At 47.2% G+C, this 120,308-nt stretch overlaps 3 protein-coding genes across 4 annotated transcripts; all 3 read left to right on the forward strand.

Annotated features, from left to right (window-relative positions):
- Nucleotides 1-299: 299 nt before the first annotated feature.
- Nucleotides 300-850, forward strand: LOC135371445 (uncharacterized). The gene is made up of 2 exons (XM_064605500.1): nucleotides 300-511; nucleotides 598-850. The coding sequence occupies exons 1-2, from the start codon at nucleotides 300-302 to the stop codon at nucleotides 848-850; spliced, it is 465 nt and encodes a 154-aa protein (XP_064461570.1).
- Nucleotides 851-16,925: 16,075 nt separating this feature from the next.
- On the forward strand, nucleotides 16,926-17,747 carry LOC135371447 (uncharacterized). The gene has a single exon (XM_064605501.1). The coding sequence runs from the start codon at nucleotides 16,926-16,928 to the stop codon at nucleotides 17,745-17,747; it is 822 nt and encodes a 273-aa protein (XP_064461571.1).
- An 855-nt stretch (nucleotides 17,748-18,602) lies between these two features.
- LOC135371409 (cytochrome P450 3A9-like) lies at nucleotides 18,603-110,290 on the forward strand. 2 transcript variants are annotated; one of them, XM_064605473.1, is made up of 14 exons: nucleotides 18,603-18,774; nucleotides 27,838-27,934; nucleotides 39,071-39,123; nucleotides 39,246-39,342; nucleotides 44,711-44,830; nucleotides 44,969-45,057; nucleotides 51,517-51,662; nucleotides 51,714-51,838; nucleotides 52,275-52,356; nucleotides 61,834-61,991; nucleotides 62,058-62,146; nucleotides 78,562-78,699; nucleotides 103,462-103,624; nucleotides 109,809-110,290. In XM_064605473.1, the coding sequence occupies exons 1-14, from the start codon at nucleotides 18,725-18,727 to the stop codon at nucleotides 109,884-109,886; spliced, it is 1,485 nt and encodes a 494-aa protein (XP_064461543.1). In that variant the 5' UTR covers nucleotides 18,603-18,724; the 3' UTR covers nucleotides 109,887-110,290. The 2 variants fall into 2 exon arrangements, with proteins under 2 accessions (XP_064461543.1, XP_064461544.1); XM_064605474.1 differs by lacking the exons at nucleotides 18,603-18,774; nucleotides 27,838-27,934 and adding an exon at nucleotides 28,158-28,236.
- Nucleotides 110,291-120,308: the final 10,018 nt, after the last annotated feature.

Genomic DNA, 120,308 nt, shown 5'->3' on the forward strand with positions numbered 1-120,308 from the left:
AAGGGAGACTTCGCAACAAACACAAAATATAAAAGCTGAATGTTGTGGTTGGGGCATAATGCCCCACTGATACCTTCCCTAAACTTTGCTTTCCTCCAACGGTTTGTATTACGTCAGAATATGAAGCATTTGGAATCGAAACCAAGTTGCGGAGAGAAGGGCGAGAGGAGTTCGCTTTCTCAGTGCTCCTCCAGCTGAGGCCGTGACGTCATACTGCACCCTCCGCGGCATTGAGTCTGCTTGTTCGTGCGAGTTCCGCTGTTCTGCTTGTGCGACGTGCTGCATTAAAGTGGGCAATAATGGAGTCATTTAGCGCATCAGACTATGACTCCGCAAGCGACAGTGATGACCGAAGCAACTTCTACGTGAATGACAATGTCTGCGTGCGGCGCGTCTTTTACGCGGACGCGGAGTCGCCGTTTTCCACAGATCCGCGTCCGCCTTCGAACGCGGTCAGCGAATATGCGGATTCCTCGTCCGACATGTCCGATCGCTCGGACACAGCCACGTGGTATGGAATCTGAGCTGAATGCTCATTTGGATTGCAGCATAACCCGCTTTTTCGTTTTGCCTTTCCTTCTGGTGTACACACCACAGGTGTTCCTGCGGCCTGTGCCGTCCACAAGAACCCGACGAATATGGGTGCTGCCGGGAACTGGACGAGGTGACCGCGCTTATGAACGAAGAACCCTCGGACTGCATTACGCAGCATGAGCTGTTTCCTGTCATGTGTTTGTACAGGAGACAGCTCGAGGTGCGCAGCAGGTTCCTCAGACGTGAGGCCCCCTTGTACATGGAGCGTAGCGGCGACCGCGACGATCACAGGTTTTCCACCAAGCATGGACTCTAAAAGCAGGGGAGAAAAAAAAAAGAAAGGAAGGAAGCTGACATTTCGAAGCGTATCTAATTATTCCTAGCTGTGAGCTTAGAAACAGTGAACTGTTTGTGTTCGCATAAACCAACTGTTAGGGCATCGCTACTACTGAAACGCGTCCAAATGGAGCAAAAAACCTTTGAAGTAATCTTGAAGGTACTAGTTAAAGAAGTCTAATCCACCCAGGCACAACAAAAACAACAATAAATGAAGAAGTGATGATGACATGGGATGTTTCCCCGTGGTAGCCACAGGACCCTACCCCACTTCACAGTGGTTAATATGAGAGGATGAATTATGGTGAGAGTGAAGCGACGACAGGTCGGAGTTCTGTTTAGAGCTCTTCGAGGAGTCCAGTGGCTTGCATGAAAGCAAAAAGGGAGCGAAGAGCCCGGCACTGATGCACAGGGGAGCTCCATGGGCCAAGTACTTTGGACAGGCTGAATGGCCTATGGTCGAGAAGTTGGGGTCGAAGTACCCGGCGTTCACACGTGTACCGCTCACAGTCCTGGATGATATGGAGGATCGTAGCACAGGCACAGAACCCTGTTATGCTGCAGCAGGTTGTAGCTTACTGTGAATTACTCTCACTGTACAATGCTCTGTTGTCTAGCTTGTCAGACAGTGGTAATATTTCCAATTCACACATGTGCATACTGCGATGTCCAGCGCCCTGCGGCACACAGCATACAGGGAGTTCGTCGTTCTCCTCCATGGAAGGGGTCTTGGCCCCGGCCAGAGGAGGAGAATTCCTGGGTGTGCGCTGCGACGCATACGAGAGGCGTTCCCATATGCTCAGTACACCCATTGTCGGTGGACATAGGTGAGGGCATTTTTTCCTTCTGTTGACACCCGCCTACGCTTACAAGCCATCTTCCATGCTGTTATAATATAAGTGTAGCCGAGCATTTCGTAGAAAAGCACAATTGTTAGACATATTATTACGGCCTGACTTTTTGGGTTATACCCGATTACACTCGATACTTACCCCCCGATTCAAATAAGGAAAAACAGGGTTTAACCCGATATTTCACCGAAATCTGCTAGACCAGGGGGATCCAAAGTCATCACAACTAACACAGAACTTTGTAAACAGTATTGTAAATGCATAAACATGCTCATACAGACTGTCAAAACAGAGACCATGCTGCCTCTTACATGCATGGACGCTGTGTGTATTGATGTGCCGTGTATATTATGCAGACTAAACCGATGGTTTACACCGGACTCAACCCGATTCAACCAGAATTGGGTTGAATCAGGTGCAGTTCAACCCGATTACACCCGAATTATTGAAGCAAAATATAAACCAATATTTACCGCTCTGATATTGCTGAAAAATAAAACCTGAAAAAATTGGGCCTTAATTATAATGGTGTTTTGGGTATTGTAAACGAGCTTCTAAGGAAAAGGAATACAAGACCACAGACTTCCTGTTGCATAATTGTGCACAATTTGTTTGCAGAGGCATGAGTGCAGTTGCTTTTTTATTGGTAATGGCTGCAGTGGTTGTAGCCTGGATAACTCCATGCCTGTGGGCCAGTTGTACATACACACACCATGTAGGGACAGCCAATTCTTACAAGAACAGTGACAAAACAGGTTACTTGAGCCCTATATGATCTTGCCTCAATTGGTCATGGTGTGGACATAGTGATAGTGTGACACTGCTTTTTCAGACCTGACAGCAAATATGCGTGCTACCATTATAGCATGAAGATGACCACGTATGATCGAAGTGGCCATGGATGACAGCTGTGCCCCTCAGGTCCGGTCTCTCCTGCAATGTCATTCTATGCAGTGGGGCCAAATGTCGAGAAGCTGGGAAGCCCATGAAGACGTCCAGAGGGCACCACCATTGCTCGGGGCATGTTCAGGAGGGCACCATTTATTTTGTCCATGTGATGTGCCACCTGGAGTGTATTGCACTGTGGTCAAAATGTGCACAAAATAAATAAGAGCAACATCAACCAAAAGCGGTTCAGCAAGCATGTGTATATCATCTAATGAAGCTCAATGCAACGTCATTACCAGGCCGTAAAATTATACAGTAAAAGACTGCACTGAGATATGCAGTAAAAAATGCGGCCCAGACGGTTTCGTATGATTAATACATGTTTCGACATTATTGGGGAAGGTAGGGCAGTGTCATTGGATCGCAAGCACGCTGTTGACGAGGCTGCGAATTTAGGTGCAGTAGGAAAAAAAAGGCTGGATGCAAATATGTAAGCAAATGGTAAAAATCCACTGAAATATGCAGCAAAATGTAAAGGCGGTACATATTTGATGCATTTTATGACAGATAGACGTTCTTGCGTAACTGTTGTGCCAGCTAAAAAATCGCGACTATGCAAACGATAGTAATAGAAGACAAGGAAGGAGATATGCAGGAAAACATAAAAAGCCACGATATACAAAGCCTTGATCCTGAGGACAGACATAGATAGACACACACACACGCACACACACACATAGAGATACGATGATGAGATGGGGCTGATGCCGGCCAGCAGGCTGGGCGCTGCCCCAGTGCCATTTGTACGTGATGAGAGATGATGATGGAGATGATAAGGGGTCCGGTAATCAAAGCAGGGTGGAGAGGCCTGTTGATGACAGGAAATCCCAAAGGTGACATGGAGAGGCAACCACACGGAGACAGCGAAAAACCAGTAATAACGATTGATTTGTGTCACGACACAAGAAGAAAAGAGCGCGGCAAAAGAGGGTCGCTACGGAAGTCTTACCCACACAGCTGACCGTTGTTAAAATTGAGACAAGCGAATTTTCCAAGAAGCCGTCTCAATTGTACCAGAACGGTCGACTATGTCAGTAGGACTTCTGTAGCTGTACGTCTATTACTACACTCTTTTCTTTGTGTCTCATGAAATTGTCATTTCTGCTCTTGAGCAGTCTCCGCGTGGCTGTCTCTCAGTGTCAGTCAGGCTCAAGGTTCGGTTGATCATGAACGTTCACCAGCTTGCCACAATTTTCTCTGTTATTTCTGCACAAAAACCCAGAGGACTCATGACCAATACAAGAGCACGGCTAGTGACCCTGATTTGTTCCATCCATGTACTTGTAACGGAAAATAAACTCCAGTGGTCGAGCAAAGTAGTCTCCGCAGTGCATTTTTTTAGTGCAAACGACCCATATATGCAAGTATATGCACGGTGGCTCCGAAGCTGCTCTATCTTCCTAAATACGAATTATCACGCATTATCAAGGTCATGCTATAATGTTCATACAGCCCTAAAATATGCAAATATACACCCCATTGAGCCTGTGCATGTCCATAAACGAAATATGCAGAACACGCAAATCCGAGGTTTGCTCATTACGTTTAGCTGGAAAGGCGGCTAACATTACTTGCGCTGAAGCGAGAATAATATGTGCAGAGACTGCTGCTTCCAAGTCTGGCTTATCGCCACACTGACTAGCAAGGGTTGGCCTGCTCGTTGGTGGATTGGCTTCAGCTGCTTCTTGGTATGTTGGCCACTTTTCCAAGCACTGGAACAATGAGGAAAAGAGTCGATCCACGTAGCCTGAAATTAGAAACGCACGAAGAGGTAAATGAATGAAAAAAGGACAAGTAGAGTGGTAGCCTGATTTTGACTCATCATGACACCTCGGAAGCAGAAGCGTGTGATATAAACACTGGGTAGCTGCCCCAGCCTAGCCCAATGACTTTCACTTCACCGCACTAAGGTGCACGTGACACAGAAACATGTACTAATCATTAAAACGAAGGAAAACAAACCGTATGATGATGGTTCCTTTATTGGGATGACCACCCACTGCTTCTTGGGCTTCGATGGCTATCAATGTGCACCTGTTGTTGCCCTCTTCATCCCTGAGGACTATTCGTTCCGAGTTGTGGTTATAATGGAGTGCTGTAATCCTAGTCCTGAGAGGTAGGAAAGAGGAGGCTGTTGTTTCCTCTAGTAACTAGTAACCTGTTTTGTCACTGTTCTTGTAAGAATTGGCTGTCTCTACATGGTATACAACTGGCCGGCAGACGTGGAGTTATACAGGCTACAAGTTGATCGTGATAAACTTACCTTGGTATCATCCCGTCATACGAGTAGCTTGTTGACTTGACCGCAAAATGGATCACAAGGCTATGAAATGCCTCAAGTCCGTATGTCTGTTCCCGTGGAGACAACTTAGGAATGTCGCTCAGCACGGACTTGGCCATGACGACCTCTTGGAGCTTGCAGAAGCTCTCAGTCCCTTCACAGAATACGTTATCAGTTATCATACAATAAGTAATACAGTACGTAACAGGCACTGGAATATCTCCAACTGGCTCTCCCCGCAAAAAGTTTCAATCATTTTTTGGTAGTTACCTTCAGCGAGCTACCCTTTCACCAAGGTCTCCATGGAAGCACACAGGATGGAGAGGACTTGGGTAACACATGGATGTCAGCAATGTGCCTGATGAAAGACGTCCATCTTTCCAGCAGAAGCTCTCCGTCATCTTCACTAGACCGAGCGCACCAGTAAATGTGCCTAATGATGGTCTCGCACCAGAGGCCCAGGTCCTTGCACCGCTTAGACTTTGCAGCTTCCGTGATTTTCTTCTTCACACCTGAGAAAAATGAGAGGGCACAGCCTTTGCTTGTGATATAATAAGGAGGAAAGAATGAAATCCAAAATCCGGAGAATGCCGTTTGAGGGCATATGAACAACATGGGTTACGGAAATGACGCCAACGCTTTTGAACATCAAGTCTGGTGACTATATTTATGCATACCTTTCGCAACGTGCCAAATGTCAAATCGGTACTTTATTTTACCATAGCTGTCTCTGAGCAAGGCTTTTACACCTGCATGTCGGTCCGTGATAAGCATGTCAATGTTGACACCTTTCTCCAGGAGATAAACGAGAGCCAGTTGTAGGCCCCTTTTTTTTCATCCGGTTGCTACAGTCAACTTCAGGTGACTGAACGGAATGTATGACAGAAAGGAAAGTTTCAAATATCTACACGGACCAATATTTTAGCATCCAAGAGATTACCGTCAGTAACTCGAAGTGCGAGATCCGATTTGATGGAGCTTCAAGCAGTGTGTAGGTCCCCATGAATGCGTTGTGACCGGGGAAACCACATCTTGCATCGCCAGTAAGGTCTTTGCCTCACGTTCTGGAGAAGGTCAGCTTGCTCAGCCCTCCATGGCTGTAACAATTTATAATTTTGTTCACTGTACACCTAGAAAAGTTCCACTGCCTCAAGCTATGGTCACTGCATTAGTACTCACAGCTTCAATAGCGGAAAACAAGTAGCAGCGTTGGATCTGAAAATACTGTGTATACTTGATGCCGGCAAGTCGCATGAAGTTGAACAGCCGAATAATGTTTGCAGGGCTGCATCCAGGAAACCAAATTGCAGCACTCATGACAATGTTGCCAAGCGGCTTGCCACCGACCAGTGGCTGGCTGCACCATATCCTTTCGTGGCCCTCAGGGCAGGTCACGCTGGCACGCAGCATGTATTGACCCTAGACATGTGAACGTCATCTGTGTACGGTTCGTTATACATGTTTGGCAAGTCTTCAGCAGCTGGACAAGACACGACTCAGCAACCATGTACATGTTTTCACGGCAATCTGTGCTTTTAGCACTTCCATGCCTGTGGATGAACCAGAAACGCCATATCAGTAATTAGTAATCACTCGTGGCTTGCTAGACATACGCCACGTCGCACATCGGCAAATTTGGTATGGCGATAAAATGCCACCTGCCACCACAACGTTAAAATAAAATAGGTGAGAGCATACATAAACGGCAGTACTGACATAACACACACAAGTCATCGTACAATGTGCCACTTTATCAGAAGCGGAAGAATACCTGTTGGTTTCATCAGCAGTGACGTCACTGGCGGCAATGCTGTGTTGTTGTGGCCTGGAATAATGGGCATCCGCAATATGAGTATGGGAACATTTGTGGCAAATATTTCTATACTTACTGTTCCAAGCATCATACGAACTTGCCATCATCCTGGAAAACGAAGGAACTGTGAACTTGTGGCTTTTGCCATGAACGTGCAAAATCATTGCTGACTACTAAACATAACAAAACTGTGAAGCAGATGATGACATACTCTTCAGTCTGGTTCGGCTGATAGGTCGTATCACAGGGATCCACAAACCTACGTTTCAAAAGCAGAAAAAAATGCGCAGTGATGCGGATAAACTATTACCTTGACATTGCATACAGTTCGTCTTCTTTATTTTTTTTATTTTTGGAAACGGTGCCTCACAAAGCCATCGATAAAAGGAAGTCAGTCTACTTTTGCGGCCTGCATTACAAACTGGTGCTACATCAAAACTAGCAACTCTATCTGCAGCATAGCTGGGCGTCCTCACCCATGAGGACCCTCATGAAGACGCCTCACCCTCACCTCATCGTCGTGAGGTGAGGGTGAGTGAGGCCAGACCACGCTGAATGTTCCTCACGAGGACAGTCGTGAGGCATTGTCCCTCATGAGGCCCACCGTGAGGGCCCTCATGAGGCCAGTCGTCGTAAGGCCATCGATACGTGAGGATACAACGTGAGGGCCGTGAGGCTCCTCACGGATGAGGCCATGAGGCCTTTCATGAGGGGCCTCACGGATGAGGCCTTTCGTGTGGGACCTTACAGACGAGGTGATGGGTTCGGGCTCCTTTTTGCTGATGCCAAACACTAACGTTAAACCTCACTGTGACAGTAACAACTGTTACCGAATTTATCCAAGCACCGCACGAAACCCTATAAACAGTTTAATGCCGCGCAGTATCATTGGTACCAACTACTGACACAGTAGTTCAACGCTGACGTGTCATATGAACATGACGGAAAGTTCTTTTGAGGCTCATGTGCCTACTAGTGACTTGTAGACACGTCAGGCCATAACGGTATTCACTTCGTGTTCGCTACTCTCGGGGTTTTTACATTATACATTATACAGAAACGAGCTTCGAGAATCATGATGTTTTCTAACAATTACACTCCCTCAGGGATATTATTTAATACAGTGCGCATTCTATCAATTGAGCAATTAATAATACAAAAATGGGGTCGGTTAATATATAACGTCCTGAGGAATAGTGAACCGATTCATATAACTACTTTACAACAGCCGCGAACAGTCACACCTAGTTGCAAATTTATTATCCCGATTGCAAGGAATATCTATGGTACTCGAACAATACAGCATTTTGGGGTCCGAATTCGGAACGATTTGCCAGTTACGGTAAAAACCGCTCATCAGTTTGAAAGTGCATTGGTTGAGTATATTACAAATGTTTCTGTGAGTATATGGTAAGCGTATAACATCTATAGTGATGTCTTGTTACAGTATAGTGTAGTATTAGTAATGTAGTAGTTGTGTAATAGTACTAGTGGTGTAGTATAGTGTAGTTTGTAGTATTCGAGTATAGTAAAGTGGTGTATAATTGATGTATTTACTTGGGCCATGTGATAACCTACATTGTTATGCCTTAGCATTAGCTTAGCTTTTGTTTTAGCATAAGTCTTTGCTGCCGAATGTATAAATGAATTTCTGTAGTGGACCCACCACTAGCCTCGGATATGGGACCACACAATGTTGTGCAAATGTTAATTTGGCATGAATTTTGAATAAAATATGAAATATGAAAATACTTGATATTGGCCAGGTTTCCAAATGCCAATTAATGTTTGAATCGAGATTGGGATTTAGCACTTACCTCTGTTTCGCTAACAGGGCTACTTATAACTGATTCATTATCATAATGCCAACTAACGTTTGTAAAGGAAGACTTGAGCGTTGACTTCAAATATTCGCAACCCTTGATCTCAGTTCACAGTTAACCATGCAGCATTGGAGTGGGCAATAGTACTCCAAAATAACAAAACAATTCATTATGCAGTAACAGGCACTCTCCATCTTTGCAATTCTATTTAACATGAAATATATTGTCACTTTTCCACACACAGTGAAGCCGCTGAATAGCCAAACTAGCCCGAAGAGTCTCTGTGAATGGGAATGACTTTACTCATGTACCCTATGCATCCATGTACATAGTTATCATGTATTCTCCCATGTGGAAGTTCTCTGTTACTGAGATTAAGATGTACTCTTGTAAAGTAATTTGACAGCCCTGCAAATAGAAACTGGCTTCAGTGTACACGACACATACGTCAGAAGCAACATTCTGTCACAACTCAAACTATATATTTCTCTTTTACCGTCCAGGGATTTAGGAGATAGGGTAGGACTCTCTGCCCTCTGATGTTTTAACGTACTTGATAGAGTTGTAAAACCCTGGACAAAATAAACAAGAGAAGTATAAACAGTTTTGTCTTTCCCTTTTGAGTTTAACAAGCAAGTTATATTTTGCTATTTGTGTGCTTTTGTATTTCCTGTTGATGAAAAGAGCACAGAAATAATAATGCAGCACACACATCCAGCGATGACCTGTCATCTTGATGAAGATGAGAACTTTTCTTCAGGTGTGCTAATTGTGACAAAATAAATATACAATGAAAGCTTTACTAAAACAGCAATTCTCTGTCGACTACAATTTTAGATATTTGGATGTTACCACATCATGCAGCTTCCGTCAAAAGTAGTACTACCCGACACTTTTCACTCGTGGCACGGTGCAGAGGTAAACTGTTTGAAGTTATTAACTGTGGCAAGAGATTTGGCATGTTGACAAGGACAGTATAGCAGATCAACGCAGATGAGGAGCCAACACAGTAGACAGCATGATGGCTACAAACTTGCAATTGAAGATTTATTCAACAGAACAGGAAACGGAAAGCATGAGTAGAAAAAGGCAGTGCCCATGTAACGCGGGGAGAACGACATTAATCTCTGAGAAGATAGGATCGGGAGAGCCGTAAAGAGAAATGACTGTTGTGTCTGAAACAGGGGAACTCTGCAAAGTTAGGACCAATATGATGTGGTAGCCTTGCATGGCTCACTGTAGCTGCGACACACTTTGAACAATTCAAGTAGTGGGGCTTCAAAGACAATGAACTTTCGCTGTTTCACTGGGCATTCAGGTGTACAGGATGCATCTCTAGAAAATTAATTCGTGTTCCTTAATCATAACTCTACCTCAACAGCAAGTATTCCCGTACCCCTCAAAGAAGCTAGTAGTTCTCATCGTTTTTTTCTCCCACTGTTGACGTCATACTAATGTTCTGCCCCTGTCCAAAGACTCCAAAAATGTCACAAAGTTTGCAGCATGTAACAAATCTAGTGATGCCACCTGTGGACTTGTAAATCTATGGACTGGGGATTGAAGTATTCACTGGTCCACGTCATGTCCTTTCAAGTGCCTTTGTGTGAACATGTGAGGAATGCAAAAACATTAACATCTGCTGGCAGTCTTACCCCTATTCTACCTCTTGAGCAATCATACAGCTCTACCTGGTAGAAGCAAGAAGGGAGGACAAAGCCACAGCCAGGAAAGCTGTCGACCCTGGCCAATATAGATAATCATTTCTTGCGTGCCGCTTGCGTGCTGCTTTCAGGTATTCCTGACATGCTAACTTGAATGCATGGATCACAAAGAAAAAGAGTAAGAAGAAAGAAATGCAGAGCATGTTGAGCATTAATCCCATTTCTTGCGTGCAGACTTCATAATGGTCGTAGAGACAGTGTTGCAGTATGCATGGTCGAGCTCGAGTGCACTTGTTGTTTCCAGCGAAGTAGGGAAGCTCATGATTACAAAATATATCTGGTTCTCAATTCTTGCAGTGTAGATCGAGACAATAGTATTTTTTACTGTGTACTTCACAAAGAGTATCCGTCGACGTGGACATGTGCCGGCAGCATCAGTAGTGTCATCGGACACGGTGACTTCCATGCACAAGTCTATGAAATCATTGCAGTCGTCTCGAAACAGTTTTCAAACTATTTTAAAAGTAGAAACTTTCAAAAGATGATCAAATGATGAGATCTTTACATAATGCGAAGCAGTCTTGCGCGACTTCAACAATGGAAGGTCCCTAAAATGAAATTTGTTCACGTTGACAATGTCCAGTAAGGGACAAGTAGTATAAGATAAGTTAAATTTAATGCGTCATTGCTACATGTGTGACACCTGTACATACCTTAGACGTTGTGTTGAGCTCGTCACCTCGGTGAAGCATAATAACTGGTGACTGAACGGCAGTTTGCTTCGGATGTTTTCGCAATTCGCCTGCTGTGGCATCTTAGGCATCTTCGTAGTCATCAGCAGCAAAATGATCTCAACACACACGACACCACTGCATCTAATAGTCGTGTGCTTCGAACCCCATTCGTTTTCGCGCACTGCCCTGTGGAATCTTGTGGTAGAAAATGCCAGTCGTCGAAGGTGAACAATTTTGGCATCCCCGGACATGACAGCGTACACCAGGCATATGTAGGTCTTTCGAATACGTGACACAGCAGCGCCAGACAAGTCACTGACTTTCACTTTCTCCTTCGCGCGACCAACATGACCACCCACGGCGTAGACAATAAACGCGATGACACAGACGGCCTTGCAGAGGCGCGGCAGATCGTAGCTCGTAGCGGCGATGTAGCTGAATGCTTTATTAATGTCGAAGCTATGGAAGGGAACGTCATTTTAAAAATGACGTTTAGTTGTAACGATAATGTGCGTCAACCTTGTTCCCTACAAAACTAACGCTCACGTTGTACGGGTTGACCAATCGCTGGACGCCCTGGACCCGAAACCCAACTTGCCCTTTTTTGCCGTTCGTTGGCAGCACCGTTCGTGTTCCGGCAACCTTCAAAATATTTATACGTAAAAAACAAATATGCCGAATTGTGGGGTAATACTTTCTGTGTGTGATAAAACAATGATAATGTGCGGGATAGTGGGCAAAAATATTGGGGTTATGTTTCACTTTGACGTCCCTTTAACGGCTGATGGACTTCATTATTGATGATGTTACTGAACACCCGTTGTATGACTTCTTCCTCGAAGTGCTTTTCGCCCACGACGCCTGTTTTCGTGAGCTTCCTGTCACCACTCTTTATGTTGTTCACCCATTTTGCACGGAGTTCCGGATCTTTCGGAGTCGAAAACAACCAGACATTTTCTTGATAGGAGCGATACCCGCTGTTGCATCGTAGGACAAAGCATGTACTATGTCTGCACTCACGTTTCCTTTTCGTAGTTGCGTCATCCAAAAATTAAAAAAAAATAAAAACGTGACGGGACTCTGAAAGGCAGGTCCCTTCAAGAGCGATCAAAGCCAAAGCAGAAAAGCGAACGCGCAAAAAAATGCACACCGATCAACACTCACAGTACACACGTTTGAAAGGCCGATTGCACGGGTCCAGCACGCCTCGTCGCACGAGCGCCGCCACCTCCTCGAATCCGCTAGCGCTACCTCCGCTCTCCCTGAGAGTGAGGGCTCGCCGGGCACATTAGTTCAATATTATAGGCACCATAGTAATACGTTTGGCTGTGATGTATTCTCATCGTCCCTTTTACTCGATTTGTAGGCAACCTGAACAAGACAGGGACATAAAACCCAAGATGAAAATGTGTATGCTTTGTGCGGACGGTATGTCATATTTCTCGACACCTACTCTGCGCCGCCATCGTGTTTCCTGGAATGATATTTCTTGCAGGTGTGGCGAAGACGAGGACAGCTGATGCTGTCCGCTCGAGCAATAAAGCATGAGCTCAGTTCTTCGCTGATGATTCACCAAACCGGACAGGTTCTCTGTCTCTAAAGTGGTGACCCGAACGATTCGAACTGCAACATGGAAGGTTCACCTACCGCGGCCCGCGTTGGGCATTTCGCTATCCGCCTGCCACCATTTATTCGGTCCAGCCCCGACTTATGGTCTCAACAGGCGGAATCGCAATTCGCATTAGGCGGCATCACTACCCAATCGACTAGGTACCATCACATCTTGTCTGACCTTTCCGAGGACGTGGTACTCGAGGTCAGCGACATCACCAGCTCACCTCCATTAGAAGATCCCTACGACGCCCTTAAGCGTGCTGTCATCAGCTTCTTCCGTCCGATCGTCAGCGGCTGCACGAGCTCTTCTCAAAGGAGCCCTTGGGGGACCGCAAACCTTCACAGCTCGTCAGATACATGCAAGAAATCCTTGGAACCGCTCCTTTTGACGACAAGCTCTTTCGTGAGCTCTTCCTCTCAAAACTCTCTCATGCCGTCCATCTGGCAGTGACTGTTACGGAAGAGACCGATATTGTGTCATTAGCTACCAGAGCGGATAAGGCAATGGAGCTATTCTCCGTCTGCGGAGGAACCCGTCTGCGCTGTCAGCGCTTGAAGGCACACATGACATTAAAAGTTGCCGAGTACAACCTATCCACGCAAGTCACGAACTGGTTACGCGCATTTCTCAGCAATAGGAGCCAGACTGTTAGCATTAATGGAGTTTATTCTGAACGTTGTTCAGTCACTTCCGGGGTTCCTCAAGGCTCCGTCTTGGGACCGACGCTCTTCTTGTTGTACATAAACGATTTGCCCCTCCACTTGCAATCATCAGTCAGGCTCTACGCAGACGATTGTGTGATTTATCGCAATATCAAATCTTCGTCCGACTGTGCTGTTCTTCAAGCAGACTTACTTAATCTTTTTTCTTGGTGCTCGAAATGGCTGATGGAAGTAAACTGTGATAAATCAAAATGCATCTCCTTTTCAACGCTGGCTTCTCCCCTAGTCCACCAGTACCATACTCCATCCTCCCACCTGGAAAGGTTAAGTGAATACAAATACCTTGGAGTAACTTTGACTAGCAACCTGTCCTGGAATGCCCACATAAACAATGTGGTCCGCAAAGCAAATAAGTCGCTAGGCATTGTGAAGCCAAACCTGTACCTAACTTCCCCTGACGTCAAAGCTCTTGCATACAAAGCGCTAGTCCTACCTCAATTAGAATAGGCCTCGCTTGTATGGAACCCGTCTCAGTCGTACTTAATTGACAAACTGGAAGCTGTCCAAAATAGGGCCGCTCGTTTCATTACTCACGATTATAGTACCTTCTCTAGCGTTACGGCGATAAAGCAACGTCTCCTTCTACATCCTTTGCGGACCAGAAGGATGATATCCAGCCTTGCACTTCTTCATAGGTTATACTACGCCGCTAACCTCCCACATCCCATCTACTGCCCACGGGCTCACAGACTTTTTCCCAGGCTTGATCATTCTCATAAAATTTTTACCCCTTCGGTGCGTACTAACAAGTTTCTGTTCTCCCCTCATCAATTCATGGTTGCCACCTGGAACAACCTACCATCTCACATCGCCTTGGAGAGAGACTTGCCTTCCTTTATAGCACTGTGTTTTGAACATTTTTCTTAGTGCTCATGCCGCGCTTGCACTGTGTTGTATGCTTACTCCCCCCTTTATGTAATACCCTCATCGAGGGTCCTTAAAGTAAATAAATATGTATGTATGTATGTATGTATGTATGTATGTATGTATGTATGTATGTATGTATGTATGTATGTATGTATGACTTTTCATCTTCACCAAGCGCTCCTTCCCAGCATCAGTCACAGCAAGCATCATCTGTGTCTGCATCGGAAAGCTCTGACCTTTCCTCGCTACGGGAAGAAGAACGCCGCATCGCAGACATACTCGAGCGATCCGGACCCCGCGACCGCACTTCCTCAGGCCCAGACCGTTCTACTCAACGTCGCCGTGCTGTACGTTCCCCGACTCCTCCCACTTCGCCGCCAACGCGCCGACGCCACCTTTGTTGGTTCCACAGCCGTTTCGGTCGCAGAGCTCGGCGATGCGAATCCCCGTGTGCATGACAGGGAAACTACGCCGGGGGTTACTAGCGGCGACCGGAAGCCCCCACCACATACGGCAAGGTCGCCTTTTCTTCATCAAGAATCGGTGCGGCAAGCACAATTTCCTTGTCGACACCGGAGCGGAGGTCAGCGTCCTTCCGGCCTCACCATCCAACAGAAGCAGAACGACCATAATGTATCTCACAGCAGCAAACGGCTCCAGAATTCCTGTTTACTACCGCCGTTCATTGTCTCTCGACTTCGAATTACGCAGGACATTTCACTGGGTGTTTCTGGTTGCTGACACTCGGCACTGTATCCTAGGCAGCGATTTCCTAGGGCGCAACAAAATCTTGGTTGATGTCGCTGGGCAAAGGCTGGTGGACCACCTTACTGGCGTCACGGCCAACGGCGTAAGCACGCGCGCTACATCTGTCGACCTTCGCGATCACTCTTCTGCAGAACAATGTTTTTGCCGATCTTTTACGACAGTTTCCATCCTTGACGACCCCGTGTGACTGGACGAAGCCCGTCGAGCACCCTGTCGCCCACCACATCGTAACAAGTGGCCAACCAGTATTCGCAAAAGCACGTCGCCTAAGCCCCGAAAAAAATGCTATTGCGCCACAAGAGTTCGACCACATGATCGCTGTCGGCATCATTCGTCCATCATCTAGTAGCTGGTCTTCGCCCCTTCACATGGTTCCCAAAAAGACCGGTGACTGGCGGCCGTGTGGTGACTATCGCGCGCTAAATTTGGCTACTGTTCCGGACCGCTACCCCTTGCCCAACATCTCTGATTTCACCACGGGTCTTTCCGGAGCAACGATGTTTTCGAAGATAGATTTAATGAAAGCCTACCATCAGATGCCAATGGCCGAGGAAGACATTCCCAAAACCGCAATAGTCACCCCTTTCGGCATCTTTGAGTTTCTCCGAATGCCGTTCGGCCTCCGGAATGCTGCCCAATCTATTCAGCAGTTCATTGACAATATCACTCGCGGGCTACCTTTCGTATTCGCCTACCTCGACGACTTGCTAGTGGCCAGTGCTTCACCCGAAGAACACCTTCAACATTTACGAACTTTATTTGGACGCCTGGCCGACCATGGGCTGCTGATCAATGCCGATAAATGCGAGTTCGGAGTTCCGGCCTCAGAGTTCTTAGGACACAGAGTAGACGCTCGAGGAATTTCCCCTCTTACCAACAAAGTCGAGAAAATCCTGAACTTTCCTCTGCCGTCGTCCATCACCCAGCTCCGCCGTTTCTTGGGAATGATCAATTTTTATAGGCGTTTTATTCTACGCTGCGCGGTAATACTACGACCTCTTGAGGCGCTCCTGAGGCACACCAGGCCGGGAGCCACGACGCTTTCCTGGTCCTCCGATACCTTACAAGCCTTTCAGGAAGCAAGACAAGCACTGGCAACGACCTTGATCCACCCCGTCATGTACGTCTCTAATGGTGGACGCCTCCAACCACGCCATCGGCGCAGTCTTGCAGCAACGCGTTGAGGGCCAGTGGCAACCTGTCGCGTTCTTCTCGAAAAAGTTCTTCCCCACAGAAGAGCGCTACAGCACGTTTGGATGTGAGCTCCTCGCTGCCTTCACGGCCGTCAAGCATTTTCGATACTACCTCGAGGACAGGTCATTCCCCATCTTCACAGATCACAAACCCTTGGTTTTCGCCTATCGTTCAGGTAGCTATCGGCGTTCCTCCAGGGAAGTACGGCATCTGGCGTACCTAGCGGAACTCAATGCCGAGATCAAGCACGTAAAAGGCAGTGACAATGTTTCAGCTGACACGTTAAGTCGCATATCGACTTTGGAACACCCCACCCATTAACCTCGCCGACGTTGTTCACCATCAACACCTACTATCCAGCCATTCCTCCCGGGCCATTCGTGAGATCTGTTTTCCGGGAATAGACACACCTGTTTACTGTGACTTATCCACAGGCTCGGAGTGACCCTTCGTTCCGAAGGCCTTCCGGCAACCCATCTTCGCCGCGCTTCATCAACTCGCTCATCCAGGAGTCAGGGCAACTCAGCGTTTGATTACGGCTCGTTACTTCTGGCCTTCCATGAATACTGACATTCGTAACTGGACCTGATTTTGCCTCTCCTGTCAACGTGCAAAAGTCCACCGCCACACCATTTCTCCGCTCTCCCAGTTTCCCTTGCCGAGCGCCCGGTTCACGCAGATTCACATCGACATTGTCGGCCCCCTGCCGCCCTCAAACAATCACCGATATCTGCTAACTTGCATCGACCGGTACACCAGATGGCCTGAGGCTCTACCCATGCCAGACGCCACCGCCGCCACGGTCGCCCGCACTTTCGTTTCCACCTGGGTCGCAAGGTTCGGTGTCCCTTCTCAGATCACCACCGATAGAGGCAAGCAATTCGAATCTCGACTATTCACATCACTGACGCAGCTCCTCGGTACCAACCGTTGTCGCACGACTGCATATCACCCATGTGCCAACGTTACAGTCGAGCGCTTCCACCGTCAGCTGAAGGCGGCCATCATGGCCTATGGCAATTCATCCAAATGGCACGACTGTCTTCCATTAGTCCTCCTGGGACTTCGGGCCTCGTGGAAAGAGGATTTAGGCTGCACCGCTGCCGACCTGGTGTACGGCACCAGCCTTGCCCTTGCGGCCCAGTTCTTCGAGCCCACTTCCTCAACTGCCATTAACCCCTCGGACTACGTAGAGGACCTGCGTGAGCACTTCTCCCACATCACACCCACTCCTACGCGAGCACACAAGTCCGGCAAGCCTTTTGTCTCTCCGCAACTCACCTCCGCCACTCACGTTTTCCTCCCGATCGATGCTCTGACGAAATCGCTGCAACCTCCCTCTTCCGGCCCCTTTCCCGTCCTGGAGCGGCACCCGAAATACTTCGTCATAGACTGCCACGGCCGCCCCGAAACGGTCTCCATCGACCGCATGAAACCGGCTTTCGTCGACGCCGAGGACACCCCAGCGGCCCCGACCACCAGCACCGCCGGCCGTCCCAGCATCCGCCGCAAGACACCCAAAAGAGTCTCTTGGAGTGACGACGTCACTTTCGTTCGGGGGAGGGGTGGGGGCTACTGTGGGGAAGACGAGGAGAGCTGACGCTGTCCGCTCGAGCAAGAAAGCATGAGCTCAGTTCTTCGCTGATGCTTCACCATACCGGACAGGCTCTCTGTCTCTAAACAGGTAAGCGTGAATGACGTAGTGGCCACCAGCAAGTGAGACCCAAGCATTGTGTTCAACGTGGTGGAAACTCCTGCACGTCATCAAAAAGGTTTGCAAGTGTTTTTGCGGAAGAAAGACAAGTTGGACCGGAAATGGAAACCTGGGTGTGCTCTTTTTCTGTTATTGTTTTTTTATTTTTTCATGGTTCGATCATTGCGAATCTTGAGCCCCCAATGAGTTCAACGCTCGGGTGTGTTGATCATGAACGGATATGCTGTCAATAAAGTGATTTGTTGCTGCTATCAAGTGTTTTGTGTCGGCTCCTGCGGTATAATCATCTCCCGCAGACATGAGGGGCTTACTTTGCAGATTCGTTCCAGAAAACATATAAAGAGCCGCATTTTTTCCGTATTGCCATCATCAGCATCAATCCAGGCTCTCATGTCAACTTCAGCATCAGGGCCGCACTGAGGTTAATATCATCCAGGGTAGCTCTGACGTTAGCATCATCGTCGGAACAGCTCTAATCTTAATATCAGCCGAAAAGCCGACAGATCCGATGTTAACATTTATCATCAAGACAGCGTCCCAAATCACATTATTTTCAATAGTGGAGAAGAGCTCGTGTCGGGTAAACCACTTGAAAGTTTGACAGCCGTCAGTTATCGGCGGTTCTAGGTAATCGCACAATGGGACAATATGACGGGAAGATATAACCGCCGTCAACAACTGAAGCTGACATCCGCAGCTATCTAAGATGCTTCCGATAACTGCAGTTGCATTTTACACGTATAGGGATACGGTTGTGCATACAGCTCTTTGTTACGCGCTACGGTTGAGCTGCCAGAGAACACGGACGCTATTGTCGTTAAGTTCCCTTTTTCTCTTTTTCTCTTTTTTTTCCACCCTGGAAGATGGCCTGGTTCCTAGTGCTTGTGCTTGTAATTTGCATCCTGTTGACATGGTAAGTATGTGCAGTTCCTTACGGTTGTCTTTCTGTTTTATTCCTCTGTAGAATAGATGGTTACTATTGCTGCTGTCGTTGCTCGAAAATTCCATCTTCCTATATCATATCCGTGCGAGAAAATTGATATATGTGGGTCAATGGGTCAATTTCATTCCACACCGTTTTCTAGCGGGGTGACGATTCCTGAGCTAGTGTTACGTCGACTGCAATTCTCGTTGAATGCTTAATGACTAATCGAAACTTTGGTACTAATATAATAATATTAGTAATTAGCAATTACTAATATAATGTTATTACTAATATTATAATAAGAATTCATTTCGAAAGATGGGCCGCTTCCGAATAGAACGTGTCAGGCGCTACAGCAAAACACGCACAAACAATCAGAACGGACAACTGCAAATTATAATGGGCCCGGATGAGGAATCCAGTGTACGCATCGCGAAAGACTAAAACAGTCATGGGGTATACAGGGTGTCCCAGAAAACGTGTCATTGAATTATAATAAAAAAACTACGCCACCTAGAATCATGCGGTCAACGGCATTTGTTCTTATTAGGTTTTTGCCACCTTGTAAAGTTAATGTCATGTACCCCAAGTTTAATTATGCAAATATTTGCGAACTAAACTCAGAAATTTGCCAAGGGAAGGTCACTTTTTACCCCACCAATATGAGGAGCGTGTCGAGTTCACTCAAATTCATGATAATTGACAGTGATATTCACGAGGTATCCCATCGGAAAAAATAGCCGAATACCATGCTTTTCGGAGCACCGGACCATAACGCGCGATGTCTTTTTGAGCGCAATCGCTCGAAGTCCGACGAAAGGAGGTTCCGAAGCCAGCCCACAGAGTGATAGTCGAAAAAGTAACAGTTCCTAAAATTGGGAGAGGGAAAGCATTATCCCAGCGAAAGTCGGACGTGATAAGCCATGCCTGCGTTATCTCTTTCTGCGATGCCGGGGTGGGCTGGTATCCAACCTCCTTTCGTCGGACTGACAAAGATTGCGCTGAAAAATTCATCGTGCGCTATTCTGTGCGACCTCCGTAGAGCATGATGTTCGGCTATATTTTACTATGGGATAGCTCCTGAATATCCCTGTCAATTACCATTAATTGACTAAATTAGACACGCTCTTCACATTGGTGGGGTAAAAATGTGACGTTTACTAGGCAAATTTCCGACTTAAGCTCGCAAAAATTTACGTAATTAAACTTACGTTACACGACATTCACATGAGGAGGTGGCAAAAACCCAGTAAGAACAAATGGCGTTGACCGCATGACTCTAGGCGGTGTAGTTTTTTTATTATAATTCAGTGACACGTTTTCTGGGACACCCTGTATACGGGTTCGATTACTGGCGCTCTCTGGATTGTTTCACGACCGTCAGTCTTTCACGCATCAGGCCTTACGTTGTCCGCTGAGGGTAGGGGAAGACGGGGCTTGTTGCATCACGGGTACGTTGCAACAGTCGCTATTCTGCTGCATTTAAATACGACCAGCGGCTCTATCTCGCGTCACGGGATCACCCTTAAGAACGCGCTCCGTACTTGTGTCAAGTGCGCAGGTCACAGGGACTGTATACTCAGTGTTTCTGGTGTCGGTCATTTTTGGCAAGTTACGTACATTTTGACGTTCTATAAATATGGGTGGACTGCTCCAAAGCGGGCCGGAATAATTTGAGGACATGGGACGCTATGTATGCGTTAGCCATCGAGCCCGCCTGCCAAGACACCTCATTCCAGTAATGGCGACAGAAGTGGTATTTCTTGGCAGACAGGTCAGACACCGTGTTGCATTCTACCCCGAACTTGAAGTACATTGCAACAAATGACTTACTTTGGTAACTGTATTATTTTGTTAAGAAAAACATTCATATCTTGATGAAACAGACACTCCCTGTCATAGTGAAGGACAGACGGCTCAGAAGAGATTTGTACGTTTCTTCAAGTAATTATTTATTTTCAAAATAAAACGTGAAAGTGTTGCAACTATTACCATCTTTCCCTACATGGCAGGATTTCCATGCATAATAAAATTGATGTTCATTAGATTACCATGACGTTGACCATTGTGCCTCATTAGCGGATTACTCAGAGGTACAATGTGTTTCCACAGAGTGCTTAGTTTCATATTACAAATCACGACAATATTTTATTTTCCCTGTTATTCTATATATATATATTCCATGCTTGGACACGCAAAAAAGAAAAACGTCTTCGAATAACAACAACAACTTTATTTTAAGATGACGAATGGGGAGCTGCATCGCCAGAGGCGATACTCTACCCCATTGCTGGTGGTAGTGTGGGGAATGAAATAATGAGCCCCTTCACAATAAGGATTGAAGTCCGATTGTGTCCGAAGAGGTTTGAGCGCAGCGCGTTGGTGGGCTGGATTCGGCCAAGGAGCAAGGAATTTTAGTTCCAGCTGACTAAGAGATCCGGAGAGCTCGGTAAGGTTGGTGGTGTGGGCAATTAACAAGAATGTGCTCCAGATCCTCTAGAGCATCGCAGTGACAGGCGGGAAGCTAGGGTTGTCACGAGGCGTCGCAGAATGGGACGACGGTCTCCTCTCTGCAGTGCATACTAGACCTCTTCCGATAAAAGAGCGCTGCTTCTCCGGCGCTGTCGACCTGCTCATTACCTACGACAGCACAATGGACTGGAACCCACTGGAGAACCAGCCTGTGGCCAGTTTCATTCACAGGGTCGTAAGCCATTAACACATCCGTGACTAAAGGTGCGGATGAGCCTCGTATGCCGGAATTTTTAATAGCTTGCAGTGCAGAATTTCAGTCAGTGTAGATTGCCCATTCCCGCTTGGTAAAATGAACAAGTGCTGCAGAAAGAAGGATCGCATAGAGTTCCACAGCTGTTAATGCGGTCTGATGAGAAAGGCGTCGTCTTTGCACTACACCTTCAGATGGGATGATGAATGCCGAGGAGGACTTGTCGTGTCTGGATGCGCCATCTGTAGACGCTGACACTGTAGACGTTGAAAACTTCTCGTCTACCAGAGCATAAAAATGGGCTCGAAGGACATCAAGAGAACCTGATTTTCTTTCCAGAAGATTCGGAAGGCTTACGAAGGTTGGTGGTACCGGCAGACACCAGGAGGCTACCGGCGTGTTACGTTCTTTGCTACGAAGCCTGTGAGTCCCTAGCGTCCTCTGTGCTACTCGATAGAAGTCGCTTTCAGGGCGGTATCAAATTTTCCTCAGGAGCAGGTGAAGGGGAATGTGAGCACACAAACGTAGGAAGTGCCGAGCCGTTCCAAGTTCACGTAGAACATCAACCTGGAGTTCACTAGCTTCAGCCAGGACTTGCCCTGTTTCAGCCATTCTTGGCATTCCAAGGCAGCGACGGAGGCTTCCAGCAGACAGGGTCCGAAGGGTATTTAATGATGTTGTTGAGAACCTTCGCAGAATGGGAAGGCTGTAAAGCATGGTCGCCCTCACCAACGCCGCGTGAACTGCGAGCAGGGAGCGCTGATCACAGCCCTATCCCGAGCCCGAAATATGTTGAATTGCAGGGAGCTATCGCTGCACTTTGGTTTCAAGGTGCTTAACGTGACGAGCCCAGCACAGGTCCGAATCGAGTACCACACCAAGGAAGCGATGGAAACGCACAGGCTCAAGCTTCTTCGCACCAACCCAAAGAGGGAAATTTGTCATAGACTTGCGTGTGAAACGGAGCTCGACGCACTTTTTGGACGAAAGGTCCATCCCAAGTTGGGTGGGGTAAATATGGACATTTGGCGGCCTGTGGACGACAACGACGACGTGCCTCTGCTGCCACGAGCCACTGGCAGCCAGTTCTACCAGCACCGTCCTAGCGTGAGGCCACGTCCATCTGCCCGCTAGGGACATTCCATCATCGCCGGTCATGACTCATGTAGATGAAGACCATCGTCCTCTACATTTGGTGACCCGAACAACGAACACCATGTTCGGTGTAATTCGTCCATTCAACATCCTAAATTTTTCGGCGGCAAACCAGCAGCGAACCACCTCAGGCAGGCAAGGCGCACCGGGACCGCTGTTCCACCGGGGACCCGCAGGGAGACCACAGTAAGCTGACTTTCCGGCCTCCACCTGCTTCATGATGCTCCTCCCTGGCACTTCTCTGGCGACAACCGGCATCCACGCTGTCGTACCGGTCGCGGTACTGTCGCCCACTCATCAACGCACTCACCCAGAAAATAATCAGCACTCAACAACCCAATCACTCAACAACAATCAACGCTCGGCAGCAATCTCTCAGCAAGCACTCAGCGCAGTCAACAACGGCTCAACGCACTCAACAGACAATCAGCAACAACTCAAGCATCCAAGCACTCAACATACACATCTCATCACTGGAACTCGCCCGGATCGCAGCGCTCTTGTTCCCGCCATCCCGCTGCTGCTACATCAACAACTACAGTCAGTCACAGCCGTGTGTCGAGTCGTCCACCATCCACGAGTCGTCCTCATTCTCCTCTTCATGCTATCGACGCGGACCTCAACCGCATGCACCGCTCCGCGTCTGAGGGGGAGAGTGATGTGGCGGCCCGTGGACGACAACGACGACGTGCCTCTGCTGCCACGAGCCACTGGCAGCCAGTTCTACCGGCACCGTCCTAGCGTGAGGCCACGCACATCTGCCCGCTGGGACATTCCATCATCGCCGGTCAGGACTCATGTAGAGGAAGGCCATCGTCCCCTACAGACATTATTTAAAGCTAGCTTCAAGCAGCGCTGAATGGCTAGGCGTGATGTTCCTATTGTCTAAAGTGCGACGTCATCTGCATACACAGAAAACGACACTTTGCGAGGAATTACCGGTTGTAGGCCGGCCATCACCACACTAAAGAGTGTTGGACTCAGAATGTTACCTTGGGGGACGCCTTGATGAACAAGTTGATTAGTCATTTGGCCATCAGATGCACGGACAGAGACAGTTCGGTTTGTAGGAAGTCTCGGAACCAGATCAAGAGTCGACCGGATACCTCTAAAAAACGGAAGGCGGGCAGCACACAAATGTGCGAGACGGTATCATACGCGCGCTTGATGTCCAGGAAAACCGTTACAACTATCATTCGATGAGCACCAGCCTGTTGGATCGTAGAGACTCCGTCGAGAACTGGATTCATTGAGCTTCGGTGGTGACGAAATCCATAATGAAGTAAACACGACGCAAAAGACAGTTTTGACAGTCTGAAGACAGTTTGAAGACAACTGACAGTTTTATGTCAGTAAAGTTGGAAGTGACGCTCCTCCTGTCTGTTCCTCCGTGCCTTTGTCTTTTGCGTCGTGTTTACTTCATTATGCATTCGCACCAACTAGCCCAATTGCTCGTCGTGTTGACGAAACCCAGCCATTTCGTGGGGCAACACACGTTGCTTTTCGAGCCACTAGTCGAGGCGATGCAAAACCATCCTCTCCATCAGTTTTCCCAAACAGCTTGTCAGGCTCACGGGGCGAAAGGAGGGTAGGTCATTTAGGGGCTTGCCTGGTTTCAAGACGGAACAACCAATGCCTCCTTCCAGGTAGGCGGTAGAGATCCCTGTTGCCAAGACGTATTATACAAATGAAGGGGAGGTTGGAATGACCGCCCGTCAAGGTTTCGCCGTGCGGCATAGGTGATTTTATCGGATATTATGATTATATCGAGCGGTATTCCACAATGTTAGTAACTTGCCCTGTCCGACGAGCCGTTCTTTGCCCTAAGGTGGCTAATTGCTAGAGAATGACCGACATGCCTTGTTACCCTTTTAGACATGACCACCGCGTCCTGAATGCCGCGACTTATTGCCTGCGAGAGGGGCCTGGGGACATATCGGTGTACATAGATCTTCTGAGGCCCTCACGAAAAAGTATGCAGTTCGTGAAAGACATCAGTCCAGTAGTTGCTGAGAAGGGCGAATATCGTGCGAGATATACAGAGGAAAATGATCATTACCTCTAGTGTCGACATCCGCAGCGCACTACAAGTGGCGGTTGAGCACCACGAAAGGTACAATACACCTGTCTGGAGTATGGCGATCCCGAGGGTGAGGCTGACGGTTCCGAATCTCTCTGTGAAGAAATATGTACCTATCTGTGTCCAGCGGCAGCTGACTGCCGACTTAATACATAACATCCAACACCGAGTGGTAGTATACACAGATGGCTCCACTACAACCACTGGATCGACGAGTGCCTTCGTCATACCTGCCTGCGGTGTTGAAAGTGGAGTGCGTTTGTCCCATGCGAAATCGTCGACAGAAGCTGAACTGTACGCTTTGCTCATGGCTATGGAATATATAGCGTCGGCTCATTCACGGATCAAATGGGTTATTATATCGGATTCCCAGGCTGCTCTGCAGTCCCTTGTTTCTGCAGGAACTACCAGTACTGTCAACCCTGTAGTTGCGGATGTGGTAAACCTACACGCAGAGGCGGTGGCTGCTGGACACGACATGTTATTTCAATGGATTCCAGGACACTTCGGCATACCTGTGCATGATGCGGCTGACGCTGCGGCACGCAGAGCACATCAGACGCGTGCGTCACGACTCATATATCTCACCAATCCGACGCTAGGGCATGTTGACTGCTTTCTGTCGCCAACTGGCTGAGGCACAGAGGCTCTCTCGCTGCTACACCGCATTGACCCGGAGCTTGCCTCTACTTTCCCGACATGGTTCACTAGGCCGTTTGCGTCACTTTACCACCGGCTCCGCCTCAACGTGCCCTACAGACGACGTCTTCTTCACAAGCTTGGAAAGGCGGATTTACCCAACTGTGGCACCTGTGGGACTGTTGAGGACACCGAACATATCTTATTATCCTGTCCACAGTATCAGCAGCACAGACAATTTCTACAAGCTTGCTTAGCTCGGCTGGATGGCAGACCATTTGATGTTGTTAAGGTTCTGGGCCCTTGGACACCCGACCATCAGTTTCACGCCATGTAGGCGTTCGTGCGATTTTGCGCAGACTCCAAGTTTGTGGACACAGTGTGACTGACAGTGTGTGTGAGTGACGGACTGAGAGTCTTTGTCACTCATTGGTTTTATTGTAGATAGCCATTTGTGTTTTCCTAAGTGATCTGGAGTAGCCGGCTCTCGTAATGAGTGCATACTGATTTCTCCATTTTGTTTCTTTTCTTATCAACTCAACTCAAACACCAAGTGACGTTGGGGATCGCATGTAAGTTGGCACTCGGTTGTTCAGCAGGCGCATGTTATTATTCTCCATGACTTCCAACCACCTCCTTCCCCTGTCGTTCGTCCTTCGACTTCCCCAGGCCGTGTGATGAATATTGAATCACCAGCATGAGCGCTGGGGCATCCAGTGAATGAAGTAAGCATTCGAGGTCACTCCACGAAACCTGTATATCGGGACGTATATAGATGCTGACGACCGTTAATAGCACGGGGCTAACGGGGTTAACAGCAAAGCGGATCTTGCAGGTGACATACTCATAACAGCAATGACAAACTGACCCTACGGGGGCAGCAATGAGGTCATTACGAACGTAGAGCGCTGTTCTGCTCTCAGAGGATTGATGGGATAGGTAGATTGTATATCCATTAAAGCGATTTGCAGAATCCACGCAGTGTTCGCATACGCTTGTTACGCAGGATTCGAGGATTCCACTGCATCGCCATGACCTTTTTACACAATGCAGTCATACTGTGGTAAAGATAATGCCTCCAGTGCCAGAAGCACTTGGACCTTGTGCAGTTGCGACGTACTAGAGAGACAATAGCCTCAAGTGCAGCAAGTATCGCATGGAAGAGTCCAAGAGAAGGCACATCTTCAGGGGCTGATGATGGCAACTGTCTTCTCGCGCCTGCTGGTTCAGTCACACTGGCGTAACTGCGTGTAACCTGCCTTGATGGACCAGGGAGTATAGGGTGGGTGCTTCTGATGGGCTTAACCGCTACGGTGTTCAGCGACCTCCTTTCGCCTCGTGCAGGTCGAGGAGGAATGCCGCAAATTCTTGTGCATTGGTGTCGGACGTCAGAGCGGTGCTACCACCCTTGGAGCTCCAGACGGAAGTCGTAGTATCCGAGCTCTCTTTTATTGTTGCAATCTAATCTTTGGTGAGGCCCAGCGCATATGCCACCCCGTGTAGAGCCTCAGCAACTTCGAGCAATGTGGCCGAATCGTTGGCAGTTATAACACTGCATGGGGCCTTCTATGTACTCGTAGACTGTGAAGGTCTGAAATCTGAGGACAATTCGGTGAGGAAGTCGGATTGTGGTTTGCAAAGTCAGGATAACGCTCCGTAACGGGACAAACAGATCACCGCCATCTTCCGCCATGGAATGTCGAACCTGTCGCCGTGCATGTATAACCCCTGCGTCTTTGAGGTAGAGCACGAGGTCGTCGTTCGAATACTCTGTGGGAAGATGATATATCTTCCACATATTTCTGGCATACGATTGGGGTATAGAGGGTGGTCCAGGAATTCCAGCTAAACACTTAGCTGACAAAAGGTTCCTGGCAACAGCTACGGAGCATAATGAGACCAAGAAAGAATCATCTCGGTGGAAACGGTGGTGCATAACCTGTTGTTGGGCTAGCAGGCGTATCTCACTAGCGACCGCATTAGGATTGACCTTCGAGAAAGAGTAGTCACCAGATCTTGGCCGAAATAATATGGGAATGCCACCGGTTCGGTTTTCCCTGCAGGTGACAGTGGTGAACGGGTCGTAAGCGTTGTAGCACTGTGTGCATCGTTCATCTCATCTGTTCACTCGGGAGTTTGCTGGTATTTATTCTTCGAATAAATTGATACGTACAACTACAATTTTAATTCGTAAAGTGATTTAAAAGGATATTCGCTTTATTCAACACCAGGAATTGCAATCTAAAACCAGAAAAGTTTGTGAAACGCGCAATTGTCTCAATATTCGCGCATGTGTTTTAAACATTTTTGTATTGGGACTTTCCAATCGTCTGTGAAACACACATCATCATCCCATTTATGTGTGTGTGTGTGTGTGAAAAGCACCTCAATTCAAGTTCGTAGTCGAACCAGATAGTCTTTCCCACGAAGCTAATGCAGCCTTTCCATGCAGGAAAATCCGAAAGACTTTTTCATACTGGGACGGAACAGGAATTCCACACATGAGATTCTGGCAATATGCGAAACATGTCTACCAAACATTCTCGAGGGTAAGCTCAGCTATCGTGCCAGCAGCTTCACTGGACCCCATTCTTAGCCCTTCGCAGTGCACAATTTAGGACTTGGATCTTCCACCGACTATTAGATTGTAATTTTGGCAACGTTTTTGTTAATGTTCTGTGTCGCATTGTTGTCATCGTAATGTCGCATTGTTGTATATTGTGTTTATTTATTTATGTATTTCTCATACCTTACAGCAGTGTACAGGTTTTGTACATTATGCACTGAGGCATGGTTTTGGATGAAATCGCGGCGAGGTCTGTCTGTCCTCACGGCACGGCGCGCATGCGCGGTGAGTGAAGAGGGCGCGTGGAGACTCAACACCGCCTAGATATACAAGGCCTCTCCATACTTCCCTCTCCCGTGCCGTGACGTCACATAATCCCGTCCAGCTACTTCGTTTGCTGCCGCGAGGTTCTACCATCCCCCCACAGCTCTCGCAAAATCTGTATCAAAATGCGTGTTACTGCGCACGGAGCAATCCGTGCCTCTCCATTGGTCGGACGCCACAGACGTGTTCGGATTGGTTGCCTGAATTTGAAAACGGCACTTCGCGCTTCCTCGCCTGCGTGCTGCGTACTCTCTCGGCAGCTTCATTTTAAATTTGAACGGTGGACGCCGAGTCGGCGGTGTCTTTCGTTGGGAAGCAAGTCCGTTCGCCGTCTTATCCGTGTCTTATGGTGTCTTTAATCGTGTTGTACTGTTTCTCGACACAAGCATCGGTCTACAAACAGCCAATCGGATTTCAAACTGAAGTGCTGTCGTGAATTCTGGCTCGATGAACACGTTCGAGCGCCGTCAGATTTGCATAGCGGTGACAAGACAATAGGATTCATGAAGCAACATCATGTTATGTTTGACGTATAGCAGGGAAGGACATCATGATCAAGAGATTGTGCGCAAGTATGTGACAGTTGTTCGTTGTTGGGAATAGGCTGCGTTGATATGCGTGTTTTGCAAGTTTGAACTTCGTTGTAGTGTGCCAGGAAGCGCTACGCAATGGACTCAGTACGCTCAGTGCATGTAAATGCGTCAACCTGCCGATTATGTCAGTATAATATCTCAAATAACTTTCTGTTCATTACAACACTTTTCAGTTGTTTTGGAATCAAGGAATAACTTTACGGCATGCATGAAAGCTAGTAGACCTAGAAGTCAGAGGTAGCCGGTATCGCGGTACAGGCCAGTATGGAAAGCAAGAGCCAGAACCGGTCACACTGCAAGCCGGACAGAAAGACTTCTGATTGGAGGATTGAGGGAGCAATCGCTCTATTCTCATTGGTCGTGTGTCCAGTGTTGTGTGAATTTTCCTATACTATGGGCTCTATGCGGAGCTGCGGAGAGCTGGTTCTACATTGCTAGATGCCCGCGTCCGACTGCGTTCGTTATAATTTGATGACTGAATGACCTTCCATAAAAAAAAGTAGCACACCACACATAGAGCGCTACATTCAACACTTTAATACATACACACTGAAACCACTGTTGTAGTGAATGAGCTTCTTAGCGTTGTAGTATGGTTGATCGACAAACCCAGGTGCCAGGACAATAATTATGACGCGGGTCCGAAACGAATGAATTTTATTCGTTCTGAACCCTCAAGGACAAAGGTATTCACAAAAGTTGTCAACTGTGTCTGTAAGATTTTCTTTTCTATTCAACTATCACTGGACCTTGCGAATAGAATACAGAAGAAGAAGGAGATGCACGCATATATCAATACGTTTTTAGTTCATGAAGTAGAGCACTGCATACGAGGCACTAGTTGCGAAAATTCAACATTTCTACATAGGTTTGCGAGCTTCGTTTTAGGACCAGATCTAGGAAAATATCTTCCCGGAACAGCATCGCAAGCGGTACTACCCCGGCGACCTTGTTATCGGCCGCGCATTCAAAGACACGGCCCAGCCGGGGGCAGACCGCGTTATCAAAGGGCCCTTCTCCAGTATATGAAGCACCCGGTCCCATTTGCCTCCCTCCACCGCTTACGCGGATTTGAATCACAAAAAACATCACGATCCACAAAAGCATCAGGTTCTCTTGATCGCAACATAGGGAAGGAAGTCGTAGTCCTACTGAAGTCACACGGCTGACTCTTGATGGTGTGCCCTGTATCTGTTAACTGCAACAGAATTTGTCGATTACAAGCACGGTACAAAAGCACCTGAGAAGAAATAAAAGAAAAGAAAGCGAGTAGTGAAGCAAAAGCAAGATAGTCAATGCAGGCAATGAAATCATAACCTTCTCAAATCTGTCACACAAACTGAAAAATCCAACTTTTTTTACCCATTCCACGCCCTCTATAAGGTATTTGCAACAACTGACTCAACCTAAAGAACGTTGTAAGGTGTTTCTTCTAGGCAGCCTTGAATGACATTGACAACTAAACAATGACATGGTAGAGTCGATGCTGAAGGAGCATCATTTAGTGCACTGTATCTTACTATTCACTTGAGAGAAACAGCCTAAAAAATCATGCTCTTGAACGGACATTCAAGGCTCGCAACGAAGCGAACGTTAAGTTGGGTGCAGTTCCCATTTCAACCTGGATGCTAGTGTTTTCCTATCGTTGGTCACGCAGGTTTTACAGTTGTTCTGTCATACTTTTTATGTCGATGAACCGTATCTCTAGCAGAAGCGGAGCTGTAAAGCCAATGAAACAACGAATGAGAAGGTGCCAGCTTTTATTGTCCATAAACATCACCACGGAAAAGATGCACGGGACAACTGTAAAGCTCGTGTCTCCTTTTTCTTTTTACATTCAAGCACGCGTGTCTGACCACCAGTAGAAAAATACTAGCATCTAGTGAACGATATCGCTAGCGTTCTAGTGCAGCGAATGATGTCGCTTTTATGTTACTCATGTCGTGCAGATTTTATTATCTACTAACAGATGAAAAAGGTCTATGCCTCATTTCTCAACAAATGGGGAGAGCGAATGGTAACACTCGGTCGGCTGTGATGTGCTTCGCCAGTTACCCCATCCGCACCCCTGTATATTTGGGCGCGCAGGAGCCTGGGGGACCATTTTTCTGCCTACACAACCGGGGATCTTTTTTTTTCATACCCCGCATTATCATTCGTTTTTGTGCACCCAACGACGCAACAGTTTGTGCGGTACGGCATTACCTTTAGGGCCAGTTCTCACTTGGCGATGCCCGACGCGGCGTCGTGAGCGGGCGACGGAACTATTCCGGAGTCGGGAGAGGAGTGACGTCGAGCCAAAAAACAAACAAAAAAACTGTCATTCCAAGCTTCTTTCACGACGTCGGCGAGAGCTCCCGAGAACGACTGCGGGCGATCAATTAGGTGACACCACGATGTAAAATAGGTGACAAAGAAAGGCCACGCCTCCTGATTTTTCGTCTGCTTTGGACGACGGAATGCCACTGTGGTGGGAACATGAACATCGTGCGCGCTGACGGGGCGGCGGAAATGCGCCTCTACTTCTGCCGCCCGTTCGCGACGTGGCGTCGGGCGGCGTCAAGTGAGAACTGGTCCTTAGCAGCTATCAATTCAGGCGCGGCGTCATCGAAGCAAGGTGGCGATTGAAAGCGTACGAATAGCCCTCGAAAACGGAGCGGACTCACAAAACAAGTTCCTATGGCTGCCGCCAGGATTTTCTGTGGCGCGGCGGACGCTTTGCACGAAGCGTATAACTGTGGGAACGAGTATGAGACTTTCCAGCTATTGGGAGATTGCCGGATGACATTGGCAGTTTGGCTCCTGTGATTGCCTTCTGGACGATAAGTGAGTCATAGGGTTCTGGCGAGTTATAAGGGTGCAGCAAGAGAAACAACAATGTTCCGCAGACGATGTACAGACTACGTAATTACATCATGATATCGTCAACATCAAATTGATATTAAGAGTTATTACGAGCTAAAATAGAGGAAATTAACCATTTTGCGCCAGTGAGTGTCACTTTTGTGACGATTTGACAAAATGCCTGAAGTATAGTTTGGGCTGGTTGGTGTAAATCTATTTTCGAGGGACCAAAGAACAAACACAAAACAGCAACACAGCGCCTTGTGTGTGGTCTTGTCTCCTGTTTGTTCTTTGGTCGCTTGAAAACGCTACTTCGCAGGCTGCAGCAGGTGAAATAGGCATGGGCCGCAGAGTCATAGCTATTAAATATTGATATACAGTCTATGTAATTAAATGATGACATCTTTGATACCACGTTTATAACAAGAGTGTATCACAAGATAAAATGTAATATATGGACAATTTGGGGGGGGGGGGGGGCACCTAGGCGATGATTTGATCAAACGCGACTTCGTTGATGTAGAAACATTGGTACAGAACTAAATACATTCAGAATCGAAAGCGTGTATAATCCCAAATCCCTCCAGTGCCTAGGAATACAGAAGGTCACGGACCCACGAGGCGGTGAAGAAGTAGAGAACACTGAGGGAATTTTATTTTAGTGCACGTATTTAGAATACTGTTGATCCATACTCGTGGGTATAGTCACAGGTGGATTGGTCACAAGGCAATTCACAACAACACAAGAACAGACCAATTACAACAGAGGTTGCAGTTTCTAATATAAATGCAAGACCAGAGGCAGCACAATGTACTGAAAGTCGAGTGCAATGGGGGTGGACGGTCAGTGTCTTATCAATGTTCTTTAGTTTCACGGGACTGTTCAAGGCCTTCCACCTACCCGTTCACCCCCACTGCACTCGACTTTCAGTACATTATGCTGCTTGGGGCAATTTCGTTACCAATGCTCGCCGGAAGATTCTTCCAATCGTGGATTGTGCGAGGAATGAAAGAAAATTTGAAGGCCTCTTTGCAAACCGGATTTCCTTGTAAAGCAAGAAAATGCTTATTCATTTAGCCCCATGCATCTCCTATTCATTTAGCCACTGCTCCTAGGTGTGGCAAACTAAATTCACTTTTGATTACTTGTGACAGATAATTCAGCCAAATGTGCCTTGAAGTAAAGTTCTATTGGAATTAATCTAGCCCAGCAACATAATACAGATGTGAATATAGTTGTACGGTACAGTCTTTCGGAATGGTTCGTTCCACTTGAAATCACGCACACATCTTATCACGCCCTGTTCCGTATCTTGGCTTCTACGGGCATTAATGCTAGTGCAGTGCCAGCAGCAACAACAATGAGAAAGAAGAAATCGCCGTTGCTCTTCGATGCTGATAGGAGTTGCATTCATCGTTGGCTCTAGCCGCTTCTAACTAGTAGCATCGTCATAGTCATCTCATTCCAAGGTAGTCCTGGCCAATCTCCCTTGCGGATGCGTGGCCATTGTATGACTGAGGCGGAAGAAGAAGAAGGAGTTGCAGAACGGGCTAAAAGCTGATATCTGCCATCTGCATTCACCATGATAGAGCTGCGACGATATGGCAAGGAAAAACAATTGCCAAGATACGAGGCAGACAAGTGAACTTGCACGGCAAATGTCCCGCGCTGCGAACATTTACACGGCAGCTGGCATCTACCAGCGCTGGTGCTAAAGTCTGACGAAAACACTTCACAGATAAATATATACATCCTTTACGAAGCCTTTTGCATTTCACTGTTCACGATAATCAACCAATTTCTCTCGAGTCGAAGCGCGGCACTCATAGAGAAGTCCATGCTTCGTTACGTTGATACGCAAGAAATGACATTGAGAGCAAAGATGACCTACTGTCTGCTGCAGAAACATTGCATCACTTGCCAAGTTGTTTGAAAACGTTAAAAAAAGAACATTTCTGCAGCCCCGATGAGGGAAGGGGCGTCCACTGAATACGAACAAGCCAGTACTAATCGCTCCCCACAAGGGGTTACTGGTGTATTCTGCATAGCGAAGCTATTATCAACGACATATAGTAGGCCCTTGTACTGGAATTTTATCACTGGTGACCGCAAATTTTTGAAATTTTGCGCCAGCTGTGCCCTTTAAAACGGACGAAAACTTTTTAACCGTGGTGCCAAAGAGATACTATCAAAGACTTCTGCTATGCCCTTCTACAGGGATTGTAACAGAAGCGACCACAAAATTTGGAAGAGACGGCAGCGGAGTCCTTTAAAACGGGCAAAACCACGAGTATGATGGTGCCAAAGGCATATACGCGACGGCTCATGCTATGCCTTTCTACTGGGATTGCAAAAGAGGCGACAGTAATTTTATGAAAAGGCAGCATCAAGGCCCTTTAAAACGGACAACACTCCCTGTATCACGGAGCGAAGGACATATTATCAATGCTTATGCAATGCCATTCTGCTGAGGTTATAACACAGGCAATCGCCAAATTCGTAAAAGGCGGCAGCAGAGCCCTTTAAAACGGTCGAAAGCCCTTGTATCATAGCGCAAAAGACACACTCGCAACAGCTTATGCTGTTGCCCTTCTACTGGGATTGTAACGGAGGCGACCGCAAAATCCGTAAAAGGCTGCAGCAGAGCCCTTCAAGACGGCCGAAACCGATTTAATCATGGTGCCAACGACATATTCGCGACGGCTTGTGTTATGCCCGTCTAGTGCGATTTTAACAGAAACGATTGCAAAATTTGAAGAAGGCGGTAGTAGAGACCTTTAAAATGACTCAAACAACTTGTATCACGGTACCAAAGAGATACTATCAACGGCTTATGGTATGCCCTTGTACTGGGATTGTAACAGAGGCTACCGCAACGACGGGAAAACGCGACAGCAGATTGAGCCCTTTAACATCTGCGAAGCCCTTTAATCAAGGTGCGAGGGTGTACCTGTTTCCCCTGAACCTAGAGGTTGGGTTTGACAATACCGCTTCCAAAACGACACTCGCGAAGGCCAAAAAATATGTAAAATGCTATCAAATTTGGGGCTTAATATCATCTGATATAAAAACCACATCAAAATTGTCCTAAGCTGGTTTTGTAAAATATATATGTGAAATCCAGATTACGGAGTTTGAGCCCCATACCATTTTCGCCTGTTGCACCTTGAAAGGTCGCCTTTGACAAAATCGCTTCCAAAACAGCACTCGCGAAGGCCGAATGACCAATTTGATGAAATTGTGGGCTTACTATAATCTGATATAAAAATGACATCGAAAATGCCCTAAGCTGATTTTGTAATATGTGAAATTAAGATCACGGAATTTGAGCCCTGTACCAGTTTCCCTTGTTGCACCCTGAGAGGTCGCCTTTGACAAAATCGCTTCCAAAACGGCACTCGCGAAGGCCAAATAACCAATTTAATGGAATTGGGGGTTTAGTATCATCTTATGTAAAAATGATATCAAAAATGTCCTAAGCTGATTTTGTAATGTGTGTGTGTGTGTGAAGTTAAGATCACGGAATTTGAGCACTGTACCTTTTTCCCCTGTTGCATCCTGAGAGTTCGCGTTTCACAAGATCACTTCCAAAACGGTACTCGCGAAGGTCAAGTGACAAATTCGATCAAATTGTGGGCTTACTGTAATGTGATGTAAAAACGATATCGAAAATGTCCTAAGCAGATTTTGTAATATGTGAAATTAAGATCACGGAATTTGAGCCCGGTACCAGTTTCTCCTGTTGCGCCGTGAGAGGTCCCGTTTGACAAATCGCTTCAAAACGGAACTCGCGAAGGCAAAATGACGAATTTGATCAAATTTGGGGCTTAATATCATCTGATCAAAAGATGATATCAAAGATGTCCGAAGCTCATTTTGTAATATATATATATATGTGAAATACCGATCGCACAGTTCAACCCCCGTATCTCTTTCCCCTAGTGCACCCTGAGAGGTCGCGTTTGACCAAATCTTTTCCAGAGGTGCACTCGTCACGGCAAAATGGCAAATTTATCAACTTCGGCGCTTAACATGTGAAATAAAAATAAAATTAAAGATGTCCTATGCGGCCGAAACGACTTGTATCATGGTGCCAAAAAAATATCATGAAATGCTTATGCCATGCCGTTCTGCTGGAATTGTAACAGAGGCGACCGCACAGTTCGGAAAGGCAGCACCAGAGCCCTTTGAACCGTGCGAAGCCCCTTTATTAATCATGGTGCCAAAGCGTACAGGTTTCCCCTGTTGCACCCTGAGAGGTAGCGTTCGACAAAATCGTCTCCGAGACAAGCACTCTGGTCAGTGCTCCCCTCACTACTCCACAAAACGTAAGGTTCACACATTAGTTTTCCTCCTCCGCCCTCCCCAATTACGCGGGTCGATACTGAGACTACGCTCCCTCAAGCCTGGGTCGGGATCCGCCGCTGACCCTGATGGGTCACATGGACAATATTATCAAGTTGTATAGGCTACCATCAAAACGATACAAAATGTAAAACTATCATTTTTATATAAAGCACTTCATGTTGCAAAGTTGTCTATTCTGTGAGCCCTTTGGAGATCCACCAAAGATTGCCCGTCTGCCTTTCGAACTCCTTCGGACCGGCCGTAGAGTCTTAGTGCATGCGTATTGCGATAATACAGTGACTTAGAAGGGGACGCCTAGAAGGGGAGTCGTGTCTCGGTCGCATCATTGAAGGCCCTGGGTGCATCAGGGTAACACATACAAGTCGTGCTGCGGTTGGCATGTGACCTGAAGGACGTAGTGACTCAGAATAGGAGATGACATTTCAAGAATTTGACTTTCTTTGCGTGGTCTAAACATTGGCCTCGTGCAAAAATTGACGAAATCCTCATAGGCTCAATGCATTAAAATTCATTTGGCCAGGGTGCACTGGGTTTATATCCTGTTAGCGCGTTTCACGTTTCCAGGGGTTCTTTACATGGTGTCTTCCGTGTTAGACGATGACATCTTAAGATTATTATTCCCTTTCGCTGTTAATTGGCATAAGCGCAATTTCCCACTGCACGGCAGCTTCCCCGCATAGGAGGTAACCATAGCAGCGGAGCTTAGAGAGACACTGTAGAGAAAGGGCGTATAGAGGACATTCTGACTGCTCATTGTCCACAGAACTTTACCTAGTGGCGTTTTACTGTTCTATGACGCAGGTCAAATGCGAATGCGAGTTATGACACTGCTGCTGAAACCGATCCGTTAGATAAATATTACCAGCTTTCAAAGCACTCAAACACTTTTTGTTCTTTGCATAACTGCGCTTAATGTGTTAGTTACCTCATGAATGTCAAGGGAACTGATCTCTTCAAGAGGAAATGATAGAGCAAAATCCATATCTGGGTAGCTTTGCATTGCTCCCGTACTGGTGAGCCAGCAGGACGATGCCTTGCGATGCATGCGATAGGCGACAGAGGACGTTTATGGAAGGATGCCATTCGCACATGCGACAAACGCCTCACCCGTAAAGTACAGGGCTTCCTATGTACAGCATTTCGTCTGCGCTGTGAATTATACGGCCAGTTCCTCAACTGAGTATGGAGTATTCGAAAGTATCATACACATTAGGTTCCCCACTACTTTTCTGATAAATTCGAGTCAGAATTAAATTGAGAAAGATTGCCAATCGCTGTACTCCTCTAGTCCCCGTTACCTCGTTCTCCCATTTTCTTGAGCTCTGAATATGGCTTTGAAACTAAAGGAGAGAGAAACAACACAAGTCTGTGTCCTGTCTGCAAAAAAATAAATAAAAATAAATAAATAAAAAAGAAAAGAAAGAAAGATCTGTAAAATGAATATCTTAACAGTTTCCGATGCTACGGAACTAAATAATCCCGCATCCACAGAGGATGAACAAGAGCTATATTAGCTACGTTATTCGATTTGTTAAGAGACTTCTGTTTTCAACACATGTGGTCATGTACGTATTATCATAGAAGAGTTACACCAAATTAAGTTTTCATGGATTTTTAAGCTCATACTCAAGGTCTTCCATCGTGTGCATTCCCAAGCAGCACACAATATTGTACCCGTATTGGCTGGTCATTGGCGATACGGGTCCAATATGGGATCCGTTTCGCCAAGAATCTCCCCATATTGGCTGAAAATGGGCAATATGGGCCTCATATTGCCCAGATTGAGCCAATATTGGGAAAATCCTGGCGGTATGAGCCCTATATTGCCCACTTTGAGCCAATATTTGGAAAATCCTGGCGATATGGGCCCCATATTGCCCGCGTACACCCCATACTGATCGAAAATACAGAAAATGGTACATACCCGTGTCACAAATGCCCAAGCAGCATAACAAGATTGAACGTTGAAGCGTGTCAAATACCCAATACAGTACATTGTTACATTCAACAACTTCCCGCAGATGATACACATTGTTCGAAACAGTCAACGTACGTGGGAATGCTCTGGTGTCCCTTCAAATCCGCGTTTTGATCTTTCGCCTTTGGGGCCAGGATCTTTCGCGGTGGAGGGAGGCGAAGGGGAGCCGGTCCTTCATATTTGGAGAAGGGCCCCTTGATAACGGGTGGGCCGTGTCTTTGAACGCGCGGCCGATAACAAGGTCGTCGGGGCAGTACCGCTTGCGGTGCTGTTCCGGGAAGATCTTTTCTTGATCTTTGGCATTGGCAGTTTCGTGGGACTGCTTGTGTCCTTCAGAAAGGTGGGCGTAGCACCCGCTCATTATTTTTTTGGGCGATGCAGTATTTTTTGTGTTTTTTTCTTTTTTTTCTCAATCATGTGCAACGTGGAATATATCCGCAGAAATAAAAAAGCAAAAATCAGAGAAAAGTATAATCAATGGTGAATATTATACAGGATGTTTATTATTACACGGACTCTCCGTTGGTGTTATCACAGAAATATTGGCAATATTGGCACAAAATGGGCTGGCCCATATGGGCAGCCCATATTGGTCCAATATAGAGCCTGGTTGCACTTCCCATATGGGTCCAATATTGGCAGCCCATACTGAACCAATATTGACAATATTGGCGTGCTGCCTGGGTTAGCTCCTAAGCAGCTGTTTCCATTTGTTTCCTTACAAGAGTACAACTTGTTGTTGTGGATCCCCGTTCGTATGAAGGTACTCTGATTGTGGTAGTATTGTGGAATAAACGTGTTCAAAGGTTGGGTTATGCGAAGCATTGGTTGGTTAGTTTTCCTCCCCTTTTTTTCATTGTTCTGATAAATATGTCCCCCCCCCCCAAATTCGTTGCACGAGACATCTAAAATCGAGGTGGGCATTGAACAATGACCGGAATTCTAATTTTAATAACCTTAATATCCATGTTCACGTATTAACCCATACACTTCTTTCATATTCATTAACAGCCAGTTCATGAAGTATTCCTGGACAGCCGGAAGGAATATGGCCGTGTTTACGGGTGAGAATTTTTGTGTTTAGAATGCTCGTAAGCGTAAACATCTACCCTAACTGCTATCGTGATTTGTTCTTCTTTTCACGTATCTCGTTCAATATTACAGCGCACGTTTTACGCAATTCCAGAACGTATCAAGACACGTATCCATGCTTAGTCGTTGGGGACCCGGATCTGCTGCGGCACATCTATGTCAAGAACTTCTTATCTTTCGCTGATCGAACTGTGAGTGGAAGATGTCAACGAACGATTTCAGTGTTCGTGAAACTGATCATTAGGTAATGATGACATACACACATAAATGGAATGATGATGTGGTGGGTCATTCACCGCCGCTATGGCGGTACAATGCCCCATTGCTCTTGAGGAAGGGATGAGAAAGAGATGATGATGGAAAAGTGTCCTATATTAGAGTTGGTGCATTAGTCCAGTGCTGGAGAGGAACTCAGCAAAAACACGTAGGCCCTGCATCTGAAGCTCTTGAAGTAGTGGTAGCAGTCAAGAAGCGCGGCTTCCACGTCTCTTCCAAATGCAGCAATTGCACGACCTAAAGTCAAGTCACTGTGTACCTAGTGTAATGAGCACACTCACACACTCGGTCCAAGTGGCGAAGTCAATAGATTTTTGTCAAAATTTGAGTACTGTATTAGGGATCGCGCGATGAAAAAATAAGGTCGCCGTTCAGGAACATGCAACAGAGAAGGCATACACTCCAAATATTTCGGCACTTTGAGCACTGCGCCACTGTGCAGATTGAATAATAATATCATTGGGAGGAGATATGTACGTAATCTGTATCAGCCTGTTTGTGTGGTGAAATCCTGAACGTGCCGCTGGGCAGATCTGCGCATAATTTGGACCACCTGGGGTTCTTTTGACATACCTGAAAAATATTTGGGACAAAATGGTTCAAGCATATTACCACCCCCACACTGCAACCGCGGTCTTCGTAAGCCAATACGTTAACGGCTGAGCTACCGAGGGCGACACTTGTTGAAATGCGAAAGCACTCTTCTTCCAAACGGTATACAAAAAGCGAAGAAGCCAAGTACGGTCCACCGCGTGTATCATACACGCGCAGCGAGCACGTTCGCCATGCTGCAAAGGTGCACTGGCTTGAACCTTGCAGCAGGATATATCTTGAATATTTGCTTCTGATACTTCCCGCAGTGGAGCAGCCAGGGTGGGGCTGAACACCACATCCCACCGAAACATTGATAACATATTATTGGCAAGTCCAACTATCACAGAGGGCGCTGCTACTTTTCAAAATGGCGTCCGAAAACAGGTCCGTCGGCACGCTTTCTGCGATAATGAAATTCCTCGGTTGCACGGCTGAGTCGCGTTGTTTTGTTGAGGGTGAACGTGTGCTGGCAGCAAAACACCTCATCCTTGCTGGCATCACGCAAACTGAAGTTCGTGAAGTAAATTGCGTCGGACTTCGCCTGCAAACTTCGGGCATGTGGAAGCAGCCTCATACCGTGGAATCCGTGTTCTCGATTCAATCACGCGGCAGTGAAACTCCACAGGTCATTAAGTGTCTCTGTTCTTGCACAGCTGGTCAGTTAGAAAAGTGTAAACACGTCGCCGCATTACTGCTTCACTGCTACCAGTAAGTAAAGTTTACTTTCGTCAATGTGATTAGTGCCAGCATGTCGAAAACTTAGCGTCTATTTGTGATACATGATACAAATTATGGCTACAAATATTAATTGGCTGCTTCGCATATTGCAAGTTGCGTATTTGTGCAATTCTCATTATGAATGATGACACTCGTTTTCGAGCACTGCCGCCTGCAGAGCAGAGCACATATATCTCAGCTCCTTCAGATTTTCACCTTGTTTTCGAAGCGATTACATGCAAGTGGGCGTATGCAGTATCACTTGTGGTTCCTGTGTTAATAGCATCGCACTAACTTTCGCTGCAGTTCATCTGTTCTTGTGTTTCAACAGTGTTGGGATAGCATCGTTGAATCAACTAAGCTACACTGATGTGGAGTGCGCGTGGGCACCCACGATATTTGCACACTGAACGAAGTGTGTAAGTAAAACTTACGTGGCAAGATGTAATCTTTATCACGAAAGTGTTTAGAGCAGACAAACATCGTTCTGGTGACGGTTTTCCCGATGCGAAGCCGATTTGTTCGATGCTGTGGCTGGTCGGGGTGATCTTCGATCGTTACCGTGTGGGAAGTGATGGAAAGATACTGATTTATTTTTCCGTCTGGCAGATAGACACTGCGGAACGCTACCGAATTCCTTCGAAACATGTTTTCTGTTATGTGGACACATGCCGCACGCAAAACACGCGCAATGTCTTCCGTACCATCGAAGGGTGCATGTCTACTACGTCGGGACCTGTTTTCAGCAGTTCTAAACTTGCGCGTTAGGTGGCGTCCGTCTTGCTGGAGTTGCCAATACTCTGACCGAAATTCTCGCGAAAGAGGACCGAATCATTACCGAAGCCAGTAAAACCTTCAATGGGAAAAGGAAGAGAAAGCTCTCAAAGCGTGAGAGCTCTAAAGAGAGGGAGAGAGAAGGTGTTTGAAGCAAACGTAAATCGATCCCAACAAGAAACAATCAAGGGCCTCATTATTTCATTCCCCACATCACCATCAACAGTGGGGTAGAGTATCGCTCCTGGCGATGAAACTCCCCATTCGTGATATACATGCGGTACAATGTTTCACATATTGCATAAACAGTAGCTTGAAGGAAGGGCTCCAGTATGAAGTTACAACATCACCTGTACCATGACGGAATTGCTCAGAAACATTTGAAACCGAAGTATTTTCAGCGCGGACGACGTGGCTCTCAGCGGAAAATCTGTCTGTGCTGACTTGCAAATTCAAAAGGAGAGGGTCACCTGGTGTAGAAGTAACGTGGCGCAGGTCGGAAGAGAGGAGGAGAGGGTAAAACTGAGAGGAGAGAGGAGAGGCACGGAGCATTTGTGTCATCTTTTTTATTCTGGTCTGACGAGGTTCGGAAGCTCGCTCGGAAAAATTGCTGGTTGTGAGTGGCTAATTTGCGGATATGGGTGGCATCCTTGATGTTTGTAATTTCACCGGCAGTGAAGCTACACTATTATATCATTGGTGTTATGGTCTTCTGGCCACCTTCAGATGCTACTAGTGCATCGAAAGCTGTGGATCTGCTCGAGTAATACGCAGCAAATGTGTGTGTGTGTTTTGTCTTCTTTCTGCTACCTCCTCCTTCTCCAAATAAGTAGATGGCTTCTGGAGCTATGTGATCTCCCTGGTGGGCCCCTGCATCTCCATTTCTTTTAACTTCTGCGTAATTGCGAAGACGTGACTTGAACGTGCGACGCTTTGGCACGAGCGTTACGGTTTCCTTCGGTCTCTCATGTGTGCTTTGCGCTCACTGTTTATATTCGAAAAATGGGAGAGCACAAGAACGGCTGACAACCAATTTATGTTGCGTTTTGCTCCAAATGGTCTCTTTCGTCTCCACTTCTTCTGCAGATACTTCGCTTTGTGTGAAAACATGCTCTTTTGTGTATGCATGCTACCTGAACCACAATGGGACTTCCATCGTTAATGTCAACTGGCCTATTATTCCATTCCCCACATCACCACCAGCAATGGGGTAGAGTACCGCCCCTGGCGATGAAGCTCCCCATTCATCATCTTTAATTAAAATTGCTGCTGTCACCTGAACCACTTGCTTTCTTTAAAAAGGGTGATGTTTCTTCTACTACATTACGCGTCGCATTTCCGAGCTCCATGATGGAAGTGGTTTATCTGAGATCCCAAGCGCAGGATGGAGGAGGGGGAGAGTAGTTTGCAAAAAATCGAGCTCATACAGGGCTGTGGTCGAGCTTGTCTGCTAAATCCATCACCCGTGGGATCAGTGCAGTAGCTAGGAGACAGAAATAGCCCGACAGAGTAGATAAATTTCAACGTTAATTCCAAATAAGAAATAGTACCCGCATACGAAAGCATCTGAAAGTTCTCCTAGGGCTCTGGAACAATCCACCATCCCAACGTTTTACGGCAGACTGCCTGCAACTATTCCTGACAGACCCAGGTTGGTCTCTAGGGTTTGACTTCGTCTTGATGTTGACTGTCACTCTTTGACTGTGACTACTCCATTGTCCCAGTGACCACGTATTTCGGTGTGTACTGCCTGCAGTCAGGGCCGGCGAGCGAAATTACGGGCCCCGGGGATGGGTCATGCCCGTATCCCCTCCTCACGATACCGTCGTGATAACACAGTTAAATATTTCTTCTTTGTATGATTACGATAGGTCATGGTCCATGAATCACGTGGGCCCCTGAAGTGGTCCTTGCCACGGGACGCTATCCGCGGCCGACCTACCCTCTCGCCGGCCCTGCCTGCTGCTTCAGCTAATGAAAGCGGAGCAGCAGGTCCTCGTAGCTCTCACCAACTTGACAACCTTTCCGTGTATTTTATCTCTACATACACAATTCAATGAAGCAAATCGCGTTCAGTTTCTAATACTCAATCTAGGTCTCGTTATTAATTTTCTTCCTATATTTTTCTTGACCGATGCGTAAGGTAGTACTCCTGTCACACGGGATGATTTAGTGTCAGTTTCGTGTAGTGCACTCCAACCAGCGAATGTAACTTTCACTACCTGTTTGCTACACGGCTTGAGTAAGTGTCACTTCCGCAGAGATGACAATTGCGATAGATAAGAACAAACGGCGGAAAAATTTTTAGGCGTGCGCCACAATACCTTTCTCGTTATGTTTTTCATAGGTTTAGACACCTTCTGCAAATCTTCCAACATTAAACAAATTGGCCTCAAACATGTACCACAACAAAAATGGCCGCAGCCGGATCGCCAAGACCGTGAAGTTCTCACAAGCTGTTAACGAGAGTAATGACATGTTTTTGGCACCGTTTCACACTATACTTAAATAAAATAAACACACTGCTGAACATACTTGTTTCAAAATATTGAGGTGTCGGGAGCCCTCGCGTTTTCTCAATATTTTTACCTGTGCCACAAAGCCTGCCGTCGAGGCTACACACTTTGTAAGCCGAAAAGAAGTGAAGTGAGTTTGGGGAACTCACTAAACCGTTAGTGCACTTTCTGCCGAGTGTCACTAAACGATGTCATGTAACAGCACACGAATGACTGCAAGTGCAAGTGTCACTGGCTGAAAGTGACACTAAATAAGATGCAATAAGGGTGAGGCAGGCAAGCGAGCTGGTGAAGGTTCGACGACGGTGGCATACCTTGAGCTTGAGGGAACGAGAGGACACACGAAGAAGTAGACAAGACGATGCTCGGTAGAACAAGACGAAGTTTTTAGCCTCGTCCTGTCTACATCTTCGTGTGTCCTCTCGTTCTCTCAAGTTCAAGGTATGCCAATGTCGTCGACACTAAATTAGTCCGTCTGACAGGGGTATAACACATTTGAAACACGCACGTATCACGTACGTACTTTGTACTTGCATTTTTGTGGATTGCTTTGCAATTTTCGACTCTCCAAACAGTATTTTGTGGCCATCTATCAGCCTAAGCAAAGAAAAAGAATGTCAGAAATCACGACGTGGCAAAATCCAGAAGGCGTGAGAATAAATGATCGCTTTCTAACACTCAGGTACCGGGCGAAGTGGGAAATCAGCTCTGGGACAGGATGCTCAATATCCTACCAGCGGCAGAATGGAGGGAATTTAGAAATATATTGACAACCTGTTTTACTTCTGCCCGTCTCAAAATGGTAAGCCTCGCTTGTCTGTGCCGTTGCAGACTTCGAACTTTTTTCTTGCACACCGTGTTCATAGTGTAATTTGTTTGCTTTGTTAGCATTGTTATGTAAATGTTTTAGAATAGCTTTTAATAATTATGTTTCTTGTAGATGTTGCCAAAAATTGCCCATGTCGCCAATAGGACAGGAGATATATTTTTGGAGCTGGCAAAGCAAAATGAAACAGCTAACGTCCATGAGTGAGTAGCGTTATTTATCATTCCTATTGTTGCTTTATCTCTGTTGATTGTTCATTCATGCCCTCTTACCAATGTCTTGTTTTGGCTTCATAATATGCAGTCTTTCATCGAACGGTGCATTACATGAGAAATTGATGTTCTGAGTCTGGGAACACATAGAAAGGACAAATACATACAAAGCCTCAAAGTGCCGAAGAAATTAATGATGAAAGATGGAAGTCACTGAAAAGGTTAGCCAGCTGTAGGACCAGAAGATGTGGGTTCGAGTCCTACAGCTGGCTAACCTTTTGAGTGACTTCCATCTTTCATCGTTCGGTGCATTACATTTTGTCGTCCGGGAGAACACCTTGTTAGGCAGTTATATTGAGAGCTCATAACCATCAGCGTGGTATCCGAGTCGATACAGAATCCATTCGTTGATGGCGGCTCTAACGCCTAACCTCTCTAACCAAATCAGTGTTCACGCGGAGAGGGGTGACAAATGCAGTGCGCTTACTAAGAACGGCAAGGGTAAGTAACACCGTACCCGTATGGCCCCACATTGAATCCTTGGTGTGGTATGGATTCCTCAGCTATTTCGAGTTTGTGCGCCGTCAGTGTCCTCCATTCTGAAAAAGCTGTTCCTCGCTTGCGAGGCAGGAAAGACTGGAAATGCCAGAATAGGGTTGTGATGGTGTGATGGTGGTGATCATGAAATTGAGTTTTGAGCGCAAAAGCGTCTATGGTCTGACTAGGTAGATTACGACTTGTTCAAACTAGTGGTGGCCAAGTTAAAATAAAGTGGTTAGTGTAAAACTACATAACTGTTTAAAACTGTGTAAATGTTACGACATTACTATATTGATTTTCCATGTTGCCAAAGGTGAGATAGTAAATGTCTAACGAACGGCTAAACTTAGAGGAGTGGCATGTCTACTAGATGTCTACCAGTAGCCTTATAGGGACACTAAAATGCAAAAACAACTTGCTCTCAAATGAAAGTCCGTGTTTCAATTAGTATAATACAGGCAAAATTAGTTCACACAGCGCTACCGTTTAGAAGAAAAACGCAGTGCAAACAGAGCCGTCTTTGGCAGCAACGAATGGGATCCATAGCAAGCGACGATTGGCGCTTGCTTGCCTATCGTGGCCGTGTGGATTTGGAACGGGTCCGATCGTAGTGTTCCGAATATGCGCGACATGATGGGCACTGGTTCATTTTGCAATACCGATTCACTGAATTGTAGCCTACAACAGTTCTCGCGAATGCTCCACTGACGGCATTTATCTTCATGTCCTTTGAACAGCGACGCCAGTCCGCTTCGAAACGCGCATTATGTTTTTCACCGTGATTGCTCCATGGAGTGGCACGCGCGTGCAGCATGGACTAAAAACACCGACGCACGAGCTGAAACGACGTTCACTACCTAGCGCCGAAGCAAGAAAGAGCCCGGTACAATTTCGATTGTAGCTCCGTAACGGAATCAAAGTTTTGAATTCTTATAACAAGTACGAAATTAATATAGCGTGGAACGTGATTTGAAGTCAACTTGATTTTTTATTTTAGTGCCCCTTTAATTTCCAGCGGAAGACTTCTAGCATTCCTCTAGCATAACTAACGCTACGCCACCTACACGTCTGACCCTAGACATCAGACGTCTTACCCTAGCCGAAATTTAGACTTTTTATATACCAGACAGAGGAGGCTTCTACTCCTGTATTATCCATAACGTGTAAACTTACACCAAATTTATACCTCCGTTTTCCTTGCAACGTCTAGGATTATACCTTCTTTAGCCTTTGCTTAAACCACACCTAAAAGACTTTCTTTATGCGTGGTCGCGGTCGAGACGCTCACCCCGTTGAACTTTTGCGATGCGCTCGCACCTTCTGTGGTGCAATCGTACCGTTTCCTTTCTTTTTTCTTTTCTGCATTGGGGGCTACCGTCTTTCTTTTTTTGGGGTAGCAGAATTCGCTTGCGCGAATTCAACCTCCCTTGTTACCAACCAACCAACCACTTTCTTTATGTGTGTACTCTTTCAGGAATGTATGTTGTGCATGTGAAAATAACACACGGCAGCTCACACAAGAAGCGCAAATTGCCACAAATTTATTTGAAGCAAATGTATTACAACACTGCAAACGTGACTACTATGTGCACTAGCGCTTCCGCAGCACTGTGACTAGACAACAGGCACATTTCAAGAGCTAGGGCCCGGGAACCGATACAACGCCAAGGGCGACATTTCACCCAACCCCCTTCGTCAATTTTTTCCAGTGGTCGGGATCGGTGTTTGAACCCATTGCAAGATAAGGCTAAGTGCTCTAAATTAGGCTGCGTGAGTGATTAATTGGTCGAAGAAGCTGAAAGTTATTTTGTAGGCATTATACTTTAATAAGTGTAACTGTAATGAAAGCCTGACTTTTTGGTGACTTGGTGCATATACAAAGTTGTAGTAAGAGTGGGAAAGGCCACAAAGAGGGGGAGGAATTCACCTGCCGCAGCGCGCCCTCTGCAAACCAGGTAAGCACCGCGGGATCTTTGACGTACGCTTGGTTTGTCCTGAGCCGCAAGCTGCCAGCAGGCTCCGGGCGCCTGGGCTGGACGATGACCAGATAGTAATGTTTATATTGTCAGAACACATATTGTTGAACTGATGTAAATAACATTAACGAAGTCTCACTTTCCGCAAGCCCTTCGAAAGCCTTGTCGCTAGAGCTCTTCTGACATTTCTGGACACCATCGGACTTCGATCGTTATTGTAAAGGGGCTCGTTATTTTATTCCCCCCATTCCACCAAGCACTGGGGTAGAGTATCGCCTGTTGCGATGAAACTCCCCACTCTCCAAGGCCGAAAATAAAGTTGTTGTTGTTGTTGTCGCTAGAGACATTTCAGAGTGGGAGATGAGGTCCGTTTTACGGGAATACCGGGTAACGCACAATACATTGAAACAATCAGAACAAACATCGAACTATTCAACTCTGGTTACTTACGTTCCTTCATGATTCCCTTATCTTGAACTCCCATAGGCTGGCGCTGGAAGTTCTCAGAAGCAAAGTACTCATTTAAAAGAAGTTACGAACAATTTTCAATAGATACGGAAGTCAGCGCACAAAAAAGCAGCCAAATTCCCCTACACTTAGCGTACCCATGGTATCATGCTTTCCAAGTGACATACAGAAAGACGTTGGCAAGATAGTAATGTTATGACGTTCATAGTAACACGCAGTCCTGGGCAGGGGCGGTCCCAGCGAAGTACTTGGGGGGGGGGGGGGGGCGACGTCTGCGAGCCTTTAGCCAGTCGCTATCCATTTGGGTGCGAGGGGGGAGGGGTTCTGAACACGGAAGAGACGAAAACTGGACCAGGACTATGCTTTTTGGGGGAAAAAAACGAAGTGAGACCCGAAGATAGTCGAGTGTGTACTTGTTGGTTACCCTGAAGGCGTTAAGGGGTATAAGCTCTGGGACTGGAGAAACGACAGATTCTTAGTGAGCCAGGATGTTGCCTTTGACGAAAACAGTTTTCCATCCAAAACCAGAGCACATGTCAATGAGAAATCTACAGAAGCGACTCAAAACACAGCTACCGACAACGGAGCTGTATTTGTCAACCTTGAGGATGATGAATTACTAGCACCGCAAGCAGCATGCGAGGGGGAGGTAAATATCAGTAAAAGTGGAACGAACCCTTGCGAGGTTCAAACTGAAGAAAATAATGAAGACACACCGCAATCAGATTCAAACCATATTCCAAGACGATCAGAGCGACTAGCATCCAAGCCGCGACCGAACTACTGCTGCGTAGTCAAGCGCAGTGACTTTATCCCAGATCCCACTACCGTCGAAGAAGCCCTGTCTATGCCTGATGAAAGGAACTGGCGGGACGCCATTCAGGAGGAGCTTGATAACCTAAAGAGGAACGGAACATGGGAAGTATAGTTCCGAGGCCAAAGGATCGACGCTTAAAAAAGAAACAAGGAAAATGGAGATCTAGAAAGATACAAGGCTCGAGTTATTGCTTGTGGATACTCCCAAGTTGGAGGAGTAGATCTGAACGAAACGTTCTCCCCAGTTATAAAATTGAAGTCGATTCGCATATCGCTTGCGCTAGCAGTCGAATGGGGATGGACTGTACACCAGGTTGATATAACCGCAGCTTACTTGAATGGTACTTTGATGGAAACCATATACATGGAACCACCTGTCCCGTTCCGTGAAGGAAACAAGAACGACGTTTGTCTTCTGAAGAAGAGTTTATATGGGCTGCGCCAGTCAGGAAGTGAGTGGAATATTCGACTGGACAAATTTTTAAAGAGTGAGGGGCCATCCAGATCGATCCGTGTATTGTATGTGTGTATTGTATGTGTGTATCGATGTCTATTTCAACATCGAAGAAGGCATTATTTTCGGAGTATATGCGGACGACATATTGATTCTTGCAAAGAATGACACGAAGTGCAAGGACTTCAAGGAGAGCATGAGGAACGTCTTTGAAGTCAGAGATCTTGGTGAGGCAAACTACATACTGTCAATGAGAATTCAACGTCACCAAGATGGAAGACTAATTCTTGACCAAACAGCCTACGCCGACAACATTTTGACCCCTCGTAACTTGATAGCGGTTCAATATTTTCCAGTAAATCATTTGCCAAAGATTTACTGGAAAATATGGAACCACTAACAAGTTACGAGGGGTCAAAATGTGCGCAAAAGACGAAAACCATACTACGAAGGACGAAACCCACGAGAGGGTGGACTACTTCACATGATCAGCGTTTCGTGGCACAGAATGGCGCAATCATGTCTCGGCATTTTTCCAAAGGAAGTTTTCATTTTCAGACCCTGAGGCAGGCCAATATTCCCCCGCTATTTCTTCGAAGTACGTGATTTTTAAAGCTACGGCTTGGGACAAACGTTTACGGAATACCCGAATGTCGCATTTCTCTAATGGCGCGGCAAACGGGAGGGTATACAAGTAGTGAGAGGTAGTTAGAATAGCCGGACACCCGTCTCTTATTCCATCTCTTTCTGATATCTAGTAAGAGGCGGCTCCGGTGATGAAATACGCCAGTGCCGTGTTCCGTAAACTTTTGTCCCAAGCTGTACCTTGCGTTGAAGAAGGGAGGCCGGAAAAGAATTGTCCATATTTGCCACACTTCATACAACGTGTTAATGCGTTCTGAAATAACCCGTTTATCCGCTCAACGATTTCAAACAGAGGGAAAAAAACGAGCGGGGTTACAAGGTCAAACCAAGCGGCTTACAGAAAAACAACGAACCCTTGGTGCGCTTTGCAGAAGTCGACAAAGATTTGGATGAACATTTTGCTGACGAGCTACTTTAGCCACTTTGACAACGCATTTTTGTAAGACGAGAACAGTTTCTCTACACGGTAATTATAGAGAAGGGAAGCTTTTCCTATCGTAGAGATTACTCTGGCGATAGCTCTGCCCTTATCTATACGCTAACTTCTTCGCTGCCACCGCGGGGTTTACGGATTGCTATGTGAATGCGACAAGTTGACTCGCATACCCGGTGGTCACGACTTTCGTGGCATTCACTGCGCAGCGTGAACGTAGCATAAGCTTCCTTCGCGTTATAGCTGACTGCGTTACTACACTTGTGCAAAGATAGACCATGTGCTGTCGTGATACACCACGGATATACAGGGTGTCTTTTTTTCTTCGATACAGATTTTTCATTAAAAAAAAACTATAAGGGCTATAGACATGTTGTTTTCACTTCTATCATCTCTGAGCCGGAGGACTTTCTTGACCATATGTTGCTCAACCGTCAAGTGCCTAATTACCTAAAAATCGTTACTTAACGTTTTAATTATAAAAGCTACGAAGTTGTCCCAATGAGGACATATGTTCCTTTCGGTGACCTGATATCGTAGCAGTTTTCAGAACAAAAATCCGTTCAGTAGATCGTCCGCAAAAAATTCGTGAAGGAACACAATTGTTTTCTTTATTTTGTTCATTCCGTCCGCCGCCCCAGAGATGATAGAAGTGAAAACAGCATGTCTATAGCCCTTATAGTTTTTAATGAAAAATTTGTATAAAAAAAAAAGACGTCCTGTATACTGCATGTTGATGCCCGCCTATTACAGAGCAGAATCGCTCCCATTCTTAGGTGGTTTCCTCCATGATTGTTTGTCCTTTTCTGCTGTTTTTTTTTCTTTCGCTGTCGACTTTCCGTCTATTTTTTATCATGTGGGATTTGTCAGTCTGTTTTTATCATGTTTTCGTGCTTGCTCTTTCCGCTTGTTTTCCTAGCTTACGAATATTGCAGCAGCCAGTCCCGACAAATGTCTTATTTCATTTTATTTTATTTTATTTTATTTTCAGTCAATTCACTTGCATACAATAGCAGGCCCGCCCAAGTGCGAGGACTCCCCACCGCGTTCTCAAATACACTCTACTTTTATTTTCGCCAAGATACGATCACTAACAACGCTTTTTTTTTTTAAATCAGCATTTCCCTGAAGTCAACTCTAGATGTCATTGCTGCCGTAGCATTCAGTATCGAGGCTGACAGCTACAGGAACCCAGAAAATCCGCTCAGGAAATACTACTACAATGTATTTTCGGGCGATAATGGAGGGAAGGTGCTGATGTACTGTAAGTAGACTAATATCTCGAGGCACGTATATAACAACACAATGTTTCCAGTCCGGATGCCGGGGCTTTTCAAGCTTTTCCAGCTCCTGGGCCTCAGACTTGTTCCCGAGCGGTACTCGAATAACTTTTGCGGTCTCATGCAAATGATAATTCGCGAGCGGATGCAGGACAAGTTGGTGAGACAGTTTTTTTTTATTATGCACGTAATATATTTTATACATTTTTTCACATTCTGAGGTAATTACTTCACCACTATGTGACGATGTGTGGATGCGTGCAAGCGCGTCATGAAAACTTTATTGCTGAGAATGTAGCATCCAAATAATGGGGCAAGCGATAGAGATAAAGCTCGACACGACCATACTAACCTTCGTGTCTCCAGGCATGTCAAAGATTTTCTCATGAACGCGATCAGTAAGAGGGAAAAACTTAGACCAAATTGATACAACTTACTGAGCAGCTAAATTATGAACATTTACAACACGATTGATCATTGTGTGGGAAAGGGTAAGGATCGAGCTTCCATGTGCTGCAGTAGGAATGACCTTGATGAGGATGTTTCTAGAATTTACACAGAAAGTCTAAGTAATCGCGTGATGGACGAATTTGCAGAAGATGGACGACCAACTCCAGATTCTTTTGGATGCAATGGCACCGAACGACGATAAGGAAATCCAAAATGCTGCTGGAAAACGTGAGTATTGCTTTAACAGCTTGAACATCTGCAGCGAAAACCGTTTATTATATCGCTTTTTCTGTCTCACTATGAACATGTTCGTAAATGGCATGTGTCTTGCCATTGAAAGTGTACGAATGCTCCTTTATGCGGATGACATTAAGCTGTTCTTGCCAATCTCAACCCCAAATGGCTATCTGCTGGTACAAAACGACATCTACATGATTCATGATTGACGCGTCGCTAATGACATAATTCTGAATGCACAGAAAACTTATGCAATGCCTTTCACAAGGAAACGTTGACCTCTAGATTTTGACTACTATTTGGGAAATGTCACTCTGAATAAGTGTTTTGTTGAAAGTGGCCTAGTTGTTTATGTAGATAACAAGCTAAGGTATCCATGGTAACAGGTAAATAACAGGTAAGGTAACCTAAGGTAACCATGATAGTCATACTGTTAGCTGGGCTTACCCTGTATTCGCTATCAACACCGAATTTCCTCTGGTTGAACGAATAATGCCCTAACGGATTCGCACGTCCGATGGATATCTGAGTGATATCCATCGGACGTACAAATCTGTTAGGACATTATTAGTACATCAAGAGGATATGCCGTGTTGTTGGGGTTGGTAAGCCCTGTATTGGGGTTATTAACAAGAATTATTCGAGGCTACAGCGATGCGCACTGATGCGCACCGCTTTATAGACTGTATGTTTCTCATGTTGTTTCCTCATTGGGAATATTTCTCAGTGGTACGGAATTGTATTGGTGCAGTTCTCTCCTCTCATATTTAGAGATGTAAAGACAGCAAAAACAAAAAAACAAAACAAAATACAGAAATATAAAAAAAGTTTTTCGTTTCGCTTTTTCTTTTGAGCCGCACAAAAGTTTAAAAAATCAAGAATTCAAGGTGGTGTTTTTCGTGCGCCAGCACATTGTAAAGGCCCGAGCTTTGGTTTTACCTTCAACCTATAAAATACTCCCATGAGAAGGGGAGAAAGATCGTTTGATCGCAGTGTCCATGGCACTTTTGTAAAATAGTTGGTCCGTCGTCTAACGTTGAATGCATTTCTATTAGTGAGAATCGTCAGCCTCAAGAAAAAAGCAACACGTTGCAGTCTGAAGAGTAATATATCTTGACAGCACTTGACCCCAACGCCGTCTTGCTTGCTTTGAACACGGGATTCTCACGTTTCGCGATGTTGAAACCCTTTTATATCTACAGGGATTGGATGGGGTCTTCAGAGCTTGATATGTAGGCAACACAATATTCCGCTTGCATTGAGTAAACGTGGAGTTTCAGTAGTAACACCCTATACACACATGACAATAAACAAGCCACACGGGCGGTAGTAATTACTACCGCCTGTGTAACTTGTTGTAGGCGGACAGTATATTCATTATTTTTCCAAACTTTCGGAAAAAACAAGAAAAATACCTGCTTGTTTTTCCGCGACAAAAATTATCCGCAAATTCTACACCCCTTCTTACATTGAAAGTGCACAACGCAGATTTATTTGCATATAGTTTGAGAGGTACTTAGGGCGGCGATATTATTATGGATATAGACGAATTTAAATCAGTGTAACACTGAAACCTTAAATCAGAGACGTATGATGCATGACGTTCCATCTTTTATTTTTTATTTTCAAATGTGTGCATAAACACGTTTGATTGAATCATTTGCTTTTCTGTTTTTTTTTTTTGTGCTCCCTGTACGACGCTTTAGACACCATATGATTTTTGAAGTATCTAATAGTACCTACCTTAATCCTATGAACCGTATACAAATATAGTGTAATCAATCAGAGGGTGATCCGTTTCTCCTAATGTGTGGCTTTACTTCGCGAGATAAGTGTGATCACGAGTGACGCCACAGCGGTCGGATTTGTGGACTAATTTTGCCTACTTCGGGTTTCTTTAACACCCCAGTAGCACACAATATTGGGTCCATATTGGCTGAGCATTGGCGATACGGGTTCAATAGGGGACCCGTTTCGCAAATATGGTGAAAATGTCGGCAATATTGCCAAGCTCGAGACAATAGGGGGAAAATGACGGCACTATGGGCACTAATCGGCATATAGCCCGTGTTCACCCCATATTGGCTGAAAATGCGGAAGCCCTACCCCCAATAAATCGGTATCGCCAACAATTTCCCGCAGAGGATACTCATTGTTCAAAATATCAACGCCTCGCAATGCCACTGTAACATGCACTGTAACTTTTCTGGTAGAGCTGGTACAAGCAGCGGCCATCTTGCTTCGCGACATCAGTTGGTAGTATCTGGGGAATAAAACGAAACGACTCAAAGTATGTGGTCGTTCGAGCAAAATCGCGTAATAACTCGTAATACGCATGCGCGACACTCAAATCGGTCGTTTCGTTTGAGCGAAAATGTCGGTGGTTACAGATTCTAATGACAGTGGAAGCGGCATGCGAAACAATAAACGCAATGTCAATGTAGAAAGGGATATCGCTTCAGTAACGCTAGGGGCCTTGGAGTTACTGCGGATGTAGTGCGGGTTGCTGACGCGTATGTCTGTCACCGTTACGAAAGTGTTTCTCTTCTTAGTGCTCTAGGAACGGGTTATAATTTTTGGGGATATATAGTGCAACGAACCCAATGAAGGCTACTGAGCTATGTTTGACATTGGTTGTACCTGGATCCTTGAGCTAGACAGGCGCTGTACCTGCTTTTCGTGGCGAGAGAGTATCGTTTTGGTAACGCGATGCAACTTTGATCGATTAGAAAATCTGAGGAAAAAAAGGGAAAGAAAGACGATTGAAGTAATGTCACTTTTGGTAGTGGATATTATATCAGATATTGCATGATACGACACAATACGGGCTCGCTAATATAGGCAGCTGATATTGGTTCAGTGGGGAGCCTGATTGCACTTTTCATGTGGGACCAATATTGATAACCTTTAGCGGCAGATATTGGCGAACTTGGCAGCAGACATTGGTCCAATATTAGACCAATATTGGTGTGGTGCCTGGGGTGCGCCGAAATCTCGACAAACCGCACACCATATTTAATGTCCCTCGCCGAGGATGACTTGTTTGAGCAATACGCTTCCACTAAGATGCCACCGTTCTCGGCCGGGTTTGAACCCGCGATCTTGGGATCAGCGCTACCGAGTGTGCCACCGCAGCCGGCTACACTTTTAGATCCATGTTAACAAACACTGTGTAAAAAGAAATCATTTGTTGTTTGCTTTTTTACCGATATGAACCTTTTTTACCTGCTATATGAATATTTTTTACCTGCTTCGTTGCACTATTTAGATGGCCGTGTGGATTTGGGCAACAGAACCAATGGAAGTGAAACGAAATGTATTTCAATAACATACTATGTTGCCGTTCTGAATTGGAGTTGGTACACTCTAAGAAACAAAGGTAGAATTTCCTACCCAAAGTTGCAGCAGGACAGTACTTCTACCATTTTGTGCCAATGCACACGCGACTTCTCCCCCGCGGGTTTAGGCGGCGGCGGCGTCCCTTTCCCTAGCTGCACCTCTCTCTCTCGCGTTTGCTCTAAGAGAAAATGGTAGAATTTCCTACCCAAGCTGGTAGAATGAGAAATTCTACTCTCCATTTATACCCAAAAGGTAGCACTGGTTGGAGTAGAAATGTGGTTGCAATGCAGCTCTACCGAAATGGGTAGAAAATCATGCCTTTTTTTTTTAGAGTGTAGTTGCACGGTATATTGCCACGAATCATCATCGCAAAACTTCCAGGGCAGGCACGAAACGGTACATCGCATCCCGGCGCATGCTGAAGAAGAAGCAAGAAGCTTCCAGACACATCGCCTGCTCTCTGGCAAACGCACGTGCTGTTTCTAGACTTTTCGGCGCGACGCTTAAATGCTTGTGCGCTCCAAGCTGGAGCATTCATTCTTTGGACTCAGTTGTGTTCAGAGAGCTATCACACTTGTGTTTTGCTACCAAGTAGTCTAATAAACCGTTCGCTGTTTATTCGACGACTCGCCGACCCATTTCGCTTCGTGACATTTCTGGTGGAGGTGCGGGGCATTCCTTGTCCAACGGCCTGGAAGACCAACTGCGACAAAGCAGACGACAGCTTGGTCTGCCTGCAGAATTCGGTCCATTAGATCCCCCTAAACGCAACAAGAAGATGACTGCGGAACCAGTACCCAAGTGGCGCAACCTGTTGCCACGCCCATAGCCCCTGCACGGTCGCCGAAGACGTTCAGCGGGGAGTATTACGACGACGTGGACGATTGGGTCGACCACTATGAGCGGATCGCCAAGTTCAACAACTGGAGTGACGACCAGAAGCTCGTCCACGTCTATTTCTCCCTGGAAGGCACCGCGAAGACATGGTTCGAGAACCGGGAGACTTCGCTCACGTCCTGGGACGTCTTCAAAAGCAAACTCCGCGAGGCGTTCGCTTTTCAACAACGAGCTGAACGCGCTGAACATCTGCTCCAGAGACGGATCCAGCTGCCAAACGAAAGTGTTACAGGCTTCGTCGAAGATGTGTTGCGGCTCTTCCGGCGAGCTGACCCCAAAGCATCCGAGGAGAAGAAGGTTCAGCGACTCATGAGGGGCGTAAAAGAAGAAATTTTTCGTGCCCTGTCCCGGGATCCACCCGCCACGACCGACGCTTTTCTGGACGAAGCCGTCCGCATTGAGAGGACCCTGCTCCCTCGCGCTACCGTCAACGAACGACACCAGGGCTACGAGGCTTTCTCCACGACCGCTGGCCTCGACGTCGGATCGCTCAGACAGCTGATTCGAGAGGTGGTACTCGAAGAAGTACGAGCTCTCCTCTGTCCTGAGAAGGCTCAAGACCCTTTGTCTTCTATCGGTGCGATCATCAAGGACGAGGTTCAGCAGGCAATCCAGACATCGTCAACCACCAACCCCGACGCCGATGTACCGAGACCAACCTACGCCGCCGCTGTGAGACAGGTGCCACCTACTCGTCCGTCGCACTACGGAAACCGTTGGACGCCTCCTCGGCCTGTCCAACCTACTCCGAGCGTCCCGCCACACTCTCAGCCGTTTCGCAAAACGGACGTTTGGCGGACTCCCCACTTCAGACCGCTCTGCTACCACTGCGGAGAGGCCAACCACGTCTATCGCCAATGTCCCTACCGACGACTTGGCCTTCCCGGTTTTTCACCCGACGCTCCCCGCCCCCAGCGCGGTAGTCGCCCCGCCACAATTGAAGACTATCTACGGCAGCAGAATGCTTCTGCTGGCTCGCGACGCGACGTGTCCCCGAGCGTCCCCCACCGCAGCAGGTCGCCAGGAAGAGCACGTTCACCGTCACCGGCAAGACGACCTGTGTGGCGCAGCCCTAACCGGGAAAACTGAAGACTGCAGCTCCGGGAGGTGAAGCTGCGGACCGACGACAAGTTACAATTCCTCCAACTCGACGAACAGCAACGCAGTACCAACACGACGCTCGAAAAATAACCAATAACCTGAAAATACTCATCGACGGCCATGAGATGATTGCGTTAATCGATACCGGAGCCGACGACTCTGTTATAAGTGGTAGGTTGGCTAAGAAGCTTCGCAAGGTGCAAACGAAGTGGGATGAGCCTAACATCGGCACTGCTGGTGGACACGTCGTGACACCGACTGGCCGATGCACGACAGTCATACAAGTGCGTGACATCCAGTACGTCGTCAGCTTTGCCGTCTTGCCGAACTGCCAACGGGATGTAATACTCGGAATGGACTTTCTAGTCGAAAACGAAGCAATCATCGACTTCACAAATGGAGTTATCTCTTTTAAAACGCCGGAAACAGCAGAAGACAAGTGGTGGGCACGAATAACCCCGGAGAAACGCGCAAACACGGACGTAACCGCCGTGACGACTCAGCACGTCAACCTGCCTCTCTTGTCGTCAGTCCTTGTGACCGCTACGTGCGAGAGAGCACCGACTGGCTGTTTGTTGGCTGAAGGCAACACGCAACTTCTCGAACGAGGAGTTGGGATAGCAAGAGGAATAGTGCCCGTAAGAAACGGAATATTCGAACTCCTGGTCACAAATTTTTGCCCGGAGCCACAACAGCTGGCGAACGGCACGAAGATAGCCGTCATCGTAGACCAATACTCCACCACGGATGTTTGCCTGATGGGCACTGCTCGCATCGCGGTCACCAAGGAACACGAGGCCGATCATTTCGACGTAAACCCTCAACTCAATACAACTCAAAAGCAAACCCTTCTCCAGATGCTCAACGATTTCAGTGACTGCTTCGCTGCATCGTCGAAAGTAAGACAAACCCCCATTGCGATGAAAGATGAAAGTGTTGAAAGTTGAAAGATGAAAGTGATGAAAGTTCCCCATTGCGAGGCACCGCATCATCGTCGACGAAAAGGCCCGTCCAATTCACCGCATGCCGTACCGGGTCTCCTGCAAAGAGCGAGAAACGATCCGAACGCAAATAGAAGAGATGCTAAGAGATGACATTATCCAGCCGTCGACCAGTCCGTGGGCATCGCTGGTGGTACTAGTGAAGAAGAAGGACGGAACACTCAGGTTCTGCGTCGACTACCGGAAACCCAATGAGATAACGAAGAAGGACGTCTACCCGTTACCGCGCATCGACGACACGCTCGATCGCCTTCAAAACGCAAACTTTTTCTCTTCCATGGACCTCAAGACGGGGTACTGGCAAATCGAAGTCGACGAACGGGACCGTGAGAAGACTGCCTTCGTCACTCCGGATGGACTTTACGAATTCAAGGTTATGCCTTTCGGCCTTTGCACAGCACCAGCGACGTTCCAGCGTGTTATGGATACAGTTCTCGCCGGGTTGAAGTGGCAAACCTGCCTGGTGTACCTCGACGATGTTGTCGTCTTCGCAAGAACATTCGAAGAACATGTTGAACGTCTAAAGCAAGTCCTCGAGGCTATCAGAACTGCAGGACTGACGTTGAAGCCTCAGAAGTGTCGATTCGGCTACGAGGAACTCAGATTTCTCGGCCATCTCGTGAGCAGCGACGGCGTACGCCCCGACCCCGAGAAGACGGCGGCCATCGCAAATTACCGTGTTCCTTCTAACGTGAAAGACGTTCGAAGCTTTCTTGGCCTTTGCGCCTACTACCGACGGTTCATTCCAAACTTTTCAAGAATTGCGTTACCCCTAAATGCCCTCACGCAGGACGGATCCACGTTTATCTGGAGTGAAGCCCAGCAACAGGCGTTTGATGAATTGAAGACGCGTCTACAGACCGCACCCGTGCTTGCCCACTTCGATAGAAACGCCGAAACAGAAATACACACCGACGCAAGCAACGATGGTCTAGGAGCCGTGCTCGTTCAACTTAACGACGGCGTCGAACGTGTCATCGCTTACGCAAGCAGGACGCTAACCAAGGCAGAGAAGAACTATTCGACGACCGAAAAAGAGTGCCTTGCACTCATATGGGCCATCACAAAATTGCGCCCCTACCTGTACGGACGGCCGTTCAAGGTGGCAACAGACCACCATTCTCTGTGCTGGCTTGCAGGTTTAAGGGACCCCTCAGGACGCCTAGCGAGATGCAGCCTCCGATTACAGGAGTATGACGTAACCGTCACTTACAAGTCACGAAGAAAACACAACGACGCCGACTGCCTGTCCCGAGCACCACTCCAGCGACAGGACAACAGCCTCGAGGACGGTGACGCCTTCCTCGGTGTAATGAGCGCGCCTACCATGTCTACCAAGCAGTATAACGACCCGGAATTGAAGACACTCGTCGACTATCTGCAGGGCCGCGCCGACAATGTTCCTCCCATCTTCAGAAGATCACTCCCAACTTTTTCCCTACGTAATGGTGTCCTCTACAAAGAAAACCACGCACCACAAGGCGCTACGTGGCTTCTCGTTGTGCCTGGGGACATGCGCAACGAGATTCTTGAATCCTGCCACGACGAACCGTCATAAGGTCATTTGGGATACAGCCGGACACTGGCCCTTATAAGGGAAAAGTACTACTGGCAAAAACTGGCCAAGACCGCCCACCACTACGTAAGGACATGCCGGGAATGCCAACGACGAAAAACGCCGCCGGTACGACCTTCTGGGTACCTTCAGCCAATCGCACTGCCGTCGGCGCCGTTCGACCAGATTGGGATGGATCTAGTCGGGCCCTTCCCACGTTCGTCTTCCGGAAATCGTTGGATAATCGTCGCCACCGACTACCTGACACGCTATGCTGAGACTAAGGTACTTCCACAGGGCACAGCAACAGAAGCGGCGAAGTTCTTCATCGAGAACATCGTACTACGGCACAGAGCTCCGACCGCCTTAATCACCGATAGGGGAACGGCATTTACAAGCAGGCTAACACAAGAAATCCTTTGACTCAGCCACACCGCTCACCGGAGGACAACGGCGTACCATCCGCAGACGAACGGGCTCACCGAACGCCTAAACAAAACCCTTGCCGACATGATTTCAATGTACGTCGACGTCGAGCACAAGACATGGGACGAAATACTGCCTTACGTCACGTTCGCCTATAACACGGTTGTGCAGGAAACAACGGGATTCACACCGTTCCGCCTTGCACATGGCCATGACGCCTCGACTATGCTGGACGCGATGCTGCCCCACGAACCCAGTGATGTGGAAAACGACGCTCTGGACTTCACACAGCGGGCAGAAGAAGCCCGCCAGCTGGCCAGACTACGAACTGGTCAACAACAACGCATCGATGAAAGAAGATACAATTTGCGCCGACGAGACGTACGCTTCAGTCCAGGCGACTTGGTATGGGTTTGGACGCCAATTCGACGACGTGGCCTGAGCGAGAAGCTACTGAAGCGGTACTTCGGTCCCTACAAAGTACCTCGACGCATTGGAGACCTGGATTACGAAGTGGTACCTGAGGGCAGCGTTCCCTCTCGACGACCCCCGAGGACTGAAATAGTTCACGTCGTTCGACTCAAGCCGTACTACAGCAGGTAGCGCTGAACACTGGCTGGAAGGAGACAACATGACACAAAAAAAAGGAGGAGGAGAAACGGCATCGAGACGATGCCACGTCTACAGAGGGGGCGATGCCACGAATCATCATCGCGAAACTTCCAGGGCAGGCACGAAACGGTACATCTAATCCCGGCGCATGCTGAAGAAGAAGCAAGAAGCCTCCAGACACATCGCCTGCTCTCTGGCAAACGCACGTGCTGTTTCTAGACTTTTCGGCGCGACGCTTAAATGCTTGTGCGCTCCAAGCTGGAGCATTCATTCTTTGAACTCAGTTGTGTTCAGAGAGCTATCACACTTGTGTTTTTCTACCAAGTAGTCTAATAAACCGTTCGCTGTTTATTCGACGACTCGCCGACCCATTTCGCTTCGTGACAATATCGTCGGACTCTTGCCAGAGAAACTCGAGTGATGTCAGCCATTTGAAGGGCTTACCATGTTTTCCGAACCCTTGAAGTGAAATTTGTGTAGTGATTTTTAGAAGCGCAATGGAGGTAGTCTCACATTATTTTATTTTGACCTCTCCAGGCATGAGCATACACGAAGTGATCTCGCAGTCACTGCTACTGCTCGCAGGCGGAAGTGATACTACCGCGTGGGCACTCACGACTGTACTCTATCTCTTGGCACTCAACGAATCCTGTCAGGAGAAGCTCATTGAAGAAATTGATCGTGTCATAGGAAAGGTATCATTAGAATGAGAGGCTGAGTTAATTTGCTTCATGCTTGGTTACATCGGATAACCATTTCAGGACGAGGTGACATATGATAAACTCCAATCCGTGCACTATCTCGAGGCTGTCATCAACGAAGCCCTTCGTTTGAGTCGGGTCAACCCATAGTGAGTGCCCTTTCTCTCTTTATCGGCAGATACGCTTAGCACAGTCTGCAGATAAGAAAAAAAAATAACACGCATAATTTATACTCACCAAACCACAAGCTTTAAGGAACCATTGCCTTAAGTAAACAAAATTACCATGACAATGGTTACGTACAATGTACAGTACGATGTACCCTGTTTCATACCGCTAAAAGCAATTTTTTTGTGATTTAGTGCCCCTTTAAAGAAGGAAACCCGAAACCATGCAGTGACAATAAATTCAGCTTGCTCTGTGTCTATTTCAAATTGAAATTGCAAGCAATGGCAAAAATGTAGTGTGTAAATAGCAAATAATTTCAGCGCTAATGAGTGTTGTCATAATCCGTTGTGAAGAAATATATATTTTTCACGAACCATCCTTTTTTTTTATTTCCGGTACCGATTTGTTGTGTCAAGTGGAGTTTCTCAGTACTGAATTTTATACACAAGGTATACGGCTCCTGTATTTTTTTTTTGTATACTTTTTATTTAATTGGATTTAGTGTGTTTTTTATGGTAATTCCGGTCATTTTTCATTGTCCGGCCCTACAACATGTAGTCTAACGTCAATGTGGCCCGCGATTCTATTTCAGTTTGAGGAGATCCTGCTCGAGTTTAGTGCGCCGCACTATTTTCACGATTTACAAATAATTTTCCACATAACGCTTTGTCCTTTGTTGTTTTGACACGTTAATATTAACTTGCGAGGTGCGCACAGTTCCACGCTGACTTTGGAATGTACCAGCTGTATTACTCTTTAAAATGCCAAACCTCCTTTCTTGAGAATCTTGGCGTATTTATGCCATAGCAACCCACGTGTAACGCACTGCTTTTTACCGCGATATTCTTGCGAAGCGGAAGTGTCAAAAAACTTCAAACTTCTAAACTTCAAACTAAACTTCATTTCTCGTTCTGGGAAGTATGACATCATGTCGATTCGTCTGGCAACGTTGCTCCCCAACGGTCGATTTCGACAGCTGCTGTAAGACTTCCTTTGCTTGGCGAAGAACAGAGAGGCTGTTGCTGAGAGACAGGCAGCAACTTTCGCAGCCGTCACATATACTCTTGGAGAATACAAATGTATGTGATTTTGCGTCTGATTTCCAAAATTCGTGGAAACAAATAAGGCTCACTGACAGCTTTCATTATTTGCATACCGACTCTTTCAGTGAAGATAACTTATATAATACTAACTAAGACAAATATCAGCACCTAAAGTAGCTACCAGCACCGAACTCTCACAGTGTGCTCGAAGAATTTCAGCTAGTTCGGAAACGAAATGTACGTGGGTCGCTCCTGTAGAGACCGTAGAACGTTGACGGGGGAAGCGCAACAAATCGGCCCTACCACACCAAGGGAGGAAATTCCTGGTGAAACGTTAATACTTTCCTCCATTATTTGCCTTCGAAAATGCTACTGTACGTGATCGCTTGTCGCATCATTCGATATTCTACTAATTTTATGAACAACGTTTCCGGTTCTAGGAACGCCCACGTGTAGGAAGGTTGTCACGCTCCGAGCGCCAGCGCTGAAGAATGTAAAATTCGCAATAATTTCAATATTTTATTATGTCACATGCTAGTTAGTGTCTCTGTAGCGTCGACGGTACTGCAGGTGCAAATGTGTTAACCGTACGAAGAGCTCTCTCTGCATGTCCTCCGTCACCCCTTCTTCTTTATTTTCCTTTGGTACATTACCCTAAAGTCACCAAGGAAGAAACTAAAGACCACAATAATAATTGGGAGTAGATTTACAGGTACGGTAAACTGAAGCCTACATTCTGTGTACCGCAGGATTTGTCAAGAAAGTCGTACTCAGCTTTGCATTCTTCTTTGCGTTTCTTGCGGAGGGCGGAACAGGTAGAACGCGTTATGAAGCATCTAGTGCGAAACTATTTCGAATTTGACAGTGGAAAAGAACGGTCACCACGTCAGATCGCAGGAAGGCTGCCTCTCTGGTGCGCCAGAGACGCAGCGCACATTCCGGAGCGCCACACACACCAGTGACCCCACAGGGCGAAGTACGAAGCTATTCTTAAGCAGTCACCGTGCAGCAGGATTTGTCACTGTTTCGTCAAGGAGCTTGTAGTTCGTCAGGATGAAGGCAATGAGCGCAAGCAAGAACACCTGTGGAACCCCAGCAGAGAACGACTATCACCAGTCTAATCACCAATATGAAGTTTGTGCGGCGCTCGTCGCGAAAAAAAAGCAAAACAAACAAACAAACAAGAGAGGCACGCTCATAGTTTAATCCTGCCGCGTGGTGTAGCGGGTTAAGGCAACAAGTGCCAGCTGGTAGATAGGTGTGTAGAGCGAGGTGCCACGACAACCGCATACTCTACAATGGAAATGCCATTGTAATGCCAGGTAATGCGAGGTAATGCCAAATGAAAGTACGGGAACGAATAATGAACATTGGATCACGGTCGAAAGACCGTGCTACAGAACATGATTGCGAAGATGTGGCTGGATGACAGGCAAGGGCGATGTGGCTGCGGCACAAGGGCTACAGAGTTCCTTGCCCTCGGATGATGCGGGTAACCAATGCGGTGAAGATTGATGGCATGCGAAGAACGATGCGACGATGCTAATAGAAATGACGTTGGTAAACGGAAGACAGTGCGCGATATGGCTGACTCTATGAGAGCAATAGACGGAACAGGCCCGAGCGATGCCACCCTGCGTGCGGTGTTATACAATGAAGAGGGTGAAGACGCCGAACACGTCCCGGCTACGGGGAAGGACCGTATGCAACGAGCTGAGGTGCCTAGTGGGCGTTGCGATGACGAACAGGGGCGGCAAGTGGCAAAGCGGGCTTGCCGGAGTTGAGGGGGGCGAGGGGTTTGTCAGGAGTGACGTCCAGGTATGTTCGCTTGAGACGTTCCAGGCAAACCGTGTCGGGACCACGAAGGATGTATACACGGTAATGCTTTAATGCTGAATGACGCGCTACGGGCCATCGTAGGGAGGTTACAGGGAGGTGGGGGCGTACAGCTTCTCGGCGAAGAGATCTCGGCGTGTGTGGCGGTCTGGAGGTCCGGACTGAGAAATATATACCGGGACGTTGGAGTCCCGACAACTCGGGACCGAAGGTCACGGAATGTCTCACGGAGGCGGTCCACGTACGACGTCATGTCGAGGACGGCGACTTCGGAGAAGTGCGTGAAGAAGGAACTGGAAAGACGAAGAGGACAGCCGTAAAACAACTCAGCGGCGCTGCAGTGGCAGTCCTGCTTGATGGCGGTGCGAATGCCCAGCATAATGAGTGGAGGCGCTCAACCCAGGATGCGGAACTGTCAGTGGCTCGCAAGCCAGCCTTGAGCTGACGGTGAAAACGTTCTACAAACCCGTTTGAGGCCGGGTGGTAGTCTGTAGTGTTGATGCGCGTAGTCCCGATAAGTCTGCACGGAGTCAAACGGGCGCCCACGGTCGAAGGTGACTGTTGAGGGCGCGCCAAAGCGTGGGATCTATGTTCCGACGAAAGCTCTGGCAACGGTCTCAGCGGAGATGTTGTAACACAGCCTCGGTCCATCGGGCAAAGCGGTTCACGCAAGAGAGGATGTACCGAAAGCATTTGGCTGGAGGTAGTGGTGCAACAAGATCGATGAAAATCTTGTTAAAGCGGTGGTCGGATGGGATGAACTTGGCGAGGGAGTTATGATGTGTCGGCGAGCCTTCGCTTGCTGGCAGGCAACACAGGAACGTGTCCAGATGAGGTCGGTGTTCATGTTAGGCCAGAGGTAGCGTGCGGACACGGAGGAGCCGTTGCGTGCCTCGTATGCCAGGGTGAGTCAATGAATGGAGGACGTCGAGGCGCGGCAGCGGAAGGCCACCGGAGGAAGGGCCGGGGCGTGCCGGTGGAGACATCACACCACAGTAGGGAGTTCGAGCATGGGAGTGACCATGGCGCTGAGGCAATGTGCGGCGATGAAAAGATCGCATCGACGTTGAGGCGAGACAGTGCATCCGCGGCAAAGTTGGCTTCTCTAGAAATGTGGCGAACGTCGACCATGAACTCAAGGATGTCGCTCATACGTCGAGTCTCGCGCAGTGAATGGGTGGACTAAGCGGTCTTGAGAGCGAAGGTGAGGGGCCTGTGGTCCGTGTACAGCACACACGGGCGACCTTCCAGGAAGTGGTGGTAGTGATTATGAGCCAGGTACGCAGCGAGGAGTTTGCGGCCAATGGTGCTGTACCTAGACTCAGCTGGTGTAAGCTTCCTCAAGAAGAGACCCAGTGACGGCCATACCCTGTCATGGCGTTGCTGCAGGACAGCGCCGATGGCAATAGAATAGAGAATAGCAGCTTCAGTGAGAGCCTGTTTAACGCGTCCAAAAGCGTCGTCAGCGTGTGGGGTCCACGAGGAAAAGGGTACTCTTGGGTGGGGGTCCACAAGCAAGTCGTAAAGGGATTGCAACACGACTGCACAATGGGGAAGAAAGTGGCGCTAAAGGTTGGCGAAACCAAGGACGGTGGGAAGGGGCGACGGGTAGTCTGGCACGGGTAGTACTAAATGGCATAGACTTTCGTTTGAAGAAGTCGGATTTGAAGGTGTGGCCAAGGAAAGTGAGCGAGGTAACTCCGAATTCACACTTCCCGGCATTGACAACCCCAACGTACGTTTCGAAACGGGCGAAGAGCTGGCGTAGGTGATTTTTATGCTCTTCCGGGGAAGCACTGATAGCAAGAATATCGTCCAGGTAGGCGAACGTAAAGTCGAGACCGCGCAGGGCCTGAACAATGAAGCGTTGGAACGTTTGGGGGGCATTGCGTAGACCGAAAGGCATCTGGACGTACTCCAACAGACTGAAAGGCGTGGCAATGGCGGTCTTCGGAACGTAGGGTGGATGGACCGGAATCTGGTGGTAGGCCTTGATGAGGTCAATTTTGGAGAAGGTGGTAGCTCCATGTATGTTGCCGTGAAGTCCTGGGTGTGGGCCAGTAGATATTTGTGAGGAACAGTCGTAAGATCGAGGGCGCGGTAGTCCCCTCAAGGACGGCAGTCTCCCGCAGAATATTTGGGAGCCATTTGGAGGGAGAGAACCGTGAGCTCGGAAAAGGCCGAATGAGGCAAAGCTCCAACATGTGCTCGAACACCCTACTGACTCTTCGTGGGCGCGATTCCGAATGAATGTGTGCGACCACCGCACGCGCAAGGAAGAACAGGGACCGTCGTTCTCGTGTTTGCCACTACAAGTTTCTTCCACCTAGATCGGAGGTAGCCGAAGCAGAGGCCACAAGAGGTGACTGAGCACGGCGAGAGAGTAGTCTGGGTGGCGGAGCTGGTGGAAGGTGCCGAATGGCCGGAGGACCAGTGGCACAACGAGCGGCGCGCGCGGGTATAACCGCATGTGAAGGAGGGCGCCGAGAAGAAAGCGCTGTCGAGGTCGCGGCCTTGCGAAGGGTCTTCCATGAAGGCGGGCATTACACTGTCGCTATAGAGGACCTGCAGACATCCAGGAAGTTTGAGAGTTATCGTTTTATTCTGGCAGGAGTGGACCTGGAAGCGACTGTCGTATGGGTGGGTGGGTGGGGGTTGAAGGGGTCGACGAGTGGCGTCGGGCTGTATGAAGACATCCGTTGTGGTGGAAGTGGCTGGGTGCACGGACACAGGCCGGAAGGAATGGCGCGTCGTTGGTGTTGTGAGCTCGGCTCACTAAGCCTGAAGGCACGTTGCGAATTGTGGAGGGTCTCGCGAAGGCGGTGCATTGGGCGCAGGTTAGAAGAATTGTCCAGATAGGCGCAAGGCTGTCCCGAGGGAGACGTCTGATGGAGACAAGGATAGGTCTGCTATTGTGACCGCTCGAACACCAAGGAGAATGAGAGTTAAACACTCGACTCAACGGGTGGGATCTTCGGCGGCGCGCGAGGCGGTCTTCAGCGTACTATGGAAACGTTCTGCGATTTCATTGGCGCTGGGATGATACTCAGTGGTCACATGATGGCGGGCGGCAAGGAATCGACAGACGTTTGCGAAGAGGCGGTGTGTGAGTTGCCAGCCACGGTCAACGGTGTTGACAGCCGCTTCAAAGCGCGACACCCACATGGAGAGGAAATAGGTAACAACAGTTGCGGCTCTTATGCACTTGATGGGCAAACTTCGTGCCGGCGAGTGTAGTGGTCGACGGATGTGAAAAGGTATGAGTGACCTGCGGACAGAGGTAGAGGGCCTACTAGGCCCAAGTGGATATGGCGGAAGCGCGCGTCGGGAAGCTGAAAATGCCATGATAGCGATACCGCATGGCGCTGTACATTGGAACATTGGCAGGTCAAGCAATTCTGAGCCCACTGGCGGATGTCGCGGTTCATTTTGGGCCACACAGAAAGCGAGGCAAGTAGCCTTTGTATGGACTTGATGCTGGGGTGGTGTAGAGAGTGGCAGATGTCGAGGAAGGGGTTGACGAAGGTCACGCCGAAGAAGGGGACGAGTGGGAGCAGAGCTGTCGAAGAACAAAGGTTCAGACGTTCCAGCAAACGACATCTTGCGAATGACAAGGGACGGCAAATCGTGGACTATGGTGGAGACGTCAGGGTCATCGTCTTGCGCTCGCGCGCAAGCTTCATGATCCACCTCGGATCGATGTGCGGCTTATGCCTGCAATGCTGGCTCGTAAGAGGCGTGCGCCACAACGTTACCGATACCAGAAATGTAACGAATCTCTGTAGTAAATTCGGCGACAGTAAATTCGGCGAAAGTGAGGTGACGGAGATCACGAGAGGAGAGGAAATCACAAATAACAGTGGCTTATGATCCGTGTTAGCTGTAAATTTACGGCCTTGGAGCAAATGACGGAAATGCTTAATGGCAAGGTACACTGCCAACAGTTCTCGTCCGGAGGTATATACCGAGTGCCGGTCTTGAGGGGCTTCGAAAAGAACCAACTGGCTGCATATTATTGTCGCGCGCAACTTGATGAAGGGCGGCGCCAACCGCGTCGGAAGAGGCATCGACGAACAATGCGGTGGGTACATCCGGAATAGGGTGAGCTAGAAGCGGAATTGTAGAGACGTCCTGTCTCATCTTCATAAACGCTTGTTCTGTTTTGTGATTGGCGTACATTCAATTGGCTTTGATGGACCGCTGGGGCCAGCGAGAAGAAGGCATAGTGGATGAACCGTTTGAGCACAGTGGTGCACGAAATGGCGCTAAAAGTTCACCAAAAGTAAAAATTCCCTGAGCCTCCGGCGACTGGAAGGGCGCGGAAAAGAGTCGGTAGCGCCGACTTGTAGGCGCAAAGGGCGGACCCAGGCGGCGTCAAGCGATGGCAGAGAAAGGTAACAGAGGGGACGGCAAATTCGCACTTGGCGGGATAGAGCACATCATATGCTTGCAGACATCGGAACAGCTGGCGCAGATGATTCGCGTTCTGTTCAGGGATGCAACGGGCCACGAGAATATAATCAAGGTAGGCGAAGGAGAAGTGCAGCCTCCGAGTGTCGATAAACCTCTGAAACGTCTGAGCTGCGTTGCGCAACCCAAACGGCATGCACACGTACTTAAGAAGACTGAATGGGGCAGCGGTCTTGGGAATGTCGGCAGCCTTCACAGGGATTTGGTGATAGGCCCTAATTGGGTTGATCTTGGAAAATAATGTCGCGCCGTGCAGATTGACAGTGAAGTCGTGAAGATGTGGCAGCGGACAGTGATCAGGGATGGATGCGAAATTGAGCGCCCGATAATCACAGCAGGGCCGCCAGTCCCCGGGATCTTTCTTGGGAACAACATGCAACGAAGAGTCCTATGGGCTGTTGGATGGCCGATAGTCGTACTCTCGGCGTGCGATAGCGAGGCGTTCGGGGTGGGGGTGGGGGGTACGGGGTGTGGCATCCCCCGATGGTCCTCTCGTCCAAATATGATGGGTTATCGTGTGTCGAGGTGGAGTGTCCATATGCGGCAAACGGAGGACATCTGGAAAATCATGCGGAGTGGCACCGTACTATGCTGGGCCGCTTGGTCGTTCGGAGATTAGGCTTATTAGCGTGCGTTTGTGCGTGTTCCAAGGAGAGACGGGCCAGTGCTATTTTTGATGACAATGCAACCTCTCAACGTCCACCAACAGATCAAAGTGGCGGAGAAAATCCGCACCGATCCGGTGATGACGAAAACCCATTGAAAGTTGCAGCAAAGGCCAAGTTTAACGTGAGGGAGCGCTCGCCAGTACTTGATGGGTGATGAATTCACAGACCGCAGCGCGTGCTGTAAAATATGGTGACGGTCGCAAAGGGTGGGGCGGAATGACGCTGACGTAGGCGCCAGTGTCGATGAGAAAGTGAACATTTCGAACATGTGAAAGGTCACATTTTATGTCCTCTCTTCTTGTAGTCCATATCCAATGAATAATCACAGTTCACGTGATGCCGGACGAAACGCACGTTCAAAGACCAACGAGCAGTCGTCACATCTGCCCCGTATACATCGCTTGCATTTTCTCATACTTCCACTTCTGCACAGGTTGAAAAGCAACGACATATAATGCACATATATATTCGACATATAATGCAGAACTTCAAACAGTTGTTCACATTTGTGCACGGCTTTTATCTTGAAACCCCCGAAGGAACGCTACCTCAACCACCTCGGCGAGCTGGTTGAGTTCAAAACAGGCACGAATGCCGATGGCGCTGTCTTATGTAACAATGAGAGAGTAAAGTTTCGTTTTCAAACTCGAGTGAAAGCCGCAAAAGCGTGTCAATTTCGACACTCGAGGGAATTATTTCCGATGGGAATTATCATTCCTTTGGGAAGGAAGTTCTGCTAACGAACTCATGATACTTGTAAATTGCGGTTTTCATGGTAACAATGCGTAGTGCTCGTACTCTTGCGCCTGTAGGTCTGGTGTCTGTGAACCACACCAGACCGCTCTAACGGTCACATTAAAACACTACGTCTGTCTAGTGCGCACACCGAGCATTCTAGAAGGCTGCAGAATCATTCTGGTGTCATCGTAGGCCACTCTGCTGTTGACATCAGGAGAACTCGACAGCACCAGAATCACCATGGTGTCACGCCAGAGATTTTTGATGTCCACATTCCAAACACCAAAAGTGTCTAGCGTTAACGTCAGAAACATCAGAAAACATCAGAATAATTCTTTGAATCGGGAACTTTCACAACGCTGCGTCTACTCTTAGAACTGAAATAGTTCTGCAACGCTTTTATTTGCAATGAGGACGAGCTTCACTTGAAGGAGGAAGATTGGCAGGCTGCCGACAACGGGCTAAGTTCTCTGGCGGCAGTTCAGAACGTAACATTGAACTCAAGAGAGAGCTGGTCGCAATAGACGATTTTTGTGGACCATGGATGAAATGTCGCAGACAGACACCAATAATTGGTAATGATGTCACGAGCTGTACTCTCCTGCTATAAAAAGGCGAGAAAAGTTGTTGTAAAAAGTCGCCGAAAACCATCGGTTTTGCGCGGCTATTTTTTCGGATCATCGATGTCACGTCACGCCAACAAGCGAATGAAGCTGCAGATACAAGCAGCATTTCCTTCAACTTCAACAGGCAGCGGTGACGAAACTGCGGGCACCAGACATACTGCCTTGGACTGGCGACGACATTCAGACCTTCTGACGGACAAAGGACACCTGTAACTGAAAGCAAATAGATAATCACTCAGCGAGATTCAATTTAAGGGGCGTTCCCACTGTGCGGCTCAACTCGGAACGGCACCCACAACGGCAGAAACGTCACTTGGAGTACGCCGGAGGCCCGTTCTCTGGCGCCGTCCAAGAAGTTGCTCATTGCGCGGCTGATGCCATCGGACGAGTGATGACCTCCGTCGGAAGTCGTCCAACAGGCGATCCTTCGCCAATCATGGCGAAGGATGGCGAGGCGTCTGTTTCCGGTTACGGATGCGGAGTTTGTTTTCCTCCACATCGCAAACGTGGTGAACACGTTGCGTTCTCTGTCATTTGGACGTTGGGCGCCATGGACTTGCTACTGGAAAGTGTTAAAGAGTTTAGATATCTACGTGTGATATATATAAGTGACGCGAACTACAAAGCTATACGCTTGTAGGAGTCGATGTGGAAGTTAATAGTAAAATACTTCACTAAATAGTAATTAATAGGGTGTTGCATCCGTACTTAGGCACAGAAACCATTGTCATACGGAATGACTTTATTCCACAGCCAACAAGACGTACACTGACAGCGAGCGCGGCAGGCCGAAGAATAACATCCGCTTATCTGTCCGCTTTTATATCGTTCGCCGTCAGAACCAACCAATGGGAGTGGAAGTAAACAAACGCACACGCGCGTCAAGGCTATCGCTGATAACATGGCAACAATACATTCTTAGACCACAACACTTCCTCCCTCTTAAAGATAATGCACAAGTAACAACCAAATCCATATCACCACAGTTATATAGAAAAACACTTCCAACTATACTCTAGCAACATATTTATACAATATACCCATTCATAACGCAATTCTCTCAACAAGTTACACTGGACCTTGACCCACTCATGAATACCCGTATCGGTCCGGTTGCTTACGAATCCTCGTACCACGTCTTAATTGGACCGGTTATAGTTCATCAGTAGAGTCCCTTTGCCAACTAGGCACATCATCGGAGCTTGAACTAGGTATTGGCCATGAGAAGGGCATATGCCTTGTCACGTCAGTGGTTACTGGTACGGATCGAAGGTGGTCCAGATGAACGAACCTAATTTTTCCTTGAACTTCCACAAGAAAGGTGACGTGGGACTTTACTTTTGTTACCCTCCGGGGAAGCCAGTTTACATCCTCGCCGCGAACCGTTTCGACGAACACTTTATCGCCAACTGAGTACTGCTCACTGATGTTCCCGCGTCTCTTATCAGCCCTGTACTTGATGGCTTGCATTTTTGCCTTCATGGTAGACGCTAGGTCAGGCTTCAATTGATCTAATCTGGTACGGACTTTACGACCCAGAAACAACTCGCTTGGCGATTGATTTGTAAACGTGTGTGGCGTGTTCCTGTATGCGAATAAAAAGTTGTCCACACGATGTTGCAGCGAAAGCCGACAATTGGAGTCGCGATCCGCTAACGTGGCCTTCAGTAGGGCCTTCTTGAGGGTCTGAACTGCTCGCTCAGCAGCGCCATTAGAGGCAGGATGATAGGGAGGGGTTAATGTGTGTTTTACACTATTCGAACGAAGGAAATGCGCAAACTCGGTAGATCTAAATTGGGGTCCGTTATCTGAAACAGCTTCCCGAGGCAGTCCATAGGTCGCAAAAATGGAACGAAGTTCCTCTACGGTCTTCTCCGCTCTAGTGCTGTTCATCACGCGTACTTCTAAGCATTTCGAATGCGAATCGATTACTACCAAAAAATACTTTCCTTCCTTCTGTTCGAAGTCTATGTACACGCGATCCCACGGCGCAGTGCACCAGGACCACGGTTGTAGTGGGGCCGCTGGAAGTGCCGGTCGCACACTTTGACATATCTGACAGTTTCGCACGGTCCTCTACACATCTTTATCGATTTCGGGCCACCACACAGTGGAGCGTGCGAGAGCTTTCATTTTAGTTATACCTGGATGTTCCTCATGCAACAGGTCGAGAACATAATCTTGCAACGCCTTTGGAATCACAACTCTATTGTTCCAAACAATACAATTCATATGGACCGACAATTCCAGTCTTTTATTAAAAAATGTCTTGAACTCTGGCGGCACTTCTCGTGGCCATCCTGACAACGTCAAGTCCCGAACACCTCTCAAAACACTATCTCTGTCTGTCGCCCTATGTACCTCAAGAGCACTTAACGGAATATCTCTTAATGGCGAAAAATACATGATATCTTCTACCTCCCCAGTCGTATCTTGCAGAGGAAGGCGTGAAAGCCCGTCGGCGTTACATAGGGTGGAACCCTTTTTGTACGTAATTCTGTAGCGGAAATTCGTGAGGAAAGTGAGCCATCTATGGACGCGACTCACTGCGACACAACTTGAGTGCTTGTGAGGATCGAAGAGCGAAGACAACGGTTGGTGATCAGTAACGGCCTCAAATTCACGTCCCAGCAAATATTTTTCAAACTTCTTAATACCAAAAATAATTGCGAGAGCCTCCTTCTCTAAATGAGCGTAATTCCGTTTACATGTTGTCAATGTCCGTGAAGCATACGCGACGGGTCTTTCTTCCCCATGGTCGACTTGCGACAGAACGGCTCCAAGGCCGTGACTAGAAGCATCACATACTAGACGGATCTCCTTCTTGGGATCGAACAATGCTAACAGTTGGTTACTTGACAACAACGCTTTACATTTCATGAATGCCTGACGACATTCTGCTGTCCATTTCCATTTGTTACTTTTGCGCAATAACTTATACAGTGGCTCAAGAACAGTGGCCAAGTTCGGCAAGAACTTTGCATAAAAATTTACAAGACCCACAAAGGCTCGAACTTCCGTGACACAGGTGGGTTCTGGGGCACTCATGATAGTATCGACCCTTTTTGGAGCAGGATACAATTCGAATCCATCAAGAACAAAGCCCAAAAAAGCTGGCATTTTTCCAGATTTACTTTGATGCCGTGTGCCTCGAGCCTTTGGAGGGCTTGTTCAACTCTTCCATAGCACTCCTTTATGTTTTTACCACTGATCACCACATCGTCGATCTAGCAGGCACATCCAGAGATACCCTTCAAGACCTGATCCATGACCGCCTGAAACATTGCGGGCGCGCTCGTAACCCCGTAGAGTAACCGTCGAAAGCGAGAGCCCTAAATGCGTGTTCACCGTACACAGCTCTTGTGAGCTGTCATCAAGTTCTAATTGGTGATACGCTCTCGACAAATCTAGCACTGTGAAGCATTTTCCTCCCGTTAAGCTCGAAAATATGTCTTCCGGCAACGGCAACGGGTAGTGGTCTATATTACTGACTGGGTTGATCGTGACGCGATAATCAGCACAAAGACGCACCGAGTTTCCTTTATTTTTAGGCACGATCACTAGGGGCGTAGCCCACTTGCTGTTTTTCACGCGATACACAATTCCACTGTTTTCAAGGTTACGCAACTCGTCTTCAACCTTTTCTCTTAAGGCGTATGGAACAGCCCAGGCAGCACAATGTACTGAAAGTCGAGTGCAATAGGGGTGGACGGGTAGGTGGAAGGCCTTGAACACACTCGTGAAACTAAAGAACATTGATAAGACACATACCGTCCACCCCTATTGCACTCGACTTTCAGTACATTGTGCTGCTTGGGAGGTCTTGATTTACAGAAGACAGGGTTCACATCATTCTCAAGTGCGATGCTACCTTTGAACCCTTTTATGGTTCCGTAACCAGGCTCAAACACACTCTTGTGCTTCTCTTTTAAGTTTTCTACATTCCCAACGTTTCCTGCACTCATTATATTACAGGTGAACAAGTTTAGCCAGTCCAACTTTATTCTGCGGAGCCAATCTCTCCCAAACAAAGGTGGCATCCGTGCACCGTGGCAGTTCTCCACTAAAATCAATGGCAAAGAAAGGACTTGTTCTTTGTACTTCACATTAACATCTACCACGCCTCGTACAGGAACAGCGGTACCGTTGTACGTATTCAATCGAAATTTCGGTTTCCGGCATTTCTCTACCTTGCTAAAAAGGCGTTTATACTCGTCTACCGACATAATTGATACCGCCGATCCTGTATCCAATTCCATTTCAACAGGTTTTTCATTCACTTGAACCGTGACGCTGTAGTCATTACAACAGTTTCCAATGGTGTAGAGCGTGTACAGTTCCATATCGCTCTCACACTCATGACCAGTGTCCACTTTTCTTACTGGCTTAGTTTTAGGATTCTTCCATTTGTCACGAGGAGTTGTCCTACACATTTTTGCAATGTGACCCTTTCTCGAACAATTATAACATTGACTTTGCTTAAAGGGACACTCACTAGCTTTGTGCAGTCTGCCACAACGATAACACTTTTGAGAAACTGAGTATCCCACAGTCCGAGACTTGAATTTACCTTTCCTTTGTGAAGGTCTTTTGTCCTTCCAAAGTACGCTTTCTCCTCCCTCGGAGTCTTTCGTCGTCCCTGGCACGTTGTGCATCTCACGTGTTTGCCGTTCTGCGGCTTCCATGCTGAAGGCAACTTGGCACACATTATCAAATGTGGCTTCGTTGTCATCTAGGGCTAGAAGGCGACATCGGATACTGTCACTGCTCACTCCAGCTATAAATCGGTCCCGAAGACCCTCTTTTTGGAAGGCGCCGAAATTGCAGGGTATGGCGAAGGACTTCAGAGCAACGATAAAGTCACCTATCGACTCATTTTCTTTCTGGCTCCTTCTCTGAAACTGGTACCGCTCAGCAACTACTGAACGCTTTGGTGCGTAGTGTTTTTTCAGCTGAGTTACAATGTCCTTGTACACCGCGTCTTTGGGGGCTTTGTCCAGAAGAATACTACGTAGAGTGGTGTAGGCTTCATCCCCAAGGGCTGTGAGGAACAGTTGAGACTTCTTGTCTTCCGGTATGCTGTTCGCTGCCACATATAACTCAAAACATTCGACGTATACCTCGAATGAAGCGGAAGCAAGGTTGAATTCTTGCAGTTGCCCTAGAGTTGTCATGGTGATGCCGCCCGTTACTGACGTTTTGTTCTTGGCCGTGGTTCAGCCTCATGTTCGGCTACTGGGGCTCAGGCAGTCCATCCTCTCGTCGCCACTGTTGTATCCGTACTTAGGCATTGTCATACGGAATGACTTTATTCCACAGCCAACAAAACGTACGCTGACAGCGAGCGGGGCAGGCCGACGAATAACATCCGCTTATCTGTCCGCTTTTATATCGTTCGCCGTCAGAACCAACCAATGGGAGTGGAAGTAAACAAGCGCACACGCGCGTCAAGGCTATCGCTGATAACATGGCAACAATACATTCTTAGACCACAACATAGGAAAAGAGTGACGTCGAGCGCGGCGGAATGCCTGCTCTAGTCGTCTTTTCTGGATAATACCATGTCAACAGGAGCACGATAACTTCGTTTTCTTCCGTGGTGATTGCATGAAACCACCGTGCATGAAAGGGAGAGATGAGCATCTGTGCCGGACAGCGGGGGGTGGAGGGGAGGAGGAGTGACAGCGGAAACGGTCAGCGCTTCAAGCAACGGGAGCGGGTGCCCTGCAGTGGGACTCCGCGTTAAGTACAGAGCCGTCTTCATTACGTTTGACTGTAAAAATGTGTTTGTATTTCGGAAAAAAAGAAACGTCCCGTCGTCCGAAGTCCTATTCTTCTGCGGTCCCCAAGTCAGCGCAGAAACTTGTTGAGGCGTTTTCTTTCCTTTTTTTTTCGTGCCAGCGAATCCGAATAGCTCCAACAATCCTCCAACATGTCGTTTTCCTTCCCTCGTTATCAAAACAGGGAAAACGTTGACTGAAGTGCCGTAGTACCGTAGTTTGTTGAGCAGGGATGACTCCAATTGAGTCTAACCTATATTGGATACTGGAAGCTCAAACAGAACAAACGGTAGCCTGTTATTCCTTAGGTGCACTGAGCAGTACAGTACCGCCATATCAGGGAGTACTGTTAAGCAAAAATTACTGAGATAGCGGTGCTGAAAGAGTGTCCACTAAAACGTTACAGACACACTGGTGCCCAGGTATGCCACAAGAGGCATAAGCGTAAAAGGAATTTCCTCTTAATGCCTCAAATGACACAGTACGCGTTTACGACTGGAAATATCATTATATTTAAACAAGTTTATCAATTAATACCCCCATAAAGCGAAAAATATCTTCACTTTATTTGTGACCAAGAATTACCTTAATTGTTCACATTATTTGTGTCAAGAAGAATTACTTCTTGCTGTGTGATTCTACTAGAGTGCAATCCTAGAAAATGTCATTGCATGAAATACTTATTTTGTACCGTACCGATATGAACCGGCATGGTTCGAGCAACTGTCTGTCCCTCCTCCGGAGCTTGGCCCGAACTGAACAAAAAAGAATCCTCTTTATTTTGTGTATTTCGTACCGTTAGCGCCTCGAAGAAACTGTGGATATGATCGGCGTGCAGGTGTGGATATATGGAAAAAGCACATCAGGAAATAGTAAGGTACAGGAGGGGGGGGGGGGCATTCTAGTTCCATACCCTATATGCGCCAGCTCGCCTGCATGCTTTCATTTTTGCCTTCAATACTGCACACGTCCTCCTCCTCCGCATTCATAGCACCATAGGTTGCTCGCATGCGAGCGATTGCCTCCCTTGCAGAGGAACGTCACGCTTAGCTTACGCACCGCGGACTCTCAAGGGCAGGGGTGGTTCTGTACAGAATAACCGGACAAAAGTGCAAGCTCGACTTGCTCGACTGCCATTGCAAATAACAGTTGTCATGTACATAAGTCACGTGGTTTGAAATAATCCGGAACCCCTGTAGCTGTGAAATCTCGACTGAGGCAGCCGTTACTTGCAGCCACTTTCGACAGTGCACGTCAGAGGCGATTGTGAATGGCATTCATTTCACACCTGGTATGGCAGTCATCATCCCCATAGACTGCATCCATAGGGACCCGGAATTCTTTCCAGAACCCGAAGTCTTCGAGCCAGAAAGGTAACTAAATTTCACGTTGTAACCATTTTAGACACCTATTTCGTGCTGTTTTGGGTTATAGGACATGAGAAAAGAACGAAGATCACACATGGCTCAAAGCAAAGACGAAACACACCACAAGGGCGAATGATGCCATGTTGGACAGAATAGGTCCAAGACACGTGACATACATTCACAACACACAAGGTGGTGGTGGTGGTGGTGAAAGGGCTCGCCGTTGTCAGTCTCACAGAGGTGGGCAGCGTCACGGTCGATGCCCTAGGGGAATGTGCATCCTGGGCCGACTTATAATAGCCGATTTCTTCTAACTCACAATATAACATAAAAGCTTCACAGCATAATATGCTCAAGCCCAATCAACTTTCGGTTTGCTGGTACGGTTTCGTGGTGGCTCTGCGGTATGCGGGACGCTGTCTTTATATTTTGCGCGTGCGCAGAACCATCACCCAACAAAGCACCGATGTCCCACAAATGTCTAGCAGATGTATCTTCATGGTATTTGGATAGCCACAGGAGCTTCGTGTGAATCAAAGTTACACCCAGTGGATATCCACAGGAGCAGCACTTTCACCCTGATGTTTGGTCTCCTGTGGGTATTTAACGAATTTCACGGATATCTGGATATGTGCTGGACATGCTAGCAAATTAACATTGCAGTGTATACTCACTCTGACGAGATATATCAAGAAACTTCTTTTGTCGCTCTATACTATAGCTACGTTTGTGGCAATACACGATTTATAACAGCGCAGCAACGCTGTGTGACCAGCATAAGTGCCATACCCCACCCGGCCCCTCACTTGGGCACAGGGGCTGAGGAGGAAAACCCAGGAAATTTGTTTTATAAAGAACCTTCCCCGGAACAGCAGCGCAAATGATAGTGCCCCGAGGACCGTTTCATAGGCCGCGCGTTCAAAGGCACGGCCCACCTGGGGGCGGACCGCGTTATCAAGGCGCCTTTTTCCAGTGTTTGAAGGACCGGCTCCCCTTTGCCTCCCTTCAGCGCGTACGCGGATTTGAAGGAAGACCAGAATTTTTTTTAGGAAAAAGTCTTCCCGGGAACAGTACCGGCAGGCCACGACCAGAAATCCCTCTAGTTCGGAACTGTATTGAGCATAAACTGAAATCAAAATTTTTTCGGGCACGTTCATCAAAGGAGTACAGAGGACCACACAAAGAAAAAATTCACATTAAGACGTCTGATGAAAGTGTGTGTATCAATTTACGGAATAGCACGAAAGGTTTTGAGGTGTGCAGTTTGTTTCCCAGAAACACACACACACATACATACATAAACATAGCTCCGCGAGTTTACCGTTAACTCACCACTCCAGTTGTAACGAGGGAAGAAGCATGATGCCGTGTCACCCATGGCGTTACACAGTCCGCGCGTAATGGTTCGCTGGTGAATGGGGGTCAGCTCACTGTCCCTTTGCCGCCGTTAACCAGTTTTGCCACTTCCCCCGGAGAATGGGGGTTAGAAGGAGCGGCAGAATCATGACCGAGCCAGGAGCAATGCTTTTTCAGAGTCCCGAATAGCCGAGTAGCAGTCGACAGCTCACTAGCAGGCAACATTTCTCTGAAACAGAGTGTTAAAATGTCTTCTGTGCTACTTTAAGTATAGTGGGGCGTAAAACGTTTGTAACGGTGACGAGGATGGATGCGACTTCGCAATTCCTGTGCAGCTGCATCGCGTCAAAGTAGTTATACCCAACAACATTCCCGACATCTTTTCCTCTGTCAAGTACTGCGTTTTTAATTTAGGTTATCGTCTCTAAAGTGAATACCTACTCAGAAGAGCTGTAAAACCAAGAAGTTTACTCTGTTTCTTGAAGAATGCTGGATAAATACTTTGCGCAGACAGCAGCACACGAATGTTTTTAACGTCCCCAACATCTGCAAACTGCTTCATACATGGGAACCCGAAAATGCAGAGTGTTAGATCCTGTGGACGTTCCTCGGGCATTTGTTGTCCACTGAGATAAAATGACAACGCAAATGATGTTCTGGGACATCCCATATCACATAAATTTCCGGATAGCCAAGACGTTGTAGGGGTAGGGATGCCCCACGGATATTAATGACTTGCTGGGCAACGCTATTCCCAAAGTTCGCAAACGCGATAGTGTACGATGCACAAAAGCTCACTAAAGTTATCATTGTTCCATTCCTAGTGCACAGGGCTGACTCAGCACACCAGAGGTTCTGGAACGGTGTTGCTGCAATACCACAAGACAAAGTTTAGCTATTCAATAGTCATGAGCGTTCGTTTTTCAAAAACAAGGTGTACAGTTATCGCAAAAACGTAAATGTATGAATAACTCGTGATTTTTCACTACCTTTTATCTGAAACATGCGGTAATTGAGTTTCCAGTCTTGTAAGCAATATTACTTCAAACTAGAGCACTGCACGGGCCCGGGCTCACCCGAAAGACCGAGCCCGGCCCGGCCTGTGGGCCGGGCCGGGACGGGCTTTACGTTTTTTATGCGGGCCTGGGCCGGGCTCGGGTTTCAGCCACCGGGCCCGTGCCGGGTACAGGCTTGACAACGCCGGCCATGGTCGCGCATGTACGCGAACATATTTCACGAGACTGGACAGCTAAATTTTCATGTCAGTTTTTTTTTTCATTGGGTGTGAGATATCATGGTATTCTCATCGGAGAACTCCCACTTTTTGATATGTGATCATGCTTATTTCGTGTAATGGGTCTGGATTTCACACGTGCACTCACACACATGTCAGGACGATTGGTGTGGCAAGCGCGCTGAGAGTCCGGCACGAGGGTCAGTTAGGTTACGTGTCGGGACATATTTCGTTCGCGTGAGAGTTCCAGAAAGGGGGACTGACACCGGTGCATGCGCAATAGAGCGGAGATGAGTCTCTCTTCAGCAGCAAGGTACATACATATCGCCCACGAGCCGCTGCGCGCTGCCTTCCCGAGCAAGCAAGCACCAAGCACAGAGCTTCTGACGGCAGAGAAACACAGTGGTTCGAGTGTACCTCCTCACTCTCCACGAATTAACTGCGTCCTTTTCCTCGCTGCGCTGTGCTCTTTAGTAAATCTAAATACGCCTCCGGGTCTCGAGAACACATAGATCAGAGGCGGGCTCGGACCGGGCCTGAGCATGGAAACAGTCGTGTACGGGCTGGGCCCGGGCTGGAAATATATAGAAGACTTCGGGCCAGGACGAGTGCGGGCCGTAGGAGTCGGGCCTGGGCCGGGCACGGCCTGGAAATTAGGTCCGTTCAGTGCTCTACTTCAAACATGCGTATATCTTCCGTCGCACTCCTAGCTGAAAGAATTGAAGCTTTCGCTAAAATTGCGTTAAGAACCCGTCATATAAAGCCTCACTTATTTGATCTGGGATGACAATAGTGTCGATGTATAACATAACTTCGGTAATGTGTGACATATATACAAACATGTGGGCGCTCTGCATTGTGGACTCAGAACTTGCATATTTTAATTCTGATGAAGAAATATGGGAGATGAAAAGTTATTAAGCATCCTATGTATATACAGGTGGACGAGAATGATGATGAATAAGACTGCGTGAAGACGACAATGAGGACAGTTCTTTACCCGTGAACGGCAGGTAGCACTTAGTTTCGGTGCCGTGGAAGGTGGATGCACACATCTTCGCACTGGCTGTCTCTCGAACGTTAACAATGAATGAAACGTAGAATGATAAGAGTTAAAATGCACATTTTTTTTAATGTTGAGTAATTACTCGATGATAGCCTTAATTAAGGGTGACACAAATATTACACTAATTAGCTGGCTCATAAAAAATGAGCGGGCTCTTCGACAATCAACGTCATTGCAATATAAAGAATTGTATTTCTGTTGTTGTCTGCAAATTTCCCATTCTTCAAATGGCATCCGCTGTAACTGCAACGCTGTACCTCCTCAAGCTTGAAGTGCAAAGATTTCTCCTGGCGGAATGAAAGACACCTTTTACGGAACGGAATAATTCCATTACGCTGTGTGTGGTGGTCAAAGTAACGGTATGTTTCATGCCACGAGATGAAACTGTTGGACTTCAGTATCATTTTCAAGGTCCCATGTAACAGTAACATCTCCCATAATTTATTTATCTGGTATCCTGGGGTGTGAGTGCTCTGGCATCACAATTTTTGTCCACTTGCAGTAACGATTTTTTTAGAAAATTAAAATTGAAAACTGCGGGCACCACTCTGTAGAAGTTACCACCAACTTCGCAATGCTCGTAAAGTGTGGCAGCACATACACTGCCTGCACATAACCGATGGACTAAACGAAAAATTAACGCATTTTCGCATTCATTTAGAAGCGACAGCGATAGGTGTATCATCCATGTGGAACAGTTCGCTGTAACGCGCGCGTGCGGGCGCCATGTCGGTCCGAAACCGCAGCCTATTGCGAACGTCACAAACGTGTCCGAACTTCAGTCCGAAATTCAGTAACTTCTCCGCAAACTCCACGTTGGCCACTGCTAACTCCGACGGACGTTTGTTCGTTTCAAATACAGACGTCTGGGACGGTTTACATACATATCATGAGTAGTACTGCCCCGTTACGTACAACGACGTGCTTTTTCTAATCCAGTTCCAGGAATTCTATTCTAATCAAATTCTAAGCCAAAATCCACTTTTAAGCCAACACAATCCTGTTCTAAGCCAACCCAATCCTGTTGGAATCCAATACAAGCCAATTCCAAAGCCATCTGATGGGTCGCCATTAGCTCCGCCCACTTCACGTTGATTAGCCCACGCTAAGCCTATTGGTCGTTGATTGGTTGACCGTAGTTCAGCTCCTTTATTCTAATTAGTTGGCTCGGCTCCGCCCACTTCACGCTGATTGGCTCGTGCTAAGCCTACTGATCGTTGATTGGTTTACCGTAGCTCCACCCCTTTATGCTAATTACTTGGCTCCCTCCACTTCACGCTGATTGGCCCCTGCTAAACCTACTGATCTTTGATTGGTTCATCATAGCTCTGCCCCTTTATGCCAATTAGTTGGCTCCGCCCACTTTACGCTGATGGTGCACGCCGATCACTGAGCCTCTATGCTAATTAGCCAGCTCTGCTGATTGGTCCATGCTAAGCCTACTCATCCCGATTTTTTCCCTTCTCCAGACTTCTAAGCCCCCTGATTGGCCCACGCTAAGCCCACCATAATGGCTAGCAGTCCTGATTGGCCTACTGAACATAGCCTTCACCGGCGCCAGCCAGACGGTGCGCGGATCGCTCGGCAGTGGCTTCAGATGGTTCTAACCCAATTGGGTATCTCTATCTCAGATAGCTCTACAAGAACAAACAGACAGGGGTAAAAATACCTTTCAACATTTATTGAGTACGTGTTTGAGGAAAAGCATGGCGGTCTTGGAGAGGGTGATTTCTTTGACACTGGGCTAGGTTCCGCGGAAGTGACGGATCATGTAGATGTCTCCGGGACAGCGACTGAGAAAAATTTCGTCCTCCGTGAGTTGACAGTTCGACGTGCACTGGATATCTTCGTAGCTGTCCCTCACGTCCAGCGAGTGAAGGCACGTACGCAGCGATCCAGTAGCGTTCCTGTCCAGGTTAATGCCGGACCGCATAGGTACCACGTGCCGCCACTCCCTGATGGCCAAGATGTCGCCCGGGCATTCGTGCGCGTACGTGTGCTTATCCTTCTCCAGCTTGATGCTCGCAGTACAGTTGCCGGCGTCCAGCGCTAGCCCGCACGAGATGAACGAGAACAGAATGAGGTACCACATCCTTCCAGTGACGCAGTCCAAATGATGCTACTCCTAGTCATCCACTGCATTATCTGTGTGGGGGGTGGGGAAAGAACGCCAGGTGAAATCCCGCTATCTACGTCATCCACTCGAGCTTACCATATTCGCAGCTTTCCTACGGGTAGGAGTCTACGTCATTATAGAGGTACCGTTTGTCGTCGTACGCCATCAGACTTCTTTTCACATTTCTGATGGTGTACATGCACTGTTTGCACTATTGACACCTGTTTGTGCGATACGCTAGCGTGCTTGAATAGGGTATCGCGGTACGTATCATGGAGGAGGTGTTTGCGCACAATGTTCTTTCTGACCCCTTTAGCTCTCGCTATCTGTTTTCCCCCAGCTAATTTGATGGAATACATTTTGGCTTTCAAGCATGTTACTTCCTCTATGGGTATGCTACCCGTTTCACTTTTGAACGCGCTAAGCCTACCGCGATTCCCCTCGCTGTACAGCGGATGATCCCAATCAAAGGAAGACAAGTCTAAATGCTCGTCGGCGATCGCTCGTAACTGATCTTCGTAGTCCTTACAGAATAGACCGAGGATCAGAGAATCTGTGTCAAAGTAGCAGGTAATCACTGGACAAGTGAGCTCACTCAGCAGGCTTTCATAGTAGAACGAGTACATGGTTAACTTACTCAGTTCTAAAATCGTGAAGCCAATCTGCAGGGGGAGATCGCATCACACTTTTCCCTTGCGCATTTCGTACATGACGCAATCGGGGACAAAATTTCCATTCGCACGCATTCAACTCGATTCCCGAGGCGACTCGCCGTCTCCTTATCGAAGGCTACTCGAACGTCCTGCATATTAAATTTATTTAGCAACGTACGGCCGAAGACCGCATTATTTGAGATTTTATAGAAATTTTTCTCGAAAGTCGTGCTCGAGGCGACGCGTCTGGCAACATTGTCCTCGATGTAGGGACGCAGGAATGGTGCCTGACGAAATTTTAGAATTCGGTCAATTTTCGTCACCCTCATGCCCAGTCTACAATAGAGTGCGAGCAGAGCGTAATGAACGGCGTACTCGACCTTGTCCTTGCACGTGAGCAGCAGCTTTTTGCTGTTCGCCGGCTGATACATTAACTCTTCAAGGAGCCCCCGCTGGAATGATGAGAGCCATTCCTTCAGGACCACCGCCTTCTCTCGGGAGCCAGGGGGAAGTACCGCGTCAGCGCGTGGATAGATTTTGGATACTCCAAGTCGCACACGTACACGTACCCCACGTCCGAATCCATGAGGTGACGCATAAAATCCACGGAGCTAAAATCCTCGAACCATGCGAAATCGCCGACGGGGAGGTGCTTTATCATACTGAATCCGTAAAGATTGTTGCAATCTATGTACGATATGGGGTACACCTCCTCATTATCCGGATTGTAGCCACTGCACAGCGGGTTGTTAGCCCGTAAATGACGCCTGCTCGCCTGACAGAGCCCGCCTCTAACACCCGATTCGATGGTTCGGTACACGTCCTCGTCGATGATCAGTTCCAATTTTGCCCGCATATAATTTAGAGCACATTGCCATGAATAGGATGCCAGAGAAATGCAATGAAGCAATCCCAATCCGCGCGTCGTAGGACAGGCGGCGGAAGTGCTGCATTACGTCAGCATGCAATAGGGCATCTGTTTTCAGGTACAATGCATTATAATCCCTCAGATTCGAGCATCCAAAACGTTCAAATACGAGCTGCGCGTACTGATAGTCTTCGTCGCTTATATCCTCCCCCGTCATATCGTTTCGGAAGGCGGATTTTACGGCAGAGCCAATTCGTCGTATACCGCGAACGAGCTAACGTGGCTGAACGGGAATACACCTTTACGAAGCAAATTTTCGTAGTCGTCTCCAAATATCTGCTTCAGGCGTTGGAACGCCTCTGCGCCCCCCATAGATTTGACGGTTTCCACGAGCTCTCCCAGCGACGAATTTAGGTACTGCATGGTATCTCTGAATAGGAAGGTGCCAATTTCGAACGATCGGATTTTTTCCATGGAACGGGCCACGATGAAGGGAGCTCATTTCCACCCGACAAGGTGAAATTCCCGCAGCAGTCCGATCAAATCCTAGGCCAGCTTGTGCACAATGACAGGTAGATTCCCTTCGTCGTGCACGCCATGTTACAGGAGTTGTACACCGTCGCGATGTAATTTGTCTCGCCGGCAGTACAACGCTTGGAATGGTCGTGATACCGGACACGGGGCAGATGCTGCGCGAACTCCCGCCTACAGTACGCGCAGTGGGTGGCAGCTCTGTGCCGGGCCCGTTGCTCATCATTCAGCACCATTTCGGTGGGGCATGCGTTCAGGGCGATCATCTCGTCCCGCATTTCCATCAAAGCTTTCACGCACTGCCTCGCGGAATCTTCACCGTGGTGCGTCCTGATGCGCATCACCTTCGAGTCGTGGGTGCGCACGAGCACGGCACAGAAGCTCGAGGTGACGTGACGCTGCATGCCAACACCACTGGGCACGAGTATGCTCTCTCTGTCCAACGCGACGACGTACACTCTAAATCGCTTTACACCTTAAAGGGTGTAAATCAAAATGTTCATGGCGCACACCTTTTAAGGTGTATTTTAACACCCTCTTGGCAGTTGGGGCGTGAAGGGTGTAACGCCGAGTAAAACTGTTGGGTTTGTGGCAATATGCTGGTAACTGTGTTTTCACAATTACCAGCATATTGCGTATGATCACATTGAGGTTCATATATGTATGCACATCAAGGTGACTAAATATGTGTGTTAACATGCACAGCCGACACACAGACAATCATGTATGGCGTGGCAGCTGTGCATGGCAATGAAGCATGGCAGCTGTATATAGCTTTTCGTGAAACTGTAGACCCTCTCATGAGCAGGCACCTCCCCCATATGCATGTTCATTACTTAGAACGCTGCATTTATTCGCTGCATATTTCTTCAAGGCTTTGCAGTGTGTGTACCCACAAATATCTAACCCCTGTAAAACGCATTACGTTGTTCATTATTCGCGACTCATCAGGATGTTTGGTCCTTTCCTATCTGTATGGTTGTACGCGTTTCGAAGGGAAACACCAGCATTTTAAAGATGTTGCTAGAAAAAATCGACATTTTAAGAACATAACCCTTTCATTACCAAGAAGACATCAATTTTATCATATGTATGTGTGGTCGCAGCCCTTCCTGAGAAATGCCACATCTACTGATCGTTCCAATGAGATACTACTTCAACATGCCGCAGAAGCAATTCAGAGTTACATTCATGACCGTGATATTCACGCAGAATCTATAGTCTATGTGAAAAGTGCAGTTGATAATGATAACACATTTGCTGTTGGCTTGCCAAATAATCTTCTGAGGAGGACTCACCCGTGTTCATTGAGATTGCAGGCATACATGTTATTAACTCTGATACCATTTTTCTCATACAAACATTAACTACAGTTGAGTATGATGAGCACTATCATGTATTTGTTCTGTCTTGCAATGAGGAGCAACGTGTTTTAAGAAATTTAAGCACTATCTCAACAGATCTTCTAAATCCGCATGCATTACCAGATGGTAGACGTGCTGTAAATCCACGGCCATGCACTTTTGTAATGTAACTTCCTGCTCCCTGTTGTTGTATATATTTACTTTTGTTCATGTGAACGAAAACAAACGTACTCCCTTTCTACACCCAGGCGACACACTATCACCATATATTTCACCTGAGGGTGTAGTACACCATTGTTACACCCTCAGGAACTTCCAAAACAAAGTTGTAGGGTGTGAAAGGGGTGTGATCTTTGTTAATACACCTATTTTACACCTTTAAAGGTGTGAAACGATTGAGAGTGTAGTTATACTGCTGCTTGTACTGTATTTTAGTAAATTCTACAAAGTTTTTGCCCGGTTCGCAAAATTGCAATATGATTTCGTTTACGTCCGCGCACAGGCGACGATGTTTCTCCATGCTCTCTTCCATCACGAAAGAGCGCGTGCAAGGTTCGCATACGAAATGGTTACTTCTGGTTGTCAACAAGCGTTCGAGGGACTCGCCTATAGCCAATAAGTAAATTTTCTTTTCATACTCGAGTTTTGGGGATCGCGACACGTGCACTGCCTGATCGACGTACTCATAAACGTACACGGATATCTTGTTTTTGTCTTCGAATTCGTCCAGATCAGAGTAGGAAACGGGGAAGCGGCTGGGCCACCAGTACTCCGCTGCGTAGTTTTCACATTTTTTCCACGAATTCCTTTCCTGCGGGTGCAGTAGGGCAAGCGTATTGTATTTAAAACACTCACCCTCCTTACGTGTCGGTAAATGAATATTCGTTAGCACGTTCCTGCGTTTAGCCAAATGATCGGGAAGCGCCTCATTGCATCCGAATTTTTTCGTTTTCACCGTGGAAATGCACATTTGAACGTTTTGGACATCGGTGGACACGAACCCACTCCCTTCCCGCTGATAATTTTCGATGTGCCTCCTGAATCACGTTCATTAGGGTATCCGCGGTGGCTCCGTCTGTGGACTTCGCGAGCAAACGCCATAAAGTGGGCAATGTGCTCGATTATCTCCCCCGGAGTCTCCTTTACCATTAAAACATCCGAACAAATTCAAAACCTAAAGGGTATTCGTTGCGCTCTCAATAGAGCGACGATATCGTGAAAATGAATCATTAAATATTGTCGCAAATCATCTACTCCCTGATTGTGAACAGATGCCAATAGCACGAATCTTTTAACGATACCTCTAAATGCAGTGTCAGCCTGGAAGAAGGGCAGGAAGGATATATCCACGTCGGGGTGCGATCGCATCACATGAGCGGACAGTGCAGGAGGTGCGCCGTCCCGAGAATCGTCTTCCGATTCATCCTCGATATCGTGAGGGTCAAAAAAGCAGAATACACACCGAGGCACTGAAAATAAACGGATCTGTAAGAAATGTGCGACAAGTAAAGGGGATAACTTACTTGTGAAGCAAGTGAAAGCAGACTCTTCCCCCTGAGGCGATCACGCGGCTTATAAATGAGCATCCACGCTGCATGCGCCAACACGTTGGGGCTTGCTTGTTTCCGCACAATCGTAAATCATGTGTCACCTTGAGGATGAGGCCACGTTGGGGTCATCTGTTTAATATCAGAACGCACTTCCACCCGTCATGGTCAACTCTATGGTGAGCTTCGTTTTATCCCTATCGAAAAAAATGTTGCGTATGTTTCAAGGTGATGTAAATAGACCTTCTCCGAGAAATTGTGTCACCTTGAGACAAGCCCCAACACGATGGTGCCATCTGTTTAATATCAGAACGCACTTCCACCCGTCGTTGCCGAAATGAGTTCATACTATAGAACTCTATGATGAGCTTTGTTTTATCACAGTCGAAGAAAATGTTGCGTATGTTTCAAGGTGATATAAATAGGCCTTCTCCGAGAAATTGTGTCACCTTGAGACAAGCCCAAACACGATGGTGCCATCTGCTTAATATCAGAACGCACTTCCACCCCGTCATGGCCAAAATGAGAACTCTATGGTGAGCTCAATCTAAGAAAATGTTGTCAAGATGATGTAAACAGATTTCGATTTCAACAGCTAGGAGACCGGCAGACTATCCACGTTTTTATATCACGGCACCATGTAAGCAACCATCGCGAACTTTGTGCGTTCTGCGCGCTCAAAACAAGTTGGCGCATTCGGACGAAAAAAAGATTGCGCGAGGTTGTAAAGGAGGGGTTGCCTACAAAAACGATCTCGTGAGCCCGGACCTCATTCACTGCTCACCCGATTGCAAACATCGTCACTTCCAGACTGAAATCGTAAGTACCAAATACGTTATCCAATACGTTATCCAATAGGGATAGATATTTTTTTCTTGTGTTTCAGATGGACTGTCCAACCTGCTCTCAACCGTTACCCGAAGGATGACACTTCCGAGTTTTAGTCGTGGGACATAAGGTACGGGATGCAACACCACCACCACCACTGCAGCCCTCGCCAGAGCCTGAATAGATATGTATCGACTTGAATGCGCTCTCGCCACTGCTACCGCCAACGCCACCCAACAGCTGAGCCATCAAGTGCACACGCTGCGTTCTTCTGTGTTCTACTATCGCTGGACCATGGACCGGTCGTAACATCGCTTCTATGTCTTCCTCTTTTTTCTACTATCGCCGAAATACGTGTGGACCGGTCGCAACTGAGTGCCATCACCGCCAACAGCTGAGCTCGTGCCACATACGAGGAGCGTCGCTTCTAAGCCATGTATGTTTTTTCTTTCGTGCTATCAACCGCTGCTTAGCCAATAAACGTTTCCAGCCATTGCCTATAAATCGCAGTTGTCTGTTGAGGAGAGGTTAGCATTAAGTGAAACGACGCGCTTTATCCGAAAAAAAAGCTCCTCTCGCGAAGTTGTAAATCTTTATTTTCGGGGGTGGTACCCCGAGAGCGTTACTCGCCCCAGTCTCGCCATCGAAAGAGCAACCGTGAGTACCAACTTATTTTCACTCCATTAGCTATAGATTTGCGCGCATATTTCAGATGCAATGCTCCACCTGCGGCCACCAATTACCTGAGGAGTCCCATATTCGCGTACTCGTGGTGGGAGGCCCGGAGGCTCCACCGCCTCCCTATAGTGAAGCGCCTCCATAGGTGGGGAGTAACGCGTTACAAAGTAGTGCGTTACCGGTAACGCATTACATTCGGGTAGTGAAATGTGGTAACGCATTACATTTGGGAGAAAAGTAATGAGTAACGCAACGTCATTACATTTTTAATAACTAACGCGTAACGGCATTATGCGTAACTGCGTGTGCGGGAACATTGCTTCATTGTCTAAACTTGAATGCTTCAGTGAGGACCGTGCCTGCAGAATCCGGGAAAATCCCCGATTTTTTTCTATTAATCTTCAATAATGAGAAGAAGGTCACATCGACACCCACGAAGAACGCAAAAGAAGGGTTATTGACCTACCCTGGTTGAGATGTCACCTTTGTTTACCACCTCTGTTTTTCACTCCCTCTGGTATTTTTCGGGCGAATGGGGCATAAGCGGCAGAAAAATAGCCTCTACCTCAACAAGTAACAAAGTACCAAGGGATTGGCTGTTTGGATTTGTACTGTGTGAGATAAAAGGTCACCGTCTCTATCAACCTTGACAAGGAGCACTCACTGGTCATTAGGCGTCCTCTCAGCCCAACGGGCGAAGCTCACAGATGAAAATTTTGAACATCAACTACTTCTGCGTTGCAATAAATCGCACATGTAAGTTGTGTTCATGCGTGACCCTTGTTTGTGCCCAACATTGCTTGTATTAATTTGTTGAATGCACTTATGTGACTCAACCAAAAATGATACATATTATAAGCAAAACCTCATGAAGTAATGCAAAAGTAACGGCATTACTGATCAGAACGGCGTTAGTAACGCGTTACCTAATACCGCAACAGTAACGAATAACGTAACGCGTTACTTTTTGAAAAAGTAGTGAGTAGCGGTAGTGCACTACAAAATAAAAGTAACTTCCCCACCTATGAGCGCCTCCACCGAGCTATTTCGAACAACAACAACAACGTGGTAGGGGTCGCGGGCTCGGGTTGGCGCTCACACGCACACGAACGACCAGCAACCTTTCGCCGTCGCCGGTCGAGGACAACGACGCGCACTGTAAACAAAAGTGAATAAAACACAGCGATAAAAACAGTGATCTATACGTTCGTGATAGTTTGCGGTGGGGGGAGAATAAAGGACACCACGCTTTTTTAAGCAACAACCAACTTTTCTAGCACCTTAACTGATTTTAGGTCATTAGCGGCGAGATTGTCGGAAAACAGGGATACAATGCTCTTCAGTGATTTCCCTTTCGCCAACAATGTCGCCACGATACAACAATACACACCACACATTGTAGAATACATGCTTTGGATACAGACATCATTATATTCGTCGACGGCGAGGCGTTTCAGCTCGGGTTCGATGGGCGGCAATCCGAAGGAATCAAAGTAGATGAGGTCATCCTTCATTTTCGCGTACAGAATCCAGTGCTCCCCGGCTTGCTGTCGCCGATCGGTGTTCACTACGATTATTCCCGGTCTATCCAGCGCTTGCAGACGATCATCTCGAGCGTATACACCACGGCAGAGTGCCGAAGTGTAATCGTTGTACTTCAAGAGTCTCTCGATGTCTTCCTCGAACATCGCTAATCCAGAGTGACGTTCCTGTTCTTATCAATGGACATGATTCTCACACTCCCGGACGGTATCAATACGGTCGTGGGTTCGGCCAAGGCACGTCGGAACTTGAGTTGCAGACGAACGTTTCCACGCCTGATCGGTGACAGGTGGACGGAGGATTGATCGGGATCCAGGTCGTAGTACAATAGGAACTTGTTTCCAACGTAGTGGTCGTATTCGTAGGAGACCTGCTTCTCACACAGCCGCTCCAAGAGGTTGAAGTAGATTCGGTGGTTCAGGTTATTGTTGAAGTCGAACGTGTCTATTCGCTGCGTCCCGTTCACGGAGAGCGTCGCCGACTCAATGTCGCAGTTCACAAATCGATACGGGTCCCGATTGAATGCTCCCTGGAAGGCTAGGGTGGGCACGAATGCGACCACCACCTTAGACGGTATCTTCTCTGGAAATAAATCTTCCAGGCATGCATCCAGGTTCCTAACTGGTAGCGAACTAATACGCGATTCACTTCCGGCCAGTGTGTAGAGAGCCTTGCGCTGCTGCAATTCTGTTTCGTGCCCGAGGAATAGGCTGGCAGACACGGTGATTTTCTTTATGTACAAGGCGGCACTCATGATTTCCACTTTATGCGTGTGCTGCTCCTGATCGGTCTTCATAATGCGGAATTCGTCGGAGCCTTGATAAAAAATAGCCTAATTTCCACTCCCGATATGAGTAGCTTAGGCTGCAGGAAAATATCCTAGTTGATCTTGGAAACCAGGTCGATGGTCTTGCCGCCCCGTATGAGGTTGTATCGTTCGGTCGGTCCACGAACGCGAATGTTGTTTTCCGATTGACGCGCTTCTTCTTGCGTGTACAGTCCCGCTTTATGCACGGTATTTTGGTCTGTGGTGCTGGCGTGAAGCAAAATATCCAGGTAGCTTCTATAGCTATACAAATCATTATTCGTAATCATGGTCCGATTCAAGAAGACGGCTACGTTCTTCAAAAGCGAGCTTGCGAACGCGTTGACGGGGTAGACCTCGTCGTAGGTCGTCGGATCGCCAGCGTGTGTTTCCAGTAGTGAACCATCGTCACGTACGATGCGGACTTTCGTCACTATGTACGCGGAGTTCAAATCGAAATAGTGATGCCCCAAATTCGAAAGCTGGAACTCTATGACGGAGGATATGTCAGCGACCGCGTAGAATACCTCATATTCCCCTTCACTGCGTTCCCGGCACGGAAAATAATTGTGTTTCCGACTTATCCAACAGAGGAGCGTCGGGATGGACGACGTTAACCGTGTCCATCTCGGAACTAAATTGTGGCCGCGCAACCGGCGTGATTTATGCTGTCGAAGACGCCCGGTTTTCTCCTCTTCCTTCGCCCGGCCCCTCCGACGTCGCGGAGAATTTCGTGGCCCGTATCTTTCACCGATGTTTTAAGCGCACTTCGGAAAGAGTCTCCCTCCGACAGATATTTTGCAACGCGCTTAGCGGCCGCAACGGCCGTCTTTTTAAATAGGGCGATACGCGTTTAAAGAGTGGAATAGCGAAACGCCCGAGCTGAGAAAAGAAATTGGCTCCCCTCTTGTACAGGTGCGACCTGTATACCGTCGGAACGCCAAATCCGTAGATTGGTACCGCTTTAGTGTACATGCTTAAAGTGCAGCGTCAGCGTCGATCTACCGCGATTTTGTAGCGGTAGCTTGCGACCCGAGTCGTCGCGTATAGAGACGGTGATTGAGGAAATTTCGCGTTGCACTAACTTAAAATACTGAACGGGAAGAAAGCTGAAACTGAGTTGTTCTTTCGTTCTATCGTATTCGAATGGAATTAATTTCAGTATCGGATGGCGCCCGTTTCCCACTACGGAGGGCGTGACGAGATCCGTGTATATCATAATACAGTTAATGGGAATATCTATGGTCACTTCGTTGATGCCCGTATCGTTTTCGGTAAATACGGTTTTCGCGCCGAAACCCAGTAGGTACGCAAAGTAATCGGATAATGTAAGCGACACGTTTTTCCGCAAGCTCAACGAACACTTCCTCGCCCATGCATCGTACGTGAGGGAAGCCTCCGGCTGCAGACGCTCATGGATGGCGCTCACGAGAGCTTCGTGTGTTTCGTAGTAATTTGGTGGAAGTGAAATGCGCCGACTTTCCGTCTCTCGAGTGTTTATGTGGATGCGGTACGTCTTCACTATGGGATTACACGTGATGCGCTTTCGGGATCCTTCAACGTGGATCTGCTTCACCTGAATGAGGTCCAGGAACTCGGTCGACAAGTTTAAATTCGCCGGGAGAGAGAGCGAGTAAGTGCTGTCTTTGTATTCCACCCTTGATTCTGTATAGTTCGTCGCTCTGAAGAATTCGCTGAATGTGTCGGTAATTAGTGATCGGGGTTCTAAAATTACGAGGGGGTTCAAGTCAAACCGGGACTTTCCGTCTCCTGAGTGTATAAATGGCTCCGGCTACTTCTTTTTCATCATTTTCACACACGACAGATCTCCGCGTTCACCACCTAGTCGTCCAAAGTTTGTGCAAAACAGAAGACACGTGCTAGACAAGATGGCCGACAACGAGGTGAGCACGCACACCGAATTTCATGAAGTTTCTCGTGAATGAAGGCGTAAAGTCATCTGAAATTTACAGAAGACTTCAAGCTCAGTATGGCCACGATACACTTAGCCGCAGCAAAGCGTTTGAGTGGTGCAAACGGTTCCGAGACGGCCGTACATAAGTGCGGAGCGATCCGGCCGGGACGGCTGAGAGCCCAGTGTCAGAGTTCCTGAGAACATCCAACTTATGGAGCGCCTGATCCTCAAGAACCGACGGATAACATGTCTCGAACTGGCTCGAAAGACGGACCTTTCTGTGGGAACGTTGAACACTATCATTCATGAACACATCAAGTTTCGGAAAGCCGGGCCTCATCACCAAAGGAGTCGTCCTCCTACAGGACAATGCACGCCCGCCACATCCCCCTTACAGTCCAGACCTCGCCCCCAGCGATTTCCATCTCTTCGGGCCACTGAAGGCATTCCTTGGGGGCCTCCACTTCAGCTGCGACGACGAGGTCAAGAATGTGGTCCAATCATGGCTGCTACGCGTCGGTAAGGATTTCTACGCTGCTGGCATCCAAGCCCTTGTGAAACGCTGGGACAAGTGCATTTGTACCCAACTGGAGATTACGTTGAAAAATAAAACTAATTTCGCGCCTGTAAGTTCATGTTACGTTTACGAGAAATGAAAAGTCCCGGTTTCACTTGAACGCCCCTCGTAGATCGTTATTGATCACTATCACCCGGCGAACTCGCATCATAACGGCTCTTTCCTCCGCGAGCGGTAACACGTTTGGGACGGCGCGTACTCTACCGCCGATCTCCATCGATGTCGGCGATTCCAAAGGCGAGATCCAGCGGTCTGTCGATTCCTCCGCTTCCTCGTAAGTCCACTCTATCCCATATTCGGGGAATATTTTATTCAATAGCGTGTCCGTGTCTTCGAACGTGAGCTGTTTTGTTTGCCACTTTGTTTGCCACTGTTTGCCACACAGGTTATCGGGCGCTTGATTCACATTCAGGAAGCTGTTGGGAATGGAAAATCCCTCTAGACCGACGACGTACGAATCATCCAGATGTAGCGGCTTATCTAACGCGACCGTGAAGTCATTCAGCCTGTCAGACGGGTGCAGGTCTATGCTAGCGTTCCAGAGCAGATACACGTAAAATTCATTTTCTGACATCGCTGGCGGGCACCCAAGAATCGTGATCTTTGGCGTATCCGAAGCAACGAACCAAGTAGTGCAATACCCCGTTAATGTTCTTCTTTCTAATCACCGCGGATATGAGTCGCTTATCGTACGAGGAAAGATGGTGGACGGGCTGCAGCTCCTGCTCGTAGTATGATCCCAGTATTTCTTTTCCCGTCGAATCTTTCACGTACATTACGGGTGGATCGGTCTTTCTCCTTCGTGACACCTCGAACACTTCGGTGGTCCACCTTTGACCGTAGCCTTTGGCGAATACGCCGCGATCTAACGCGAGCCTCACCTGGTCCCGTACTTTATACTTGCTCTCGCGTGGGGTCGTCTTACGATTCAATCTGTTGAACAGAGCTACTTCATTTCCGGTGTCCACGTTTTTCGGCTTTTCGCTCGTGACGGAGTGTACCGAGTCGTTATAGTCGGCCACTATCTTTGGCAGCGCGTTGATATAATTAAACTTCCCCGTACTAGTGAAATGCCTGGCTATTCTTTCTCTAATTGTTCTCTGCACGCGTTTACAGGAGGCCGCCTTCATTCCACTATGCGTGCTATAGTAGTTTAGTAGCGAATGAAAGTACTGACGAATGGGGGAACCCCAAAATTCGCTTCCGCGATCCCTGAGGAGATTCTTCAGAATTCTATGACGGAAAACTCGTTGGAAAGCTTTCTTTACGTCTTGCGGGCGCTTTGTGCGAATGGGGACCATGTACAGGTACCTCGATAGCGTATCTATGACCGTTAAGATGTACCTGAAGCCGTTGTTAAATTTTAGAAGCATATCCAGAAGGTCTGCCTGATATAAATCCCTCACGTGAGTTGCGATGATGGAGCGCCTCTTAAATTTTTTCTTCACGGGTTTGTGAAGGGTGTAAGCATCTTCTTTTTTTCAGCTGTTCGATGGCTTCTCGACGCGTGAGCTTGTGATGACGTCGGTACCGATCAACTCCACCTAACCTTTTCTTCATGATCTTTCTATAGGGCCCCATATTTGCTCCAGCAAGCAATGTGATGCATTTTCAGAGCGCTTATAATTTTCGATACTTTTTTGTACCAGCTGGGTTTCTTGATGAGCGCGCTACGACGTGCTAAGCAGCTCACAAGGGCCACAATGTTTGAGCGGTTGATTCGCTTCCCTCTATATACTAGCACATTATCCGCCTGCCAGGTGAACTTTCTTCAATTCTTTTAGCACAGATTTCGTGCATGCTTTATCAACGCCGGAGGGTAGAAGATTAAAATCGAATTGATTGGGTTCCGGTTCGGGTGCCGAATGGACCGGTTCCAGAGGAGGAGGATGATAGTGAGCGCCCTTCAGCAAGAAATAGAGGGCTTCCAATATTTTGCCCACCTTTACGTCGTCCGAATTGTTAGATTTCAGAACTTCACCTATTTCTATTCTATGAGCCATGACCGATGGCTCTGGATATTGCTCGCCCGGTGACTCCAGCCACGAGACTTGATAGCCCTGAGAGGAGCAGTGGAAGTATGGCAATGAGACCACCTTGTTGTCCCCTAATACATTTCTTCAACTGCCTGGGGCACTTATGAAGTGACTTGTAAGCGAGGAAGCGGAGGATTTTTTTGTGTTTCTTCAACTTTTTTTGGAGTTCCGTCGAAAGTGGGATATTTCCGCAGATTACCGAAAGGATTTGAATGTCGTCGCAGCTGAGCTCTTTAAGTTACTCTGCGCGGTGCGTCGGTTTGCTAGTGGCCAATACTTTGAGCAGCGTGAGATGTCTTCTAAGATGGGCGGTCATTTCGCGGGCGTAAACAGCAACTTCCAGTCATGCGGTAAAATACCTGTTCTCAGGCTACGAGAGGGAGGTGTTTGCAAGTGAAGATCCACAACTAAATAACCGTGCGCCTTCTCCGTCGCCTGGTTATATGCGTCGAGAAAATAAGAGAGCCCCTGTTTCCCGAATACTTGATGTCTGAAGGTTTCGATCCGTTGTACGGACCGAGCGTTCCCGAACAATACGATATAACTGGCGTTCAGCGATATCGTTCGAAAAGCGGCGTTGTGATAGAACAAGGCTTGTGTGATCAGGATCACGGACGCATTCTTATGGTGGCTACCACGCACAAACAGCGACTCTACTTCCGATAGAACCCCCTTTTCCGTGATTTGATCGTCAATAACTATGAGAGTGGGATAGTGTTCATCCCAATCTGCGGGTATCCTGTCCATAAACTCCACGCCGTCGAAATCCTTTTCCCATCCGGCTGCATACTTTCGTATGTAGAGCATCTTCTATGGTGGAATGCTAAATAACTCGGGGTGTCTCATTCTATTCTGCGTGAGCACCGTCGTCTTGCCACACATGGACGCGCCAGAGATGAGAATTCGAGCGGGGTGCTGGAACTGCATGCGCATCGTGGAATAACTTGAGCAGACTGTGTAGCGAGGTGGGATGCGTCTTTATTTTCATCCATAGCTCCTATCGCGATTGATGTCGTCTCCAGGACTCTTATTTCTTCCTGACATAGTTCCTGAAGTTCGAGCAGTGATTGCTCCCTGTAAGCCGACAGGTACTCATCCAAGATTTCGCGTATGATGTCCCGCAACTTGTTTGCGGTGAAACGGGAGCGCAATATGTGGCAGCACATCTCGACGAAGTTGTCTCACTCGTGTGACGACTCAAAGCGGAACCACGCGGAGTTGATGCACCTGAGTCGCGCCATCTGCTGGCACGAGGTTAGTTTGGACGTATGAGATAGAGATACCCAATTGGGTTAGAACCATCTGAAGCCACTGCCGAGCGATCCGCACACCATCTGGCTGGCGCCGGTGAAGGCTATGTTCAGTAGGCCAATCAGGACTGCTAGCCATTATGGCGGGTTTAGCGTGGGCCAATCAGGGGGCTTAGAAGTCTGCGGAGAAGAGGAGCAATCGGGGTGAGTAGGCTTAGCGTGGACCAATCAGCAGAGCTGGCTAATTAGCATAGAGGCTTAGCGATCAGCGTGCACCAATCAGCGTGAAGTGGGGGGAGCGCAATATTTAGCATAAAGGGGTGGAGCTACGGTAAACCAATCAACGATCAGTAGGCTTAGCGTGGGCCAATCAACGTGAAGTGGGCGGAGCTAATGGCGACCAATCAGATTGCTTTGGAATTGGCTTGTGTTGGATTCCAACTGGATTGGGTTGGCTTAGAACTGGATTGTGTTGGCTTAAAAGTGAATTTCGGCTTAGAATTGGGTTAGAATAGAATTCCTGGAACTGGATTAGAAAAAGGACGTCGTTGTACGTAACGCGGCAGTACCACTCTCACGGCCGCGGCTTCGTGCTCGCGTACTTGTTCGTTCTCACACATGCGTCTCTTGGCCTGTGCTTCGCGTTCCCGAAATTTTCTAATGTTCTTGGCTTCGTCTCATCGCAACGGCTTTGCGTTCTCTCATTGTTTGGTCACGTTGCCTTCGTACAGCCAATGCGCGTTCAGTCGCTCGATGTGCTATGCCGTTCGCATGTTGTAGCCGGCGTGCCGAACCTCCCTAAAGCTGGATTCACACATGCGGTTTTTTTAACGAGTTTGGCGTTCGCGGTGTGTTTCCAGCCACTTTTTGAGAACCTCTCCGTGCTGCAGCTTCAGAGGGCAGAAAAGCGAACTTTTCATCCGGCCGATCGGAGCGTTCCCGGGCGTGGTGATTTGGCGCCGGCGGATCTCCTCCAGCACATCAGCTATGCCACGCTGGGAGCCTTTGTCCTTTTGAGTGTGTGTTTGGTGCGACCGTCTAAGTGAATTCATTCTAACGCGAAGAGTTGTTTGTTGTAGTTAGCTGTCACCGACGAGCTAGATATTTACGCAAACCACAGAATGAACGAAAAGAAATGCGATTTTGAGAGTGACCCATCTGTGTTGGTCTTCGGCAGGTAAACATGCGTCTCGCTTCTTCTACAGCTCTTTTCTGCATCTGTATTATAATACAGATGCAGAAAAGAGCTTACTAAGCGAGTTTACTACGTGACGATAACAGTTCCGAAAACATGAGCAGCCAATCGCCTTGTTTCTTTGAAGCGGGTGGCATCACATTGCTACGCTTGGATTTGATAATGTTCTTTATCGTACCGTTATCATAGAGTTCTGCTGACGTACCACATGTCACTGTTATATTGTGTCATGTCTGTCGTTCCGACGATTGTTGACAAAAGCGGAAATGATTCAGAATGTAATAACAACAACTTTATATTTAAGATGATGAACGGGGAGTTTCATCGCCAGGGGCGATACTCTAACCCATTGCTGGTGATGTGGGGAATGAAATAATGAGTAATGAGACCCTTTAGAAATTTGAGCGGAGAGCGCAAGTAGTGCAGGGTACAATATTGACATAACAACAACAACAAAACGCCTGGCCACACTGGCGCCTAACGCATATGTGACCGGCTCCTCTTCTCCACGCCGCGAGCGCTCACGCGGCGGTGCTTTTTGAAACGCATGCATGTGCGAATGAGTCTTAACTGCGGACGCTCCGCAGATACAAAAGCAGCACACAATACTGGGACCATATTGGCTGGTCATTGGCGATACGGTTCCAATATGGGGCCCGTTTCGCCAAGATTTCCCCCATATTGGCTGAAACTGGGCAATATGGGCCCCATATTGCCCACTTTGAGCCAATATTGGGAAAATCCTATTGGGAAAATCCTGGCAATATGGGCCTATATTGCCCGTGTACACCCCATATTGACTGTAAATACAGAAAATTGTACGTACCCATGTTGCACAAATGCCCAAGCAGCACGGCAAGATTGGACGTTGAACCGTGTGAAATGCCCAATTCAGTACGTCGTTACATCCAACAACTTCCCGCAGATGATACACATTGTTCGAAACAGTCAACGTAGGTGGCAATCCCATTGTAACCTTCACTAGAACTAGACAACTCAACTTTCCACGTTCTGGAAGCAGCCGCCATCTTGTTTCGCGATGCCAATGCCAATCGGTCGGGCCGACTGAGAGCGAGCGGGTCGTTTGAGCGAAATCATGCGTCCTACAACTAATGCGCATGCGCGACAGTCGGATCGGACGTTTCATACGGGCTAAAATGTCGCTGGTTCATGTAATGATAACGGAATTGCGGCAGGTCAAGTAAAAACACAATGTTTTATAAGAGGGGATGGCTCTTCTGTAAAGTTAGGCACTTTCAAGTTGCTGCAAGCAGTGTGAGCTGCTCTGGCGTATGTCCGTCACCGTCACGAAAGTGTTTCGCTCTTTTGTACTCTCGGAGTGGGTTGGAAATTTTTGGTTAAAAGAATATTGCGATCCCAATGAAGGCTTCTGAAGGATCTTTGGCATTGGCAGTTCCGTGGGACTGCTTGTGTCCTTCAGCAAGAAGGGCGTAGCTCCCGTTATGGCAAGAGGGCAAGGGTGCAGGCCAGCTGGTACATGGTGAAAAAAGGGAACCTGAGAAAGGGACAGAGGAGGGAGGACACGACACGTTCTCGAACACAGCAAACCCTTTAATGACAGAATCACCTACGTACCCAACAACTTCCAATTGGTGGCGAGGGTGCAACCGACGCCACACTTACACAATTTCCCCTCGTGACAATCTCTTTGTACTCCTTTAACAGTCTGGCCCGTCTTTCCCCGGCCTTTCCCGGGCCTTCGACGAGACAAGTGTCCTAGATTCTGTTCCTGACCCTGTCGCCAGACTGCTAAAGAGGTACAAAGAGATTGTCACGAGGTGAAATTGTGTAAGTGTGGCGTCAGTTGCTCCCTCGCCACCAACTCGAAAGTTGTTGGGTACGTAGGTGATTCTGTCATTAAAGGGTTTGCTGTGTTCGAGAGCGTGCCGTGTCGTCCCTCCTCTGTCCCTTTCTCGGGTTCCATTTGTAGCACCCGTTCTCCGTTTTTGGGGCGGTGCAGTGTTCTTTTTTTTTAATTGTATGCAACGTGGATCAAGGAGATCTGCAGAAATGAAAAAGCAAAATGAAGAGAGAAGTAGTATCAATGGTGGATATTAAACCGGATAATGCTTTATTATCGTCATCACAGAAATATTGGCAATATTGGCGCAAAATGGGCTTGCCAATATGGGCAGCCCATATGGTCCAATATTGGACCAATATTGGCGTGCTGCTTGGGTAGGGAGCCCTGTGATCGCCACATGGCGTCCGGTACACTGACTGCGCTCGCACCTCGCTTTTCTTCGTTTTTTTAAAATGTACTCTCCGATTTGCTGCTGCGCCAGCCCATGGCGCGCCGAATAAAATGCCAGGAACCACGAAACGGCCTTGACAAAAGTTCCCGCATACAGCTATCGCTGTACAAAATAAAAAAAAAAAAAACGAAAAGAATAAGGCGGGCTGCGTAGCTCTTAGGGAGCAGCATATCATTCTCTGAAACATAGATCACTGTTGCCTGACGAGTTATGAGCTAGCGGTTATTTCACGCCAGACGTCGCCTCGGACCCTTTTACCACAGTTTTGCTAGCATATAACCAAAACAAGATTGCTCCGCCATCTGTCTTACCTGTTGCGCTGTGTTTAGAAGCAACAAACTGTTAAACTACGGCGCCAACCAAAAATGTCTGTCTCCTGCTTTGCGGTAACTTTAAGTAAATTATGTCGTGCAACAACTAAGTTGAGTGCCTTGAACTCGTTCTTAGATGAGATGGTTCAGGACAGACACACTGTAGTAACATCTGCAAGGTATACGAGTACCTACTTCATGTAATGGTCTTCGGTGGGCTTCCACTTTGATGCCAATCCATCTCTCACGTATTAGCAAAAATAAACTTAGTTGGTAGAAATTCGAAAGTAAATTCAGTCATAAAATCAGTTGGAAAATGAAAAAGTTTAACTCGCAGAACTTATTAACTTTTGCACTGGCCGAAAACTCTGGCCAAGCATTGCATTTTGCATTGCAATCCGCAGACATCTTTGCGAACTTTTGCATTGGCCGAATAGATGAATGTCACGACTATCAACCGAGGACTCACCCGCTGATCTACTGGTGGCTTATCCAGGCAAGATCTGTAACACATTTTAGTGATATTTTTTTTCAACGTGACCCAAGAATAGATTGTCATCTAAACTAGTGTTTTGAACCACATACACAACTGCCAATATTAAAGTACATATATTATGCAGGTTCCTGCCCAGGAACAAAGACAAGATTGGTCCTTTCACGTTCGCGCCGTTTGGGTTCGGGCCGCGCAACTGCTTCGGAATGCGTCAGGCTATGCTTCATCTCAAGATTTTCCTGGTTTGCATCTTCCAGAAGGTGAAATTCCAACGGTGCATGGAAACTGTGGTAAGGGACTCGCATAATTATCAAAGTTTATCAATATCATCCACATGAATTCTGCGTAGACAGTTCCTGAATACCAGCTCCCTTTGTGTAGGTGAGGACAGCCTCGTTTCCGCCATCTTTACGCCCAGGCGCGGCTCGTGATGCGCTCATAAAGGTGTAGCAATACGCTCAGCTACGCACTACATTTTGGAGCTGAGTAAATACACATTATAAGAGGTGGTTTGAAAAAGTGGGCGAAATCGGTACACAGCATTTATGCATGGTAAGCGTGGGCGATGGCGGCTTTGCGGTATTCGCTTCTAGGGCGACTCCACCCTACACAGAGGGAGATGGTATTCAGGTACCCTGGGGTGACAGGCAACAGTTCGGCGAATTTGTTTGGTACACAATTCAGGTGTGGTTATGCTGGTGGTTGGCATCAACACTAGGACGCTTGCGCTGCCACAGTGACCCATTAAGTACGAGTACAAGTAGTACAAGTACTACATGAGCTTTATGAAAGGCAACACAGAAGCGCGTGGCAGATAGCCTCGTGCGCAGTGCCAAATGGAGTCTGGCCATTAAGAGGAGCCTAAAAAAGAGACTCGACCTGTCTGTTAAACTTGGGCGCCTTTCATTGGTTGCCGTTTTCCATGGGGGCCACCATGACACTAGAATTTCTCCAAGTCGGAGGATGATGCTTGAAACGGCGAAGCGGTGATTTCGTGACAAAAAAATTGCACAGACTACTCTAATTTCATGCTGTGAGTATACATCATCATGTACGCATTTGCAAATGTAGCATCAAATTTCGCTCCGTCATCATTAATTACGCAAAAATTAGATGTTTCGTTGCTACCGTCGCTATCGTTACCTTTGATAAGGCTCACCATAGTACATGTGGCCAAGCTAACTGCCTCCGTAGCACGCGTCCTCACCCAAAGTGCTTTCCATACAGACACAAATTATTTTGTTTCCTTCTACCAGAAAGCCTGATCTGCAACATTTTCCACGCCCATACGCTGTGTGCGGTATGAGCTGATAAACACAGATGGATCTGTTGGTATCCCTATCAGAAGGGCTAATGCGGCTACTATACACGCCATCGCAAGGCGTGTTTTGCCAAGGAATACCATCATTATTTCCGATATGCTGGACAACGGCTGGGCTTCTGCAGCAGCTTCGGTGCAGATCAATGGAATAGCAAATGCACTTATTCTCAGGAATTCCCGCAGCGCGCTGCAGCAATAAACGTCATGTTTTATAGCATTTTAACGTGATCTATCAGTATCAGAAAATACCAGTACCGAACATAAACCAATCGGTAAATAAATTTCGTGGCGGTGAAACGTCGCTGGCTATTGTCTTGCCGTCAGATGCACCGACCAGAGGGCAACCTTATTTGGAGATAATGACTGGAGTGTTTCATCGCCAGAACCCAGAGGAGATATTCCCGGTAATTCGTATGACAGTCTCACAGTGAGAACGGAAGTTCTGCGTCTCCGGACAGTTTTCCGGCAAGTTGAATGAACGTGTCCTTCATCTTTTCCCCACTTTCTTTAACGACGTCGGTCCTAGCGAGGTTCAAGTGCTGTTGAACTTCGTCGTAGTGAGCTTCAGGTTTCGACGTGTATTTTCATTGTTCGTTGAACATGAAGCCTTGTCCTCGACTGCAGCGTTCCTCATTGCCTCTTGAGCTTCTCCAGGCTTCGCAATAAGACGTAACTAGGGCTTCTGGTGTAAGATTCAGCTCGCGTCACAACCATGTTGGAGCCTACGATCTCTGCACTGTTCCGGGCTCTATTCTCGGATTTGGTAGTTCCTTCGGAATGGATGTCACTGCAGAAACGCTATTAAGCACAGCGTGAATCGTCTCGTCTCCAAGGTCAAGCTTGCTTCCTGTGTCCAAGTCCTTTAAAACAGTCGAGCTACAGACCCGAGAACTATTTCGGAAGAACGGTCCTCTGCCAAACATTTTTTACCCAAATATAGGAAGCTCCATCATACGTGGGCGATACGCCTGTCGCAGTCTTCATGACTCACTGAAGAATCTAGAGCCGCTCGAACTCGCACTATGATAGCGATGTGATATTCAAGGTATCGACCGCAAGACTCACGTTCGCTCTCCAACAAGTCCTGATTCACCAGAGCTTAGATAGCTCCATTCATTTCAGTCAACCTTGCAACTTTCAATTAAAAAAACGCAAGCTTTGGCCTCAGCTGGGAGGTATCCAGTGGGGTTGCGGTCAGTAAAGTCGTTATATCATTGATGTTGCTAGCAAGTGCCGAACGACAAGCAGTATGTACCCTTTCCAGCTGTTCTAAGTCCTGCGGTCTAATACAGTCCAGTCCAGTCCAAACCTTCCAATCCAGTTCAGTCCAACCCTCGTCCGTAATCCTTGCGCATACTCCGGTTAGCTCGGGTTTCGTCACCAAATTTGCAAGAATATAAAGAAGGGATCGGTATAACGAGGATGGACAACGCTTAATGGACACCTATGCCTATACGATGAAGAACAGCAATGCATGAGACCCGCTCACGAGCGGTAAGGCCGATGACGTTCGATGTGGTTCACGAGTGACATAATACTTAACGAGAAGTTTTCTCCGTCTGCGGCAGCATATGCAGATAGTGCATCCAGAAAATCTAGTCCGCCTCTCTATTCTTTCTACCATCCGAATGCGTAGAGCAAAGACGACGCCTTTAGCATCCAACGTAATGACAGGGCTGGGCACGATACTTAAAAAAGGTATCTTCGATACCGATACTCGATACCCTCAAAAATTGTATTTCCGATACCGATACAACATACAGAACTGAAATTTTCGATACAGATACTCGATACCCTCAAAAATTGTATTTCCGATACCGATACAACATACAGAACTGAAATTTTCGATACAGATACTCGATACTGTATCGTCGCTAGTTCGATGCATCACTGAAATCTCGAATATATTAAAGCTGGAGTTATGATTAGCGAAGTTTACATCACTGAAATCCCAATATAATAAAGCTGGTAAGATGATTAGGGAAGTCAAAAAATATCCGTTATTTCTGGAACCTTTAGTGTATTTTTATAGCGCACTCTTTCTGAAAGGACTTAACGTATCCGACCGCATGGATTTAATGAAGCTGTACTGTCTGAGCAGATAGCTTTGTTAGAACTTTTGATTGGACTGAAGCCATGGGTACGCTGAAACGATCGCTTCCATAATCAGCCTAGTAAAAAACAATTCTTTAAGATAATGTTCTTCATGCGTACTGGTCTGTGAGCACTTGACTATACATACGAATAAACCTGAAACTTTTTTTCTGCTGCTTTTCGTTTAGTAGTGCAGTACTTACCCGGTAGCCTCTGACTTTGCTCTGTGCTAAAAGGTGCAAGCCCCGTGCATTTGGGGAGCCGAAGAGCGATTTTGCCAGCAGTGCGATAATAGGCTGAAAGCTTCAGATTCGAAGTCGAGGAGTAGGCGCCGCTGATTGTCGTCTTACAGAACGAACACATGGCCTTGACTCGGTCTCCATCAGACGACGTGACAGTAAAATATTTTCCATCCAAGATGGCACACCGGAGTTCGTCAGCCATAGCTGATACTTGATTTTCTTAGTTGGCCGGTGTGAATTGTGAGCTGTAGAACGGGTTACAGTGCTCAAGCTAAGCCGGTGGCTATTCTTTCGGCATGACAGACGTGGAATCCACACTTCAAGTTAAGTGGACGTGTTCTTGCGCACTGAGCAGGAGGACATCGGGCAGCGCAGTTCCAGAAGCCGTGAGGTTGGTCCTCTGTAAGGCCACTATGGATGACGTCGAGCGTTTTCGGCGTGGCCGCCGTAGAAAGAGACGGAAAAGATTTTCTGGAACCAACTAGAAGCCGCGCGCGACCGCGAGCACATCCCAGAGCACGGCCCAGGGACTCCTCTCCCGGCGACCTTGACGATGGAGCGCCCGCGCGGACGTAAGCTTCGAGCGAATTTATAGGCGACATGCCTACGCCGCTGCAGCCTGGCTTGTACTACCGCCTGAGCGAGCGCCGCCGACCCATAGTCTCACAACAGCCTCAATATTTGCGTCTTTTTTTTTGTATTGAGTATCGTTAAAATACACGATACACTAAAAATGCATTTTCGATACCGATACTCCGATACTCTCATTTTTGGCACGCGATACCTAATACCGATACACAAAATGTATCGAAAGATAGTATCGAAGATACATGTATCTTCGATACTGCCCAATTCTGCGTAATGAACTGCTGCGGAACTCTATGCCATCTTTTTCTTTCTCCAGCACGCCGTTGGTTTTACCCTGCGTGAATGAGAAGTCTTCACTGACTCAAAATAGGTAGTTCTCCTTCTTGATGGCAGTGCACACCTCTTGTGTACGTAGCGGGGCACAGGCGTGTTCTCCAGTAGGTTCCAGCCCGTTGTGGCGTCCTGGGGAATGAACAGGCCGACAGCACCGTAAAAGGCTGATTGCCTGATTGCCCCTTCTCGGAAACGGATGAGTATTGCGCTGCTGAGAGGAGACTGTCGTTTCATTCTTCGTCGCCTCGTAACACCCCTGGGTTCCCACCAATGAACAAGTGACATCTATGAGATGAATTGATCCAACTATGATGAGAGGAGTTGATCCAACGCTCGCTTTCCGTATACCACGAAACAGCTCCCGTCAAGATGCTGGATTAATTCATCGGATGCGACTCGATGTGGCTTTTACAGCCGAGTGGCGTTATCGCTTGAGAGAAGTTGACTCTCCCAGATGCTGTCACTATAGGTACACTATAGAAGATCTACAGCACATTCTTCTTGATTGCCCAGGCTGCCAACCTTCCAGAACTGCAGTCTCCGTGTCTCATAATCAGCTGGACTCTTGCCACCCCCCTCCCTCACCCTTGATCCCTGGCCAAATACAGCACCACCAACGCTCTGCCCTCAAATCTCTTTTGACCTTTTTGGACACCATATGACTTTGGTTCTTATTTTCAAGGGGCTCATTATTTCATTTCCCACCTCATCACCAGCGATGGGGTAGAGTATCACCCCTGGCGTTGAAACTTCCCATTCATCATCTCCAAACAAAGTAGTTGTTATTGTTGATCCACAAAATGAGAGCTACAAATGCATTCAATACTTGGAAAATTGCTTTACTACAACCTCTAAGTCCGACTGGATCATGCGAGTAGATCCCAACTGCACTTTATACGAGTGTCGTTGTAGTGACGGTGAAAGGAAAAGCGAGAAAAGATATTCAAATGAGCCAATAATTCTTGATGCCGTCCCTTCTAGGGGCTTCGGGATAGAGGGCTGAAGTCGGGTGGTCTAACTGCCCTTATTTTACATTAAGTGTGGTTGAAGTCTTGTCCTGATAGTTTGTTTGTACACAGGTCGAAAAGGCCTGATATAGGAGTGATTCAGGCATGCTTCCTATGCATAGGAAGTCATATTCCATTAAACAACCAATTTATATAATCATGCGGGGTCTCAAGCGGTTTTACCCTACAGCGCAGCTTGGCTGCAGCCTGAGATTGCCGACCTTAGAAGAAAGGGATAGACAATGAGGTTTTTAATGAACTCGTACAAGCAGGACGCCATGGGATTAGGAAAATTCTCAAAAATAATTCCGAAGTCTTTCCATGAAAACTGAAAAAAAAGAAACGCCAGTAATTTTTAAGGCGATTCGGACGTATCCGAAAAGCTCGGGCTATTCAAACATACCTGCCTGATATGTACGTGTGCTATGGTTTCTGTAAATGAAGTAGCTCTCTAAGGAATATTTAGGGAGCAAACTACACAAGCATATATAGCATATATAGCAAAAATACAGGAAAGCAAACTATACTGTAGAACTCTGGTGGGAATGGTTGCCGAGATCAAATTAGGCTATAGTATATTACAGTGTGTTGGGTTTCTGTACGGCGGTAGTGACTTACATGTTGCTGAGATATCGTTGGAGGCTTTTTTCTTTTTTCCAATTAACGAAAGTTGTGAGGACACCAGCCTCGTGACGCCTTCTCTCTTACATTCACAAGAACACTTTCCTTCTATTTTAATCTTACCAATACGTGCTGCATGAATATGCACTCTGATGTGAAGGGACTGCGTTTAGATATTGGCACCTGCACGCTACAGATGACAGAAAACGAATTGATTTTGTCGCATTTTTAGTGACTGATGCATTATCTGCATCTTTTTTTTTTCTAGGAGCATGTAGCGTACAAGCCGAGGTCATTTTTCCCGCAGTTGGCGTCTCCCATCATATTACGGCCTGTCGCGCGCTAATGATCTGCCTAGTACACGTCTGCCAAGGCTCTCACAGCGTTGAGCCCGTGCTCCATTCCAGACGTTGTCCAAGAAATTCGACACGGTGGCGAGCCAGTACTACTTTGATCGTCTGTATGAACCACAGAAACGTGACGTGCTCGAAGACTCTCTGGTGCATCCGATTTCCAATAAGTGTAACAGGTGTTTCTGGAAAACTTATGCTAAATGTAACAATCGCAAAACGTATTTTTTCGAAGTCACTGCTTATATACCCGGCTGAAGGCCTGGGGAGATCTGCCCTTGTTTAACTGCATAGTGCAGAAATGTGTGCAGAAATTGTTTGGTTTGGCATAAGCAACCCATGTTGAAAATGTTCCCATGCAATTGATGTGTGTATAGCAATAAAGATGTATCTGACTATACTTTCTCCTTATTGATGTTCTTGCACCAGCTTTCTCTAATTTGATAGATCACGCGTGTACTTTTATACCTTTTGCGGGTCTTTGTTGGAACAATCAAAATTCAGATGCTTTTCCGAAAAAGAAAAAACATTTTGCGCGTCTGTTTCTCAAAAAGGTCAGTTTTTATTTCATTCATATTTTGCGAGGCCATGGCTTGATATAAGAAATGTCCTTTCCTGTAAAAAAATAACTAAAATAAATAAAGAGGGCACGCCGGACATGAGCGCTATCGAACTCCAGTTTAATCCACGCGCTGCTAACAACGAGGACTCCACTTCATAAATGGTTGTGGTGTGGAGTAATTGGAAGGGCCAAATATTACTTTAAGCGCATTTTTTTACCGGTTGAACTTTATCGGGCACTGCATCTCATAGTGAGAACCAGAATTTAACAATAATTGGGAGTAGGTTTACACGTACCAGGCGAGTTCTCCACCATTTGTGCGGCTAGATGGCGCTGGTTGATTTATGTTGCATGTTGCTACATGCTACTCGTTTTTACCTGTTGAACTTCATCGGGCAATGGATCTCACGGAGGGAGCCAAAATTATTTAACAATACTTCGGAGTAGATTTACACATGAGGCGAGTTCGACCACATTTGCCACAACCTCTCGCGTCACATACATGACGCATGTGGCGGCGCTCATCACGTGTCTATCGTGAAGGCGAAAGGCCAGTTCGCACATATAGCGCTTTGCTACATAGCGCTAGAAAATTTCGCTATATTTCCTCCTCGCATTGCTGCGAACCGCTATAAAACTACTTTTGTCGAAGTAGAGCCCCGGTCAACTTTTCTAGCGCTATATTGAGTGGTGAGTCTCTGTTAACCAATCGTGAGCGTCCTTCAGCCGTGACGTCGCGGAAGCTGGGGTTTGCTGTTTTGCTTCCGATCACTCGAAGCAGCAAGGCGGGAAGGCGACGACGACGACGACGACGTGAAAATGGCCACGAGTTTCACCTGTCCGTGCCTGGATCGGCTGGATCGCGCAAGGGAGAAGGGCTCGTGGGGGAGAGGCACGCATTCGGTCCGCCATGTTGGTGGGCCCTAAAACGCCGTGTGTGCCCATAGGAAACAATGGGAGGCAACAGAGCGCTGGAAGCGTTGATCGTTGTTTGTCATCACACAATTTTGTAAGGTGCCGGTACACTGATGTATCCTAACAGTGTTTCACAGGTGTGCTGCCGTTCGATTCTTAATTACGTTATGTTTTGTATTCCGAAACTTACACCGTCACTGCAGTGCAGCGCTGGGGATAGCGCTAGAGCACGTTTCACAGCCAATATTTCAATAAGAAACGAAGTGAGGTTAACAACAATCATGTATATAATCTCCCGTGCTGCGTTCTGGACAAAAAAAAAATGTTCCAGAAAGAATGGTCCCGGAAAAGATATACTCGCATGGCAGAAAGAGATCGTCCCATATAATAGTAGCCGTTGCATTAGATAGGTGTATGTGTTTATTATGATTTAGATGAAGCATAGCCGCAGAAAGAGTCTTTTAGTGAACGACAGCGGTGTCTTCGACGTAATGCTTCGCAAATATGGACACACCGAAGCGGCCCAAATAATTACTACACGCAAGATCACGCTCGTTTGGACAGTTAATCAGGTAGTGATGTAAGCTGATTCAAGTTACATGGAAAGTGATAACACCTCCTTGAGACACAAGACTTATCCCCTTTTGAAGTACAGATCTTCTATTTTTGGTTGTTTCTTCCTTCATTTGGTCTGATTATTTGCAGGCGCGGTTGTGCCAAATGTCCTCGCGTACTCTCATGCTTTTGCTGAATAGAACTGCAGCGTGAGCAAAGCTGCGTAGGAACGGGGGCCTGCCACCCACTGCTGACTTTGTCATGCTTGTGGAGCACGTTCCAAAAAATGCAGCTGCACATCTGAAAATCCAATCATTATCATCGTCATCTAAAAGGGAGCGTCGTAGCACCGCCGTGAGATCAGACACAGTTTCTGAAGAAGATCTATGATACTTTCCGCAGTTAGCACAGTTTTCTTCAGCGACGAAGTCTCTCATAGGAACCACTTTGCATTTACTGTGACTCCCATATTACATTTTGATGTGCGAGGGCTCCCTTGCACTACACACGTATGATCTGCAAACTGCAACAGGACAATTTTGAGCTTGAAATAGTTGTGATTTTGAGATTTTGGCCCTGGTGTACCCTGTCTGTGAAATGATATCAACTGAATCATGTCAAACGTTAAAAAAAACTAACACGATATGCTTTTGTAAAGAAGATAAATAATGTTATGCTTGATGAATAAAGAGAATATACATTTTCCAAGTTCAACATTTATTTCTTGTACTTATGCGTTTCAAGATACAATGAATGTGTAGGGGGTCACAAAAGACTACGTTTATTGTTTTGTGACCTCCCTGCAATAACAATATATATTTCAGGAATGACAAGGTACAAGTACACCATCTAAATTTGTAGCACTCAATTTTAGGTTGGAATGAGCAATGAATAGAAACCGCCCTACTTTTATTTTCTCATATATGCCAAATTTTAAATTGAATGTGATCAAATATGTGATATAATATTTATATATAAGAACAAGAATAATAATGTATAAGAATATAACATGTGATAAATGAATGTGATCAACAGTAGATGTAAACAACATAGAAGCCAGAGAAATGCAATCTCAAGAAATAATTTTCTTATAGCATATATATGCATGCCTATTAGCTGAAACAATGATCACAGTCCCCTGACAAGTTTTAATTTCTGAGACTGTGCTGTAGAGGTGGGTTAGATCTACAACAGTTAATACAAGGTATTATATACGATGAATACCATTAAAAATCTCATGTGACACATATGCTTTTACTTTTTGGAGGTGCCGTGGTAATCAAAGTTTGTGGGCACTGCGCAGGTCCGCACCCATATCTTGAGTATGTCGAGGCAGCTGTGAAGGAACCTGTATAGATGATGATTATTCCAATTTTTATGGTGCATCGACAACAAAGGTCATAATACATCAGAACATTCGTGAAGATGCAACTAGTTAAAAATAAATATGTTGTTCAATAAAAGCATTGGACAAATGTTTAAAACGTCAGTTTAAAACAGGGTTTACAATCCCGATATCTTTTCAAATTTTAAAAGTTTGAAAACCCTTCTGAAAAGAATTATAGCTTCATCACCAATCAATAATGCTGGGTGAAGGAGCCTAAGGTGTAAAAGGTGTAATGTGTGTTTCATGATGTGAACATGTAAATAAAATGTGCAAAATTGAGAGAGGCTAACCACAGTGCGTGCACTGAGGTGGTTCCTTCCCGTAAAGTAGAAACCTCTGGACGAGGAACATGATACTTATCTGTAAACTCGATCGCATCACACTGCACAGACGATCCTCTGGGTAGCCCCCGTGAGGAAACCTGTATTGAGAGGCCACTTTTGCCTTAAAAACTGCTACAAATAAGACGACACGCTCGTGATAAAAGATCAGTAGCCCGCGCATCTGCCAATTCATGGTTGTTTGGTTACTATAGTTCGGCATCGCGGTCACAGCATCGAAAGTGTCATCCCCGTTCATGCTACGGATATCCGCGCGGACAGCAAACGATCAGGGTGGTAGCGGTGCATCACGTCGCAACGAGATATCCCGTGACTGCAGCAGGATAGCGCTCTGTGCACGGTATGTGGGAACGGCAACCGAAAAAACAGCGCCAGATTTTGAGCGCTATTTTCCAGCCCTATAAAGCGAAGCGCTGTATGTGGGAACTGTGTCTAGCGCACGGGAGGTTCAGGGGGCTATAGCAGGCGTCCCAATTTCGCTACGGTTGCACTAATTGTGGGAAAACTGTTTTCGGCCGCCTAGCATTCCATACCCGCCAAAAACAGAAACAAAGTTGTGTGCCTTTAGACTGCTCCTTTAAAGCTCACCACGCCGATTTTCGACTGTTACAGAACGGAATGATACTAATAGGACGTATTAATCGGGGAACACTTATTGTGTGTGCAAAGTAGTTACCGAAAACACTGCGCGTTTTTTTCTTTTTTAGAATAGTGAATTTTTAGTTTCACTGACATCTTGTCTTGCGGCCAGCAAACCCTGAGTCGATGTCACGCTCGAGGTAGGGGATGTTTCAGCTTGTCATGACATTCGGCTTGGTTTCTTCACCCATAGCCGGCCAAGTTGTCTACTTCGCAGGTTGAGATTAAAATAGCGTTATAACAGTGATGCGCTATTAGTGAGCAATTATATTTCTCTGACTTCATGGAACCCAGGAGGAAAGCAAAGCATTTGTAAGCTGCAAGGCATTTGTAAGGCCTATCCAGGAAGCTTCCCGGTGCGTTTCGTTGGTTTCGTGCTGCGTACCGAAAATTCGTGAGTACGTCGTTTCGTGCTGCAAGAACAATTCAGCGTGCAGTTTCAATGCTTCAAACCGCCAGTTTCCAAAAGACCAAAGGAAAAGTTATTGGACTGCAGCAGTCGGTTACAACGCCAATTGGGTGACACCTCGAAAGCTGCAATTTGCTTCGGTCATTTCGCCCCTGAGTGTTACGGAAGCAACGCGTAACTCGCAGAGCAATTTGAAGTTTTCACACGAAGCGGAAGATATCTCAACCGGGGTGCTGTGCCACCGGTATCTGCAGTTGGAGCTTGCGGAGGCAGCAAAAGACAGCGGATAGAGGCAAGTTACGTTCCTTTGATAATTATGCGGTGCAAATGCCATTACACTGAAAGAAGAAATGTGTGCATTTAAAATGAAAAAAATCGTTGTACAGACACTTGCGATGAAGGAGTTGGACGAGTAGGGCACCGCACATCCAAGATGTGCTCGCAAGATACGTGCTTGGGGTGAACCAAGTGCACAGCTTAACTACAGGCAATGGTAGCAACGTGCTAGAAGCAGCGAATCTGTTGAACGACGCGAGCTGTGGCGACTACAATGAGGCCTCTACGAGAGACGACATTTCTATGGACATTGACGAAGAGTTCTGCCTCAGCGGCGAGCATCAGGATGTACGACAAACACATAGCATTCGATGTGCAGCACACGAGCTGCAGTTGACGGTGAACGACGTTTTAAAACATGGGGCAACTGTTGATATATTTACGAAGTATCGCGAGATTTCAAAAGAAAATTCGCACACATATACCTATGTATCTCATTCGCATGCGAATGAGATACATAGGCCATGGCGTTGGTATAGGTATCTGTCTACACTCTTAAAAAAAAGGGTGCCAAAAAGGAGTCAAATATTGCTCGGACACCCAATGAAGCCAATGGGGAGTAAGGGTAACACCACGCAAATAGTCGCCTGCCAAAAACAACGTTGTGGGTACACCCCATTGGAGGGGTGTTAGCCTCACACCCCAACCATGTCCATGTGCTATGGCTGCATGATTCTTCACAGCTCGCTGACTGATGTGTTGACTCCATGGCGGAAGTAGGGAGGTCGGGGTGCCCGGACCCCTAGTCAATTCCTGACTTCAAAATGGGGATCATTTGACCAATCCCAGCATGCACTTGTCCATAGCGTACCTCAGGCGCGGATTTAGGGGTCCGAATGTCCTGACCCACCCGTCGATTCCTGACTTTCACATGGGGTTCAATGAGCCAATCACAGCATGCACTTGCCAATTGCCAATAGCGGACACACCCCTCAGAAAAATCCACCCCTGCTCGAAGATATATCTTGGATGAAAAGCATCCGTTCTTTATAGCCCCTTACAAAAATGAAAATTTACTTTTAACTTACCCCCAAGAACACGCACGGTCCTCAGGATGTCCCCACAGTATCATCGTGTCCTCGTCCTTCGAGGTGTATCCCCAGAACATCCTGAGGATGACACTCGCGGACTGTCCGTGAAGAGTCATTCAGGTACGTCCTGTGCCCGTCCCTGTGGGTAGACAGTGGGACGAGAAATATGACTTTGTTTAGTTTACCAGCTCAGACTCCCTAAACACATTTTTTTTCTTTTTTCGGCCGATCCTTGGACCCGATTGACATTCTTCTGAAATAAAGGGTGGTCTAGCGTAAAATTATCTGCCTCCGAAAAGGATGACTGTCTATGATACATGGAGCATTTCTCGTGGAAATGGACAGAAACGCGCGATTCTGTTATACTGCTTTTGACTTGCAAAGGTCCTACCTGAATGTCTCAAACCAAAATGAGTAAGAAACATAGACTTTACAGTGATGCAGAGCTAACACGTCAATCAATTCCTCGCTTTTAGTAGTTTTTCTTCACGTAATCGGAGGAAACATGGACAGCTCACCCTCTGTTTTGTGTCGCAGACGAGCATGGCTGTCGAATTTACGGAGGGTCGCGGGGCGTAATAAGCAATAAACTGTATCTGTTTCTGCTTCGGAATGGCGCGGCCGATAACAAGGTCGTCGGGGCAGTACAGCTTGCGATGCTGTTCCGGGAAAGCATTTTTCTTTCCCCTTTCGGAGTGATTTTCTCAGACTTTTCTCTGCGTCTGTTATATTTCTATCTGCTTTCTTTTTAAACCGTTGCTAAGATGCATGAGGTCAGGATGCGACTGTTTTCTGTGCAATAAAAAAAAACATTGATATGGGTTCTCCGACGAGTTGGGGGCTATTTTATAAGTGTGTATACTGAAAAAGGGATATGAATATAAAAAAAATGGGGCATCCTAGAAATGCTCTAGCACTGTTCTCAAGTGGTCCTCACGTAGGATCTGTGGATGATCTGAGGATACCATGGGGACGCTATATAGTGCCAAAATGACATGTTGAGGATGATTTGAGGATCAGATTCACCATCCTGGGGATGTCACCCCCGTCCATGCATGATGCTCTTAGGATATCCCTGGGATGACAGTGTGTTGTTGGGGACAATTGACTTCCTTTTTATTGCCCATATTCACTTCCCACTTTTTTTACTTTTTATTGACCTTAGTCAATCAAAAGCCAATGGACAAATAGTTGACACAAATTGACTGTATTTTAATTGTCATGAGTCAACTGGCAGCAAATTGAATTTTCCATTACTTCCAAGTTTCTGCACATCGGTACCAGGAAACAAAATTTGTCCACTTTTTTGGTCTTCCAGCACAATAATTATATTTTTATTTCTTTAGATAAACGATACCCCCCCAGCACATTAATTTTTATCTGTACGGTTGCATAAAGAATAATTTGTACACTAACACAATATATGTACATTGCACACTCACGATACTAATGATACCAAGTTAAGATGCTGCCACATGTCATCACTTCAAGCTTCCAGTAAACTGCAATGGCAAAGTACCTTTCGATCTCGAGGCAAAGGTTGTATGCTATGTTTCACTATACAAGAAACCAGCACTAAAGGAGCACCGGAACGGCGAAAACATGGAGATAGACAGGAATCAGGAATTGACCCAGCCAATGTTTAAACATTTAAACATTCCGTAGCGTAACGTACTTGTCATGGCGTCACCGCTTGTCCCAGACTGAGGCAGATGCAGAAAGCAGATATGGCGAGCCTCTTCGATTAAATTGATTTCTCAGACTATTTGCTTTCGAGACTTGTTGTTGCGTCCTTGAGCCACGCACCTGCATGATGACGTCATACCGCGACACTATTGTTTCAGGTGGACATTGTCCAGAGGAGCATTAGTGGAAAAAAACAGTGTAGCCCGGAGACAATAGGATGACGTCACACCAATGAGAACGGCCTGCAGGAGGCGCAAGGATTCACTTCTCTCTTGGACACTGGCGGGTGTGGACACATTAATTCCGCTCCTAGCAATTGCGTTGCCCGTCAGTGGAAGAGCGTAGCTTCGGTGGGGTTCTGTCTGCCTCTGATGGGGTGCGGATGTGTGGTTCATCACTGGTGAATGGTGTTCGACAATGCAGGTGGATTTTGTGATGAGCGGATTTACAATGAGGGAATGTAGTGTACATGTCGGATGATGGTGAGTGTCTTTTCACTCTGTACAAGTGTTTGTTTTCCTCTGTTGCCCAGCAGTCATGCAATTTGTCCTCACATGCCCCGACATGCATGCTTTCCTTTGTTGACGCTTTGTATTTTTTTTTCTTGTTTGACAAGGAACATTCTTGTCTTGACGATGTCAATAGTGCTGCCCTGAATGGGAATAGTGCTAGAACAATTCTTAATAATTTTGCGATTAAATTAGTTCAGAAATCAACCGCAAGAGGGACAGATGCATGACTTTATAGAGGAGAAAAATCATTACGATTCAGTTTCGTGCCTGGCTATCGGATGGAGTAAACACATCGTTCTGCGCTCCTTGTTACCCGTACTCTGTGTTGATTTGTTGAGTGCTTAGTCCTCTTATTAGCCATTGATGGAGTTATGTATTAGGATATTTTGTTCTTTTGCAACTCTCATTTAGTAAGACTTTGGAATTCCTACGATCAGTTTTCATGCATGGTGCTCTTCTGCAATAGTTTCCTATGGAATCGTTATAGAAGAATAAAGGAAGTAATCTTGGGATAATGATTCAATAAATAATAGGTCCCCTGTCTAGAGCGTATGCGTCCTTGAGCAGCACAGGTGCATAATGACGTCATGCCATGGCTTCATTGCAGATTGACCTTGTCCAGTTGTGTCGACCATGTGAACAAAAAAAACAACAGTGTAGCCTTGGGACAATGGGATGACGTCATGACCAATGAGCAACGCAAGAAGAGGGCGCAGGAATGCTCTTCTCTCTTAGCCTCTCGCAGGTGGTCGCATCAGAGGGCGCTAAGAGCGCGCGCGCATGCGTAGCTGCCGCATCGCGTCGCCCCAGTCAGTTGCTCGCTGGCTGTCGCGGAGAGCAGACGTGCGCTCGGTTGCTCCGCAGTCCCCACGCAGGTTCAGTTTCTCCCTGCCTCTCGGATGGAGCAGTCGCATCGATCGGAGCAGTCGCACTCCTGTTGTGGTGGGTTGATTTGTTGTGTAAGTAATTGTTTTGCCAGCTTTGTCCCCACTTTGTTTGCGATTTTCATGCCCATGCACGTCGGGTGCTGGTTGCTGTTGTCCGGGTATGCCCGCCATTTGCTATCTTCTTCTGCCTTGGGAACGGGAGTAGCGCTGGCGTGATTCTTAAAATTTTGTCGTGAGATTAGCTGAGAAAGTAACCGCTAGGAGGTGCAGCTGCTGGGCTTCATACAGGAGAAAAAACCATTACGAGTCAGTTCTCTGCCTGGCTGTCGGATGGAGCAGTCGCATCGTTCTGCACTCCCCGTGGCTGCTGTTGTGGTGGGCTCGTTTGTTGTGTAACTTATTCTTTTTGTTGTTAGCTATTGATGGTTAGCATATTTACTCTTGCTTTCCTAGCCTCTGTATTACGAGTGTTTTTCTCCTCGCATGTCCAGAGCTGTCCTAACGTGCCCAGACATGTCATGATGACGTCACGGCTGACGTCACAGGATATACGGAACTTGTGGTCATAGCTGTGATGCTTTGCAACTTGCCTCTGTGCTCCGTCGCTCGGCGATGGTCAGCGGCCGTTCCGTACCGTTTTCTTCAAGATGGCATCGTTGATCTTCAACTAAACTCCTACTCTCCACTCGATCTCTATCTATTTTTTCTTTTCTACCTATTTTTTTTATTTCTTATCAGCTCAAGTAGTCGGCAACTCACACAGTGGTCTCGACACGTCTTAGATGCTCCCCAATTAGTGTAATGACTCACTGAATGATCCTAACTACTGTGGGGAGTCCCAATCCCAGTGCTCTAATTGCTAATTATTGGCGTCCAGATGACTGTGTGAGTTTCCGGATACTTGAGCTGATCCAATACTACTCGTAGATGGAGCAGGTTTTTCCCATCTGCGTCACAAAAATGGCTGCGTCCATGGCTTGTTTTGGTTTATTTGATTAATTAATTTTCGTAATAGGAAGACAAAATTGAGAAACGAAGGCGCGTTTCGGGGGCAGTTGGACGTGCTGGTTCTGAATATCAAAACCATTTGAACACATCGGGAAATCGGCGTAGCTGACCTTTAATGTAACGAAGATATCGTTTAGCAAACATGTCGCG

Source organism: Ornithodoros turicata, unplaced genomic scaffold (genome assembly GCF_037126465.1).
Source record: "Ornithodoros turicata isolate Travis unplaced genomic scaffold, ASM3712646v1 Chromosome11, whole genome shotgun sequence".
NCBI lineage: Eukaryota > Metazoa > Arthropoda > Arachnida > Ixodida > Argasidae > Ornithodoros > Ornithodoros turicata.

Bases quoted from the DNA above. Each gene is read 5' to 3' on its own strand.
- LOC135371447 (XM_064605501.1), top strand. From the start codon at position 16,926: ATGCCAGACGCCACCGCCGCCACGGTCGCCCGCACTTTCGTTTCCACC.
- LOC135371409 (XM_064605473.1), top strand. From the start codon at position 18,725: ATGGCCTGGTTCCTAGTGCTTGTGCTTGTAATTTGCATCCTGTTGACA. The intron at 27,935-39,070 runs GTAAGCTCAGCT...ATTCATTAACAG, and splicing joins TCTACCAAACATTCTCGAGG to CCAGTTCATGAAGTATTCCT. The intron at 51,839-52,274 runs GTGAGACAGTTT...ACGAATTTGCAG, and splicing joins AGCGGATGCAGGACAAGTTG to AAGATGGACGACCAACTCCA.
- LOC135371445 (XM_064605500.1), top strand. From the start codon at position 300: ATGGAGTCATTTAGCGCATCAGACTATGACTCCGCAAGCGACAGTGAT. The intron at 512-597 runs GTATGGAATCTG...TACACACCACAG, and splicing joins CGCTCGGACACAGCCACGTG to GTGTTCCTGCGGCCTGTGCC.